Here is a 121,896-nt window from a genome sequence, read left to right as displayed (position 1 = left end):
AGGGGAAGCTCAAGGTTTCTGGGCCCTTCTTGGTCATCAGTAGCAAAGGGCTGGCAGCTCCCCAGAATGCACAGCTTCTGAAGCCGTCTGGCATTGGGAGCTGGCTTCTGTTGTGGTGCCCTGTTGGTGGGTAAGGAGGGGCAGCGGCTTTTCTCTGCCAGTGGTGGGAATTCTGGGGCCTTGCCCCCCTGGCCCGCCCCGGGCTTGGAGCAGCTCGCTGTGGGGGCCTGGCCTGCCTGTGGCCATTCCAATGCAAAGGATGGTCTGGGTCCCCTCCAGGTCCCTGCAGACTGATGCCCCACTGTGTGGTGCCGGGAAGCCTTATTGGGAATTTCTTCTGGGGGAGGGGTGACGACCACGTCCCCAAGAACCATGGAAAGAAGCACCTGCAGCACCTCACTAAAGAATATTCATTTATTTATAATTATTGCTAAGTAAACTTCTTTTTTAAACAGGAACATAAAAACACAGTAGGGCTTTGCACAAGTGGAATTTCTAAACAGTTGGTTTGTGTACATGTCAAAATAAGTTAGAATGGAATTCGTCCAGGAGTTTCCAAGTCACCCGAGAGGCCGCACGCCTCTTTTGGAAAGGTTGGGGAGGACTGAGGACAGGAGCCTTGCCAAGAGCACCCCGGCTCAAATCGTGAGTTGTGCTGTTTCCTTCTCTACGTTTTGCCCAGGTGCAAGGCACAGGGCAGGGGGGCGTTCAAGTATGGAACCTTGCAGAGGGCCACGCTGATGGCAGAGCTTGGGGGGAAGGAGAGCCCCAGCCTGGGGTTGCCAAGACCAAGGCCACTGTGCTGGCAGGGAAGAGGAGGAAGAGGAGGTACAGGGTTCTTTTTGGTACCAGGGGAGAAAGACGTTGTGGGAAGAGGTAGTTTGCAGGGGATGATGCTTCTGCTCAGCAGGAGAAAATGTCTTCTACAGTGACAGGGTCACTGCCACCTGAGGGTCATCATGGCGGGCACCTGGGAGGCCAGAGGGCCTCGGGGTCTGGAGAGCCACCCTTGGGGAGAGGCTCCTGTGACCCCCAGCCCTCTTGTTTGTTGCCTCTCATTTGCTGCTTTGCACGAGCTCTAGCAGAGAAGGAAGAGGCACCTTGTCCTCCCCTCGGACCTGATCACAGCCACCCTGAGGCCTGCTTGGTCCTTCACTAAGGATTCAGCCTTGGGGGTAGCTGCATTTCAAAGTGGTTATTCCCACCCCTGGCTGTTCCCCCCCTGCCTGGTTTCTGGGCTGAAGCTGGTGGCTTCACCTCCTTCTGTGCCTTTGGGGACGGCCCTGCCTGCCCCTCCCCTCTGAGGCCTCAGGAGGCAAGTGGGCAGGGGCTGGGTGCCCCAGCGTTCCTGAATGTGCTGTTTCACTGCCCTGGGCCTGTCTGGGGTTCCAGGGACAGGAGCTGGCATGGGGACAGAGGCAATGAGAGCAGGCAAGCGAGGGAGAGAGCTGCTGGCTGTGCAGAATGGAGCAGCCCTGGCCACTGTGGGGGTGATGCAGAGCGAGTCACCAGCCAGAGGAGCCGGGCAGGGGCTGGAGGGCCTGCCCAGCCCTGCCTCTCCTGCCTCTCACTCTGGCCTCCTGAGGCTTCCTGCCAGCAGCCGCACCTCCAGGGCCAGAGCAGCAGTCCCCTCCAGCCGAGCCCTGCCTGGCCAGGACGCTCTGGGTTGGGGAGGCACAAAGCACACACAGCACACAAGAAAACTTCTGTTGGAAAAAAAGAAAATGATCTCCATCAGAAACGATAATAGGCGAGACAAAATTGGAAAGAAGAAAAAATAAATTACGTTTGAAATACCCCATTGCTCAAAAAAATTTTTTTCTCTATGGTCTTCATTTTCCTTTTTAAATATGTTGCTCTTCCCGGGAGCCTGCTGACTCTTGGCTGTCCCATCCTCAAAATGGATACTTGTTTTAGGAAAATACTCCAGCCCCCTCCCCCCATACAGGTGGTCCTTGGCCTCCTCTGAGGACAGCCCCCCATGATCCCGTCACTGTGCCCTGCCCCTCACTCAGGGGGGCCCAGTTAGTATGTGCCTGATGCAGGGCACGTCCCAGCTTTGTTCACACTGGGGGATCCTGGTGTGGTAGCCCAGTTGAAGACAGAATGGATGACATTTGTTGAAATCCACTTTAGGGACCCCTACTTCCAAACAGGGCTGTAAGATGGGGGACTTCTGGGGGTTGGCTGGAGAGGGCATTAGCTGGGGGCTGGGCTACACCCCGCTTTCCTAAGGCCAGGACTGAGGCTGCATGCACGCCTGGCTTGAGGAGAGCACGGGAGGCACCAGGAGGTAGAAGACAGAGGGCCCTGCCTGGCTGTCCGTGACAGGGTGGGGAAAGGGGCTCTAGGGCCTGGGCTTTTCTGAGCCCAGGGGCTGGTGGGGGGTGGGGGGGGCAGTGCTGACTAGCACAGGAGCTCACACATCCCTAGAGGCAGGAGTTGGTCCAGAGGAGGAACAAGGCATGGCTCAGTGATCTCTTCCTCCAGCGTCAGGACCCTGAGGAGCCATCGGGAATGCCCTGCCCACACTAGCTGCCCCAGCTCTGCTGGGCCTGGAGAGACCTGAGAACCTGTGCCCTTGTGACTAGTCCCCAAATGGCCCCCCTCAGCTTTCTCCCACCCTCCCACAGCAGCAGGCAAAGGAGACCCAGACCCGGCCTCCTGTATTATCCTTCCTTCCCTGGAATGCTGGGGCCTGTGCCTGGTTCACAGCTGAGGCCAGTAGTACAGTCTCCATTTGGTCTAAAAGTCCCTAGTGGTGCAAACGACTCGGTGGGAGGGGAGGGTCAGGACAGTGGGGCAGTAGCTTGTTCTCAGCGGCAGGAGGTGCGCCCGCAGCCCATGGGTCTCACCCCCACACCCTAGGCCCTCCTCGCCCCTCTGGCGGCCCGGCTTGTGCTATAGCACGTTGTAGTAGGCCATCTCCTTCATGGCCTGTTCAGTGAGGACGCTGGCCTCGGCACTGCTGTCTACACCGCCGTAGGTGTAGGCATTCTCCTCGAAGTCTTCCATCTCCTGCTGGCCATCAAGTTCAGACGGGTCGGTGCCTGTCAGCTCCATCATGGGGTCTGCAAAAGAAGGGCACAGTTAGGCCTGGATGCTGCCTTGTGGGGAGAGCCAGTCACTCCCACACAGGAAGCAGATGATCCTTCTAAAGAAAAGACTTCCCAGGCATTGCTTCCAGAGAATTCTCAGCTGCCTTCTGCCTTCCTGCTCTGGGAGGTCCCAGGCTCCTGTGGCTTCTCAGATGGGTCACTAGATCTGAATCCTAAAGGTGTGTGTGTGTGCAGGGTGGGTGCAGGCCCGGCCCTGAACTCTTCTTTGGGTCAAGCCTCTATTGCCCCTCCTAAGACACTAAGTCCCACTTCTGTATTCTCTACAATGTCTCTCACGGGTCCTATGACCAGTAGGCATTTGCCATATGAAAGGCTGCTGCACTACATCCCCTCTCTGCAGCACCACTCATCCAGCACCTACTGCATGCAGGCACTTCACACCCATGGCCTCGGGAGTGTTCGCAGCAACCCCATTTAGGAGATCAAAAGGAAGTTCAGAGAGGTTAATCAGCTTGCCAAAGGGCACCAGCAAGTGCTGTTGTTTTGATCCACTGTGCCACTTTGCCTCAAATGGCTGGAGAGAGCTGGTTCTCTGACCTCCTGCCAGCGTTAGTGCTTTAAACCAGTTCTACCCAGTGGTCTCCCTGGGCCTTGCTTGTCAAGGACAAACACACACCGAGGTTAACAAAGATGCATGAGGCAAAAACTCTAAGAGGCCTCTTGTAATTTTATCAAATAGAAATCCTATTATAAAGCTCTTAGTGTTAGAACAAAAGCCAGATGCAGAACTCTACGGAGGAGGCCTGGGTCTGATCTGGGGACCCTGGGAGGCTGGCTGGCAGGGACTGTGGCTGTGCCCTCATGTGCGTTCTGCCCTGTCTACCTAGGAGATGCGATGTGTGTTGGGGAGAAACAAACTCAGCCCAGGGTGTAGCCCTGATAAGTCTAAGGCAGGGTTTTTCAGTTTGGGCACTACTAGCATTTGGGGCCATAATTCTTTGTGCTGAGGGGCACCGTAGGGATGTGCATAGTGGGAGGTTCAGCAGCACCCCTGGCCTCTACCAGCTTTAGATATCAGTAGCATCATGCCAGTTGTGACAACCGAAAATGTCTCTAGACTTGGCCAAATGTCCCCAGGAGGCAAACACATCCCCACTTGAGAACCACTGGTCTAAGGGTAACCCACTCCTTGCCATTGAATGGTTCTGGAATAGGCATGGGACCCAATTCTAGCCAATGAATCATGAAGAAAGGCCTGCTAGTGAGTTCTTGGAATGTTCTCATTGGTTTCATAGAGCAAAGGGGAATAGGCTGTTACTCTCCCACTGGATATGAACTAGGAAGCACATTGCCCTGAAGGCCACTGGCAGCCATCTTGTGACCATGAGGAAAATCATAGCTAATGCTGTGGAGAGACAGGGGAGCCTCACCCTGATGTCATTGTTAGAGAGGCTGAATCAGCTGACTCTGAAAATGGGCTGGACTTCAAGTCATTTCTTAGTCTATTTCCCTATTGTTTAAGCTAGTCTGACTGTGGTGTCTATTATGTGTGCCCAGAGCATCCGACGCACTGGGTCTTCCTCACTTTATAAAACAAGGCTAACTGTCCCAAATTTTATAGACCCTAGGCTGTTTCTTCCTCGAATCCTAGTTCCACACCCTGATATCATACAGCTGATTAGAAACAAGCTAAATAGAGCACTCTGGGAAAATTTCTACCTCTGGATCTCTGTAAACCCCCCTTTGTTTATCTTTATTAACTCTATTGGTCCTGTCCAGTTGATCCCAGGAAATAGTCTGTACCATTTTTTACAAGGACATTGATCTGGCTCCCAAATGACAATCCTGTAGTTTATTAGGTGGTTCCATCTAGAGCGTATGCTCCCTTCCTCCTGCACAAGCGTCAGGCCTGGGCTTCTCAGATCAAGGTTACACGTGAGAGGCAGGCGGACTCGGGTCTGGGCCGTTCCAGTGCTGTCACTGCTTTCCTCTCTGTCATCTGTACAGTCAGGAAGAAGCAGTCCTCTGCACCCTGCTTCCTGGCCTCAGGGAGAAAGAGCCTGCGCCTTAACCACCCCCTGGGGGCAAGGTGTGCAGGAGCAGCTATTTCCAAAAGGACACGTTCTGCTGCAGTCCCTCCGGTGGTTAGATACAGCACAGGTCCGCTAGAGCAGTGGCTCTCAAACTCCACTGCACATAGAATGACCTCGAGCGCTTAGAGAGATCCTGCTTCTAGGCCAGGTGCCAGATCAATCACATCTGAATCTCTGGGGTTGAGACTCAGGCATCAGCATTTAAAGTTCCCCAGGTGCTTCCAACGTGCCGCCAAGTTTGAGAACGAGTCCTCTAGAGTCTAGATCAAGGGTCTCAAAGTGAGGTCTCTGACCAGCAGCTTCGGTAGCATCTGGGAACGTGCTGGAAACGCAAATTCTCTGAGCCCACCCCAGACCTACAGAATCCAGCTCTGGGGGGAGGCCCAGCAATTTGTCGTCACAGGCTTCCACATGATTCCGACGCACACTGAGGTTTGCAAACCACCACTCCAGTTCCACGCTTCTCAAACTTCACTGTGCACACAAATCACCTGGGATCTTTCTGAAATGCAGACCCTGATTCGGTAGGTCTGGGACAGGGCTGTGCCTGTGGTTCTAGCAAGAGCCCAAGTAATGCCAATATTGCTGGTTCTCGTCCCGCATTTTGAGGAGGAAGGGGCTCCAGAGAGCATTTACATGCAGCCAACAGGGTTTCATCCTCAGCACGAGAACTGAAAACCAAGGACACCTGTTTCTTTCAGAAAACCCAGGTCATTACTGGTCAGCTGCTGCAAAACCAAATCAGGGTTGTTGCAGCCAGCCCCTAACATCTGATCGACGGGTAGTGAGTAATCTCATAATGGCAAGTGAACGCCTCTGGTTACTGTCGAGGCACATTCCCAGCTAGTTGGTCTTAGAAGGAGCATCAGAGAGTCAAATAGCTCCAGACTGTACAAGGAGCCTTCCTGAAGTGCCATTGGCTCCTCCCTCCTGTAGAATCTCTAAAGCGCCTCCTCCCCACAATAAGGCCAGAGAGACTAAAGTTCTTCCACTACTGATGAGTGTTGAGGGAAGACGCTGTCACTAATGCTTAGGGATATTATAACAGCCCATGAAACATCTACCAACTGTAGAGGTGAGGACCCTCTCTTGAGTACTTGGGTTACATTCTCTTTGGCAGGCACTATGAGGAGTGTGACTGACTGTGTTACACTCTTTGCCTTGGCTGCTGGGAAGCTCAGAGCTTCCCTGTGCATGTCCATTGGACCTCCCATGGTGCACCTGGAATTGTGACCTTACCTGGCTCTCCTTTATCTTTCCAGTTGCCATTTTTCCCTTTTGTTACTTTCTTTCCCATCCATTTATTTATTTATTTATTTTTGTGAGGAAGATCAGCCCTGTGCTAACATCTGCCAATCCTCCTTTTTTTTTTTGCTGAGTAAGACTGGCCCTGGGCTAACATCTGTGCCCATCTTCCTCCATTTTATATGGGACGCCGCCACATCATGGCTTGCCAAGCAGTGCGTCGGTGCACGCCCGGGATCCGAACTGGAAAACCCCATGTACTTAACCACTTGCACCACCGGGCCGGCCCCCCCATCCATTCATTTTAAATGTCATCTCATAGTAATGAGATAAAGTGTCTGTCACCTCTTGTGTGTTGTGGTCTAGCATGAGTTACCTTACTTCTCTGTCCTTCAGTTTCTGCATCTGTAGAATGGGGATAACAACAGGAACAACCTCTGTGAGGGTCCTGTGAGTTAATAAAGGCCTGGCACACAATTAGCAGTTAACTGTTTATTATTATTGTTTATGTGAGCCCACTTAAGTCCTTTGAAGAATACACGACTATCCCATCATTATCACTATGATGGTCCTCCAGGGTGCCCCCTCCCCAGACCTGGGCCCACCCCAATGAGGTGTCAGGCCTGGCCAGCCTCCCCACCCCCCTGCCTGGACAGGAGGCTCCTGCGTGTGAGATGGTGGTACCGCTCCTGCTCCGTCCACTGCGCATGGCCCACCCACCTTGGCTGTCCAGGCCGATGTCCATGACGCCGTGCTTGACCTTCATGTGCCGGCTCAGGTTGCCCTTGAGGTTAAACTTGCTGGAGCAGTAGGGGCACTTGAAGGGCTTGCTGCCCGCGTGCAGGTGCATGTGGCCCAGCAGGTTGTACATGCGGTTGAAGGACTTCCCGCACACCTGGAACACAGCATCCCAGCATCCTCAGCCCTTGGGGATCCCGGCCTCCCAACCCCCAGCCCACTCCCTCCTCCACGGCTGGGCTGGAATCCCATTTGTTATGGACAGCACTCGCTTTGTCCTTTCCTGTGTGACCCCAGAGGCCCAAGAGGCAGAACCGAGCCACTCCTCGCTGGTCACTGTTCCTACGGGTCCGCCCCACTCTCTCTGAGCTGGAGTTATCAAAACCCAGGGCTCAGATCTCCGACTGCACTGAGGCCCATGCCTGGGCTCTTTCCCCGTGGCTGCACTGTGACCTTCACCCCCCCTCCCAACTCTGAAAAAACACAACTTCAGCAGCTTGTGGGATCTGAACCCCCCCTGCCCACGCCAACCCCCAAAGCCCAGGCAGCTTCACTCAGCCAGGGTCCCTTGCCCGCACTGGCCAGGCCGGCTCTCGTTGGGTCTCAACTGCTGCGGCCATGCTGCCTCCAGGCCACCGTGGGGAAGTCCTGCCTTGGCCCGACGGCCTGGTACCTTGCATTTGAATGGCTTCACAGGCGAGTGGACAATCATGTGAGTCTTGAGGGTCTGCTTCTGCACGAAGGTCTTGAAGCAGATGTGGCACTGGTAGGGCCGGACGCTGGTGTGGATCAGCATGTGCCGCTTCATGTTGGCCTGCAGGGTAAACTCCCGGCCGCACACCTCGCACTTGAACTCCTTCACGCCCTGCGGGGGTGGGGGGGTGCTCAGGGGCACGCAACTGGCACGGCCTCTGGAAGTGTGTGTGTGTGTGTGTGTGCCACAGCGTCAGAGTGTGTGCGCAGCTTCTGGGAAATAACTTCCTGGGGGGTTCCAAACACGGACCACTTGTTTAAAACCACTGGGAGAATGTTGGGGCAGGGCCACTACTCCAGGAAGCCTTCCAGTATTAGGCAGAGATTAGCTGGGCCATACTGGTCCTACCCACACACCTGCTGTCTCCTGCTCACCTGGGCAGGTGTCCACGAAGGTCTATACCAAGGCAATTGTGTTCATTCATCCACCGGAGCCCACCCACTGACCCCCAGAGAGAGAGCTTTCCAAGCTTCCCTGGTGACAAGAATCACCTGTAGTTCTTGAACATACAGGCGCTCAGGCTGCTCCCTGGAGATTCCCATTCAGTGGGTGCAGGAGTTTTTAATCTCAGCAGGTCCCCCAGGTGATTCTTATCATCGATGAAGTTTGGGACACTCAGCCCCAAGGAGACAAGGACTCGGGGGACAGCCCTTTCGTTTGGACTGTCAGCATACTTTTCCACGGTCTGGAGGTGACCCCTAGAGCAGGATAAGGTGCTGTGTGCACAGGGGGTCCAATTTATTCTCAGCAGGGGAGAGGTAGGACACAAGTTGGGAGCTGATTCTCTTTGCTGAGTAATTCAGTAGAACCCCAGTGGTACAGACACGTCTCTGTGGTCACAGCTGCTGTCCCAACTGCTTGTTTGGTGCAAAGTCTCATGTTATAACTTAATGGTTCCCATGTCAATTTCTTTCAGCAGACAGGCCGGATCACGTGTCTTGTGTAGTCACCGGACACATGGAAGCTGTGCATGACCACCAGGGGGCGCTGCCCTGTGGGAGCTCACTCTAAGTGCCTGATGTGCACACTGTACAAATTTAGGCTAATGATAGGGATGTTTTCAATTTTATTAGCCTTTGATTTTTGCTTTCAGCTTTTTTTCACAGTTTTACTTATCTTTTAACACTTTGAGGACTTTGTGGGGATTTTTAAGGTCTCTAGTAGAGAAGAAAGATGGCACATAGATAGCACATGTTAATTATCACTTTCCACTCTCACCCCCTGCAAACATTAATAATCAATCATCTGGTTTTACAGCCAGGCCCAGATTCAGCTTCAGAATCCTTCTTAACACTGCACTCTAGGCAGCTACACCAATTGACTGGAGGAGCATCTGCAACAAAACCTACAAATCATCTTTGTTCTGGCAGAAAAGGGTCCCGGGGCTGGGGAAGGCCGGATTCCTGGCCTGGCAGACTAGTGCTCCCCACTCACTGCAGTGTCCTCTGGGAGAGGTAAGGACACACGTTTGACCTGGAGCATCTCTAAGGCTGCCATTATGGAGAGAGGAAGCTCTACGCACATTCAGCTTCAAAGCATGAAGTTGGTGGGATTTAGGGTAGAAACCATGCGCAGGCCAAGCCCCAGAGTGGCACTGTGGGACCTGAGAGTGATCAGACAGCGGTGCTCAATTTTCCATCACCACAAACCACTTTGCCTAGTTTAGCCATATTCTAGAACCAACTAGACTTTTCCATGACAAATATTTTTCCTTACATTTATGCCCTTTAAAAATGAAATATATTCAGCTTTTTCCTAAAGGGAAGTCACAGGTTTTGGATCACAAGGAGCAAAAGAAGCCCTCTGGACTTCTGACCATCTTATCCATCTCCCCGTGGCATCCTGGCCATGGTCCTCCATCTATAAAATAGGGAGGGGAGGTGACTTCAGTGATTCTCCAACTGTATTCCTTGGGTCCTGCAAGGGTTCCTTAAACATTTCATCCAAAAAAATTGTTTTAATAAGTAAGGTTTTTACTATTTAAAAAACTAACTTCAATTCTATTTTTTTCTAATACTCATAAAAATAAATATGTAACTATAGAAATAAGAAATGTGCACATGTGTACCATCTATATTACAGCCTCAGTGATCTCATCTGGGACTTCGGGAGGCACTGGATGGAGGCACGGCAGGAGCAGGCAGAGCCTGAGGTGGAACAGTCCCCACGGGCCACGCCGTGCAGGAGGGGGGCCCACGCAGGCGGCCTTACCTTGTGCGTGAGCGAGTGCTGCTTGAGGTGGTGGATCTGGCTGAACTCCATGCCGCACTCCGTGCACACGAAGGGCCGCACGTTCTGGTGCTTGAGCATGTGGTTCTGCAGCTGGCTGCGGTAGTGGAAGGACTTGTCGCACTGGAGGCACTGGTAGAGGGTGGGGCCCTGGTGGGAGGCCAGGTGGCGCTTGAGCTGGGTCAGGGTGGAGAAGTCCAGGCCACACTCGACACAGACGTGGCAGCGGCCGCTCTCGTGCTTCACTTCGTGGGCCTTGAGCTCGCTGGGGTAGGCAAAGCCACGGCCACAGAAGTGGCAGCTGTACGGCTTGACCTCCGAGTGCAGCAGCATGTGGCGCTTGAGGTGGCTGGTCTGCGTGAAGGCCTTCTGGCACACCTGGCACTTGTGGGGCCGGGTGCCCTGGTGCGTCAGCAGGTGTGTCTGCAGGTGGCTGGGCTGCTTGAAGAGCTTGCTGCAGTGCGGGCACGAGTGCGGCTTGATGCCGTTGTGGCCCAGGATGTGCGTGACCAGGTTGTACTTGGACGTGTAGGACTTCTCGCACATGCGACACTGCCAGCGCTTCTGGCGGTCGCCCGCCTCCACCAGGTAGGAGTCGTCGATCTGCACGTTGATGTCCAGCCGGTCCAGCTGGGCCTTCTTGTGGCGCTCCACTGTCGAGCCTGCCACGTCCGCCTCAAACTCGCTCGCCTCCCGCCACACGAAGCCCTGCTCCGGCTTCACGGGCTCCGGGGCCTCCAGGGTGGGGGCCTCAGGGTCACTCAGGGGGGCCAGGTGGGCCGGCTCGAAGCCGCACTCCGAGGGCAAGGACTCCGGCCCGGGCAGCGCCATGCCGGGCTCAGGGAAGCCGTTCGGGGCCGGGTCGGGGAAGCGGGGGTCGTAGGGGGCTGCGTCCAGCTCTGGCCGGGGGGCCCGGGGCAGGTGCCGCAGCGGCCGGGGCTTGCGGCTGAAGGCGCTGAGGTCGATCATCTTGACGGCGCTGCTCTGCACCAGGGCCTCACAGCCGCCACTGGCCGCTGCGGCAGGGGCCTCCGCAGGGCCCACATCCTTGTCCTCGCGAGGCACAGACACCTCGTAGACCTCCTGCTCCTCCGCCTCCTCCACCTTCTCGAACTTGACCTTAGGCACCAGGCGCACGGGTGGCCGCGTCTTCCGCCGGGTGTGCTTCTCGAAGGCCGCCTCCACCTCCAGCACCTCCTCCTCCGCCGGCTCCTCCAGGGCCCGCCCGTTGCAGGCCAGCTGGTAGACGTCGGGGCCAGGGGGCCTGGGCTCCCCTGTGGCCACCCCAGCCAGCTCGGGCCCCAGGTCTGGGTAGAAGGCTTCGGCGCTTATGGTGGCTCCAAAGAGCTCATTTTCCGAGACCAGGCCCAGCACGGCAGCCTGAGCCAAGGACAGCACCACCACGGCATCCGTCTGTGTCCCTGAGTCCATAAAGCCCTCCATCCCGCAGCGGCTGGCTAGGAGGGCATCGCTGTGGGGGGAGAAGGGAACGTCAATACTGCTGGCTCAGTGCTGCACAGACAGACAACAGACACACATTCAGCAAGGGCTCGGCTAATGCCGGGTATGTCTGTCCCTGACAGCTTTCTACTCCTGCCTTGGGAACAGGACACGCTAATTATGGGGGGCAGTGACACCCTCTGTGTATCTGACCATCTCCTCCATCTCCCTATGGGATCCTGGGTAAGCCCCGCCCCCTGGCTGGCCTCAGTCTTCCCATCTGTGAAACACGGAGGGTGGATTTCCTCAGTGGTTCTCAAACCGTGTTCCACACATCCTTCAGGAGTTCCTCAAAATTCGGATTCAAAATTGCAAAAAATAAAGATTCTTCTATTTTAAAAACCTATCCACTTAAATGTAATATAGACTGCATTCCAACACATTCAGTAGCCCCACTGGCTTTGTTGCCAAGGTAATTAATTTTGCGTAGACCTTGAGACTGTACAGTGAGGTGTTAAACAACTGTTACCATTTGTAACGGCTTGGCCATATAAATAAGGTGTTTTTGTTTTTCAAAAAAATATATATTGGGCAAAAACAAGACAACACAAAAATAAATTAGGTGGTGAGGCTGCTTTCAGACGGCAGTTCCCACCCATAAGCCCTGATGCTAAGTGTTTGTGTCTATCACAACAGGTCACTGTTCTTGATTAGCTAAATGGTATACATTTAAGTATGTAAATGTATACTGATTATAACATAGCTTTTATCTGATTTGTACACTGGAATTCCATGTACGATCTGATTTGAAAGAAGGGCTCCGTGACAGCTAACATGTTTGAGACAACCGTCTGAAATGAATGCTAAAACTGGTTCCCAGGTTCACAGTCACGCTCTCTTGATCTAACAGGTTCTTCTAAAACAGCCAATGTGCCCACCTGTCCAGGTCCAGACTGCAGGCACATTGGCTTCCTGCCTTCCTTGTGCTTACTCGTGCAGCTTAGCTTTGCACACGGGTCCCCCACCCCGAGTGCCCTTTCCCCAACCCCACTGAGCTCCTGGCTCCTCCCACCAGCCTCCCAGGCTTCCCTCAAATTCCACCTGTTCCTGGGGCTGCCCGGCCCTCCCGCTAGCCCTGGAGCCCTCTCCGGGCCTCCCCAGGACTATGGTGGCACAGAGAGCAGTGCGCCCCGGATGTGGGAGGGCCTCCTCCCTGGCCTCGGATACTCATCATGATTGTACCCCCGCCCCCGGCTCGGCGCCTGGCATATCGGAGGCTCCATAAGGAAGAGGACAGACATTACTGGGTGGCTCCTGCCTGCTTCGCCCCCTCTCCTCCCAGGAACGGGGTCAGGCGCATGGCCCGACGACGGTGGCCCTTCCTCAGGAAACCGGCGCCCGGCCTGGTGTCTCCCTTCCCCCACGGCCAGTGGAGCTTCCCCTTCCTGAAGCCGGCTAAAAATAAAATACCCCAGACAGGAATTCAGCCTCCTTGAAAAGGACACTCAAGATTAAACTATGAAGCTGAAGGGGTCAGATGGAACAAAACCTCTGACACGGGGTTCAGGGTCCATCTGGAATGGGCTAGAGGGGCTAAACCTGATTCAGAGACCATTCCCACCCCCCTGTTGGAAAGAGCACTCAACTGGGAGTCAGGCAGCTTGGCCACAAGTCTCAGCCCTGTCATTTACAAGTGACTAAGCAAAGTCACTTCCGTGCCTCAGTTTCCCCATCTAATACATGGGGATGAAAACACCTACCCTTGGAAGGGTTGTGAGAGCCCTGAGGTCATAAAGTAGGTGAAGGGGCTTACTTAATACTAAAGCCCTCACCAAATGTAGAGAAGCACTGTTATCAGTTTGCTCAGATCTCTGGAAGAGGCCTTTTCTGATGAAAGCCACAGAGCTGAGATTTCTCCATTCTAGGCCCCAAATTCAGCAAAGGTTTGCATGAATCTGCAGACATCCTCTGGGGACCAAGAACTTATTCATTCATTTATTTGTGCAACAAGTATCTGCTGACTCCCTGCTATGGGTGAGGCCCTGTGCTCGGAGAGGCAGGGCAGAGGAGGCAGGGTCCCTGCCGCCTGGAGGCCACAGAGGAGACCGCTGTGCCCCCCACAGGCACCCCGCGGGGAAGCGTTGCTGCCTCGGGTTGCAGCGGCTTGTCTGACATGGCGCCCAGCAGTACCCAGAGGCAGCCCTCGTGTCTGCTGTGCGTTTGAGCAAAGGACAAACTCGGCATTTTTTTCTAGACTTCCCCAAAGGCAGGGCCAGCAGAGGGGAGGAACTGACCCTCGACAGCGGAGCCCATGCTGGGGACTTGGCCCTGGATTCTGAGTCCAAACCCAGGCTTTGCCCTTTTCTAGCTTGGGCACATCCCGCCATGTCCTGAGCCTCAGTTTCCTCATCTCTATGAAGGGGGAAGCAAGCGGTGCCTGACTCATGTGTCGTGAAGAGATGGGGTCAGGTTGTCAGTATGGATGTCAGTTCCCTTCCTTTCCTTTCCTCCTCAGCCCCAGTACCTGGCACCACGCCTCTCCTCGTAACCTCAAGGGAACGGGAGCAAAGAAACTGTCAACACGGCTCCATCGGCAGAGGAACCAGTGAAAAGTCAGGCAGCACCTGCCAGTGGGAGCCGGCGCCCAGGTCTGGCGTGGTCCTCCACAGGGAGGATCACTGTGTAATTTACCATCCCTGTCAGGAGGGACCTGCTAAGTGTGAAAGGGGCCACTCCTAACAATCACACCAGGACCTCAGGTGCAAGCCAAGCCTTGCACCCGTCAACCACGTGAACCCTCCCCATGGGTACAGGCAGGCGGTTTCGACTTTGGGGCTGAGGATTGGAGAAGGTGTTTCAGTGTTGGGAGCCTCTGCCTGGGTATAAAAGAGGACCTGCCCAGAGTCCTTGCTCTTGAGGGATTCATGCCCAAGTTGGGGGGACACAGAGGTGCCAACAACTAACTACAAACACGGGTAGAAGGGCCAGCTTCCCAATAGTGAGTGCTCAGAAGTCCCAGGTGAGCCATTTAATCCTAACAACAACCTCACTGGGGGTGGAGGTGGTGAGCGGCCCATTTCACAGCCCAGGAAACAGGGGTCTAAGGAACATGTCGTGTGCCCTGTCAGTTAGGGGCAGAGCTGGGTCTGCACCTCCATGGGTCTGGCCCCATAGTCCAGCCTCATCTGGCCTCCACCTCTCCAGCTCTGCTCCTCTGGCTCTGCCACCTGGGAGGTCACATCATGGCTCTGAGCCCGGCCTCCTAGCTCGCAGGTGCTGCCCTGCCCACCTCAGGTTTCGAGGAGCCAGCAGGAAGGTGTGGGCAGGCCCTGGGCAAACAGTGAAGTGAAGCCTCAGGCCTGTTCCTGTCTGGCTGGTCCAGGGGCCCACCCAGACTGGGGACCTGGGACTCCCTGAGGGCAGCCAGAGGCCCCCCTTGGGTCTCCGCGCAGACAGCACTCTTCCTGGAAGTCTTCATCCACCCACCTGCCCGCCTGGACCTCCAGGCCCCTGCTTTCTTTTACGATGGATGGGCACTGAACTGGCCAGAACACAGCGCCCCGTAAGTGCACGTTTAATGGGGCTTACAGGGTGGGCTGGGCCTCCGTGTTCACGCTGGCCTGTTCACTGGGGCAGCGTGGCCAGGCAGGCCGTGTGCGTAGGAGGGGCTCTGTTTGTGGAGACAGAGGCCCAGAGAAAGAACACAGAGGGAATCTAATATACCTGCATTTCGCATGCGTGTTCCGTCTGTCTATCAAACAGAAACGAGCAGTGGGAAGCTGGAGGCTCTGCAGCCCGGGAGTCACTGTTCCTCCTCCTGGGCCATCTTTTTTGGTCCCCCGCCCCTCCTCTGGGGCTACAATCGTGCTGTGTTATGCCCTGGCACAGGGCTGCCCAGGGCAGGAGGGGAGCCCGCCAGGTGCGCACCACCTGTGTGCTAGGGTGCCCACCCCCCTCAAGGCCCCTTTTGGTCATCTGCCCTGGGCCCCCTTGAGGCACCTCCCTTCCCAGGGCAAGGCCTCTCCCCCACTACTTGTGCTGTGGGCTCAGAACAAAAGCTCTCCACAAAGTCCAAGAGAAAGGGGAGCTCAGACTGCCAGGGCTCTCCAGGCCTCCGTTCGTGAGATGAGGGGCGTCCACCAGCAGGGATGCAGCCCGGCCTCCCACCAGGCACCCGGTCCCCAGGGCGGAGAGAAAGGAAATGGCAGAGGCAGGGAAACAGAGGAGCTGCCTGATTGTAGTTAAAGACTTGTGCTGCGAGTAGGGGAAAGGGAGTAGGGGGAAGGGAGCCCACAGCAGAGAGAGAGAGAGAGAGACAGAGAGAGAGAGAGAGACAGAGAGAGACAGAGACGGAGGGCGAGGGAGAGAGAGGGAGGGAGGGAGAGGGAGAGAGAGAGGAGGAGGAAAATGAAGAGACAGGGAAGGGGGAGGCAGGAGCACAAGTGAGAGAGAGGGAGGAAGGGAGGGAGAGAGAGAGAGAGAGAAAGAGGCTGTGGAGGCCAAGAAACAAAAGCAGAGGAGGGGGAGGGGAAGGAGGAGAGTGGAGAGAGGGGAGGGACTGTGCTGTGACACCAGAAGCCCAGGGCTGCCCTATTTCCCAGGGCTCAGCATCAACCCCTCTGTGGCCTGAGGGCCAGGCCAGCCCCAGGGAGGGGCCCAAGTCTCATCCTCTGAGATCCAGCAGGAGGCCTGCCCCACCCAGGCAGGGACCCAGGCGCCCCAGAGACCTCACTGTTACTTCATCTATTGGTCGACTAGGGTTCCTCTAAACACCGACACAAGCTTGTCAAATGAATTAATGAGTGACTTGCTGCGGGCAAGTCACCTGACCCCTCAGGGTCTCGGTTTCTTCATCTGTAAAATGGGCACAAGAGGCTTCTTAGACCCTCAAGGGTGGGTTAATCCTTGGCCTACCTGCCTGTCATCCAGGGTCCCCTCTCCAAGATGTGACAGCACTTCCTCTCATCCCACACTACTCTAAAAGCCCCTTTTCTCTGACTGAGACCCCATTCACACATCTCTGCTCTGAAAGCAGGGGAGGGTCGGGGAGCACAGGGCAGCCAGTGTCCCTGGAACACAGACTGGGGCAAAGCTCTGGTGGAAGGCACTCGAGGCCTGGCCTGGCTTGGGTCTGGCGGGACAGGAGCCATTTTGAAGGGAGAACCAACAGGATTTGGTGGCCACCTGGCTATTCTCTGACTAACTGCCACCACCAGGGACATTTCAAAAGCCAACTGAAGACATAGTATGCTCTGGGCTCCTGCAGCCCAGCTGCGGGATGTCACCACGCACCCCGTGATCGGTTTGCAGTGATGACTATTTCTGAGAGCCTGCTCCCCAACATAGACTCCTCAGTGCCCCGGGCTTATGCTGGGATGAAGGTTTGCCCCTTCACACTGGCCTTGGTGGCTCAGAGGCTGTGGTCTCCAGTCTTACAACTGAATCTTTCTGCCCATCAGCCATCAGCAGCTATAGTGTGTGTGTGTGTGTGTGTGTGTGTGTGTGTGTGTGTGTGTGTGTGTGTGTGTGCCCTGTGTCCCTGGGAGCCAGGCCTCTAGGTCAGGAGATGCCGAGCCTGGAGCAGGGCGCAACAGGTAGCTGGGCCCAGGAGGGGCAAAGGAAGTCCTAAGGATATACATGGCTGTAAACCCTCATGGGACTTCAACTTGTAGCAAACCCCCTCTTTGTTTCCTCTGTGGCCCTCCTCACAGCAGCCTTAAAGGGAAATCCCCGGAAAGGAAGAGGAAGCGAAAGCAAAAGCTGGAGCCTTGTGCAAACCTCAGGGCTCCCTGCCACAGGCTTACTTCTCCCGGCCGGCCCTCCAGGCCTCACTGACTCAGCAGCGCAAGGCCCTGGGGCAGTCAGCGCTGCGGGCAGGACAGCCAAGGGGGAAGCGAGTGGGTCTCTTCCTTATAGGATTCTCTCTCTGCCTCAGCTCCCCCTTTTCTCTGTGGACAGATTCGCTGAGCCCTGCCTTCAGGAGTCAGAGTGGCTGGGCTACCGACACAAGGCCACCAACCCACAAACCACACGAGGGCCTGATGCTCACCATGCACAACCACTCTTTTTATAGATAAGGAAACTGAGGCCCAGGGAGGGGAAGGCACTGGTCCAAGGTCACACAGTGAGACGGTGGTGAAGCAAGGACTAGAGTACAGGTCTCCGGCCTAGAAGCCCACACTCAGCCCCATGGCCCATAGGGTGAAGTTCCCTTGCCTTAGCTGGCTGCCCGAGGCTGTCCCCAGCCAGGCTCCACTGGACCCTCCATCAAGCCTTCCTGCTCTCTGCACCACACACACACAGAGCTGTTTCCTACCTCTGGGCCTTTGCACAGGCTGACTCCTCTGCCAGGACTTGCCCTTCCCCTGCACTGGGTGAACATCCCTGCATCCTTTAGGATTCAGTGCAGGCATTGTCTCCTGGAAACATTCCTCAGCCTCTGGGGCAGGGCAAGGGCCTCTTCCACAGCCTGAGGACATCAGGTTAATTTTCTGTGCAGACTGAGCTAGGCTGTGGTGCCCCATTGCAGAGTCAAACCCTGATCTAGATGTTGCTGTGAGTCATCTCATAGATGGGATCAACATTTACACTCAGTTGACTCTGAGTGAAGCAGATCGCCATCCTTCATGTGGGTAGGTCTCATCCAATCAGTTGAAACCATAAGAGAAAAACTGAGGTTTCCCAGAGAAGAAAGAATTCCGCCTCGAGACCGCCTCCCAGAAATCCTGCCTAAGTCTCCAGCGTGCCAGCCTGCCCTGCAGATTTCGGACTTGCCAGTACCCACAATCGTGTGAGCCAATTCCCTAAAATAAATCGCTCCCTCTGAATATGTATCTTACTGGTTCTGTTTCTCTGAGAACCCTGAGACAATCACATTGATTCATAATTGTATCTGATTATGGGTCATCTCCCACCAGACGGTCCACTCCAGAGGACAGAGGTCAGGAACTGTAGGGGAACAGAGTGGGGTCCAGCAGGGGAGTGTCCTGAGAGAAAGACATAGGGAAAGGGGAAGAGAAGAAGCCAATGGACCCAGAATGAATGAATGAATGAGACCCAGGGGGAAAGCCTTGCCTGAGAGTTCTACAACAGTTCTACAAAAGTTTCTTTGCCCCATGGCCCGCCTCACCTCCAGGCTGCACAGAGAAGGGCTTCGCGCTGGCAGAGTCCCCAGGGGCTAGGCCTAGGAGCTCTGAGCTCTTCACATGTGACACCCTCACAGCCAAGACTGTTCTTCCCACAGACCTGTGACAGCAAGGCCTCTTCTGATGGCCCTTCTCCCACTGACCTCCCAGACCTGGGGGCACAGAGACCCATCCTGGGGGCCACACCTCTGCTTTACAAGCTGAGGGCTGAGGTGGGCTTGGCTGCCAGAGAACGGCCACTGTGTGAGGCCTCTCCCTCAGGGAGGTCACAGTGACCCCTAAACCCAAGGAGAGGAGGGACAGTGTTGCCATGGTGACAGGCACCCTCTTGGGCCCACTGTCTACATGTGACCTCTCAAATTCAAACTCTTCCAAGGGCAGAGACCCTGGCTCCACAGGGTCCAAATGGCACCGTTTGATTTGAGTACCAGTGCCCGGGCCTCCCTGGGCCACTTAAACCAGAATCTCTGGGTACAGGGACTAGATATCGTGTTCCCCAAAGCTCCCCAGTTGATTCAGATTCTCCAAACTACTTAGTAAGAGCTGATGAGCACTCGCACAGCGACCTGGCCTTGAGGGGGCACTAAGAGTGCCCCCTGAAGCTGTGACAACCCACCCCATGTGGGCTCCTTCCTCCCCCTCCCCTAAGGCAGCTGCCCGACTGCCAGCCCAGGGCCACCCAGCACAGCACCCCCCCACCACAGGCGGTTGGTACAGGAGCTGAGCCCAGACCTAAGGCCTGCTCCTCCCTACACCCCACATGGACTCAGGCCAAACAGGCTCCTCTCTTGGAAACGTGGCCAAGCATCAAGCCTCACACCCCCAACCACAGGAGCAGAGGCCCAAGGAACACACAGAGGCATGGCATGAGGCGGAGGAGGGCACAAACTCCAGGGGGCAGAGACCCTGAGGAAGCCGGGCCACCCTCTGAGGAGGATGGAGCGTGCACTCCAGAGAACCATGGCCAGAGAAGGACCGAGGCACCCTCAGGAGGCCTGGGGGGCCCTGGTCCCTGAGGCAGCCAGCCCCTGCTGCCAGCCTGGGAACTCTCGTTGACCCATCTTGTCCTGAGGGAAGTTGGGTGGGTGTCTGATCCTTGCAGAAACGAGCCTGCCTGAACTCATGGGGCGTCTGCTGCACACATTACTGGGGCAGATGCCAAGCCGCCTGCAGAGCCGAGTACAAAGCAAAGGCAGCTTCCCCCTGACGCAGGGATGGGAGCAATGCGGTGCCTCTGATCCGAAGTCACCAGGTCACCAGAAGCTGTGGGCTCTGGATTCTCCCACTGACGCCTCACACGCCCACTGAGCAGACACATCGGTTTCTTTACCACAAAGGAAGGAAGCTGGGCTCTCCTACAGCAGGACGGCGGCCTCACTGAAGGCCCCTCAACCCGGACGCTTTGGCTGTGTACCCTCAAGGCTGATCTTAGAATCTTCATCAGCAGGGCTGGAAGGAACTTTGGGGATCCTCCTGTCCAATGCCATCGCTTTAAAGACATGGTAACTGAGGCCACAAGGCTCCCACCCATGAGGGGGACTGACCTGAGAGCTCTTGATTCTCGGTGGGTTTCTGTCCATCCACATCAAACATGGTGGCCACCCCACATGCCCAGGCTGCCCCACCAGGGTGCTGGCCTGCAGCAAGTCCCGACACCTTACCAAGGGCCTATGAGAACTTGCTTGATTGGTCCCTGCTTACATGGCATCTTCACAGTATGCTACTTGTCCCCTTACTCATAACCCTTCACCCACATGGGCTTTTGTCATTTTCTTTAACAGATCTTCTTGTATGCACAGCCTTTTCACATGCTGTTCCCCATGCCTGGAATGCTCTTCCTTGTCCCTCATCCTTCAGCTTTCAACTCAGGCATCACTGCCTCTGGAAGCCTTCCTGGACTCCCTTCTCCCCAACCACGCCTGGTCCCTCAAGTTCTAAGCAGTTATAAGTTTACCACTTTTCCTTCTTGGACCTTGTCACATATTTAATGATAGATTTAATTGTATAATTACTTGCTCCATCTCTGGCATCCCAGTTAGGTCACAGACCCTACAAGGCCAGGGCAAAGAAACTGTTGGTGAGCTCGCCACTGCATTCCTAGCAGAGTGCACATGGAGAATGAATTGTCCCTTCTGAGAAGACCCGTATTTGAGTGCAAAGAAAAAAAACAGGCCCCTTGCTGAGCCCCAGGTAGAAAGCCTGGACTTCCTGTCTCCAAGCTTCAGCACCAGTGCCTGTTCCAGGGGAAGGGACGGCAGGCCTCATGTTTCTGGAAGGCTCCATGTCTTTCCTCCAATTCCAGAAGCGAAAAGCACATCTGTACCCCAAACAAGAACACTGTGCTGGACCCAAAGATCAACAGCTTAACGCAACAGAGAAATGGAGAGAACTAGGGCTCACAGGCCATGGGGCAAAGACAAGGGCCCCAAACGAAGGAACACTGGGAGTAGTACTGGGCTGGGCTTTCGCCAGGCCCCTGACGAGCACACAGGGTTTCCAGGTTTCCAGGCAGCCCTCTGGTGTAGGGAGCACCATTTCCATCTTATAGTTGTGGGAAAGTGAGGCTCACAGAGAGGCAATCCCCGGCAGGCGGGATGGAGCAGACCCCAGCCGGGTCAGCCCAGGGCCCAGGCCCAGCTCTCTCTACCCTGCCAGCTCTGGGCGGGGATGAGCTTTCTGGGTGATGTCTTCTTCCCCTGCTGACCTCAGTTTCCCCACACCGGGGCCTGACTCTGGGAGCCCCTCATGGCTTCCCTTCCTCCTCACGAGCCTTGTCTCAGGCCCCTCCCACGCTGAGCCCTCTGCTTCTCCATCCCCTCTTCCTCTCCCTCCATTCCTCCCCTCCTTCAGTTTCCGTGGCAACCCCATCCTCTGCTCAGCCACTCAGTCCTGCATTCTCATCTCTTTCTTTCCTCTTTCATCTCTCCCCTCATTGCAGTGTATAGTCCAGATCCCCCTCTGTCCTTTGCTTCTGGTCTCTCGCTCCTTTTTACTCTCCTTTTATCTCATTCAATGTTCTCTTGTCATCTAAGGGTGACATTTATTTATCTCTTGCTTAAAAAAAAACAAGAAAGAAAAGAAGGAGGGAAAAAGAAACCCCATTTCATCAGTCCCAGCCTTCTTTCTCTCGGGTCATCTCCAAGGGTCAGACTCAGACAAATCCCAGATTGGACCCCCTGCCTGCCACCACGCAGGCTCTCTATTGACCTCAGCTATGGAAGGGAGGAAGAAAACACACAGGTGGGAGGTGTCTAGGGGATGAGGGCTCACTGCGGGAAGCCACCCTCGGGGGCTCGGCCCTGCTTCCCTGAGGCTGGGCTGGGGGAGACCCCAGAGGCCCCCTGAGGATAGAGCAATGCAGGACCTAGAGGGTGGGCTAAGCCAGGCCCAGAATCCCTCCTGATGCTGCCCCAGCAGGAATTCACTGCAGCTCAGGGAAAGCCCACCCATACTGACCCGTGCTCCTCCTCCGGGTCCCACCCTGCCTTGCGTGAATGAGTGAATGAGACACAGGGCCTGGCCCCAGGCCCGGGCACACAGCAGATGCTCAATGTACCCAGTTCCACTCACTGCCAACAGGATGGTGAGATTCAGTCATTCTTGACCGTGATCCTAAATTGCCTCTGAGAAAAGGAAGCGCCTGCTTGTGGGCTCTCCTAACCACATCTGTGTCTCCACAGTTTAAGGCAGAAGTCAGGGTTGTCAGCTCCTTCCAATTTCCTTTTAGCCATCATTTACTGAGTTTATACTATGGACCAGGCACATGATCCAGGCCATCCCAGGGAGACGGGCATTTTAATTTTCATTTTACAGATGAGCAAACTGAGGCTTGGAAAAGCTGTCACCTGTAAGAGGTAAAGGTAGGATCTGAGCGGGTTATAATCATGTTTTTCCTCTTTTACTCCCTTCTTCCTGTGTTCAGGGGAGGGGAGGGTCACCAACCGCGGGCCCTGCTTCCCCAACTCCCACCTTCTACATTTCTGTGTTTACTCTGGAGTGATTGGGAACGACAGGAGAAACAAAGAGATTTACCACAGAAAATAAAGCAGAATGATTATGGCTGTGGCCCCAGCATCCCCAAGTGACAGAGACAATAGAGGGGACTGGTAGCAAGTCCTCTAGGAAACGAAAGCCACCTGCAGAAGAAAGGGGCCCTGGACCTGTGGGAGCCCCCCAGGCTGTGTGAGCATCTGCTGGAGGTGTGACGCGTTGCTGGGCCAGGAAGGAGGTATTGGTGGCCCCCATGTCCCGGGACCCAAAGGCCCCACTGGAGTAGCTCCCAGCCCCTTCGGGTGCAGCTGGCTAGGTCCGGCCCAGGATGCAGCAAGGCCCGGGTCCAGGCTGCCGAGCCCTCAGAGGTGCCAATGACGTGACAGCTCTGCTTCTCCCCTAAAAGGCTGGCTTAGCACCTCTGGAGCCCCAGGAGCAGGTCCGAGGAGGGCAGGACTGGAGCAGCAGAGAGGGAAGGGGAGGGGAAGGACAGCCCCTGGCTCCACAGAGGACAGAGGGAGAGGAAGCAGGCTCTCAGCCTGGCGGGCCTGGCCTGCACCGCCTGCTCTGCCACTGACCAGCTGTGTGGCCCTGGGCAAGTTCCTCAGTCCCAGATCCCTCTAGGCCTCGGTTTCCCTGTCTGTAAGATGGGGATAGAGCTATGAAAAGGATCCACCACGTTTCGAGCCCTTCCTTCAGGCCAGGCTTGTACCTGAGGAGATCATGTACATAAAGCAGGTAATCTTGATAACAAAACCCACTTTACAGAGGAAGACACCAAGGCACAAACGAGTCGAGTGACCCTCCCAAGGTCACCAGACACACTGGAGAATGGGTGGAGTTTGGGTTTCGTTCTTGGGTCTAACTTATTATTATTATTTTTTTTGTGAGGAAGACCAGCCCTGAGCTAACATCCACACTAATCCTCCTCTTTTTGCTGAGGAAGACCGGCCCTGAGCTAACATCTATGGCCAATCCTCCTCCTTTTTTTTCCCCCAAAGCCCCAGTAGATAGTTGTATGTCATAGTTGCACATCCTTCTAGTTGCTGTATGTGGGATGTGGTCTCAGCATGGCCGGAGAAGCGGTGCGTTGGTGCGCACTAGGGATCCGAACCCGGGCCGCCAGCAGCGGAGTGTGTGCACGTAACCGCTAAGCCACGGGGCCGGCCCTTGGGTCTAACTTAAATGCTTGCACTTTGAAGGTAGAGGAGCTAAGGGAAATGGTGCCTGGTGAGGAAGTAGTCACGGGGAGCTGCTGCTGTTATTATTATTCCTCTCATCACCCACCCCGTGGCCAGGCTGGTGCTGGCTGCTGCTGGGGCACAAAGACCCACTCAGGGACCTCACAATTCAGTTAGTGAGACAAGACCAAAAACCATGGAACAGTTGAGCAAAGTATCAGAGGAAAGAAGCACTAAATGTGCGGGGTACCACAGAAGGACAAAGGAACTTTGCTTTTTTTTTTTTTTAAACTTAAGGAGTCAGGAACGTTCTTCCATGTAAACTGGCACTTTGGGAGGCAACAGAGACTCAGAGCATGGGCTGCAGACTCGGCCCCATCCCTTACCCGTTGCTTTATGTAAGCCTCAGTCTCCTCATCTGTGACACGGGATAATGGTGCCCACTTCCCAGAGTTGTTAGAAGGGTTAACTGAGCCCATTAGCCCAGCGAGCATGATCTGTGGTATTCAGTACACAAATGTTGGGCGGAGGGGTTGGGGAGGCCTAGAGATGGGAGAACAGATGCAGTGAGAAAACAGAGCCTGCCCAGGCTGGAGGCACAGGATGGAGAAGGGAAGGTAAAGAGGACAGAAGGGCAGCAGAGCTGGGCAGAGAAGGTGCTTGCCCGAGGGAGGAGCACGGGTAAGGAGTGTGGCCTGGGCACTGAGCCCTCGCTGCCTTTGTCACAGCAGCCAGAGTGAGTCATCCCAGGGCCTCCGCCCCAGCAGAGCCCCTGGCAGCGGCTGCCTCCTGAAGCCCATGTAATCAACATTTATTTTGCAGTCACCCACACATCCAACTTCAGTACGGACTTATGCCAGGAGAGGAGTAAAGAATGCCTCTCTCATTCACGTAATGCCTCCAAGTATCTCCTGGGGGGAGGGAGAGCGGGCGAAATATTTAGGCTGAGAGTGTACACATGCAGACATCACACACAGACGGCCGACCACACAGGCCATAATCAGCGGCAAGCAGAAGCGACGTGCAAATCCATGCTTTCCTCAGTCACCTAACAGACGATGCTTTCCTACAGTGAGTTGAGGGGCAGGACCACGAAACAGGGGGAAGCCCGTGTGCATACGCACACTTGAGATCCCCGCAGTCTAGCTGGGGAGGGAAGATGCATGCAGGGAGGGAGGGAGCCCACAATGCAGTTGTGATATAAGAGGTTCAGGGGAGAGATTGGCAGAGAAGGTAGAAGGAGGAGGCTACAGCCACAGAATGGGGGCATCCTAGCCAGGCGCTGCTGGGTCTTGTGCGTTACCAGGAGCTACTGCAGAGGGGTGAAGGGAGCCTCTGGGCTGCAGGCCAGAGGAGAGGTGGGAGGAGGACTGAAGGGCAGAGACAGGAAAATCCCTGGGGAGGCCTGGCTGGAGGGCAGTGGGGCCTGGGAAGAGCAGGTCCCCAGAAGAGGGCAGGTCCACAGATGTCAGAGGAGAAAGTGCTCAAGGTGACCAGTTCAGCCCAGAGCAGGAACTGATTTCCTTTTTGATCTGGATCCTAAAGGATGACACTTAGGGGGCCAGCCTGGTGGCGCAAGTGGTTAAGTGCGCGCTCTGCTACGGTGGCCTGGGGTTCACTGGCCCGGATCCCGCGTATGCACCGATGCACCGCTTGGCAAGCCATGCTGTGGTGGCGTCCCATATAAAGTGGAGGAAGATGGGCACGGATGTTAGCCCAGGGCCAGTCTTCCTCAGCAAAAAAAGAGGAGGATTGGCAGATGTTAGCTCAGGGCCGATCTTCCTCACACACACACAAAAAAGGATGACACTTAGGAGCTTTAGAAGACCTCATCTGCAGAGTGGTGAGCTCTGGGCCACATGTCCCCAGGTGCTAAAATTCAAATGCATGTGGCGTTGTGACCCAAGGGCCAAAATGATTTCAGTGAAGGTGACTTATAAAACAAGCAAATGCCGGGCTTTCACTAGGGGTGTTTGCGGTAGAGTCGAGGGTCTCCTCACCACACGTCCTCCTGTGGGGACAGCCTGTGGGGTCTGAGGCCCTCAGGGCAGGCCACGGAGTGCAGGGTGGGGCCCCTTCGCTGAGGGCCGCAAGAGGCACAGGAGTCAGCTTGGCCACTTCCTGTACGGCCTTGGGCAAGCTGCTTCATCTCTCAGAGCCTCAGTTTCCTCAACTGTAAAATGGGATAACAGCTGCCTTTTCCACAGGATGACAGAGAAGATTAAATAAGATAATTCGAGTGACAGTGCCTGGCCTGGGGGCTGGCATTTGATAAACGGCAATTTCCTGCTTTTACCACTGCAATCTATGTACACACACAATGTGAACCACACAGGGCCCCAAGATACTTGGCATATTCTAATTATCACTAAAAACACCTGTAGTAAATCCCACGAAGGAGTGGTAAAGAGCATGACCACTTGGGAAAAGCTGCTGCTCTTTTGAGGGAGAAAAAGTAACTAAGCAGGTGCAAGGAGAGAGACGTTGGAAATGAACCCAGGCTCAAAGGAAGGTTCTAGCTCAGTTCTCGGCCCACGCAAGAGCCCTTGGGTTGCCTGGGGATGGGCGGTCTGGACCCCAGTGCCAGAGTGGACCCTGGAGAGGTGGGAGGGCCTTTTCCGGTGGCCTGTAAAAGCCCTTGTCACAGACGCCAGGCGTCATTTCTTTTCTGAAATTTCACAACTCATTTAGGCAGCTCAAAAGACCAAATTACAAAATACAAATTTCCTAAACAAATTACAAAACCCAACTATCCTCACCAGAGTGTGGAGTCTTTCTGGGACCCCTGGGTACCTTCTCACTCTTAACCCTGGGTAAACACAGCCCCAGCAGGTCACAGGGTAAAGGCGAGACTCTGAGAATGAGACTCCCCCCTCCATGCTGGCCCCGATTCCTGGAAACAAAAGTGCCCAGGAAGCTTCTTGGGTGAAAATCACGCACACTCACACGTGCATGAGCCAAGAGGCAAGGACTGGCTGGGCAGTGTCCAGGGCCAGGAGCACTCAGGGCCGAGTCCCGCCTCAGAATGCCCCCAGATCTGGGTGCCACAATGCAGGATGAAACACAAGTTCTTCTGGAACTCAGAAAGACAGCCCGGGCAGGGGAAGGAACATGCCTGCTCACCCGGGCACAGCCCTCTACAGTTTACAAAGCCCTTCCCAGGCACGATGGCATTGGATCCTCCCCGTGGGGTTCTGGACACGCATCTGTATAGGCAGCACCTGTGTGGGCAATGCTTTTATTCTCGTTCGACAGACGGCAAAATCCAGATGTTAGCAGACTGGCTGGTGGTCCTAAGAGCTACAGTGCCACCCTGTGCCAACTCTCAGTGCGTTATCTAATTTAATACTGACCATCGTCTGTGTGGTTGGTACTAGTGCCATCACCCTCGTTCTACAGATAAGGAAATCGAGGCACGGAAAGGTTAAGAATGCCTTTATTATCTATTTTTTTGGTGAGGAAGATTGGCCCTGAGCTAACATCTGTGCCCATCTTCCTCTATTTTATATGGGACGCCTGCCATAACATGGCTTGATAAGCGGTGTGCAGGTCCGAACCCGAGAACCCTGGCCTGCCGAAGCAGAGCACGTGAACTTAACAACTACGCCACCTGGCTGGCCCTAAGAACCCCTTCAGAGCAGTGCTCCTTATGACTGCTTCCATAGATGAGGGAGGGTAGCATTTAGAAACTTTCATAGCAATTTGACATTGCTATGACATCCAGGCAGAGTTGATAAGTTATCAGTCTGCGAGGATTAGAAATAATAACTAAGAAAAAAGGTTGAGAAGCACTGGTTTGGAGCCCAGACTGGAATCTGAAGGCCTGCATTCGAATCCCAGCTCTGCTACTTCCCAAGGCCGAGACTCTCCTCACTACTGCGGGGGCGGTACTGCGAGCACCTGCCTTACAGAGTTATATATGCAAAGTGCTAACAGCAGACCTGGCACTCGGCCTACTTGCTACTATTATTAGCATTTGGTGACTTGCCTGGGGCCACAAAGCGAGTCACTGGAGGAACCTTTCTTCTCGATGCCAGCTCTGGAAGGAGGGATTGACCACCAGGTCCTCTGTCAACCTGATAACTGGGGCCTAGGAAACATGTCTGCCCCCAAAGCCTGTTCCCAAATGCAGACCCCCGTCCCCTGCCAGGAGCCGAGCTGCCTTCACAGGACAGGCCCCGCTCTCATCTCCAGGCCAGAGCTGGGTACCTTAATGGGGTGTGAGGAGATGTTCTTGCCCAAACTGGAAAAACCTGATGGGCAGCCAGGTCCGCCCTGGCAGGCTCTCTGGCAGGCTCCGTGTTTGCCAGCAGGTGTCCTGAGAAGCAGGGAGGGTCAGGGAGAGCCGTGGGGGCCTTCCCCGCCCAGCTTCCAGGGTCTAGTCTCGGATCTTGGATCTCCGGGATGTCCGCCCAGGGAGACTCTGCAGGGATGGTGCCTGCTCCCCAGGTACCATATCCGTCCCTTCCCTGAACGTCCCTATAGTCCCCAGATAACCACACTCCCTGCCTTTACCCACAGTCACCTTGTCTCAGTCACCAGACCCAGAGGGAGGACACAGCTTCTTCCCAGCCCTTTGGAACCCCAGGCCCTCCTCCTCTGAAGTGGTGTCATCCAGCAAACTTGCACACAGTAGGTGCTTGACACACGTCTCCCGAATTAACCACCCTTTAGGGTAGTTCAGATCCACCTCCCTGATATTCTTCCTCTACCTGGGCCCCACCTGTCCTGCTGTCTGATTGGTTACCGCCCCTTCCTGCTTGTGCCACCCTTCTTGCTTGGAGCTGACTCATCCCTCCACCTTCCTCCACGGACCCTGCCCCAATTTCCCTTGGGGAGGATATTGCCCCCTTCCCTTGATGCCCCTCCCTGCCTTTGTACGGGCCTTTCCAATTTACACAGCACTTGGCCGTGCTGTGCTATATCCATTCCACATCTGCTAAGGACAAACTCAATTCACACTTCAACAAACATTTATGAGGTGTCTCCCATGAGTCTGCTGTGCTGGGTGCGGCAGAGGAAGGAGACACAGAGCTTGCTCTTGGAGGCCTCACAGGCCCAGACCTCCAGGCCTGGCAGCTGGTGCTGGCACACCCCAGCCTGGAGCCCTCGCTCCACCTTGCCCTGGCCACTCACACCCGAAGGCTCCTTCCCAGAGATCCCTGTGTTTCCCCAAGTGTCCTGGCCCTTCCTGGGGTCCCTGGGCAATTCTGGGCTAGACTGAGGTCCCTATAGTCATGGGGACCTAGAGCTGCAGACCTGGCCTTTTCTCCTATGCTCTGAGGAGGGGCGAAGGATCTTCCAGACTTGCAGCCTGAGGCCCTCCCTCTGCATGGAAGAAATGGGCCCCCAGATACGCCTCTCTCTCCTCTAGGCCCGCCCCCCATCCCACTTCAGATGACCCTGTTCCACTCACACCCCTTCTCTCTCAGGCCTCAGGCTTGAGGCCTTCACTATGGCCAGGCCGCAGCTCCTGGCAATGCCAATTTCTCGCCTTCTCTCCACTCCCTGGAGAGGAGGTCAAGTCCTACGTCCTCCACCGCCTCCTTGACCCCTGCTCTCTGTCCCTCCACTGAAGCTAAACTGTCCTCTCAAAGGTCACAGGTGAGCCTTTGCCAAACAGAGGCTTTGGTTCAGGCCTGCTCCTGACCTAGCAGCAGCCCTGCTGTCCCCGGTTGGCTCCTACCCCTCACGGCTGCTCTCTCTTCCCACTCCTCTGCCTCTTTCATCCCAGTGGCCCCAGGCTCAGGCCTTGGCCTCTGCTTTCTCATCCCACGGGGGCTCCCTTGGAGAAACACTCTTCCCTTCCCACGGCTTCAACTCTCACCTCCGCGCTGATGTCACCAGACCTACCCCTCTACCCCCAGGCCCCCCAACATTTCCTAGATGTCAAACCTTCCATCATTCGCCACCTGTGTAAACGCCAAGGCTTGCTTGCCTCCTTGGAACCACCCAACACTCCCAGCTTCCTCCTTCCTGCTGTTCCAGCCTCCTCCCCAGAACTCCAGGTCCAGCCAGGGTGGGCCGCACCTGCCCCTGCAGCCGGGCGCACGCCAGACAACCGCGGTGCTGCATGTGAACTTGGCCTTCTTCCTCACGCTCAGTCCCTGCGCAAGTTCCCACGGCCTCCACTGGGCGCTACCTTTCTGGCAAAGCCAGGCTCCCACAGAGGAGGGAGGTTTGGGGGATCCACCTCTGATCCTCACCGTCACATCGAAGCCCACCCTGGGGCCAGGCAGAAAGGGAGACTGCCCCTAGGGCCATGTCTGAATCCCGCAGGCTGCAGCCCCAGGCCCTTAGCCAAGGGTCCCTGGTGACCGGTTCAGGATTTCCCAGCCAGAACTGCCTGACCTGTGAGGAGCAGCTCCCTCTTGTCTGGAAGTCCCTTTCCAAACACCGTGCTTCCCAAAGCAGGAACCGGCATCCTGCACAGTGACTTTACTTTATTTTTAAACATTTAGAGCAATGGAGAAAAATGAAAATATTCACATTCTCCCTTCCTCAAATAAACCGACTTCTCTACTCATCCTGTCCCTTGAAAACAGAAGCACTATTCAAAAAGAAAAAGCGAAGAAATTAAAAAAAAAAAGAGGCAAAAAGAAAAAAAAGGAACTGAATAGAAGAAGAAAAGAGGAAAAAAGAGAGCAAGAAGAGAGCGATCCCCGAGGGAGGTGGCGAGAGCTCAGAATGAAAGGCAGAAAAATGAAGGGAAGGCAGGCAGAGATACAAAGGGGAAGGGAAAGACAGGAGCTTTGAAAGAAAGAATGTTCCAGCGTGAATACGTGCGGGGGAGAAAGGAGCGCTTGAAAAGCAGCAGCCGATGCAGTGACCCCTCATTCACAGAAGGTGCCAATCACGGCGACAATGCAGATCCTTTCTTCTTTTCTCCTTCTCTCCTTTCTGGAGAGAGAGGGAGGGAGAGGCTGAAGTTAATTCCTAAATGTACAAAAAATAAATTCAGTTCCACTGGGGAAGCATCAAAGAGCTGCTTTAAAGATTTCCCCCAAAACTCAAGACACCAACCAGAGAAGTGCTCCCCCTCTGAGAGCGGGGGCGGGGCAAGGCTGGAGGCCATCAGCTTTATTTCAGGGGTGGCTGCCCCTGCTCTGGCCCTGGCCGCCAGGCTGTGGCCTCCTCCATTGGGTCCTGGGTGAGCCAAGATGGAGCGAGGCCTGGTCTCCACTGGCAGCCTGGCCCTCTGGGTTCTCCTGCTCTGGCTGAGAGCTGAGAGCCCAGGTAGCAGGGCAGAAGAGGAGGATCTGAGCGAGGCACGGTTCTGGCGGGAGGCCGACCTGAGCTGTGTCCACTCTGTTCTCCAGCTGCACGGCACACACAGGAGGTACTCGGGACAGCTGGAATGAATGACATTCTGAATCGGCCCTGGGACGGGACGGCCTCTCCAAGGACTGCTTCAAGGAAGCCCGGCTGCCTGCTTGGGCCAGGCCCTCGGTCCAGGTGTGAAAGAGGCTCGGACAGCCCTTTTCACTGGCTGCCAGCTATCGGATGGGTGTCCTTACAAGGGAGGGCCTCTGTGGATATTGAGGCTTGTTATCACATCACAGATCAGCACTTCCTTGAGTTAGCCAAGACCCAAAGACTGCAAGACATACAGGCGCCCCAGAGAACCCCAAGGCCCTCCTTCAGAACGGGCCTGGATTTGGACTGTGTCCTTGCCTCCTCCCTGCGTCAGACGTCAGTCATGACGGGGCATCTACCGGGGCTTGGCCTGGGGCTAGGCCTGGGGCTGGGCAGTGCACAGGATGGTCCCTGCCCGCACACACCCCTCAGCCTACTGACAGCCCTCAGCCTACTGACCGAAGGTCTCCCGAAATGTCCCTCTGGGCCCCCTTCCTTTGTCTTTCTCTTGCTCCTCCTGTCTTTCAATACTCAGCGAGTCATGACAAAACCTGAAATGGGGTCACCTTTATGCAGAGGTTTCTTTTTCCTTCTGATCATCCAAATGCTGGATAATGAGAAATGTCTGGGAACAGAGGCTGAGTGGAGGAAGACTGATTGGTTTATTGATTGATTGACTGAGGGAGCCTCAACCTCACTCATCTATTGAGCAATCAGTCTGTGCCAAGCTCAGTGGCGTGGGCTGGGATTACAAAGCAAGGAGGACCGAGCCCTGAGATGTTTGAGGCCAAGCTAGCGGGGTGTGGGGGGTGGGGTGCATCACAGATCTGGGAGGGAAAAATTGCCTTTGCGAGCTTCATCTGGGAAAGGCTGAGTTGGAACAAGCCACAAAGGGTCTCCAAACCCAACAGGAGAGAAGGGGCACGTGAAAATGCCAGGGAGCACAGGGTCGGCAATGCCTACTCCCAGTAGCATATGACCACTCTTGCATTTCAATCCAACAAGCATTTATTGAGCACCTATTGTGTGCCAGCCAGCTCCTGTGTATTCCTGGGGAGACAGTGGTGAATAAGACCCAGGCTCGCCTTCAAGAATTCATAGTGTAGGGGGAGCGGCAGGCAAGAAAACAGGCAATTACAATTCAGGGCGCTGCAGGGTGTGTGAGGACAAGAACAGGGGGCTTGGGGGCCCAGAGGAGGGCAGCCTTGGGGAGGTGGAGGATCAGGGAAGCTTTCTCAGAAGAGGCACCATGGAGTTATTTTAATAAATTAAAACAAACTAAATTTTCATTTGTTTTGAAAAAGCTTTAAAGAATTTCATTGGCAAGATACCCCAGTGTCTAGGGGAAAAAAATGGAATCCATCAATGAACTAATAGATAAAACATCTGATACATGTTTCCCTTTTTCTTTTCTTTTCTTTTTTTTTTTTGGTGAGGAAGATTGGCCCTGAGCTAACATCCGTTGCCAATCTTCCTCTTTTTGCTGAGGAAGATTAGCCCTGAGCTAACATCTGTGCCCATCCTCCTCTGTTTTGTATATGGGACACCACCACAGCATGGCTTGATGAGCGGTGCGTAAGTCTGTGCCCGGGATCCAAACCTGCAAATCCCGGGCCGCCAAAGTGGAGCACGTGAACTTAACCACTATGCCACCGGGCTGGCCCCTGATAGATGTTTTCTTGATCCTTGGTGTATTGGGAAGAATCAGAGATAGACATAGAAAACTAAGCTGGTGGGAACAATAATTAACTCTTTTTAAAGAAGTAATAGCTCAGCGCTAGGCTCAGTGGGGAACATATTTATATTGTGGATTTAACCCCAAATCGTGATAGAACGATACTAGCAGGAAAGGCAAGAACAGGGCCGGCCCTGTGGCTTGGTGGTTAAGTGCGCGCGCTGCGATGCTGGCGGCCCGGGTTCGGATCCCGGGTGCGCATCGAGGCACCACTTCTCCGTTCATCCCGAGGCCGAGTCCCACATACAGCAACTAGAAGGATGTGCAGCTGCGACACACAGCTATCCACTGGGGCTTTGGGGGGAAAAATAAAATAAATAAAATCTTTAAAAAAAAAAAAAAAAAAAAAAGGAAAGGCAAGAACATAGAGGCAACAGATAACATCTAAAATTGGTAAATTGAGAAGTAGTAGGATAAACATATTCGTTCAAAATGTGGAGGTGAATAACAGAAAGGAGGAACTAAAAGAATTGAAAAGGGTTAACCGGTCGGGAGAGCTGGAGTGGGGGAGTGAGGTGGGCGCGGGGCCTGCTGCTTCATCCTTATAAGCCCTTCAGTATTGTTTGACACAAAAAAAGATGCAGATGGATTACTTTGATAAAAAACAAAATTAAGAGCAAGCAAACAAGCAAAAGAGGCTTGGTAAAGGGGTCACTGTTAAGTCAAGTTGGGATCACTCTGAACTCGTCGGAGTACTCAGCCAAGAAACAGAAAGGGCACCCTGCTTATATGTTTATGAGAATAGAAATTTCTTCAAGAAAGAACAGGATCCAGTGGGCTCCTGCACAAGGGAACACAGTTAGGGGAACAGAATGGAGAGAAAGTACCTTGGGGAAAACCTGCAGAATATTGGCAGGTGGCTTTAACAAGATCCCAAGCACTGGGGCCCTTCCCTGGGATACCAGGAGATCCAGAGACCAGGTGTGCTGCTGCCCAGTGCTCTCAAGCAGGGGTCCAGACCCGCAGGAATACAGGAGACGTGTTAATGCAGCCAACTTGGGCGAAGGCAGCAGGATCGACGTGCAGGGAGGGTGGTGGTTGGAGCCCACCGGCCTGAGCCCTGCGACCACTCACATGCCCCAGTCGGAGCTTGCACGGCCACCCAGCATCGTGGTCACTGCGTCCACGGTGCCCTCGTGCTCTGGCACTCACACACACTTGCCCATTGTGCCCACCAGCCACTTCTGCTGTATGTGATGATTTTCTCTAGGCCTTTTAAACTTGAAACATATCACAGCAATGCCCTTCTTGTCCAGAGGTCTCTTCTCTGGGAACCTCCAATTCCCCCAAGAATAGAGAACGTGGAGTATCCCAGAAAGTTCAGAAAGCTCAGAAGTAAATCTGATGTGGGTGCCTCCAAGACGGGCCTTTGGTGTCACAGTCACTCTTTCCTCCACAGGACAGAGCCCCTCACTTGCAGCCTTTGGACTCAGTTCTAACAAGCTTGTTTATCTGGTGTCCCAGACTGCAGCAGATGCAAGGTGCACATCAGGAGGAGGAGCAGGCAGATGGAGGGGATGCTGCCGCTGGGGGCTGTGACAGCCGACAGCAATGGCACAGGATGAAAAATTATCAAACGGCAGCCTGGGCCCATTCAGAGTGGGGCGAACAATTCCAACACCTCAGTACACAGTTCAGTAACTAAACTCGTAACCATGACTCGGGGTCATCAAGACAGGTTAGACCATACTTGAGTATATTCAATAATCTCAGTCTAGCATGCAGAGACGCAAGTGTTGGGTACAGGGCTGAGGTTTGGTGACACCACTTTATAACTTACCCAGTCCTGGGGCAAGCACATCAACTCTGTGCACCTCCCAGATACCACACAGTATGGTGGGTCAGAAGGGCTGGCCTCTGGTCTGCCTAATGCTGTGGATCTGGGCGCAGCCTCAGCCTCTCAGAATCCCATCCACTAAATAAAGAGAATGCCTGCCCAACCGGGCCAGGCTTGCTGTGGATCAGGTGGAATAATCTCTATAGTCAGCTGACACATTTTGTAAATATAATGTAATGTTATTAAAGCCACCTCTTTGTCTGGGTGGTTGGACAGGATATTCCATAACTCACACAGGGGTAGGGGACAACTGTACCCTCTGCCTTAGGACTTTTTTAGACACAATGAGCAATTATCAGGCGAGTTTCAAAACTATGCAAACTTAACTCGAGCACACTCAATCAGACAAAGCCAGAATCCATTCTACAAGACAGCTGGCCTGCCTGGACTCTGCGAAGCCAATGTCACACACACACAAAGCAGGGGGACTGTTCTAGATTAAAAGAACATAAGATTAAAGAAACATAACAACCAAATGCAATGCATGAGTCTTTTTGGAGCAGCAAAAGAGCCTAAAATACACTTTTGGAGGACAAGTGGGGAAATTTAAATAGGACTGCACAGTCATATGTCGCTTAATGACGAGGATATGTTCTGAGAAATGCATGGTTAGGCACTTTCGTTGTTGTATGAACATCATGGAGTGTATTTACATAAACCTAGGTGGTATAGCCTACTACCAGCTAGGCTCTATGGTACTAATCTTATGGGACCACTGTTGCATATGGGGTCTGTCGTTGACTGAAACTTTGTTGATATTACAGATCTTCCTTGACTTACGATGGGGATACATCCTGATAAACCCATTGTAAGTTGAAAATATTGTTAAGTTGAAAACGCGTTTAATACAGCTAACCCACCAAACATCCTAGCTTAGCCTAACCTACCTTAAACATGCTCAGAACACTTACATTAGCCTACAGGTGGGCAAAATCATCTAACACAAAGCCTATTTTATAATAAAGTGTTGACTATCTCATGTAATTCATTGAATACTGTACTGAAAGTGTAAAACAGAATGGCTGTCTGGGTACAGAGTGGTTGTAAGTGTATCGGTTGTTCACCCTTGTGATCACATGGCTGACTGGGATCTGCGGCTCTCGGCCTCGGCCCAGCATCACAAGAGAGGATCGTACCGCTCATCGCTAGCCAAGGAAAGATCAAAATTCAAATTCACAGTAAGGTTTCTACTGAATGCGTATTGCTTTTGCACCATCATAAAGTCAAAAAATCCTCAACTGAACCATCGTAAGTTGGAGACTGTCTGTATTGAAGAACGATAATTTTTTAGGTGTGATGATGGTATCATAGTTACGCAGGGGAAAGTCCACGCTCCTAAAAGACACCTGCTGAAGTACTTAGCAGTGAAGTGGCGTGCTGTCTGTAACTCACTTTCAAATGAGTCAGCAAAACCATTTGAAAGAGAGCAAGACAAAAACAAATATGGCAAAATTGTAACAACTGGCAAATCTAGATGAAGGCTCTTAGCTCTTTTGTTAGGCTTGACATTTTCAAAATAAAAAGTTATGAGGAAACCAACCATGCAGGGGAGTTGCGACTTGTTCTTTGCATTGGTGGGGCCAATCTTTGGTTTGTTACCCAACCTGCCCAATGCAGAAAGTAGTGTGCTTGTGATGAAGAGATGGGCCATCACAGTGCTTCCCAGACTGCACGGCACACACAGAAAATATATCTGGACCATCCACTGGGGTGCGCAGGCAAGGCTGTCGGGCACCAGCTGCCCAGCCCCGCCCCCTGAGGGGAATCAACACCTGGGCACGGTTAGTGGCTCCAGCACGTAGTTTAGCATGTTGGCAAGAAAGCCAGGCCTGTGGGGTTAAGGGGGTAGACCCTACACCCTCAGACCCTCACATGCTTCTTTGCTTCCTCAGCAAGTCTTCCCCTGGAGGAACACGTCTCTTCTCCCTCAAGCCTGTCTCTTACAGGTCTGGAAACACAGTGTCCAGATTTTTAATATTTTTGCCTGGGCCCATCACCACCTCAGATCTCGAGTTCTTTGAGGGCAGCCCTGCCTCCCTCATCTTTGAGCACAAATCCTGGTGCCCCACATTTGAAGGTCAGAGAAAAGGATCCATATTGTGGGGTTTATGAGTGCTGAAGATGCTCTAACAGTCAGAACAGATGCACCTGTTGGAGATCATTTTGACTGGAACGTTCTAGCTAGGCCTCACCTAGCCAGGTGGTGGCGAAGGCTGGAAACCCCAGGCTCTGCTACGCGGTCGTGGTACTCACTAGCGATTAGGCCTCAGTTTCCCCTTCTCAACAATGTCCCTTCCAGCTGACTCTCTACGGGCCCCATCTCTCCTTAGTGCTCCCTTAGTTCATTCGGGTCAGGGGCTCGGAGCTGACTGAGCAAGGTGGCCTTCCCATCAACAGAGAAAAGTCCCAGTGCATTCCTGCCGTGGGCAAGACTTGCAGCTGAGTCCTGCCACCTTCCTCAAGTGCTCACAGGGGATGCCCAGACTTGCGGTGCTGGGGGAGCAGACACAAACACCCAGGCTGCGCCGACTCCCGGAGAGTTTGGTAATTTTTAAAAGCCCCTCCGATGATTCAAATGTGCACCAGGGTTGAGGACCGTCTCCCAGAGACCAGATCCTCAAAGCCGAGCCAGACTTTTGCCCCGGTCGCACTGTCCCTTCTCCCCAGCCATTCCCGACTTCTACCTTCTACCTGTCCTCTGAGCCATCCCTTCCTTGTAATGTTCCTTCTCCACCTTCCCAAACCTCTTGCATTCTTTCAGGTGTGGCTTAAATGTCTCTTCAGCAATCCCGGGCTGCCTGCCTCTCTTGGAAGGCAAGGCCTTGAAGGCCACACACAGGGTCTGGCTGCCATTCTCAGTCATCGGGAAACTGGAAGAGGGTTTTAGGCAAGGAAGTGTCATGATCCAATGGCTGTTTTGAAAATCCTTCTGTTCACTGTGTGGAGAGGGTGAGGGAAGGCTGGGACAGTGTCCCACTGGGCTTATCTATTTAACCCCTTCACACACTCCGCCCCCCAGCTCTAGGCCTGTGTGGGAGCTGTGGAAGCTGCTGTCTTCGGGAACTGTGGCCAGGTCTGTCACCAGGGCTCATGAGGTGTCACAAGGAAGAATGGAGCAGGCTTTCCTTCCACTGTGGCCCGTAGGGCTGACAGCTGAACGTGGGGAGGAGGTGGTGAGTGACGAATGCTAACAGTGAGAATTCATTCCAGGCTCCCAATGGGCAGAGACCATCTGGACAGAGCCAGAGGCCACTGCAGGGACGTCCCTCTGTAGGGGAAGGTGCTTGCTTGATCCACTTCAGAGAGAGGCTTCAGAAGCCCAAGGAGCACTCTCGCTCGTGTCATTCAAAGGGACACTAAAATCAAACGGCACCAAATGAATGGATGGGAAATGTGATAGAGCAAACACGGGAAGGGATTTCCCTAGATAGAAGTGAGGGAGAGAAGCGGGGAGGGCAGTGAGGATGGAGGGGAAGAAGGAAAGGAGGAGGAGGAGGGGGAGGGAGGGAGGAAGGATCTTGAAGATTTCTGAGTTTACAAAGAAGGGGGGGAAATGGGGTAGAGAAGAACAGAAAGGAGAAGTGGAAGTGGAAGTCACTCCAGCCCTTGACAAAAGCTGTGGTGGGACAGGTGGGGAGAGCATGTTTGGTACTCACAGCTGGTTTGGATGTCAAGTCCCTCTGCCATCAAAGAGAAGCCCAATTTTGCCATGCTCAGAAGCATCAGAACTTCACCAGGCAGGACCTGCTGACCTCAGGGTACAGTCTCACGGGCCCCAGGCCGAGGAGGGGCCGAGCTTGGCTTCATCATGCTCCGCTGTTCCTGTCTTGAAATTCTTACTAATTTTCAAACAAAGGGCCCTCATTTTCATTTTGCACCAGGCCCCGCAAATTATGTAGCTGGTCCTGGCTGACCTTTGCAGAGGACATTTTGCTAGAAAGGCGGGAGCAGGAAGGCAGTGGGCCGGCTCCGCTGCTGGTCCCTGTTTGCTAACCAAATACGCGTCCCGGTGTTGTTGACTCAGCCCCAGGTATTAGCAAGTACAGGGCTTCCCACCCCAGCTGCAGAGCCGGGCCTGACTCAGATGAAACGTGTGAGGAGCCGTGTGTGTGCTGTGAAGTGTAATCGTTCAAGAAGCTGTGAGGGTCTACCATACACTAGGCACAAGATGGTCCTGACCCCATCCCCACGTGCAAGAAGCAAGGGTTGTGCTGAGGCCCGAAAGCCAGCCTGCTAACATCTGCCCGATCCTGGGGGCCGGCCTTCCAGAGGTGGCTGGCGGCTGAGGGAGGCATCAGAATGGCAGCTGGGCTCCTCTGTGCAGGGAGGAGATTCCACTGCTGTGGGAGCCAAGGGGGCTGAGGAGGAAGCCTCAGCTCATCACTGGCACCCTGTAGTCAGAGAGCTGAGGTGTTTAGGACGAAGACCATGGCCTCACGTTGCGCACCCACCCCCCACCCCGCACCATTCATGGGACCACCGTGTGGTCGCCAAGTCTCCAAGTGATGTGGAGAGGGAGATCCAGCCCAACACCATGACAGTGGGCTGCACCAAGCCCAGCCCCTCCCCCAACAGTGCTCCTCTTCTCTGTCCGTCCTTTATACAAGGGCCAAGATGCAGGCCAGGGACGCCCAAATCCCAACACTACACCAGCCTCTCCCTTCTGAAGACCAAAGGCAGAGGCCCTCTAGACTCTCCTTCCATCAGGGAAATCTTGGGGTCTGCTGCTCTAGCCGGGGCTCCTTCCTGGGGCCCCTGCCATCAGGCCTCCTTCTCTGATAGGCGCAGAGGATCCCAACACCACCATTTCCAAGGGCTTGCAGTTCAGATGATCAAAACCTCTTAGGCCCAACCTGGGGGGTGACTTGGAAGAGGCCTAAGTCCCCACAGGTGCCAGGTGTGCAAAGGAAACACACCTGCAGGCAAAACCCAAGGCAGCTGGAACCGGACCAGAACAAAGCCAGGTTCAGCAGGCCCGTGAGGGTGTCCTGGGCCCCAGGGTAGCAGGAGGGCACGGGGACCTCTTAGAAGGGGCCAGGAGAGCAAGCCTGTGAGGCAGGAGGCCAGGCTTCCCTTGCCTGCAAGGGAGGGCCCTCCAGGAACTGAGTTAATCAGCAGGAAACGGATGGCTGTTTCCTGACAACTCCACCATCACCACCACCAAGGGCACAGAACACACACAAGCACATGCACACACACAGAGGAATTCGGAAACAGGGAGGGCAGCTGGCAACTTCCTGGAGACCCACAATGCAATCCACTCTTTCAAATAATGTAGACAAAACAGCACAAAGAACCCTCCTTTTCCCAAGCAGGTGGCGTGTGGCATTCCCTTGCACGTTATCTAATTTCTATGTCATACGAGAACCCTTCCAGGAGGGACTCTCATTCCCCCCCTTTCTAAACTCTGAGTTATGGAGGAGGAGAGTTAATGGACTAAGGCCACAACTGGTGGTGCCCAAGTTTTCAAAGACCCCGAAGTCCATCTCTCTTTTTTTTTTCTTTGAGGAAGAAAAAAAAGGAAGCTTGAGGAAGATTAGCCTTGAGCTAACATTCATGCCAATCTTCCTCTACTTTGTACGTGGGATGCCTCCACAGCATGGTTGACGAGTGGAGCAGGTCCGTGCCCAGGATCCGAACCCGCAAACCCAGGCTGGCGAAGAGGAGCGCGTGGAAATTTTAACCACTTGGCCACTGGGCTGGCCTCCGAAAGCCATCTCTTAAACCACCTTGCTCCACTCTGGACCAGCAAATCTCTCCCACAGGCTCCATGACCAGGGTTCAAATGGATCCTATGGGACAAGTGGAAGGGCTCAAAATAAAGCGGCCAGCTGGTGTGGCAGCTGACTCCCTTCTGCATGAGCTGCTTGTTGGGATGTAGAGGATGGGAGGCAGAATTCTTCATGTTTCCCCAACTCGTCTCCTACTTTCTACTTCTTCAGCTTATGAGCACACCTCCTATTGCAAACTCGCACCATCTTTAACACACCCAGTGCTTCTGGGGCCAGCCCCGTGGCGTAGCAGTTAAACGCGTGTGCTCCTCCGCTGGCGGCCGGGTTTGGATCCTGGGCGTGCACTGACGCACTGCTTGTCAGGCCATGCTGTGGCGGCGTCCCACATAAAGTGGAGGAAGATGGGCATGGATGTTAGCTCAGGGCCAGTCTTCCTCAGCAAAAAGAGGAGGACCGGCATGGATGTTAGCTCAGGGCTGATCTTCCTCTCACACACACACACACAAAAACAAAACAAAACACAACATACCCAGTGCTTCAAACCCTCCGCAGTGGAGGATCAGTTTTATTTGAATCCCTTGAAGAACTAACACTAACACCAGGGCAGGCAGCTCCTGGTCCCATGAACATGCCCACACTGGTCCACATCCTGTCATCATGGCGACCTCAAACTGTAAAAGTTTCTAAACCTCATTCTCAACTTCTCTTGGCTCGGTAACACTGTGCAGAACAGCACTGGTCCATGGCCCGTCCTTCTGTGTGGCACTGGCCTAAGAACATGTGATAGTGTTTCTAAATTTAAGAATTTTAAATGCAGATGTATATCTTTCCTCTCAGATGAAAAGTCTCCTCATAAGTAAGAGAGCCTCAAATTTGCCCTTTCTTAATATTTCAAACATGTGTTCTTAATTGTCACTTTTTGGGACTGTTTAATTTTCCACGGTCATCTTGCCTGCCTCTCCTCTCTCTTAAAAACAGAAAATAATACATTTCAGTTTCTTAAGTGTTCTTGGAATTTACATTCAACAACACGTGGCCTGCTGAGCTCCATTGAGCTAAGGTTCAAAGAGAATGTTCTATCAATGAGAAATTCACAAGTGCTCAGTACATGTAGAGTACAAAATTTGCCATCCTTAAACATGTTCCTAACTCCACTGGGTTCCTCTAGATGAAAATGGGCTTTGGTTGATAACAGGCCAAGCATTTGCAGGTTTATCTCAGAGGAAAAAGGCCACTGTAACACTTCAAGAGTGGCCCAAGTTGGCCATAACAAGTCTGGCAGCTTGGAACCACCTGACGGTATTTCAAGATCAGACTCCCGGGTCCTGCCAGATCCAGCAAATTTGGGGCTGGACAAAGGGAACTGCATTTTAACAGACTCCCCAGCAGAGAATAACAAATGGTGTGGCCACTGAAGATGCCCCTGTTGCACAGGAACCAGGAGTGATGGGGTGTGATCAGTGGCTCAAAAGATTTGGTCTTAGGAAAGTAAAACAAGCCCAAACAAACAAAACCAATCGGGTTTATCCCACTGGGACAAGTGCTGTGTGAAGCCCTGACCCAGAGAGACCAGTGGAGTTAGTCCAGCTTGTTTGTTTGTTGAAGGTGGCCTCACGTTCTCTGCTCTGCTGGGCCTGGCACACAGTAGACACTCAATTAATGTTAGCTGCTGTTGTTCATAGACAAGGAAATTACAGCCAGGAAGGCTTGTGATTTGCTGAAAGTCAGGTTCTTCACAAAACTAAGACTTACCCTGGAACCCTCTATGCCTCAGTTTCCTCATTTATAAAATGGAGATAATAGTTGCAAATTCTTATGGTTGTTGTGACAATTAAATGAGGGAATGGTTTTGTAAATGCATCTAGCCTGGCCTCTAGTAAGCACTCAATAAATAATAGCTGTTCATACAATCATTATCATCAATTTTGAAAGTTTGAGAATGACATAAAATCTGTTTCCATATGAGCTGGAGTTTGTTTATGCCACACGGTTCTTATTAGCACTAACTGTACCGGTGATGCTGAATGACCAGAACGGCCCCTACACCTTGGTGGGACCTTTCTGGTTGGACCAGGAGAACTTCCCACCCTGCAAATACCCCACCCCACGACACACACCTGGCCTGTACTTGCTCTTGGGAGACCAGCTGGTGGAAGCTCTCTGCAAACACGTTCCTGGGCCAAAGCCCTCTGAGAGGTTTCCCAGAGGGCACTCGTCCAGCATATTTATTAAGTTCATAATATGTCAGGCCTGGGGCTCGGCATTGGAAAATGAAAGAACAGCAATAAACAGCAGAGCCCTTCCTCACCATGAGCTTACACACTGTAAAGTGGGTATAAATTGCTTTTTTTGATTAAAAATTTCTATTATAAAATTAATAAACCCCCCTTTGCAAAGAGTTTGAAAAAGATGAAAGAGAAAAATAATACTCCTCATCCTAACCCCACTACTTCTTGTGCATTTGTTCTTGGTCCTCTTCAAGCATGTGGTTTTCACATGGTTTTGATCACAGCGTGTACAATCTGGTACCCTGCTTATTTTCTCTTACCTGGACAACACAAGCAATTTTCCATGCTGCATGTTCATGATCAATAATCCACAGAATATTCATAAACACAGAACATTCACACGAGTGCACAGATCACCATTTGCCTGCCCATTCTCGCACTGAAGGACAGTCAGATTGCTTCCAATTTGTCCACACTGCCCACGAAATGCCTTCATGCACTCATGCAGAGAGAAGATAAAGGGAAGAGGCAAATGTTGTATAATTCAATGGTGTCAGATGGGCCTGGGTTGAATAATGCCACTGTGTGAACTTGGGCAAGTTACTTAACCTCTTTGAACTTCAATTTCCTGAAAAATGGGCATAACGCCTTCTTCACACAGTTATGGAGAGGATTAAACAGGAGACCATCAGTAAAACACCCAGCACAGGGCCTGATACTCAATAAATGTGTGCTTTCTTTTCTCTTACGTATCAGAAGGTCGTGCCTGTGACCCCTGAATGCCTTCTCAAGGACTAGGGCGACGTGCAGACACCCTTGGAGCACAGTGCAGCAGCTTCCTCAAACCCCCCCCAGAGACTGCTCAATTCTGGGAGATTTGGGACTCGCAAGCTGAAGGATTCAGGGGAAAAGTGATATGTGTTCTGCCACTTACTTAAAAATGGCTCAGGAAAAAAATATATACATGTACAGATGAAGCAAATATGGTCAATGTTAGCATTTGTTATATCCAGTCATGGGTGTATGAGTGTTTACTGGACTATTCTTTCAACTTTTCTATCTATTTGAAAATTTTCACCATAAAACCCTGAAAAAAAACTCTTGCTAATTTAAAAGGTAAAAAACGGTATCATACTCTAAAACTTGCACTGTACTCATTTATTTGTTTGACAAATATTAATTCAATACAGTCTCCATCATGCAGTGAATCAACCTGGGCCCTGACCTCGTGGAGCTCATCACCTGGCATTTCTCTGGGTTGGGTATTTATTTGCTAATTATACAGTGTTCACTTTGTCTTCAAGTTTAAATCTTGATTTTTAAAACTCATATGTATAGGATCTTGGTAGAATTAAAATGTTAACCCTTTAAGTGTCTTCTGATAAGATCTTTTCTGTTCTCCCAGGCTCTCAATTGTTTTGTGGACTTTACATAGCAGTTACAATTTTTAAAATGTAGTCAAATCTGTTGAATTTTTTGATGACTTTTTTTATTTCTAAACTTTGGCAATCAACCTCTAGCCCAAGATTTGGTATAAATTGTGTATACTGTTATGTTTACTCCTTCTTTATAACATATTTCTGTTTCCGTATTATCATGTCGAATAGAGGTTTAAAGGCAACGTTAAATAGTGATGATGACGGGATGTGATTTTGTTACTGGTTTCAACAAGAATGCCTCTGGTGTTTCACAGTTAACTATAACGTTGGCTATTGGTTTGAAATAGATATTCTTAATCATGCTAAGAATGCACCCTTCTATTCCTTTTTTGGTGTATTGATTAGGTAGAAATGGTTATTCACTTTTAGTCAATTTTCCTCCTGCATATATTGGAATCAATCCAGTTTTCCTTCTTTAACCCATTAACATGACGTAGTTACTACATTAAGCTTTCCTGATACTGACAATTCTCCTCTCCCTGCCTCACTGGGTTACGGTGGATGACTTGTTTAATATATTATTGAATTCTATTTCTGACATAGCATTTTCATTCTTTAATATGGTCTCTTTGCCATATTTAATATCAGGCTTATTTTGTTTTGTAGAATGGAGAGCTCTCCATCTTTTGCTAAACCATGGAACAGCTTAATGTTATCAGTATTATCAAATTTGAAATAATTACCTAGCAAAAACACTTGGGACCAGTGTCTTCTTTGGGTAGAGGGGGCAGTGCTTTGATAATGATCACAAGTTTTTTCTCAATTGGCAACACAGACATTTTCAGAAAAGAATTCATTTGAGATTTTCAAATTTGAGCCTATCGCGCATACATTTTTATTTTTAAAAATCTATCTATTGCAATGTTCCCTTTTCTCATTCCTATTTTTTTTTTCTTTTCTTTCTTTTATTTCTCAATAGATTTGCCAGAGGTTAGTCTACTTTATTGTTTGTTTAAAAACAGGAATCAGCTCTTGGATATATTTGCTAATTTCACTGTGTTTCTGTTTTCTAATTCATTTATTTCTGCTTTTATCTTTACTATTTTTTTCTTCCTGTTTTCCTCAGGGGCTGTTTTTTATTCTTCTTTTTTCTAAGATCTCAGGCTGAATGCTTGGTTTATTCTCTTTTTTTCTCTCTCTTTTTAATAATAAAAGCATTTAGGGCTATGAGAATAGCACCAGCTGTCTCCCACAGGTTTGGTTATGTAGCATTCTGGTTTTCAATGCTTTCTAAATATTTGTCACTATATTCTTTATTTCTTCCTTGACCCAAAAGCAATTTAGGAGAGTGTTTTAAATTTTTTCAAGTGGTTGGGTTTTAGTTTTAGTCTGTTTAAATTTACAATATTTTGGCTGGGTTTACTGCACGGTGATCAAAGGACTCCCCAACGGCACAGTTTCTATCTGGGTAGAATGTGAGTTCTTACAAGCTGGGTACTGGCGGCTACAGAAATGTTTGCAAAGCATATGCTCACTCACAAAGCTCAAGTGTTTTCAAAAAATTTTTGCTTGCCATAATTTTTGTGGTGTCAAATGAAAAAGAAAAAGGATATAAAGTTCAATGTGCTTGTAACCATGTTTAAAATACAGTATATTTACATATATGCATTGAAAAGGACAGTAAGGAAATATATAAAGGTACTAGATAGTGTTGGGAATTTCTAATTGGTGAGATTATGGGCAATTTTTACTTTCTTTACACTTTGCTGTATTTTCAAACTTTCTATGTAAGATTTACTACTTTAATAATAATATTTCTTTAAATGTTTATTTGCCTAAGGTTTGGTAATAGGAATGAGCTGCTCTGAGCTTTGTCTTTGCAAAGCTCTCCCTGGCCAGAGAGTTAAGAAATCACCAGGAAGAACTTGAGAAATAACAAGATTTGGACCCAAAACAATGTTGACCCCTGAAGATGGTGGCTCTGTGAGGCACCCAGTCACTCTGGCTCTGGAGGAAAAGGAAATTCATTGCCAGGGGGGTACCCAGGAGAACCACCATTGTCCCTCCATGCTCCTCACTCTCAAATAAGCATCACCCCAAAACTGCGATGGCAGTTTTCCCTCAAAGGGAAAAAACAGTGAGATCCAACTACTACAATTGACCGTGAGAGCTTTTATTTTTCTTTCTTCCTCAACATGATTTCTGAGGCCCACTCAAAAACCTGCATTTTCAACCCAAAGTAAACTGCCAGAGCCCACCTGAATTCAGAGGAACTCTGGCCCTTTGAAATGGAAAGGTGGCTCATGTTCACCTCGGATGCTCACCAGCTCCTGCTGCTCACCCCAGTACCAGCAGCTCTGGAGAGAGGGCGGCCATATTTCCACAAAGCTGCCTGGTCAGTGCGTGTGACCGAAACTCCAGAGAGATTTAGCAGCTTGCTCCATGTTTGCTCACCCTGAGAAGAAAGCAGGGATGGAAGCTAAGGGAGAGGCAGCAGGAATGAGAAAGGATGAGAGAGAGAGAGAAGAGGTGTGTGTGACAGGAAGTGTTAAGGGTAGGGGAGAGGTGGGTCCTGGGAGACCTCTGTAACCTTCTGCATTAGAAGACAGTGGCAGAGAGGAGGGAAAGAAATGTGCCCAGGAGGAAGGGGCATAGGTGGGCCTTCAGATGTCTCAGCTGGCTTCCAATGAGCCCTGCCCAGCTTGGTGGAGAGTCTGGGGCCACCTGAGTCAGAGGGGGGAAGAACACTCTCAGAAAGTCAGGGAAGAGAATATGGACTGAGGTGCACTTTCCCACAGGGAATGAATTACAATGGCCATGCAAAGATGGCAAGGGCCAAAGGGAAGTGCAGTGATGAGCAAAGAGATGCTAGCGTGTGCCCAGCTCCCCAGTGGAGCGTCTGGTCTCTTGGGAATGCTCACTGCCTGGGTCTAGCTTAGGTAAGCGGTGTGGAAGACAGTGTCATGATGCCACCAGGGAAAACAGCCACAGACATCTTTTCTCTATAAACCTTGTCCCTTCCCCCTCTACCCCCCTTGCCTGTGGCTTCCTATGTCCAGGCAGAGCTCTGCCCACCACCCTGGGTGTTTTCTCAGCAGTGACCTTCAAGTATGCCTATGTTTAAACCTGATGCCACTTACAGGCACCTACTTCCTGCCCGACGCTCCACGCAGCATCTACACAGTGGGTTGAACCACCCAAATCAGAACACAGCCAAGGGTTTGCAGCCACTACCTTTGGAAGAATGCTCCCTAGGGAAGGGGTGCTTCCAGTGTGTCAGCCAGCAGAAGAAATTCCTGAGGGAGAATAGGAGTGGGCAAGCATTTTAGCTTTAACTTTTATCAAGAAGTCAACAGGCTCTCCTGTGGCCCATCTGACCCACCTCTGCATCTCCTGTTTTACTTTTCTGATGTGTCCCAGGAGTTGGGTGGCAGAGTGGTTCAACAGATGGAGTGTGAACTACGGACTCAGGCACACCTGGGTTCAAATCCCACTACCATCCCTTGTAGGTGCAAGGCCTTAGGAAAGTGGCCAACTTCATGAACCTCAGTTTCCCTGACTCTAAAATGGGTCAGGAATGTGGTTTCTTCCAGAGTCACTGAATTAAAAGTGCCTAGCCCGGAGTAGGCACTCAGCAAACGTTGGTTCTCCTTCTCCTTCCCTGGCTGGGACTGGGGGGAACCCAGCCTGAAGATGTCATGCACTTGTGCAACATTTCAGCAGACCTTCCTACATTCTCAAATCAATTCAGTGACTATAAATATGTATTAAGAACAAACCCTGGTGGAAAATTTTGACTCGGGGTTATTTCTTGGTGAGTTTTAAGAAACACAATCAAGCACAGAAAACATGTTTTTGTAAATTATCTGTAAACAGCTGGTGCAAAGCGGAAATTTTAGGTGAAATGAGAAGGAATACAAGCAAAAGTACTATACTTATTCCTCCAAGAGGTTTCTCAACTCTCAGATCAACATTTCCAAGGGGATTTCCCCACATGGATTTAACAACACCACAAGCCCCAAGTCCCCTGGTTTATGCCAGATTCATCTTTGCCCAAAACCAACTGGTGGCTCTCCCAGGCCTCTGGATGAAGTCCAAGCCTTTGAACACATTTTCAGATCGGCCCCTACCTAAACCTCCAGCTCCATCTTCTACCATCCCACCCACATACCCTCCCTCCCATCCACACCAAACCACCACTGACTCTTCAAATGCGCCTGTTCTTTCTGCCCTTGCACGTCCTGGTCCCTGACGGAATGTCCCTGCTCCCCCGTCTGAGACTCAGGTAAACACCACCTCCACCAGGAGGTCTCCCCTACACACCTCCCTACCCTCATATGTTCCCAGAGCTAACTTCCTGTGCTCTTGTTGACAGATCTGATATCCCTTCTAGCTGAGGGCTCGCTGGGGACAGAGACCATGCTGTTCTCCTTTATGTTACAGAGTTTAGCACATGGTAGGTGCTTGGTAAAATGTTTGCTGATTGAATGAAGGAATAAAGAGATGACCAAGAGAAATTTGTAAGAGAAAAGAGGCTTCAGGACAGCGCAGGGCTCTCCCCTGACTTCACAGCCCTACAGTCCACAGGCAATAACGATAACCATGTATTACACAGCACAGAGCACAGCTATGAAGGGCAGGCTCATGAACCCATTTCACAGCCACGAAACCAAGGCTGTGGATCACTGGGGCCAGGAGATGGCAAGCCAAGCTGAAAAGCCACGGCTCCTCTGATCCTGAGGCTTGGAGTAAGGTCCTCCCCTTGCCTCTGAGCCCACTTCAGTGGGGAGCGATCTTTTAGATCCACTCCTGCCTATGGGGAAAAGAGCAGCTCTGTGTTTCTGTGTCTGATGCCCTTTCCCTCCTACAGAGCTCCCCAAGGCCCAGAAGGTGCCAGGTCAGAAGCCGGAACACACACAAGAGCAAACATTCAACTGTGTCTCAGGCCACCCAGAGCCAAGACCCTCACCCTTGGACCCAACAGTGCCCACACTGCTAAGGGCGGGATGCCACACCTTCTCTCACAGGACACTAAGTTGCCCACTCCTTGTGCCTTTGGTGGGTCCAACACCATTAAAAGTGGACTCCCGTTTTCCCCAAATCTTAATTGGCTAAGAAGCAAAGTGACAAGTTTCACTGGAATCTAAGGTCGCAGAATGGGATCTGAACATTGTGTCACAAATGGGGGTGTGTGTAGAGAGTGTGGGATGGGGATGGGCCGCTCAGGGAAGAGAGGCAGGACTGGGCAGATAAGAGATCTCATTCACCAGACAGATAACGGGCTAAAATGACAAAGGAGCTAGAAGCCGTGGCTGGCGCATTGAGAGAAAGGAAGAACATATTAAATTTTAAACAAAGCCCACCCCAGGGGAAACCTCCAGCCTCCCTCTCCCAACCCGCGCCTGTCGTCTCAGCACATGAGTTGTCAGGTTCATAGAAACGGAATCGTCCTTCATCTCAAGGGGCTGTGGTTTGTGTTTTTGTTTTCTGTAACCCAAGGGGCAGCAGCTGGCATGCTGTGTTCCTCTTGGGGGGAAGCAGCTCGGGCCTCCCTGAGCCTCTGTGGCCTTCCCACCACGCCTGAGAAAGCAGGGCAGGCTGGCACTGGGCCTCAGCTAGGAGAGCACCGCCTGGACAGGAGGGTGACGAAGGGCTGGGCTCCAGAGCAGAGTGGGTGCAGGGAAAGCACGGTGATGTGCTCGGACGTGCCAGGTCCAGAAGGTGGGCACCAGCCCAGGTGTCACCAGGAGCAAAGAGGCAAGAAAGAAGCTAAGAAGCAGGAAAGGTCCTCAGAGTCCTCAGCAATTACCACAGAGAATGCACTGGTATGGTAGAGGAAGAGAGCAGAAAAGGAGGAAGAGCGAGCGAGCAGCTGTAACAGGAAGACCCAGTGTAGCCTAAGCAAATGTCACTTCCTCAGTAATTCCATCAAACCTGCCTCCTGCCCCTCAAGGGGATGACTGAGGAGTCGGGCTGCCAGGGCTGCAGGTCTGCGCAGAGGCCCTCCCCTGGGCAGGACCCGTGGGGCAGGGTCTGAGGCCTGCACAGGAAATCCTCCATCTCCCCCACCCCTACAAACACCACCCCAGCTGGTCCAAGGAGGACCAGCCCTGGTGTGCAGAGTTGGGGCAGGATGTTTGCTTTTTGAGCATCCTCTTGGAAGAAAGACCTAAGTTCCCTGAGACACTCTGGAATCCTCAAAGCCAGCTCTGGCCCAGGCACCCTAAGGATGGGCACCTCACGGTCTCCCTGGGGAGCCATAGGCCTGCCCAACTTCCTGGTCAGAGACAAGAAAGGCCTCTGGCCTCAGCCCTCATGTCCCACTGCAAACAAAGGGGCAAGAATGAGAGGTTCTCTTTCACAGGTCAGCTGTACCCTGGGTATCTCAGGCCTTTCCCAGGCCAGTCACTCTTAAGAACCAACATGTGTGACACAGTTGGAAAGTGGTGTCTTAAAAACACACAACCAGGTTTTAAAAGAATAAGACTTAGAAAATAACAAACGGAGAGGTTGTGGAGAAAACGGAACCCTCATACACTACTGGTGGGAAGGCAAACTGGTGAAGCCTCTATGGAAAACAGTATTCTTCAAAAAATTAAAAATAGAAATACCATATCACCCAGCTATCCCACTACTGGGTATTTACCTAAAGAACTTGAAATCAACAATCCAAAGAGGCTTATGCACCCCTATGTTCATTGCAGCATTATTCACTATAGCCAAGAAGTGGAAGCAACCCAAGTGTCCATCGACTGATGACTGGATAAAGAAGATGTTGTATAGCTATATCTACAACAGAATACTACCCAGCCATACAAAAAGAAAAAATCGGCCCATTCGCAACAACATGAATGGACCTTGAGGGCATTAAGTCAAGCGAAATCAGCCAGACAGAGAAAGACAAACACTGTATGATTTCACTCATATGTGGAAGATAAACTAACACATGGGCAGAGAGAACAGTTTGGTGGTTACCAGGGGGAAGGGCTTGCGGGCTGAGCACAAGAGGTGAAGGGACGCATTTATTTGGTGACTGACAAATAATAATGTACAACTGAAATTTCACAATGTTATAAACTATTATGACCTCAATAAAAAAAAAAGTTCAAGGGCACTTTTAGAGCATGAAACTACCCTGTACAATACTATAGTCATAGACACATGTCATTATACGTTTGTCCAAACCCACAGAACGTACAACACCAAGAGTGAACCTGAATGTAAACTATGGACATCAGGTGATAATGATGTATCAATACAGATTCATCAGTTGTAACAAATGTACCACTCTAGCGGGAGATATTGACAGCAGAGGAGACTATACACGTGTAGAAGCAGGGGGTACGTGGGAAATCTGGGTACCTCCCCCTCAGTTTTGCTGTGAACCTAAAACTGCTCTAAAAAATAAAGTCTTTTTTTTTAAAAAAAAGAACAAGACTTAGTATTCACCTAAAGGAATCAAAAGTACTGTACAATGTTTCTGGAGCTCAATTTGAGCATCTAAATCCAGAGTCTTTAAAATGTGCCCTTGGCCCAGTGATTCCCTTCTAGAAATGTATCCAAAGAAAAGAATCAAGGCTGTGGGCAAAAATACCCAATGATATTCACCACAGCATTCTTTGTAAGAGAGAAAAAGAGGCAACAACCTCAACGTAGGAGACTGCTTAAATATATCATGGTCCACCTGTTCAAAAGAATACTATGCAACCCTTTAAAGAAATTGGAGGAGAATGTTTAACACAATGGAAATTTTAATAACACATTGTTAAGTAAAAGCAAAAAAAAGAGAAAAAACTAACATGATGGTACATACAGTATGATCTCATTGTTTTTTTGTGTGTGTGTGAGGAGATCAGCCCTGTGCTAACATCTGCCAATCCTCCTCTTTTTGCTGAGGAAGGCTGGCCCTGAGCTAACATCCGTGCCCATCTTCCTCCACTTTATATGGGAGGCTGCCACAGCATGGCTTGCCAAGCGGTGCGTCGGTGCACACCTGGGATCCAAACCGGCGAACCCCAGGTGGCCACAGCCGAGCGCGCGCACTTAACTGCTTGCGCCACGGGCTGGCCCCTCATTTCTCTTTTTTTTTTGTGAGGAAGATCAGCCCTGAGCTAACATCCATGCCAATCCTCCTCTTTTTGCTGAGTAAGACCGGCTCTGAGCTAACATCTATTGCCAATCCTCCTCCTTTTTCTCCCCCCAAAGCCCCAGTAGGTAGTTGTATGTCATAGTTGCACATCCTTCTAGTTGCTGTATGTGGGACGCGGCCTCAGCATGGCCTGAGAACTGGTATGTCGGTGCGCGCCCGGGATCCGAACCCGGGCCGCCAGTAGTGGAGTGCGTGCACTTAACCGCTGAGCCACGGGGCCGGTCCTGGCCCCTCATTTTTTTAAATTAAAAAATATATGCTGGAAGGGTATATAATATACTCAAATATTAATAATTATAGGTGGTTTTTATTTTCTTCTTTTTGCTTGTTTATATTTCCTAAATTTTCTATGATAATCATAAATCTCTTTGTAACAAGAAAAAAAATCAATAAAAGCTATTTTCTGAAAAACAAAAGGAAGATATCCAAGAGACTGTTCATTCTTTGGACATTCAAATCTGAACTGATCTGAAATAAAACAAAACTAGACAAAGACATCTTAAAACCACCTAAGGATATTTTCAAGGACTAAGAGGTGGTTTCCAGTGAAGAGGAATTAAAATCCTCCGGAAGGCCCGAGTGAGTGCAGGAGGGTGAGAGCCACGGAGCCCGATCCCCCAGGACACCCCGGACCCAACTCGTCAGTCCAGGCCCTAGTCTAGGCCCTTTGAGGAACTGCCGCCTGGGGGGGGGGATGAGAGCAAGCAGAGGGGCAAAGGCGCGAAAGGCAAAACAAATGTTCCTTTTCCCCTCGATCAAGGAAACAACAACAGGGGCCGGCCTGGTGGCGCAAGTGGTTAAGTGTGCGTGTTCTGCTGCGGTAGCCCGAGGTTCGCCAGTTCGGATCCCAAGCGCACACCGACGCACGGCTTGGCAAGCCATGCTGTGGCGGCCTCCCATATAAAGTGGAGGAAGATGGACACAGATGTTAGCCCAGGGCCAGTCTTCCTCAGCAGAAAAAGAGGAGGATTGGCAGATGTTAGCACAGGGCTGATCTCACAAAAAAAAAAAAAAAAGGAAACGACAACGCCATCTCTTTAGACAGTGAATTCACAGGGGAAAAATAAAAGGCCAGCTCCTGAGCTGAGATTTGTTAATCTACCCAGCGACAGGGAATGAATTTTTACAACCAAGTTATAAAAGCTCCCAAACAGGGGTCTGGAAGAGAAATTCTGACACGCTCTGTAACCGAAGCAAGAGAACTTAGCTGATGTTACACAGAAGTTTTCCCAGATAATGAGCAAGAACACAAGAAGATAATGGAGTGGAAGGCTCCGGAGGACGTTAAGAGTACTTAGAGTGCACCACTTACGGAAGTTGGCCTCTGCGTGAGAGAGATGACCAAGAGCCCAGGGAGGAAAAATTCCACAGGGCATGGACTCAATTATTCAAGCGTCAGGAAAACCTGAAGAGCAATGGGAGATGTCTACATTTCTCCAGTCCTCTTTACAATCAAAGGCTTTAAAGTCTATCTCAAATATCAAAATGCATCCCTTGGGAAAGGTTTATTGGGTGCCTCCTACCCATTCGTGCATTCAGCAAATAGCTGAGTGCAAACTTGATATGGGCACAGCTCTGTGATGTTCAAGGCACTTCCACTTCCGCTGGCCAAACAAACAAAAATGGACAGGGTGGGTCATTAGGATGCATCCTTCATAAAGATGTTAACTAGCACAGTGACAGGGTGTTGGACACGCCAGCTCAGGTCCACGCATCCTGAAGACTTCCTACCCCCATGAGCATTCCTCAGCCCCAAAGGACCCTGCCTCTTTCTTAAGAAATGACTCCAACTTAGAAAATAAATATGACACTGCACACGAGGACAGGTGGTGCTGGATGATTTTGTATCTCTTAAAGACATCAAATTCTCTCCCTGGGTGAAGCTGTATCCTACAAATTACAGCCTCATATTATATATGGCCAACACCTTTAGCTTTGTGCTCCATACAGCATTGCTCTTCAGCAAAGACGAAGCAGACAATACCGTGCTTTGAAAACAGCACAAGTGTTTCTGTGAGACAAAAAACTACTCTCCTTCCCTTTAATTAAAGAGATGCCATCCAATTGCACCTCTCAATAGAAAGATAGAAACAAAAAGCTATTCTTCCAGATTCTTCCAAGTACCAAGTGCCTTTAGCCCTGAAAACTTCCCTGCCATTAAACAAAGTGAAGGCCCCAGAAAGAGCTCCCTTGGCACCTGGCAGTGGCTGGTATCTACCTGAGGCCAGCTCACAGACAGTAATAAAAGCTCCCTTGAAATAATGTTAAGGTTCAGACAATCTGATAAAAGCTGTGAATTTCAAAGGGGGGACTGCAAAGCGCATCCCTAATCCTCCTCACTGTGTCTGATGTGGCTGGCTGGGTTCTGGGCTGGCTCCGACACCTACTGCCTGAGTTTTGCCCCGTGGGCACTTGTGAGCCAGCAAGACAGCTGGAGGAGGCAGGATGGAACCTTACACTCACCCCCCCGGGAGGGGTGAGCCTAGGCCATGGTGTACAGCCATTGGTCCCTGACCAACGAGATGTCAGTTAAAACTAAAGGAAGGATGGGGCTGGCCCAGTGGCACAGCAGTTAAGTTCACACATTCTGCTTCAGTGGCCCGGGGTTCGCCGGTTCAGATCCTGGGCGTGGACTTATTCGCTGCTCATCGAGCTACTCTGAGGTGGCAACCCACATAGAAGAACTAGAAGGACCTACAACTAGGATATACAATGATGTACTGGGGCTTTGGGGAAAAAAAAGAAAAAGAGGAAGATTGGCAACAGATGTTAGCTCATGGACAATCTTCCTCAAAAAATAAATAAATAAAACAAAGGAAGGAAACGGGCTGGCCCAATGGCGTAGCAGTTAAGTTCAGGTGCTTGGCTTCGGCGGCCCAGGGTTGACAGTTTGGATCCCGGGCGTGGACCTTTGGGATCCCAGGCGTGGACCTATGGACCGCTCATCAAGCAATGCTGTGGTGGCGTCCCATATACAAAATAGGGGAGGATGGGGACAGATGTCAGCTCAGGGCTAATCCTCCTCAGCAAAAAGAGGAATATTGGCAACAGGTGTTGGCTCAGGGGCCACTCTTCCTCATACACACAGAAAATAAATAAATAAATAAAGGAATGAAACAAGAAAATACAAACCTACAGAAATGAGCCCAACGGTTCTGGAGCGAGAACTGGATTCAACACCAGCTTCCAAGGCTCTCTCCATGAACTTGGGGCAAGTCATTTCAGACTTCCAAGCTTCAGTTTCTTGGTCTATAAAAATGGTACCCTCGCTTGGGTTGCTGAGGAGAGTAACTAAAATAGCCCATGTGAAAACGCACAGCAGAGGTGAGAGCTTTCTTCCTTTCTTCCCTCCCTCCCTTCCACCCTAACCTCCTTCTTTAAAAATACTTTTTTAAATTAGGTAGTACATGCACAAGTATATACAAAATTCAAAATGTAGAAAAAGGTACACAATGAAAAGTGAGCCCTTGCTGTAGTAAACCCTAGGTATCCTTGCAGAACTACTGCATAGCGAGGCATGCTGTTCCTTACCTTGTCATTTAAGAAAATATCTCGGCAACCACATCCATACATAGGGAGCTTTCACATTCTCTTCTACAGCTTCACAGAATTGCACTGTGTGGTTGTAGGGTAATTTATTTACCACTTCTCTACTGATGGACATTAAAGTTGTTTCCTTTTTTTTTTTTTTTTTGCTTTTACGAGCAATGATGTGATGAACTATCTTGAAAAATGCATCATTTCACATGTATGCTCATATCTGTGAGAGGAATTCCCAGAAGTGGAGTGACTTGTGCACTTTTAATTTTAATAAGTACCATCAAAATCCTCTCTATATAGGTTGTATCGGTTTATACTTTATCAACAATTACGAGAGTATCTGTTCCCACTGTCACTTCTCCATAGTAGAGCTGACTTGCATTTCTCTTATTACTAGGGGGCTGACCATGTTCTTATGTGGTTAAGAACCAGTTATATTTCCTTTTCTGTGAACCATCCACATTCTTAGCCCATTTTAAAAATTGGGTCGATGGTCTTTTTCTTATTGATTTGTAGGGGCTTTTTAGATATTAAGAAAATAAGCTCTACCTCTGATATATGTTGCAAAAATGTTTTCCCAGTTTTGATAAGTAAGACACTTGTTTGACTTTGTTTTACGTTGATTTTGCCACAGAGAAATTTTCTACTTGTGTAGGGTCAAATATATTAATCTTTTCTTCTATGGCTTCTGAGTTTTAAGTAAATTTTAGGAAGTATTTTTCCTGAGTTCACTTTTTCTATTTACCATCTTTAACCCATCTGAAATTTATTTTGTTATAATGTGTTTATTTTTTAGACAGCCATCAAGTTGTCTCAAGTCACAAATTTTAAAATGCCATCTTTATTTCATATTAATTTACCTTTGAGTCCTGTCTTTCTTTTCTTCCAGCTCATGCCGTTACCTCAGAATCATGCTCTTTCCATGGCCCTCCTGTCCCTTCATTCTATTTGTGAGACAAGAGTTGATCCACATTATCCTGACTGACAGTTACGTTGAATCTCAGTATCTTAGGGAAAGTAGAGATCTCAGAAGCATCCCTTCATTTTACAACCAAGGACACCGAGATCCAAAGAGGTGAACTAGACTTGTCCAAGATGATGCGCCAGGTTAGGGCTTGTGATTTTTTTTTTATTACTATTCAAGAAGAGAAGTACTGATTTTGTCATAAATTCTGTCCAATCAATAGTATCTATTAAGCAACTACTCTGCCCAACAGTGAGCCAGGCACTGGGGCTCCAGAAATAAATGACACAGCTCTGAGCTTTCAAGAAGCTCAGAGTCCAGTGTGGGGTCTGAACACACACATTGTCAGACTAAGAGGTTAGGTGAGAGTGGCCAATGAATGTGGAAGAATCCATTAATTCTGCAAGGGATGGTATGGGGAAGGGTCAGAAGATGCATAGTTTTTAATTGGACCTGATATGGAATGGACTTTGTCCAAATATGGAGAGAAAGCATTTGGCAATAAGAGAACAATGGGACAAAGTGTGGTGTCTAGTGGTATAGAGTCAGGAAGGAAGTAATATGGCTTAGTGTTAGCTGTGGGCGGAGTTTTAAAAAAACAGCTCCTCTGAGAATCTGTGGTCATTGGCCCTCATGGGTTTGGGCTCTGGTCCTCAAAACTGCAAGCTAAGAATTATAAATAAATGGACCCATCTGTAGGGCCTTAAAGTGTCTGGCAGAAGGCAACACATATCCTCTCTGGAAGAATATACTCTCATCCCATACCTCAAAGAATTCTCACAGATAGAATTCTAATGAAAATAAGCTCACAATCAAAAATCATGAAACACATAAAGAAATAAGCCCTCATGAGTGGAAGTCAGCAGAAGCATTAAATAACAGAACTACACCTGCAAATACTTCAGATACTGGAATTACTGGATACAAAATACAAAATAAGTATGTTTAATATGATTAAGAAAATAAAATGGGGATTTAAAAACACAAGTAAGGAGTAAGAGATTATTAAAAGATAAGATCATGCATATCTGAAAAAGGATAAAATAGAAACACAGGAATAAAAAATATAATAATCCAGATTAAAAACTTAAAAGACAAGAACCAAAGAGAATAACTGCAATGGATTAAAACACATCAAATATACTAAAATCTGTGAGTTAATATTGATATTAAAAATACCTCAGTGGAAGGGCTAAATAGAAAACTAGAAATAAACGAAGAGAAAATTAATGAGCTGGAAGACAAATAAGAAATTACCCAGAAAATGCTACAAAAAACCCAAAAGATTGAAAAGATTGAAAATAAAAAAGAAGTTAAGAGATGTAAAGGATAGAATAAGAGCTAACATACATCTAATTGGAGTTCCCAAGGAAAGTCTAGAAAAAGATAATGATAGAGAGACAATATTCAAAAAGATAAAGGCTGAAGATTTTCTAGAACTGATAAAAGTCACCAATCTTTGGTTTCAGTAAGCCCAATGAATCCTTAGCCAAATAAAATAAAATCCACTCCTAAATATATTATGGTGAACTGCAAAACACACACACACACACACACACACACACACTATAGTGAACTGCAAAACACACACACACACGTGCGTGCACATACCACCACCACCGCCACCATCACCACTGACAACAAAACAAAAACCAGAGAGAAGAAATTACCCAAAAAGAACAATAATTGGCTACCAACTTCTCAACATCAACAACGAAAGCCAGAAGACAGTGGAATACCACCTTTAAATACTAAGAAAAAATAACTATCAAACTAATGTTTTATACCCAGCAAAACAATCTTTTAACAATAAGGATGAAATAAAATTTCAGCCAAACAGGAACTGAAAGTTTCTGATTAAAAGACCTTCACCATATGATGTTCTGATCCCGGAAAGAAGGCCTGAGATTCAAGGAGAAATATGAGTCAACAAAATGGTAAATAGGTGGAAAATCAAAGCAAAGGTTAACGAAGCATATAGAACATTAAAAATAATGCTCAATTTGTGGTATTAAAGAGTGAAACAAGATGGAGCTAACCCACTGTATGACAACTGAATGTGAGCAGGGACAACAGTGACTTTACCTAAAGCATCTCAAGGTCCTTGCATTGTTTGGAAAAAGATATAGACATCAACTAACTTTAAATCTTATGCAGTCTGCATGTGTTAAAAAAATAGAAATAGACTGTATAAGTTCCAAAGCAGTAAAGAGAAAAAGCAAAGGAAAGGAAAGGAAAATAAAAAAACCTTTCAATTAATTTAAAAGAGAGAATGAACAGAGAAGAATCAGAAAAAGAAACAGAAAGCCCAAAATAAGATGGTAGAAAGAAATCCATATATATCCCAAACCATAACTCATGTACCCCCACTCTAGGCTGTTTACAGAAGACAGGAGGACAGGGACATAGCCAAGAGTCCTCGCCATGCCTAGACACGGAAGGGAAGCAAGCAGCAGAGAACCGTGGCTGAGGGACCGAAGCATACCAGAAAATGGGGAGTGGCAGAAAAAGCAGGATCAGAGAGGGAGGAGGGAGACCCAGAACCCACTGGGGGCAAGACTCTCCATGACAGTACCTGCTACGGAGAAGGCAGGTAAATAGAGGTGCCACAAAACATGCCACCAGGTGTGATTAGGAGGTGGCCAGGGACTTCTGGGAGGGCAGGTTGGAGTAGGTGGTGAAATACTCTGCTGTTTTGGAGCTGGAGAGGAGCGGGGAGAGAGGAAGTAGGGACAGAGAAGGTGGACTCTTCTTTGTGGACTCTTCACCCTAGGGTGAAGAGAGGTACTGCAGGATGGGGGTTGGGGAGAGGTGGGGCCCAAGGAGAGGGTGACAGGTGTGTCTGGAGCTGCAGTAGGGAACTGGGGCAGAGGAGGAGGCCCAGTCCACAGTCCTAGGGAGGCAGCCAGGGCAGGGCACGGGAACGAGGGGAGGGGCTGAAGGTGGGCACGTGGCCTAGGTGGGTAGGCATAGGGCAGGGGTGGGCAGGGCTACTTCAAGGAGGGCTGTGCAGTGGGGGGACAGGAAGAGCTCAGAATTTCAGAGGTGTTCTGGTTCCGGGTAATGGCAAGTCCACAGGGGTCTGTAGCTAGTGGATGGATGGGAGGTGAGGCTGTGGGCCTGAGGGGCCCAGGATTGGACATCATGGGGTGGGGCTAACCAACCAGCTCCGCCAGCCTCCAAAGGGTACCTGATGCTTACTGAGAGCCCAGCTTGGACGTGGTCCTTACGAGGACATTCTGATGTGGTGCATAAACAACTACTCATGTTTGGCTATTGTTTTTTACCAACCACATGCAGGACAGCCTTGCCCGTCTGGAAGCCCATTCCACCGCTGCCCCACTGGGAATGGGATGGGGTCAGGGATGGCATTCAGGCACCACTCAGAAGACAAACCATACATAACCAAGAGTCATCACAGAAGTTATAGTTTCCCATGGAAATGTGGAGGGTGGACATTCCTGCATTCCCTATAGTGACCGTTCTTACCTGATTTTGATTCCCTGTTTATTACACACCGGGGGAAGGGAAAGAAGAAAGGGAAGCCAGTTGGGCCACAATGTGATCCCTTATTCTCAGCTTCTGGCTGCACTGAAAATCCTCCTGTTTCCAACAGTTCTCTCAGTATGCCCGAAATATGCACACAATAGAGCATATTTACTTAATATCAGAAACTCCTTTATGATGATGGTTGTAGAAGAGAGAATCAAAACTCTCCTACAGGTCAACTCACTTCTAATAGTCTTTTTACTCCATTTATAAATACATAGATTATAAAGATAATACATACTGATAAAAATTCAAATAGCACAGAAATGAATAAAAGAGAAGACAAAAGGCCTCTGTACTTGGGGTGAGGCACTAGGGTTGGGGGAAGGGTCAGGTCTGCGAGCTACACACATTAATTAGTAGGTAATAAAAACCAGTCATTTTACCTTTTGAAGCTGCTGACTCCACATACATTTGGCCCTGCGCTGGCCTCTAACATCCCTTAATCCCTCCTTTCAGAATCTACCCCAATTTCCTGCTACCACCTCACCCCCCTTATTTGACAGTGCAATTCTTCAAGCACCTTCTATCTGATTCTAGAATTTTTAATTTAGCTTGCAGTACTGCAGTGGGCTTATTTTGTAATTCTTTTCTCTGCAAACAAGCATGAGTTGGGCCCAATAGTGATACAGGCTCTCATGGGCTAGCCGGGCAACCTGATGCTATTCGTAACATGTTTCCTTGGGAAAAATCCTTTCTGTTTTCTGCCTGAACAATTGGGAGATGCTCACTTGTAAAGTGGGGGCGTTGGTAATCTCAGTTTCTGTTCTACCAAAAAAAGCCCCCCACAGTTCCATCTGCCCTGTTACTAGGGTAGGCTTTGTGAGCAGGGACTCTGGGGCCTGACTGCCTGGGTGCCAATCCTGGTTCTGAAACTTACTAGGTGTGTGACTTCTGAAAAGTTATTCAACCTAAACAAGCTAATAAATGGAAAGTGCTGAGAATAGTGCCTGGCGCAGAGTAAGTGCTATATAATAAAAGAGCTGGGTGAGACTAGTCAAGAAAGGCATTTGCGAGCTAGCCCTGATGGCCTAGTGGTTAAAGTTCGCCATGCTCCCCTTTGGCGGCCCAGGTTTGGTTCCCGGGCATGGAACCACACCACTCGTCTGTCAGTAGCCATGCTGTGGCAGCAGCTCACATAGAAGAACCAGAAGAATTCACAACTATACACAACTATGTACTGGGGCTTTGGCGGGGGTGGGGGGGGAGAAAAAAGGAGGAAGACTAGCAACAGATGTTAGCTTACGGCAAATCTTCCCCGGCAAAAAAAAAAAAAGAAAGGCATTTGCCCCTAGTTCTGGGAGGACGCAGACCCTGGTGAGGCTGGTGAAAGCTATGGGTCCTCTCCCCAGAAAAGTGCACAGACACGTAACCCTCTACACAGGTGCAGGTGCAACTGCAGCCCACCCACAGACTGCAGGGGTCAGGGACCCCTGGTTTCAGCCCTATGGTCCTCCCTACAGCGATGTGAGGATCTGGGGGATGAAATGCTGCGGCAGTTCTTCAAGTATTATGTTCACATGCACAGAACTGTCGCTCAGGTTCCTCCTTTCCTCGTTCTAGGTTCCGCTTTTTGGCAGAAATGTTACACCTTTCTTCCTGAAAGCCCTTTTGATTCCTGCCAGTTTTTCTCACACTTCACATCAAATCTTGTGCAACAAAACTCCACATGCTTTTTTTGAACTATTCTGATCCCTCCCCAAAGCTCTGGCGGTCTGGCCCCTCTTCGCCGTTTACTGAAGTCAGACCAGAGCATGGACTAGTGTCTGCTGGCCCCACCAAAGACATCGCAGAGGACAATGCTGTGTCCTCACCCTTGATACGCTTGAAGACAGCACAAACCAACAGAAGCCGAAGCTCAGAGAAGCCAGAGGAACTTGTGAGACGATCTAATGCCCTCGTTACCCAGAGAGGTGACTTGCCCGAGTCACCCAACACACTCACAGCAAAGCCAAGAAACTCCCAGTTCAGCACTTGGATTCCATCAGCATTTCTCAGACCTTACCCTGCATGGGAATCTTGTTAAAATGCAGATTCAGCAGGTCTGGGATGGACCCGAGTTTCTGCATTTCTGACTAGCTCCCAGGTGATGCTGCTGCTCGTGCACAAACCACATACAGAGTAGCAGGGGTTGACATCAAGGTGAATGGACTGTCCCACCCTGGCTAAAGCTTCTTCACCCACCCTTCACATGGCTGTTTAAATGCCCTTTCTTCAGGAAAGCCTCCCTTCCCCTGTCCTCTCTGATTATCAGCTCCCATGGCCTCTGTACTTCTTCCTTTGAAGCATTCATAACAACTGTAATTAAAGAGTATTTGTGTAATTATTAATTTAATGTCTGTCTCCCAGGGAGACTGGATGCTCCACCAGGATGGGACCAGCGCACTGTCAATAAAAGGGTAGTTGTTGTGGTCTGGAATAGCCTGGACCAGCATCCTGGAGTAGGAAGGTGAGGTTTACATTTGTGGAAAACAGCTTCTGGAGGCCTCCAAGGCCAACAGTGACATTTCTGGCTTTAAAATTCCTACCAGTTTCAAATACGTGCCAACTAAAACTTAAGTTGAAAAGCAATCTCAAAAAAAAAATCTCCTAAATCTTTATCAAGTGCAGAATAATCCTGATCTGGTACTAGCCACTCTGCTTGGGGAATAGTTAGGTCCCCCAAATCAGCATTCCCTTACAGTCTTCAGGCACTGTGAGGCCCTGGCAAAGGAAGCAGAGGGCACGCTCCCTGACCCGCCTCACTCTGCTGCAGACCAACAATTTCTTCTCCAGGTTTTCTGCTGCCATCCTTTTGAGGAACTCCAAAGCTCTGAATGCGCAGCTCCTTGGTGTGGGCAGAGACGTCTGACCTCATCGTCATTCTAGGGAGGCAAAGTTTGAAGTCAGTTTGCCTGGGTTCAGATACCAGCTCTGTGCCCTTGGATGAGTTCCTCAACTCCTCCGTGCTCCAGTTTCCCAATCTGCCACATGGGAATAAGTGCAGTAGCTAGCACCTGCGAGGACGAAGGGAGATGATAGACACAAAGCACTTACCCTAGCCTGGCCCAAGATATAGGATTATTATTCTTCTCCCCATATCCAGTCCAATTCAAGACCTCTCTATTGTTTTGCACACAAGTCTCCACCCAGAGCTCCACCCCATTCGGATTTTCTCTTCTCAGCCCCTCCTGCCTTACCTGTCTGGCACTTGTCTGAAGCAATGACTCACTGCAAAACTCTGCAGCTCCCATCAATCACCTCCCTGTCCTGCCTCTGTGTATCACTCATGGGTTCCTTCTAGGAGGAAAATCTTTTTCCTAACGTCCAGTACATTTTTTCAACAAGTCTTTATTCAGGGCCCACTATGTGCCAGGCCCTGTTCTAGGCCCAGAGGCTTAGCAATGAACCAAGAAGGACATCCACCCTCAGGACCTAACGTTCTAGTGGGAGATCTGATCTACAAAGAGAGATCAGTTCAGGTCTCCGGCCCTTCCTTACATCCCCACCCCCCTCCCTGGACCAATCCTAAATAAATCACAAACAAGTACAAAGCATGAAGAAAGTATTCCAGATCAAAAAGTGCTGTGTGACTCGGGAACATCCTGATCACTAAATGGCTGCCCTGCTGAACTGGTGGACTATGAAGAAGTACGTGTTAAAGCAGCCAGAAGCACCTGGTTCCCCCAGGAGTCATGCCGGCCCACCAAGTCCTCCAGAACAGTATGTGTAACACACCTGGAAAACAAGGCACTCAATTTACCTGTCTCATGCAAGTAGCATAAGCCCATGGTTTCATGTTCTCATAGCCATGTTCTCTGGATGGAGCCTGATTCGGATTCCCCAGCAGGAAGGGAGGAAGCAGTGGCCTTGTTAAGAGCACTGAGAATGGACTCTGAAAGCTCACATTGGAGTGCTGGCTCTGCTACTTGCCGTGGGATCTCAGGCATGGAGCTTCTCTCATGCCTCAGTTTCTTTTAGATAACCTCTAAGGTCCTCTTCCAGCTTTGAAGTCTGAGGACTGGGATCAACCACCATTAACATGAGACTCAGCTGATTCACAGATTCCTTAACTCAACAACATGAACCCCTGCCCTGGGATATGAGGGTGAGCAAGCCAGATGAGGAGCATCCTCTGAGATGCACCCAACTCCTCCTTTATATATTTACTACCTTCTAACTTCACATTTGAGCTTTCCAAGCACAACTCTGATAGAAATATCTCTGGGCCACAAGGCAAACCTAAAATAGAAGGCATGCAAAATCTCTGGTGGTCCCATTAGCCTCCCTTCCTCCAACTTGAAAACCATTCCAGACCTTGTCTGTCTTCTCGTCTCCAGCCAGCGAGCCTAAAATAAGTCCCCCCCTGTAGAAATGCCTGTTTGGAATGGAAGTGACCCAAGTACAGAACAAATGGTCTGCTGGCCACACACCACAGGACAGGAACTCACCCAGGAATCTGCTCTGAGAAGAGGGAGCCTCTGCCCCCACTTCAACTCACTACATCTCCCTCCATGGGCACGCAGGCAACCAGGGAAGCCTGGAGGAAAGAAAATGTGACCCAAATGTCCAATTCCCCCTACCCAAGAGAAAGCAGCTCTCCCCACACTGCCCTCATGCAGGAAAGCCGAGTCCTGCAGGTTATTGGAGCACTAATGCCGTTGGAACTATAGGTGATCAATCAGAGGTCCTGTTCCAAGACCCGCAGGTGCTGGGCAAAGGGTGACACGTGGCCCAAAGGCCAGCTGACAAAACCACCAGCAAAGCTCTAGAAAATAACATTTGCTTTAAAACAAACAAGAAAGGGACAGCCATACTAAGTCTCAAAAATGAAAACCAGACAGACCCATGGCTTTGATCACAAACACTAAAGAACACATTTTCTAATGTCTAATGACAATTAGGGGTGGCTTTCTTCCTCTCCTCCACCCTGCTCAGCAGGTCCTTTGAAAGCCCATAGTGAAGGCGCCACAGGGATGCAGGCCCCGGGCCCTCTCCTTGGCAGAAATGAACTTTGTTTTTACTTACATGTGTACAAAGGCAGGACTGAAAGAGCAGCTTCAAAGTTGGCTGGGTGACCCCCAAGGGTGCAAAGTCCCTCTCCACACACCTGTGGGGGAATTTTGTGAATTTCCCAGGCGCCCACGGGAACTGGTTATGTCCCCTCTAGGTCTACGCCGCCTGGGAGTTTCCATTTTGCACAGAAATAAAGGCGCTCCGGGGCCCTTAGCAGTTCGGGCAGCTCACGGGTGGGCCACAAGGACGGGCCCTCACTGGACCGCTCAGACCGAGAAGGATGAGCACCTCGCAGTGCCCCTGTGAAAATGCGCCCAGGCTACGGTTGTGCCTGGTTCGAACCATCGCAGAGCTTAGAAATACATTAATGACCGTTTCAGGTTAGTTAAAACCCACGCAAGCACCTCCCTGGCCTCTTAAATCTTTCCAAACTACAGCTCAGACTGGAAGGAAGCAGCAGTTGCAGCGACCATAAAAGTCATCTTAAAAGGCAAGTTGGAAAAAAAGCCGATACGCACTAGTTGGCAAGTCCGCGGTTAGGGGGGCGGTGGCACAAGGGCCGGATCTGTGGGATCTGCGCGCCCGCAGGGGCTGCCCCGTCGGTCCCCGGGTTCCCGCGCCCACCTGGCAGCCTCAGGGCCCCTAATCTGCCGCCGACGATCACACCCCACAGCTCTGTCCAATTAGGAAAATGATCGCGAGGAGATGGAGAGAGTGGGCGACAAGGAAGGGGAACTGAGACCAGGGAGGCTAAAGACAGGCCGTGGGGACCCCGCCAGGCGGCGAGCGCCTTCAACAGGTCCCTGGCCCGTGGCGCCCCGACGCCAGGCAGGCGGGGGCCTCGCGACGCCCTGCGCGTGGCAGCCGGCTGCCCTCGAGGGCGTCCCGACAGCCCTCCGGCCGGCGGGGACGCGCCGCAGCCCCACCCGCCCGGAGAATAAAGTTTGTGGGCAGCGGCAGGGGCGGGGCGGCGCGGCGCGGGGGTGAAACTTTGAGTCCCGGGCCGGCGCGGGGGGAGCGCGCCGGGCGCCGGGACACCCACGTGCGGGCCCGCGAGACGCCGCCGCCTCCCGGGCCTCCGCTCCGCCGCCGCCGCGCTTTCCTTTCATTTTTGCTTCTCTCCCTGTCTCTCTCCCTCTCTTCCTCCCTCTCTCCCTCTCCCTCTCATTCGCGCGCTCTCCTCGCTCTCGCCCTCTTTCGCTCGCTCCCTCCCTCCCTCCCCTCCCCCCCTCTTCCTCCCCTTCCCCGACCCCCCCCCAGACGCCATCTCTCCCTCTTTCCCCGGCTTTCCCTCTCTCCCTCCAGCTCTCCGGCATGAGGGAATGTGGAAGTGAAAGGGAAAGACGACATGTTTGCAGCGCGGCGCGGGCCTGCGTGCCGCCGTCCCCAGGGAGAGGCGGGGGCGGGTCGGCCGCCGCCGCAGCGACCCACCCCCGCGCCCCCGCGCCCCCGCCGGCGCGCCGCCCGGGGCTGCGGGGCCGGGGGCCGCGGGCCGGCGGGACACTCACCCTGCGTCCGGGCGCGGCTCCTGCGCTGGGGCCCTCGGCGGGGCCGGGCCGGGGGCTCCTGGCTGCCCACCGCCCGGGCTGCTGCTGCGCGCCTGCCGCCCGCCCGCCCGCCTCCACGCGCGCCCGCCGCCTGCTCCTGCCGCCCTCCCTCCGGCTCCTCTCTTTCTCTCTCTCTCTCTTCCCCTCTCTCTCCCTCCCTCTCTCTCTCTCTCTTGCTCGCTCGCTCGCTCGCTCTCTCTCCCTCCCTGGAAGAAGGGAATGAGGCAGGGCTGACGTGAAGGGATGCAAAACAGCTCCTCCTAACCCAGCTCGCAGAGGAAGAGAGAGACAGAAAAGCAGCCCTTTTATCTCTCTTTTGTTTTCTCACTTCCTTCCACCCCCCCAACACCCCCTCCTGTCAGCCCAAGTTTTCTTTTCTCTTTCTACCGCAGAGAGGATTTTTCTTCCTTTCTTTCTCTTTCTTTCGGTTCAACTCTCCCACTCAAATTGAAAGCCTGCAGGGTTTTCTCTCTCCTTTTTTTCCCTTCCTCCTTCCTCCTTTTTTATTTTTCTAAAAGGGTTTTGTTTGCTGTGGGAGTTTCGTTTGAAAATCAAGTCACGCCTTTTTTCCTCCTTTTCTTTCTTTCTCTTTTTTTTTTTCTCCTCTCAGCAGAAAAGGGGAACAAAGATTAACTGAAGCGGGGGGAAGGGGGAGCGTCAGAAGCTCGCATGGAAATGGGGGGCCCGGCACAAAGGGGACCCGGGAACTTGGCCCCCCCCCGTGGGAAGCCTGGGGCGTCCTCCCGAAAGGAGTGTCAGCGAGGTGGGGGCCGCGGCTGGGTGCGGGTTCCTTCCGAAGTGCGGGTGGGGGCCGCGGCGGGCGCCCCTCCCCAGCCAGAGGTGGAGGCTGGGTGTGTTCCTCACTTGTGTATTTTTCAAGTAGGCAGATGGGCTTGGAGCAAACATCCCCGCAGAGCACTGAACTGTAAAAGAGCCTTTAACCAGCTGTTTGCAGAGCCCTGGACGGCAGACTCGAGGGAGCGGCGCGGGCTCTGAGCGCCAGGGCCCGGCTGGGGAAGGGGCTCGGCGGAGCCTTTGGGATCGGGCCTCGGGGGCGCTCCAGTCCCGGGGCCTGGGCCTCGGCCCCGGCCCCAGGCTCACTGCTGGGGGGCGCCGAGGCGTGGCCGCTCTCCGCGTGGGGGTCAGGCCCCTGGCGCCTCCCTGCAGGGTCGCGGGGCTGGGCACAGCCTTGCCTCCCTCCAGCTCCCGGGCAGGTGGGACCCTTGGCCTCCATCCTCCAGAACGCCCGCCACTCCGAGCCGCTTCTCGACTCCGACGCTGGGCCGGTCCGGAGTCCTCGGACAGAACCGGGCAGAGCCGCCACGAAGGGTCAATTATTCATGTGGCGCCCGGGCGTGCTCCCAAGACCTGCTCTGCCCTTAGCTTCTCCGCAGAAGTGGGGAGAAGACAGGGGAAAAGTTCCCAGAGCAAAGTTGGCCCCATTTCTCTTTTTCTCAAGTGAGTATTGAGCACCTGCTGGATGCCTGGCCCTTGGGCTGTGGCTGCTGCCAGGGGGTGGGGAGAAACGTGGGGCCTTTGTGGGCCCCGAGAGTTTCCGCAGGAAACAATGCCAGAGGAGGCTACAGCTCAGGACCAGGTCATCGAGAGGAAGGAAGGCCTGGAGCCTCTCCCCTCCCTCCTCTCTTCCTTCCCCTTCTCTTCCTTCCTCCCGGCTGCATCTCCTTGGCTCCACCCCTTCTCATCAATTCCTCCCACACTTCCCTGCTCTCCCCGGCTTTTCACTGGAGGGTCCCTTCTCCCAGCGAGGAGCAGATGCTGCGCCCCATTGTCTCTTCCCCTGTGACTGCAGCCTCCCGGGGACAGGACCTGCCACTCTTCACCCCTCCCCCCAGCCCGGCGGCCTGGGCCTTTGGAGACTGGAGCCCCAAGGCCACTGCCCCTCACCCCCCCCAAACCAGCTCCTAGTGCTGTGAGCAATGACTCCAGTCACTCAGAACATGATTTGTTTCTGACTGGGAGTGAGAAAACCGTAGCCTGGGACTTTGCTTTAGCAAGGAAGACACCATGGTTTTAGCATCCGCGCACTGAGCCCCAGATGACCTGCCCGCTGCCTCCTCTTAAGGATATACAGGAAGCCACATTTCTGTCATTTTATATCCTCCCACTTAGTGCACCTAAGCTGTATCCTCCAAACAAAGAAAAACAAGGCTCTGATAGTCAAGCATTCACTTAACAAATGCTTACTGAGTACCTGCTCTGTGCCAGCTACCGTGCTGAGGGCTAAGGATGCAACCATCAGCATACATGGTCCTCGCTGAGGCTTTGCAGACTGGCAGACAGGCAGCCACGATGCCATGTGATACATGCAAGGATGAACCAAGGAAGCACCTAAGAGGGTACCTGGATTAGGGTAGTCAGGGATGGCTTCCTGGAGAAGGTTACATCTAGATGAGTAGGTCCATGCCAGGCAAATGCCTGGGAAGGTACAGCCTGTCCAAAGGCCCCAGGGCAAGAGAGCACATTCTTACAGATTCTTGGAACTACCACAAGTATTTGCTGTAGTGTGGAGTACAAGTAGGGGAGTGGGGAGTGAGGACAGTCTCAGGGCACAAGTGGGGGAGGGGAGGGTGGGGAGTAGGTCAGGGCATGAGTCGGGGAGGGGGTGGGTATCAGGGAGATGTTCAAATGGTAGCCTCTCCTGCTTGCAAACCCCATGAACTTGAGTGAATGAGACCCTCAGTGACTAACTTAGACTCAGTTTCCTCACTTATAAACGGAGTGAGAAGACCTGTGGACTGCAGAGACAGGGCCCAGTCTTTCTTGCTGCATATCCTTGGGCAAGTTGACCTAGATTTTCTCATCTGTAACGTGGCGATGAAAACACCAGAGTCACAGGGTTGTTGAGGCTTAAGCGAGACCATGCCCAGCACAGTGTCTGGTGCATAAGTGCCAATACATAGTAGCTTTGCTTTGTTATTATTATAAATCAGAGAGTAACGGGGAGGTGCCCTTACTCCCTGGAAATAAGATTATGTTCTGGGTTGAAACCAGAATGACTCACCATGCCAGAAACGCAACGAGCTGGCCGTGGAAGAAGCGTTCTGTCTAAGATGCCCTGTGTCCCAACCGGTGGCTGGGCTTGGGGTTCACCTACGCCTGATCAAGATGGCCAGGGTGTCTCAGGAGCGTGACTGGAATATGAAGACTGTGGTTACGAAGGCCTGGCCTGATCAGCAGAGTTGTAGTCTGCCTGAAGAACAAATAGGAATCAGAAGAGAGTGGGCCTCATACAATCCAGGAGGGCCCCTAGGAAGAAGCACCTGGCTATGTTGCTTGGTGGAGAGAAGTAGACAGAAGTTCACACTGTGGAGGAGAGAGAGGGAGAAAGGTATTAACTGACTCCTCCAGAGCCAGAATTAAATCTTTCAAAACCTCTTAGTCCTTTGCTTGGGTTCCTCATTCTCTAAGCAACCTGCAGATGAACTTGGCACCAGTAAAAAAAGCCCCCTGGATCCAGGCAGACACCAGCGTTCCAGTTCGTGCATTGTAAACATTTCGCATTTCTATTATTTCTTTATGACACAAGTTCATTGTGGAAGAATTTGAAAATGAGCTAAGGAAAACTGAAAAAGAACCCCCCGTGGAGACATTATATTTTGGTGTATATCCTTGGACATTTTATAGCTACATATCTACATGTAAATGCACATAATAATAAAACTATATAAATACTGTTAAACAAATGAATGACTTTACATGTAAATATGTTATTTTGACAAAGTTAACAAAATGGCATAACACTATACTTACTGAATTGCAACCACTTTTGCCCATAATATGTCACAAATATCTTTCCCTGTCTATAAACATTCACATTATCATTCTTAACAAATGATATTATTCCATGGTATGTGTGTATCTTAATTTGTTTAAACAAATTGTTGACCCTGGGGGATGTTTCCAGTTTTTCACTTTTATGGACCTGCTGTGATAAGCATACTTGTTCAGTTACCTTAGTGCCAGGTAGATGTCATATTCTGACCATTTTACATATGAGGAGACTGAGTCACAGAAAAGTTTAAAAACTTCCCAAGGTCACAGCTATGGAGTGACTGAGCCAGAATTTGCAGCTCATGTTTCCAGGTGGGAGTTCCTTTCAGCATCTCTGTTTTCTTCTTTTCTTTAGAGCGACTGTCCCCTGCACCCACCTCTCCGTTATCTTTTTCTCTAACAGATTGCCTCCTTGTGAGAGCCTGTCGGGGCAGGTGACCCACTTGCTTCTCTGACACCATTTTACCTTCGGTAATGTCCACCTCCTGGGGTTGTTGGAAGGAATGAAAGCAGGTAATATATGGCATGTAATGCATGATACTGTATGTCATAAATTGCGAAGCCTGTGTGAATGTTAGGAGGTACCAGCAAGGGCCTAAACTCATGGTCAGACACCACTGTTTAGCCTGACCTGCCCAAACCCAGGGAGGAAAAAAGTTTCTAGATTCACTAGAGAGAAAGAAACCAGTTGTTCTGATGCAGAAGCAGGAGATGGAGGTCTCCTCTGGGCATTTTGGAAGCCCTGCTGTTTTCTCCTAGAGCTGAAATGGGAAGGGAGGTCTGTTATTATAAGGTTTATTAATCCTCATGATTTCCCTAAAGGAGGATGCATTCATGCCACAGACCTTCCAGAATGTTCATTTCCATTTCTGGAAATCTTGTAAACTCAGAAAAGGGATGAAACACAGCTCTTCAGTGTTTCAGTTGACATATTCATCAGAGTAACTGGAAATTAGCAGGTGATTATTAAAATCTTTTTCTTTCATTGGCAGAACCAAACAAACATTTTGAAAAATATCAGTGGCTTGGCAATATCGAATATTCAATTTGTAGTATTAAACCTCCCACCTGGAATCCAGCCAGTGGAAGGTGTAGGACCTCAGGGTTGAACTAAAAGGGGCTGCAGAAAGCAGAGGTGGACCTAGAGCTCCTGAAAGGATGGGCTCGGAGATGGCAGGGGGACCCAGAACTGGCAGAGAGTCGCTGAGAACTAAGTTAATGAGTCTCACAGAAGATGTGTTGGGTAGCAACTCAAAATTTTTAGAAGTATGGTAACAATTTAGGAATACTCAGAGTTTGTGGGGAAAACCGAAAGAAAGCAAAATCTGCACGGATCCATGGGGTGAACATCTGACATTTGCGAATTATTTTTCCAGGAGTAATGAATGACAGGGTGCATCAAATAACCCACCTCCTCTGACCCGCCTTGTGACCAAGGGTGCATATTTACATGGCTTTATTCCCATCACGGCTTGGACCAATAAGTTAACTGGCCTTATTTGCATAAATATAAGAATAAACCAAAAGAAAAATGAGCCATCAACCATAATCAGGAGACTGCCAGCTTCACCAAACAGTTACAAACAAATAAATGCATAAAAGCCACAATGATGACACATATTGCTATGAGACTGCTAATTGATACTAAACCTGGAAGGTAATTTGACGTTTGTCAAGAGAAGTTTAAAGGTTTATACCCTTCGATTCAGTAACTTTAGTTCTAGAAATCTGAGAGAGAATCAGCGGTGTGGACAAAGATATGTGTTAAGGATGTTTATCAAAGTATCATTTATGTTGGCAAAAATTACAAACAAAAAAAAGGGGGCGGAAGGAAGGAAGGAAATAACCCAAGTATTCAACAATGAGGAAATGTTTAAAGAAGTTACGGCATGCACGTTTGATGTAATACTATATGACTATTAAAAACCACATTTTTGAAGAATATTTAATGACCTGGAAATTGTTTGTAATATACTGAGATACAAAACTGCATATGCATCAGAAATATATTTTTGTATAATTTTGTACACACGTATATATTTATCCCAAAAATACGTATAAAATACTTGGAAAGAAATACAAACAAGTTAAAGAGTTATTGCTGTTTGTTGGAATTACAGGTGATTTTTATTTTTTTCTGTGTCTCTTAGTATATTCACCAAATTTCTGTAATGATTATATTATTTTTAGACAATAACATATATTTAGAGATCAAGACCTAGGCTTCTCATTCACTCCACAGTCAGTGGTGCAAAGACCCAGGCCAGGCCTTCAAGGAGCTCCCAGTCCAGGACTAACAGCCAGGCAAACAGGAAGTTAAGCTCCAGAGTGCGGTTATTTCTCCTCCCCTGGAAGTGTTCAGAGACCTAGAAGGAAAGAGGAACCTAGCATTTGGTTGCTGATGGTTTGGGCTCTGGGCTGAATAGACTATCTGTTGTGAAAGTGTATTGTGCAAAAAAGAGAATGGGGCTTTTTGTGAAGGGAGATAAGGAGGGTGTGGGGTGGGAACCAGGAGGATGGGGGAGGAGGAGGCCGGCCTGGAAGCGGTGGGTGGACTGCGGGCAGGACTGCTCTGAAGGTCCCTCCACCTTGTCCTCCCCTGGGTCACAGTGTCCAGGGCCAGCCAGTACCTGGTGCTGCATTTGTAACGGGGGCTCGATAAACGTCTGTTGTCCATAAGCATAGATGAATGAATGAGTGTGTAACATCAGGGATCACTCTCATGAATTTCCTTTAAGGCATTAATTATACATGTCTGAAAAAGAAAGACTCCATTGAGAAGCCATGATGATGAGCAAGACAGGAGGGGAATTTATAGTCCTCTCCACCAAGGCAGCAAGGTGTGTGTGTGTCTGTCTGCTTTAGTGTCAGGAAGGACCTGGGGTTGAGTTTGAATGTGGTACTAACTGGAGTCTGAGGAACTCTTGGCTCTGGCGACTTGCCAGCTGCTTGACCTTGGCCAGACTCAGTCTCTGAATGCTATGCTGCCCAGAGAATGGGCTTAGGGCCACCTGTGTTTGCCAAGGAGATCAAATGAGATAATGCATGTAGGATAATGTGTAGATAGGAAAGCACTCTGCACATGGAACAAGCTATCGATATTAGTATTATTACTTGTAAACTCCCAGGCCTCACCTGCTGGGCAGGGGCAGGGACAGGGTGCCAGAGGGTGAGGACTTTGCTGTGTTGAATCTTCAGACGAGAATTCTTGTTTTGATCCCCCTCTTTGCCTTTATTCTTCACTTCATCAACAAACATTTATTGAGAACCCACAATGTGCCGGCCACCCTCAAGGGTCTCCCAGGCAACCAAGGGTGACAGATGTCAGACCAGCAATGACTTATACAGGAACAGAAGAGGGGTACCCAGGTCTTCCCTTTGGGAAGCTTTCTTAGAAAAGCGGATGTTTAAACTGAGTCTTGAAAGAAAAGTGGGAACGTGCTCAGCAGAGCAAGGGGAACAGAGCGCTGAGCAGGGGAACAGACTGGAGGAAGTTACTTAAGCTTTCTGAGCCTCAGCCTCCTGCGCTGGAGACTCCTGCGTCACCGCTGAGTGAGACAGTGCACACAAAGTGCCTGCCACAGTGCCTGGCCCTCAGCTGGTGCTGAAAAAAGCCAGTTCTTTGTCCCCTCTGTATCAAAATCACTTCCTCTTTAAAGCCTACTTCCCATTCGCATTTTGCTCTTTTCTCCAGTTCCTGGAGACACGTTAACTGTTGGCTTGGGCCGTGAGTTACTCAGCCTATTTTCCAGGATCTGCAAAATAATTTTAAAAATGGATCATATTTTCCGCCATAAAGAAAATCCCAATAAATTAGAAATACAGATATCATATGGACCACATTCTTTGTTCACAATAAGCTGAAACTAGAAATTAATGTTAGAAATCGACTATTTAAAATTCTCCAAAATATCTTTTGGAGGATAAAGGAGGAAACCAAGAATAAAGTGTTAATTTAGAAAATAACACAGAGAAGAACTGCGCCTATGAAAACCAACAGCAAACATGCAAACCTTTACTCAAAAATTTATTTAGCTTTTAAAATGATTTTAGGGCCGGCCCCGTGGCTTAGAGGTTAAGTGCGCGCAATCCGATGCTGGCGGCCCGGGGTTCGGATCCCTGGCGCGCACCGACGCACCGTTTCTCCGGCCATGCTGAGGCCACGTCCCACGTACAGCAACTAGAAGGATGTGCAGCTATGACATACAACTATCTACTGGGGCTTTGGGGGAAAAAATAAATAAATAAATAAAATTATAAAATGATTTTATTATTAAACCCAGAAAAACTTAAACAAAATATTCATTAAATAATTTAGAAATATTAAAAAAAAACAAAACCCTAATAAAGATGAGGAAGGAAGGAATCAAGAAAAAAGTAGAGAAGAATAAATTAGAAAATAGAAGAACAGTCGAATTAATACATGTGTCCTTGAGCTGGTTCTTTTTGTAAAAACAAAGTCTAAATAATACAACAGACAAACGTAATGAAGGGGAAAAAACCCCAGAAACAAACACAACCTAAGATGAAATGGTGGAAATGACAAGAGAAATAGACTTTAAAAATATAAAAGGATATTACGTGCAATTCAAAAACTTCAATGAAATAGATAATTTCCTGGAAAAAAAAAATAGAGAAGTTTCTCTGTTAGAATCAGAAGTAGAAAATCTAAACTACCTCCTTCAGTTTCTGCTCGGACACACTGTGGACAGAGCCTGCCCTGCCCAGCTCTCCGCAGTGCTCTTTGACCCCACTCTCTTTCTTTCTCTGCAACAGCATACAGTACCATCTGATGCGACATATGCCTCATTGCTTACTTGTTTCTCTTCTTCTCTCCCCACTAGAGCATGACTTTCCTCAGAAGAGACAACTTTGTTTTATTTTTTAATTAAACTTTTTATTTTGAGATAATTTTTTTTTTTAATTAAACGTTTTGAGATAATTGTCAGAAAACTGTTTTGCTCTCTGCTGTATCCCTGCTGCACAGAACTGGGCCTGGCGCATAGCAGGCACTTGAAATAAATACGCGTTTACTGAAGAAATGAGTTGAAGAAGAATTTAAGAAAGATATCAAGCATACCGTCCTCAAACGTTCCAAGTCCAGATGGTTTTACTGGGGAGGAGGCGGGTGTCTTCTAAAGTTTTGAGGCATGGGTAACCCCATGTTATATAAATTAATCCAGAATATAGCCTTTTCTGTACTGAAGAAAACTACAATTATTTTCCTAAGGCATATAAAAGAAGACTTGACTACGGAGAGACATACCCTATGCCTGATGCAAAGGCTGAATGATGTGAAGATGGAAAAGTCAAAGTAATTTACAGGCTTGATGCAAATCCACATGTGATTTTTTTTCAAACTTTTACAAAAAATTATAAAATTCAGTTAGCAGAATAAACAGAATTTCAAAGAAACTTTTGTAAAAGAAGACTAAGGATGGAGGGAATAGACCTTCTGGACATAAAGCACATTGGAAAATTATAATATTTAAAATTGTGAGGTAAATGTACAGTTGTTTTAATAGATTAAAATAGGTAGCTCAAAATGAGACAATGAGACACATACTAATTTAACATATAATAAAGTACCATTATTGGTAAATGAAAATTAATTTAAAAATTATTTTGGGCTAACTGGCTGGCAATTTAGGAAAAAAAATTTGTACCCTCACCTCACATATTACAACAAATAAATTCTATCTGGACTAAATAATAATAATAAAAAAGATCAACCCACAGAAAAGTTGTTAGGAAAAGAAAATAGACACTTTCAAACACCTGGAGAAGAAATGGCTTTCTAAGCTTAGATCCAGTGGAAGAAATCAAGGGAAGAGAATATTTTTGGTTATGTAAATAAGTCAAACTTTATTATGGTAAGAAAACAAAAATTATCTCCAAGATATATGGTTAACTGAAGGAAGGAAGTTGCAGTTAATATAATGTTCACATAAAGAAGAAAAATGTACACAAAACAAAACTGGATTTTTTGTGTGAATATATTTATATGTAAATGCCTAGAAAGTGGTCAGGAGGGATATATACAAACTGATAGCATTTGGAGTGGGCAAAGGGGACATTTGCTTTATTTGAAGTGCATGAATTTTAATTTCTTACAACAAAAATATACTCATGTAATACTTGTGTAATTTTAAAAGAAAAAGTGACGACAAAAACAAAAACACTGTGTTAAATGTTTTCAAAGCCATTTTTAAAAATTATATAAAGAGCTCGCATAAATGATTTTTTAAACTGTAAAATCCTAATAGATAAATGGTCAAAAGATATCACGTGTCAGGTCACTGGAGAGAAAATACCAAAAAATGAAACTACAAGAAAATGTCCACACTCATGGTCATTTAAATAAATCCACAGTGAAAGCTGCACAGAGGATTAGCATTCTGCCTTCCCCTCTGGGCTTCCGGACCAGCTCAAGCTTGGGAAATTGGCAACTTGGGGGAACCCACAGCAGAGGGGAGGAAAGTGGGATGGTGGCAGAAGCGGGCCCCTGCCCGAATCCTCCTAAATGGAGATTTTGTAGGCGTCGGCTGCCCATCCCGTCCTGTGGGGGCTGTGGTCCTGTCCTGCCCCTATGTTGTCTCCCTGCCCTTTCTGCAACAGGGCGCAGGGTGGGGAGAAAGAGTTTGCAGAGAGCTGGTGGGATGTCCTCTCCTGCAGACAAAATGGCAGGTGTTTTGTCTAGTGCCCCACACAGATGTCCTTTTCTGGGGACTGAGCATCAGAGCCCGGGAAAAGTTGGCTTTAGGGCTTCCTTGAGGTGGACAGGGCTGATGAGGACAAGGGGATTTGGAGTAAGGTGGAAGCCCTTGGGGATAGGGACCTTCTCTTTTGCTGCCTGGAGCCCCAGTGTTTGTTCACACCTGAGCCCACATGGGTTTACACGGTGGGGGCCCGCACAGCGGAGCAGCCTTGTGACTGCAGAGGGCTCTGCTTTCTTTTTCTGCATCTGGACAGCCTGGGTTGAAAGCCCAGCTCCACCCACTACCTGCTGGACACTGGGAAAGTAGTGGAACCTCTCTGAACTCAGTTTTCACTTTTCTAAATTGAGGACCAGAACAGAACTCCCCTCCAAGGGCTGTGGGGAGGGTCCAGTGAGAGAGTTAAGCCCTCGGCATGGGGTCAGGCTTGCAAGCAAGTGGTAGCTGGTGTATCATTCTCCAAAAGCCCGACCTTTCACCAGCGGGAACTGGTTCATGGACTTGAACTTGTGCGTCTTGCGGCTGCTGGCCATCTCCACTGGCATGTTCTCCTTACTTGTCACTTGTCCAAAACAGAGCTCCTCATCCCCTTCCGGTCTCCATGCCAAGCCTGTCCCCGCCCTGGGCTCCTGTCAGTGGCATCACTGTCCATCCAGGGCCGACCAGAAACCTGGCCCTCCCTCTCTCTCTCCCGACGCCCGTTCCTGCCCGAGGCTCCTTGGTTCCAAAAGGACAGACCTCTCGGGTCCTCATCACTCTCTCCGCTCCCGCAAGCCTGGTCCAGCTGCCAAGATCTCCCTCCCTGTAACAGCCTTTTAACTACTCTCTGCATCCACTCTGGACCCCTCAGACCCGTTCTTTTAAAAATATCCTCTTAATAGCTTAAAACCTTTTCGTGGCTTCCCATTGCCCTCAGCATAAATCAAAATAAAGAGCGAGAGTTGCTGAGCCCCGCCTGGGTGCCTCGTGCCGAGTCAAGGCGTCACATGCTTTATTTCCTTCAACTCACACAGCCCTAGTAATGCCGTCATTTCCAGCCGGCTGCGTCACCTTCAGCAAGGTCATTTAGTGACTCAGTTTCATCACCTGCTAAGTGGGAGAATACCCTATCTCAGGGTTATTGTGGGAATTAAATTAGTTATGTCATGTAAAGTGCTCAGAAAAATGCCTGGCATGTAGGCAGTGCTTATTAAATTTGGCTATGCTTTGAAGAAGACGCCCCATTTTGCAGATAGGAAAATGAAAACGTTGAGGTTGAGAAACCAGCCCGAGGCCCAGAAGCAGGTAACTGGCCCAGTCAGGATTCACACTCAAGCCTGTTGACTTGGCACTGAGCTGAGTCTTCAAGGAGACCCCTGGGGCCCCGCTCGTTACTCACCAGCTGCTTCCAAAGCCTCCTTGCCTGTGGCACTGGCTGCAGCCCCTGAATGCACCTCAGTCCTCCCCGCTCTGCCCTTCACAAGGCTGTCCCATCGTCTCCTGTGGGGCTTTGTCTCCTCCAGGAAGCCCTCCCTGGACCCCCAGACCAACTAAGTCCCTGGTAAGTCTCTCCCACAGGCCCCTCTCCCTCACTTCTCGGCAGTTTTGTGCATTAGCAATTACTGAGTTGTTCCTAACACTGTGTTTCCTGCCTGCCTTCCCCGGCCTGTGGCTCCATGAGGATGGGGACCACATCTACCTTAAAACCTGTGAGTCTCGGTGCTCAACCGATATTTATAGAATGAACCGATGAATCAACCTGGGGGTTTCAACTGTTCTTGTCAACTAGATGCTGCAAAGTTCTTTTCCAAGGGGGAGGGAGGTGGTGAGGGGGAATTTGTTTGGAGACCCGAGCCAGGGAGAGGAGGTCTAGGATAAGCATGAGGGGAGAGGGGGCTCACTGGGAGAGGGGCTGTGGGGGCCAGGTGGGAGGGGCATCAAAGTGTAGAAGGCGATGGATTCATTGTAGGCATCTTGCTCAAGCTCCTGGGCTTGGGGGCCCCAGTGGAGAAAGCTGAATGGGGAGGGCTGGCACATAGGAAGGGCTCAATAAATGTTGGTCATTCGTATTAATAAAATAATAATCTGAATGGAGCTCCTGGGAAAGGCTATTTTACTTGGAAAAAGGAAAAGGGAAGGAAGGAGGAATAATAGGAAGAAAAATACAGAGATGTAAAAGTGCAAAGCGTTTGTTTGTGGTCAGTACTGTGGGACCAGGGTGCATCTGTGGAAGAATTTTAGGGAGTGAGACTGGAAAGGGGGGGATTTGGCCAGAATGGAAGGTCTTGGATGCCGTGTTAAGGTATCTGGGCTTTATCTTGTAGGCCAGTGATTCCCAAAGTGTGCTTGTTAAATGACAATGCATAAGAAGGGTTTCCATGTCAAATAAAGTTAAGAATTAATGAAGTAAAAAACTGAAACAGGTCCTTTACTGAAAGACTGCTTCAAGCCCTGAATTTGTCATTTTGTGTTGGGATTCTCTAAGAATGGGTATGCTATAGAGGATTTATGGCCTCTCATTTTTTTTGTTGTTGTTGAGGAAGATTGTCCCTGAGTTAATATCTGTGCCAATCTTCCTCTATTTTGTATTAGGGACACTGCCACAGCATGGCTTAATGAGCAGTGTGTCGGTCTGCGCCCAGGATCTGAACCTGCGAACTTTGGACCACCGAAGCGGAGCATGTGAACTTATATGCCACTTATATGCCAGAGGATTTCTTAAACTTTTTTGACCAAAGAATAAGGGTTCTAAGGAATATACTTGGAGAAATGCTGCTGTCAGCACTGGGCAACCCTGACAGGTTTTGAGGGGGTGCAAAGTGATAGAGTCAGATTTGTGTTTTAGGCAAAGGAGAGGGAGGCATGTCTGCAGTTGGCTTGCTTCAGGGAAACAGAAGCAGCACGTGTGCATGTCAGAGAATCGCCTTTACGAGCCAACAGTGGGTAGAGGGGTAGTTGGCCTAGGCTTAGCTTGGTTGCTGTCTGCATACTTCTGGGTGGTCTGAGAAGGGAAAGGCTGAGTGCTGGAGAAACATGGATTTGGATGCATCTCATGGCTGTAATAAATGAGGGGAGCCTTGCAGCTCTCTCACCTGCTCCCTCCAGCAGGTAATTCCTCTGCGGGTCAGGCCTCCCACGTACGCTTCACGCAGGTTTTCTCCATGCCAGCGCCTTTCCTGCCCCTCCCCTTGCCACCTCTTGCCCAGGTGCTGTGGGACCTTCTGCCCTCCTCTCCATCCCTTGGATTCCATTTGTGGGCCCAAAATGACCTGAAACCTGGTGGAGTTGCAGAGACTCACGTCCTCCTTGTACACCTGTAAAAAGAGGTTGTAAGAGGAGTGTTCTCCTTGATACACCTACAGCAAGAAAAAGGAAAATCATAACATGTGAAGGGAAATTCAGCACAGTAGAGAGCCCTGCCGTCAACCTACTGAGCCCTTCGAAATGCTCAGAAGCCCCCCTCAGATCTCCACTGGAGTCTCCATCTGTTAGCTCCTTCTCATTAATTAAACTTGCTTTTTCTCAAGCATCAGCACTCATAACAAATACAGACAAGGTTTCAGATCCAAAATCTTTTTTATTTATCATCCATGATTGTAAGTTTTGCTTTCTATTTTTCATTGCAAATATCCATGCATTTCCACTATATTATAGATTAAATAAAATTTTTTTAGGCTAGCTTGGGAACTTTACAATGAAAAATTCTTCCTCCTCTCTCCCTACATGGGTAAAAATTCGAATTCGAAACTGATTTACAAATGAATGTTTGGAGCGTAACCTGTCTGGAAGCTATTGGGCATTTATATAACCACAAAATTGTGTATCTGTTTGTGAATTTGTTCACCCCGAATGGACTTTTGCCTTCCCTCCCTCCCTCCCTCGCCCCCTCCCTCCTTCCCTCCCTCCCTTCCTTCCTTCCTTCCTCTCTCTCTGTGTCTCTCTTTTGTCTGTATTTATTATGAGTCTCTCTTTCTTCCTCTCTGTCTCTTTCTTCTGACATCCAACGCCCACTGATCCTGCTTCTTACAATGCATCCTAATATTGCTTTGAGAGCACTACCCCTCTGTCACTCTAAGTTCATGCAGTTGGGTGGACGTTGACCCCACTCCCAATGGTGGCATGTGCCCAGGCCCAGCCAATCATCACATCACATTTCCCTGTGTCAGTGTTGAGCCACATCAGGCCAGCTAGAGGCAGTGAAACTCAATTAGTTAACTTACTGGATTACCTTTTTCCTTTTCCTGAGAGGGTGTAAGGTTTAGAGCTATGGCCGCTGTCTTGAGATGACAGGAAAGTGAAGCCAACTTGGAGGATAGCAGAGCTGAGAAGTTTTAGCTCTATGAGTCAATAAATCCACTTTGCATAAACCAGTTTGGATTGGGTTTTCTGTCACTTGGTAAAACCAAGAGCACTCACTGGTTCCCTCTTTCTCTCTAACATCCATCTATTTCTGCATTAGTGAGCCCCCGGCAGACTCACAGATCCCCTACCATTGATCTAAATACTCTGCTCTTTTCCCTCCCTTTGGAAGATGAGCACTGCACACACGTCTTGCTGAAGGAAAAGGAACTGTTTCTAAACAGTCTGAGCTTCAGTCTCCTCTGTAGCCCCAAATAGGCAAGTCACATATGTTCCCAGGGCGCCAGCAGACACTCGAGCTGTCATCTGGCATCCGTCTTGAAACCCAGAGCAGTTCTCCTGCAGGGAGAGGCAGCCAGCCTCAGGCAGAACCAAGGGGACAGGGAACTCAGGGTGTTCTGAGTCTTCTGATGGCCAAACTAACCAGATTTGCCTCTCCTGGCCCATCTCTGGCAGCAGAGAGAACTCGTGCCATGTTTGGAAGAACAGTAAACCTGGCAGTAAGGTGGGGAGAAAGGTGGTTGAAGGCAAGGGCTCAGGCATCAGCCAGATCTGGGTCCAATTCTCATCTCACTACTCACAAGCTTTGGCCCCCTGAGGCTCAGTTATCTCATCTGTAAGATGGGGATGGCAGTACCCACCTCACAAAGCCTTTGTGGGGACTGAAGTAAGTACCCAATTTATGGGGGAGAAATAGTAATTCTTATCATTAGATGTCTCCAAGCCTGGCCTAACCTATAAGCATGCTAACGCATCTTGTTAACTGGAAGGGTTCTAAAGATGGAGAAAACAAAAGCTGGCTATGGTTTGGCTGCTCCTCAATAGGAACCACGGGGTGAAGAACGTGGACTTCAGCTTCAGGTAGACTTAGGTTCAAGTCTGGCTCTGTCACTTATGAGTTGGGTGACCTTGAAAAATCACAAGTGACCTCTCTGAGCCTCCATTGCCCCATCTGTAAAATGGGCAAATGGAAACCTATCTCAGTGACTCGTGGTGAGGAGGCAATGAGCTAATGCATACACCTGCTTGGTGCATTGTTCAAAGCTTAATATGGGGTGGGTGCACCTTGGGTGTGCCCGTGGGCTGGCTATGCAAGTGATGGTCCGTAATTATGTGTGCACAGGAATGAGGCTGCTACTATCGTTATTTATGCAGAATTAATTATTCCTTAGACAAGGGATGTAATTTATGGTGAGAGAAGAGGAAGAGAAGAAAAAAGAGGAAGAATAATGAGAAAACAGCATGTGCTACGGAGGAAGAGCTGTGTGGAGTGACGCTGTCTGGAGATCTTTATGCAGGCTGCTGCTCTCTGTGAGCCGATGGCAGGGGCACTGGCCTAGGTGTCAGAAGAGCTGGGATCTAGCCAGCGCCTCTTCATCCGGAAACTCATGTCCCTTTAGTTCTGGCTGAGATGCTTTCCCTAACTGTATGACCTTGGATGGGTCACAGCTTCTCTGAGCCTCGTGTTGTGTCTGAAAAATGGGGCTATTAAGACTTGTCTCTTTCACAGGATGGATGTGGGGATTAAATGAAATGTGGAATGTGGAAGCACTTAAAACTCTCTAGAATCCTCTTTGGCCCCAGATGGCCTAAATTTTCAATGGTATGGGTCCTGCCATTTTCCAATGCACATTAAATATTTTTAACACACTTTTTCTATGTTTGTTCATAACATGGAGGTTGAATGTGGGGTACAGGATGGGGAGGGCAGCAACAGAGAATTCGGCCGGGGGTGGGCTGCCTGATGGAGGAGGTGGTTGGCGTGGGGCTGTTAGATGGGGCAGGGGGTGAGGTGGTGGAAAGGAAGCAGACTAGCCAACCTAGGTGTCAGACAGACCTGAACCTGAACCCTGGCCTCCAGCTGGGAGACTTTGGGCTGATCACTTATGAACTTTCCACTCTCCCTTTATTCATGGGGGTGGGAGTATTATTGTAAGGATTAAAAGAGAGACATGTTTAAAGTGCTTAGCATGGTCCCTGGCACGTTTTCAGTCTCCATCAGTTTTATTTTATTACCAAAAGAGGAGAAACAAATCAGAAACTCAGGACCTCCTGAGTCTAGCCTGAGTTAATTCAGAAATGAACATTTGACCCTCCAAGGGTGAGTCTGTTCTTCAAATGTACTTGTCTTCCTTCATTTAATACTATTTGATTGCCTTAGAATGGCAGAGTGTGGACTCTTACAGTTTGAAGGGACATTAGCCAGGGCCAGTAGCTGTAGCCCAGGAATCCTGGGCTCTGCAGAGCTGTGTCAGTGTCAGGAAGGCCCGGTAGGCAGGGTTCCAGGGGTTTGCTGCTTAAAGAAGTTTGAGAACCCCACAGCTCAATACATGAATCCATTAGGTGTTCCTGGTGTGAGGCTGAGGCCCTTCTTGAAAGAATCTGGAACATGGGGCCGGCCCCGTGGCTTAGCAGTTAAGTGCGCGTGCTCCGCTGCTGGTGGCCCGGGTTCGGATCCCGGGCACGCACTGACACACCACTTCTCCGGCCATGCTGAGGCCGCGTCCCACATACAGCAACTAGAAGAATGTGCAACTGCGACATACAACTATCTACTTGGGTTTTGGGGGGAAAAAATAAATAAAATCTTTAAAAAAAAAAAGAATCTGGAATAGTAGACGTCACTATCTTTCTTTATTCGAGTAGGAATCTGCTGTCTCATCATGGTCATCTGTGTCCAGCTTTTAGATCAGATTCCTGGAATTCTCCATTATTAAGAGCAGCTTCCAGCATAACCCACTAGGAGTTCCAGGGTTCTGCCTGATTGGCCCTCCTGAGAATGGGTTTGGGGGCTGAAGTCTCATTCTGAGCAGCAGAACAGGGAGGGAGTCCAGAATCCTTGAGAAGTCAATCATTTTGGGGGGTTTCTGGGAGCCAGAGGCCTCTGGGACAGAGATCTCTGTCCTCTTTGAAACTTCAGATTGTTATACAGCAGGCTGTAATTAATATCACCCAGGCGCGGAAAGACATCCCATCATTCTCACAAAAAATGAAAGCTAACCAGGCCCAGCGCCCAGAGCCTGCAGACACTTGCCATGCCAGGAGCTTCCAGCAGAGGGCGTTCACAGGGACCCGAGGTGCCTCCATACCAACCAATGCGCACAGTGCCAGGCACCAAACTGCAGGAGAAGGCAGCCCTGCCCCATCTGGCTCTGTTCAGCCAGAGCAAGGCAGATACCAAGAGATCTGCTGCCCCAGAGGACATGAGTCATTCAGAGGAGAAGCCTGGGAGTGTTGGGGGCAGGGGGAGATGGGGAACGAGCACGTGCTTCGAGGGTTGGTTTTCTTTGATCTCCTACTTGCACATCTATTTGTCACCCATTTTGCACTGATTCAGCTTCCACTCTGGTGCAGAGCACAGAGGCTCAGCCAGGACTTTCCCGCACGCTGCTTCCAGATTCACCTGCTGAAAACACCACTGGAATCCTACCATGCATCTGCTCAAGAACCTGTAATGACTCCCCATTGCATGGCATCATGTGGATGTCTCTACCTGTCGTCAAGGCCTTTGACTATCTGCCTCCTCCCTCCCCATCTGCATCATCTCTACATGCACTGTTTGCCGCAGGCAGGCTGGTCACCTCACTGGCTCCCCCAAACTGCCATCCACTTTCTCTTCTATAAAATGGCACTAGTATGCCTACCTCATAGAGTAGCTGTTGTGAGGATTAAATGAGAGAACACACATGAACCACACACGCCTGGCACATGATAGGAACTTATAATAAGTGTTGGCGATGCTGCTGCTTCTGCTGAACTAATTCCTTTCTTTGTGACTTCTCCTTCTCTTCACCCATGCAAAACGTTTCTGCCCTTCACAGCCCACCTCAAAGCTACTCTTCCTCCCAGAAGCCATCCAGGATCACTTTGGGCCAATGGTTTACGTTTCAGAATCATCTGAGAAGATTTTTGGTTTCTCTCCTTTTTTTCCCATTTTTTTTGCATGGTTCAAAAATTTCTTTTTGGTGGTAAAAAACACATAACATAACATTTACTATCTTAACCATTTTTAAGCGTACAGTAGTGTACGCTTAACACTACGCTCAGTAGTGTTAAGTATATTCGCATTGATGTGGAACAGATCTCCAGAACCTTTTCATCTTGCAAAACTGAAACTGTACACGTTAAACAAAAACTCCCATTCCCCTCTTGCCTCGGCCCCTGGGAACCACCATTCTACTTTCTGTCTCTATGAATTTCACTACTTCAGCTACTTCATATAAGTGGAATCATACATTATTTGTCTTTTTGTGACTGGCTTATTTCCCTTAGCATAATGTCCTCAAGGTTCATCCATGTTGTAGCATGTGACAGGATTTCCTTCGTTTTTAAGGCTGAATAATATTCCATTGTATGTATACACCACATTTTGCTTATCCATTCATCCATTGATGGACATTTGGGTTGCTTCCATCTCTTGGCTATTGGGAATAATGCTGCTATAAACATGAGTGTGCAAATATCTGTTCAAGTCCTTGCTTTCAATTCTTTTGAGTATTTACCCAGAAGAGGGATTGCTGGATCATACGATATTTTTATGTAAATTTTTGAGGAACTGCCATAATGTTTTCCATAGTAGTTTCACCATTTTACAATCCCACCAGCAGTGCACAAGGGATCTAATTTTCCCCCATCCTTCTCAATACTTGTTATTTTCTGTTTTTTTGATTCTCTATTTTTAATGGGTGATTTTCTGTTTTTCAATGAGTGTGAGGTGATATCTCATTTGTCTGTTTTTGCTTTTGCTACCTGTGCTTTTGGTGTCATATCCAAGAAATCATTGCAAAATCCAATGTCATAAAGCTTTTCCCTTATGTTTTCTTTAAGGAGTTTTATAGTTTTGGGTCTTATGTTTAGGTTTTAATCCATTTGGAATTAATTTTTGTATATGATGTAAAGTAAGGGTCCAATTTTATTCTTTTGCATGTGGATATCTAGTTTTCCCAGCACCATTTGTTGAAGAGATTGTCCTTTCTCCATTGAGTGATCTTGGCTCCCTTGTTGAAAATCACTTGATCATGTACGTGTGGGTTTATTTCTGGGCTCTCTATTCTGTTCCATTGGTCTATGTCTATAGTACCACACTATTTTGATTATGGTATCTTTATAATGTATTTTGAAATCAGGAAGTGTGAGTTTTCCAAATTTGTTCTTTTTCAAGATTGTTTTGGCTATTTGGGGTCCTTTGAGAATCCATGTGAATTTTAGGATGGACTTTTTTTTTTATTTATGTAAAAAAAGTCATTGAGATTTTGATGGGGATTGTTGAATTCGTAGGTCACTTTGGGTAGTAATGACATTTTTACAATATTAAGTCTTCCAATCTGCGAACATGGGATGTCTTTCCATTTATTTGTGTCTTCTTTAATTTCTTTCTGCAGTGTTTTATACTTTTCGTTGTATGAGTTTTTCATCTCCTTGGTTAGGTTTATTCCTAAGTATTTTTATTGTTTTTGATGCTATTGTAAATGGAATCATTTTCTTAATTTCCTTTTTGGATTGTTCTTTGTTAGTGTATAGAAATACAACTGATTTTCATGTGTTGATTTGTGTCCTGCAATTTTGCTGAATTTGTTTATTCTAACACTTTTTAGGGTTTTCTACATAAGAGAAATCATGTCATCTGTGAACAGAGATAATTTTACTTCTTTCTTTCCAATTTGGATGCATTTTTTTTTCTTACCTAATTGCTCTGGCGAGAACTTCCAGTACTATGTTGAATAGAAGTGGTGAGAATGGGCATCCTTGTCTTTTTCCTGATCTTAGAGGAAAAGTTTTCAGTTTTTCACCATTGAGTATGATGTTAGCTGTGGGCTTGTCATATATGGCCTTTATTATGTTGAGGTAGTTTCCTTCTATTCCCAGTTTGTTGAGTGTTTTTGTCATAAAAGTGTGTCAAATTTTGTCTAAAGCTTATTCTGCATCAATTGATATGGTCATGTGGTTTTCGTCCTTCATTCTGTAAACATGGTGTATTACATTGATTGATTTTTGTATGTTGGATCATCCTTGTATTCCAGAATAAGTCCCACTTGGTCATTGTGTATAATCCCTTTAATATGTTGTTGAATTCAGTCTACTAGTATTTTGTCAAGGATATTTGCATCATTATTCATAAGGGATAGCAATCCATAGTTTTCGTGTAGTGTCTTTGTTTGGCTTTAGTATGAGGGTAATCCTGGCCTCATAGAATGAATTTTGGAGTGTTCCCTCCTCTACAACTTTCTTTCTTTCTTTCCCTCCTCTACAACTAACTTTCTTTCCTCCTTCCTTCCTTCCTTCCTTGCTTCCTTCCTTCCTTCCTTTCTCTCTCTCTCCCTCCCTCCCTCCCTCCCTCTCTCTCTCTCTTTCTTTCTTTTTTTGTGAGGAAGATCAGCCCTGAGCTAACATCCATGCCAATCTTCCTCTTTTTGCTGAGGAAGACCAGCCCTGAGCTAACATCTATTGCCAATGCTCCTCCCCTCCTTTTTCTCCCCAAAGCCCCAGTAGATATTTGTACATCATAGTTGCACATCCCTCTAGTTGCTGTATGTGGGATGCCACCTCAGCACGGCAGGACAAGCAGTGTGTCGGTGCACGCCCGGGATCTGAACCTGGGCTGCCAGTAGCGGAGCGCAAGCACTTAACCGCTAAGCCAGGGCGCCAGCCCCTCTACAACTTTCTGGAAGGATTTGAGGAGGATTGGTGTTAATTCTTCTTTAAATATTTGGTAGAATTCTCCAATGAAGCCATCCAGTCTTGGGCTTTTCTTTGTTGGGAGGTTTTGGATTACTAAATCAATCTTCTTACTAGTTATAGGTTTGTTCAGATTTTCTATTTCTTCATGATCCAGTCTTGGTAGGTGTGTATTTCTAGGACTTTATCCATTTCCCCTAGGTTATCCAATTTGTTGGTGTACAATTGGTGTACAATTGTTGGTGTTCATAATATTCTCTTATAATCCATTTTATTTCTGTAAAATCAGTTGTAATATCTCCTCTTTCATTTCTGATTTTAGTTATTTGAGTCTTCTTTCTTTTTTTTCTTAGTTAATCTGGTTAAGAGTTTGTCAGTTTTGTTGATCTTTTAAAAAACCAGCTCCTAATTTTGTTGATTTTTTTCTACTGTTTTTCTATTCTTATTTCATTTATCTCTGCTCTAATCTTTATTGTTTCCTTCCTCTGCCAGCTTGGGTTGAGTTTGTTCTTCTTTTTCTAGTTCCTTGAAGTCTAAAGTTAGGTTGTTAATTTGAGATTTTTTTTCTTTTTTAACGTAAGCGTTTATAGCTATAAATTTCTGCCTTAGCACTGCTTTCACTGCATCTCATAAGGTTTGGTATGTTGTGTTTTCATTTTCCTTTGTCTCAAGGTATTTTCTAATTTCCCTTGTGATTCATTCTTTGATCTGTTGGTTGTTTAAAAGTGTGTTGTTTAATTTTCATGAATTTGTGGATTTTCTATTTTTCCTTCTGCTATTGATTTCTAGTTTCATTCCATTGTTATTGGAAAAGATACTTTCTAGGACTTCAATCTTTTAAAATTCGTCAAGACCTGATTTGTGGCCTGACATGTGGTCTAGCCTGGGGAATGTTCCATGTGCACTTGAGAAGAATGTACATTCTCCTGTTGTTGGGTGGAGTGTTCTGTATATGTCTGTGAGGTTCTGTTGGTCTATATTGTCATTCGAGTTCCATATTTACTTATTGATCTTCTGTCTGGTTATTCTATTTCTTTCCTTTTTAAAAAAATTATACTGGGCCGGCCCCGTGGCTTAGCGGTTAAGTGCGTGCGCTCCACTGCTGGCGGCCTGGGTTTGGATCCCGGGCGCGTACCGACGCACCACTTCTCCGGCCATGCTGAGGCCGCGCCCCACATACAGCAACTAGAAGGATGTGCAGCTATGACATACAACTATCTACTGGGGCTTTGGGGGAAAAATAAATAAATAAATAAAAATTTAAAAATTATACTATATATTAAAAGGTAACACAGTCACATGGTTCAGAATTTTTAAAGTACAAAAGGTCCTTCTGCTTCTGTCTCCCAACCTCCAGTTCTCCTCCACAGAGGTACCCAGTGTTACCAGTTTCTTGGGTCTTTTGGGGGAGCTTTAAACAAAATACATATTTCTGGGGCCTGTCCCAGAGTTTTTGATATAGTAAGTCTGGGTTGGGTTCCAGAAAATTGTATTTTTAATAAGTTTCCTCTCCAGGAGATTCTGATGTTCCAGATTTGAGAATCACTGCTCTAATCATCTCTCAAGTAAATGAACACATAGCTGAAGTATTTTATAGAAAAGGGCTAAGGCATTGATAGGATGGGGTACTCAGGGTAGATAACTGAGTGACAAAAATTTTCAAAGAATGACAGGCCACCCAGAAGAGCACTCTGTGGTTGGAAGGCAGTGTGGAGTGATGAAGAAAAGTCCAGCCTGGAATTAGGAGGCCTGGGTTCTCATCCCAAATCTGGCACCAGTTGCTGTGGGATGTTGGAGGCCAATCAGTGCCCTTCTCCATCCTAGGCTTCCTGCTCATGAAGTGGAGAGATCGGACCAGATAATCCCAAAGAGCCCCCGTCCTCTCTGCTCTCACATTAGGGATTCTAAGCCTCTGTTTTCCCATAGCCCATCCAAGTGCTCGTCAATTGTGTTTTGGGATGTTTGCATCCATAGTCATCGTTCCCTCGCTCACTCCTCAGACATGTACTGAGTTTGAAGAGAAGGTTGTGTTTTTTTAGGTAGAGCATCCGGGAAGGGGATCCTAGGCAGAGGGATTAGTGTGTGTGTGAGAACATACTTCCAAGAAATAGCATAGCTCCTCCTTTTTTGGGGAGGGGGGAGGGACTGCAGTAGGTTCAGTGTCAGCGGGAGGAGGGACCTGGGGAGGGAGCCCTGGGAACCTGCTGGAGAGGTAGGAGGGTCCAGGCCTCAAGGGCCTTGTGGGCCAGGCTAACGAGTTAGGCACTGTTCTGGAGGCAGTGGGAGCCATTGAGGATTTTATGTGGGACAGAGATTCCCTCAAATTTAATTAAATTAATTAATTAATTAATTTTGTGAGGAAGATCAGCCCTGAGCTAACATCCATGCCAATCCTCCTCATTTTGCTGAGGAAGACCGGCCCTGAGCTAACATCTATTGCCAATCCTCCTCCTTTTTTTTTTGCCCTTTTTCTCCCCAAAGCCCCAGTAGATAGTTGTATGTCATAGTTGCACATCCTTCTTAGTTGCCGTATGTGGGACGCCACCTCAGCATCGCTGGACAAGCCCTGCGTCAGTGTGCGCCCGGGATCCGAACCCGGGCCGCCGGTAGCAGAGTGCGTGCACTTAACCACTAAGCCATGGGGCCGGGCCTCCCTCAAATTTAATTTTAGAAAGAATTTTCTAGCAGAAATATGTAAGATAAATTGGAGGAAGGCAGTACAAGCCTAAGGGAGACTAGGCAGGAGGCTATGGCCGAAATCTGGGCAAGAAATCCTGACAGCATGAATTTAAACAGTAAATATGAAAAGAGTAGATGAATTCAAGAAATGCTAAAAAGAAAGGGCTGATGGGACTTGGTAACCCATTAGATGAGAAGGTGAAAGAGGGGCGTCTTAGTGATGTTCACCCTCTCTGAGCCTGTATACTAGTGAAATAATCCTAACTATGAAAAAGGCTTTATGCAAAAAAAGATATTGATCCCACTGTTATTTTTGACAGAAAGAAATTGGCAGCATTCTGAGCTGTTTTTGAGGTGTGTTCTCTTCTGCATCCAACCTGCAGGCCTGTAGGCCTGGCTTAACTTAGAGGAGCAATGACTGGGGGAGGCCAACCGCTGACTTCTGACAGGGAAAGAGAGTCTGAGGAAGACTAGACCGGCCAGCTAAGATCTCTGAGGGCTAGAGACACTCTTACTTTGGGAGGCCCCACCCCAGGTCACATGAAGCATATTAAAATGCACCTGTATCCACAATTAAATTCAATTTATATCTAACTATGTAGAAGTTACATTGCAGCTGCCTGTTTGACAAATATTACATTTTGCAGACAAACATTTATTAACTGTGATTGTGCCGTTTTCAGTTTTTGGAGTCAATCTTCTTTGTTTGCTTTTTGTTCATTTTTTCGGTTGCAAACGTTTTGCTCGGCCTCGGCACTGTGCCAAGGTGCCTGGTGGGTGAGGCGGTATGCGGCATGCCAAGGCCAGTGGGTGGCAGTTTCAGGGATCCTGCGCTGGCTCAACAGAAGGAGCTTTCTACCTCCGCCAGAAGAGCTTCCTGTTCCTGGAAATAATTTTATTTCAGGCCAGCTAACATCTCTTTAGCACCCAGTCCTTGCCAGGTGCTCTCCTGCCATCAGAAATGCTGCAGGAAGCATTTCTGGCCTTAACGGGAGGCAGGCATACGCGGTCTCCGGAGCCCCTTCCCAGTGCAGGGATTTCACGGGCGTGAAGGCACTGTCTAGCAGCCTGCCACTCAAAGTGGATCCTGGACGAGCAGCACCAGCGGGAGCTTGTTGGAAATGCGAATCTCAGGCCCCGCCCCAGACCCACTGGATCAGAATTTGCGTTTTCACAAGATGCCGGGTGATTTGTGTACACGTTAACAGTTTTGGGAAGCACCGCCCTTGTCCTCTGACAGCCTCCACTGGTCTCAGCAGCAGCGGCCGGTCGCAGGCTGACCACAGCTCTAGGTTTAAGGACATATTTGTGATTTAGGGAGGAGTGCCATCCTAAAATTAACTGATAACCACAAATACATCCCAAGCCAGCGGCTCAGAGCCCCCAGCGGAGGATGGCTGCTCAGGCTGAAGGGCCGCCGTGTGGGTCTGGGGGGGAGGGGCCTGCGGCAGACTCACTTCTCAGGGCGCCCTTCTGTGCCCGCAGAGCCCCATTTTCTCTGCACAGTGTCTCCTTGGCTGGCCTGGGGTTAGCATGGGGCAACTTGGGGCTTTCTGCGATGTGCAGGCCAAGGGCGCGGGGGCCATCAGGGGTCTTCGTGAGAGGGCGGAGCAGCGCCTACACGGAGCCCGGCCGCCAGGAATTCTGACTTTCTGCGCTACGACCTGGGGGAGGGGATGCCCCTCAGTCACTTATTCCCTGAGCATTTGCTGACCGCCTACTGTGTGTCAGGCCCTGCGCAAAGGTCGTGTGGTGACTGTGCCACAATACCTCCATAAAGTGGGCTGGGAGCGGGGCTCAGACTGGGGAGGGGACTTGCCCAGGCTGCACGGTGGGCTGCCCTGTAGGCCTGACCGGAGAAGACCGAGGCGCGGAGCCTGGAAGACCTCAGCGTCACCCAGAGCAAGCGACAGGGAAGTTACGGATCTAGCAGGGACGGAAGTCTGTGGCAGGCAGCACTGGCCCTCGAGGAGTTTGCAGGCCTGGGAGTGTTAGACAGATGCTCACACGACTCTGAGATCAGGTGGAGGAGCCCGGAAGGTGGGGCCCTGGCTGCTGGGTGGTCACAAAGGTGCCAAAGGGCCTGTCCTCTCCTTCTCAGGGAGCCCGGGAGGAGCCCCGCTCTCATCGGGATGCTCTCGAACTCAGCCGGGGTCTCCAGCCTGTAAAGCCTGCATAAGGACTCACCGCAGCTCTGCTTTCCAGTGGTTTCAACCTTCTGGCTATTGATTTTCAATAATTTTTAATATTGATTTTTAGTATCTTAGCTTGTTCTTTGCCTGAGTTTAGTGTATATATTTTATCATCCTGATTTATATTGTTCTCCATTATTTTTCCTTTTTAAATGGTCTCATTTTACCTTCTATCCTTTCAAACATTTTAAGCTTTCTCGTTTCCTTTTGTATCTTCTCTTTAATCATCTGTTTTTATTGTTATATTTCCCTTCAATTTAAAAATCATATTTATCTGACTCAAAAAGTGTAATGCATTTTCATTGCTAAATGTTTGGAAAATATAGGACAGGGTATAAAGAAGAAAATTAAAATATCCCGTTAAGCTCTCCTCTAGGGATAACCACTGCTGTTGTATTCTATTCTCTTCAACTACTTTTTCTATCCATAAACACTCAGAGATACTGCATTAACCCTTTGCCATATGTGTTGTAAATATTTTCCCGTGCTCTGATGTTTGCTGAAAAAAAATCTTTATTTTTTAATAGCAAAAATTTCTATGCTTGCTGTGAAAACGTCAAGCAATACGAATGAGTCTACAGCAGACAGGGCAAGGGGCCCTCCTCCACACCCTCACCCCGTCCATGGGAAAACGGAGCCGAGATAACCACCCTGCACTGTTTGGCATACATCCTTCTAGACTTTGAAAATGCATTTTCGTATATGTTTTAAGCGATATTTGTATTAGACACACTGTTCTGACTTTTGCTTTTTCACTCAGCAACACATGATGGGAGTCTTTTGACGTCAGCCCTGAGCGGTGGAGGTGGGTGGGGTTTTGAAGGGACCACAGCCAGAGTGGGGCTGCCAGGAAACCTGGAAGGCTGCACTTACCCCATCACCAAGAAGGTTCCCAAAGGAGCTCACCTATGTGGATCAGCAGCCAAATGAGGATCAAAGCACGTTCATTTCATTATTAGCTGAGCAAACGCCTGATACCAGAGAGGCCTGGGTTGAGAACCAGCACAGAACGTGTGCGCCGAGGCTTCCCTCATACAGCAGTTCCATGTTACTGCAGTTAGCCCGCAGGGGTGCGTTTCAGCCCGCATTGCTAGGCGATAGCAGTTTAGGAGTGTTAGAAGGTGAGTTCTGCAGTTTCCTGGTTCCCTCTCAGGAGAGGTGCTGGGACAGCCAGCTGCAGAGGGTAGAGCTCTGCCTGAGCAGGGGTGTTCTGAGTCTCTTGGATTCCACTGTGATGAGGATAACAACTAACACCATTTTAAGCATGCTTTATATATACTAACTTGTTTAATCCTCATAAGAGCCCTGAAAGGTAGATACAATTATAATATTTTTACGATAATATTTTATAGAAGAAAAAACTGATGCACAGAGTGGTTAAGTAACTGGTCAGAGGTCACACAGCTAGCTAGATGCAGAACTTGGATTTGAAACCAGGCAGTCTAAAATCTGAGTTCTTTTTTTTTTTTTTTATAATTAATTTTATGTTCCAAATTTGTGGAATACCTTTTTTTATTTTATTTTTTCCCCCCAAAGCCCCAGTGGATAGTTGTATGTCGTAGCTGCACATCCTTCTAGTTGCTGTATGCGGGACTCGGCCTCAGGATGAACGGAGAAGTGGTGCCTCGATGCGCACCCGGGATCCGAACCCGGGCCACCAGCATCGCAGTGCGCGCACTTAACCACCAAGCCACAGGGCCGGCCCTAAAATCTGAGTTCTTAACCAATATGCTATTCTACCTCCCTAGATACTTTATAATGGCTTTTGGTTGTTTACCATTCAGATCTAGAATCTGGGACAATTTCTTCCTACAGCACCATGCCACATTGCTGTAGTGTCATCTGGTTGTCAAGTGATGACTAGACATTGCCTGTTGGCAGTCACACTGCAACCACGTGAGCATACATCCTCGTTTGTCTTCTGGGTGAGGAGGCCCAGGATGGTATGAACTAGCAGGCCTGGCCGTGATTGCCACAGCTTCTCCCAGGACTCAGGGGTGGAAGCAGCTTGCAGCCTGGGCCGAGTCTGGGAATCTGGCCAGCTCCAAGGGAAGGGGATTTCAAGCAGGTCAGCAGATCCCAGGGTGAGGGCAGAAGGGGAGGCATGGCCACGTCAGCTCCAAGTCAACCTGGGAGCTGTGAGGCCACCAGGGCATGCACGGAGGGGCAATGTAGGGAGGACCAAGCATGGGCATGTCCATTTAACACAGTGACCTCACCCCTGCTAAACGAGGCCCAGTCAGAGCCCGGCAACTGCCCCTCCTCCAGACTTGGGGTGTGTGTGAGGAAGCGGCAAAGAAACCTTCCATGTACACGCAAGTGCGCGCAGAGCTGCCGCATTCTGGTACCACCACACTTCCCTCAGTCAGAAGGATTAATCTATTCATGAACATTAAGGTTCTCTCTCTCTCTTTTTCAATCTGACCAAAGCTGTAGTGCATAAATTCCACTCCCTCTACCAAGCTCTCCATTTTTCTAGTTCTTCTTTTATGTCTTCCAGTAAAGTTATATGTTTTTGTCATATAGGCATTCCACATTTCCTGTTCAATTTATTCCTCAGTATTTTTTATAATTTTATTTATTTATTTATTTTTTCCCCCAAAGCCCCAGTAGATAGTTATATGTCATAACTGCACATCTTTCTAGTTGCTGTATGTGGGACGCGGCCTCAGCATGGCCAGAGAAGCGGTGTGTCGGTGCGCGCCCGGGATCCGAACCCGGGTTGCCAGCAGCGGAGTGCGAGCACCTAACCGCTAAGCCACGGGGCCGGCCCCTCCTCAGTATTTTTTATAGCTGTTATAATTGTGAACCTATGGTGTTTTTCAAAATATATTTCTCATAGTTTTATAGTTTTATATTGTCAAATCTGTCAGCCTTTTCCATTGTGCTTGCCAACTTTGATACTAGGCTTAGAAAGTCCGTCTCCACTCCAAGATTATGGAACTATTTGTTTATATTTTCTTCTAAAACTTCTATGTTTTTACTTAGTATGGTAAAAAGGCTTTTGTTTGTATTTAAATAACATAGGGGTTTGTTTAGCATCTGGTATGAGGTAGAGCTCAGCTTTATCTTCCAGACTGTTAGCCAGTAGAACCAATGAAATGTATCAACCACCTGTCTTTTCTCCACTGATTCGAAATCCCACCTGTATCACACATCAAATTCTCATATTCATTGAATCTCTTTTTCAGTTTTCTACTCTGTTCTATCGATCTGTTAGTTTAGTCCCAGGCCAATACTACAAAATGACTTTATTTCTTATTAGAAAAGCAATAAAGGCTTATTACAGAAAGACCAGAAAATACGTAGACACAGACAAGCAAACAAAAACACTTGTGATTGCATCTGAGCATAACTACCATTTTACCTTGGTGTGTATGACTCCAGATCATTTAGTTTATTTAAAAATGTGTGAATATACATTCATAAAGTAAACTTAAGACCCTGCAGTATAAATAGTTCTGTAAATTTTTTCACTTTGTGATACTTCAGAGATATGTGTCCTTGCTAGTAAATACTCTTCTTTTTTCAACCTTTTTATTATAAAATATAACATGTATACAGAAAAGTACACAAAACAAACATGTTTAGCTCAATGATTGATCACAAAGTGAACACCGGTGTAACCACTACTCAAGTCAAGAAATACATGTCAGCACCCTAGAAGCCCATCTTGTGTGCTCTCTTAATCACTGCTTCCTCCTCGACAAAAACTTTCTTGGTTTTCTTTTTAGAATTTTGCCACCTGAGCTTTTATCCCCAAAGAATATAGTTTAGTCTTGCCTAATTTTTAAACTCTGTAGAAATGGAATTGCACAATCTATGAATTTTTTTGTGACTGGCTCTTTCACTCAATGTTCTATTTATAACAACCCTGCATGTTGTTGTGGCAGTAGTTATTCATTTTTACGCTGGATAGTGTTCCACTGTAGGACTATAATTTATTCATAAATTCTACTGTCTATACACATTTGGATTGTTTCTAGTTTTGAACTATTATGAATTGAGCTACTATAAATTTTCTTGTATATATCTTTTGGTGTATATATGCACATATTTCTATTGGTTGTGTACCTAGGAGTGGAATACCTGGGCCACAGGATTTGCATATATTCAGCTTTCATAGACACTGAAACAGTTTTTCAAAAGGATTGTACCCTCCACCAGCTGCGTATGGGAATTTTAGTTGCTTAACAACCTTGTTAATTCATTTTTTTTAGTTTTAAAATTTTTTTCAGCTTTAATGAGGTATAATTAACAAATAAAAAATGCAAAAAAATGAAAGTAGACCCTTACCTTACACCATACACAAAAATTAACTCCAAATGGATTAAAGACTTGAATGTAAGACCTGAAACTGTGAAACTTCTAGAAGAAAACATAGGCAGTACGCTCTTTGACATCAGTCTTAGCAACATCTTTTCAAACACCACATCTGACCGGGCAAGAGAAACAATAGAAAAAATAAACAAATGGGACTACATCAAACTAAAAAGCTTCTGCACAGCAAAGGAAACCATCAACAAAACGAAAAGACAACCTAACAATTGGGAGAAGATATTTGCAAACCATACATCTGATAAGGGTTTAATCTCCAAAATATATAAAGAACTCATGCATCTCAACAACAAAAAAACTACCAACCCTATTAAAAAATGGGCAAAAGACCTGAACAGACATTTCTCCAAAGAAGATATACAGATGGCCAACAGACACATGAAAAGATGTTCAAAATCACTAACTATCAGGGAAATGCAAATCAAAACTACAATGAGATATCACCTCACGCCCGTCAGAATGGCTATAATTAACAAGACAGGAAACAACATGTGTTGGAGAGGTTGTGGAGAGAAGGGAACTCTCATACACTGCTGGTGGGAGTGCAAACTGGTGCAGCCACTATGGAAAACAGTATGGAGATTCCTCAAAAATCAACGATAGAACTACCATATGATCCAGCTATTCCACTGTTGGGTATTTATCCAAAGAACTTGAAAACACCAATTTGCAAAGGTACATGCACCCCTGTGTTCATTGCAGCCTTATTCACGATAGCCAAGACTTGGAAGCAACCTAAGTGCCCATCAAGGGACGAATGGATAAAAAAGCTGTGGTATATATACACAATGGAATACTACTCAGCCATAAGAAACGATGAAATCCAGCCATTTGTGACAACATGGATGGACATTCAGGGCATGATGCAAAGTGAAATAAGTCAGAGGGAGAAGGTCAAATACCGTATGATTTCCTTCATTAAGTAGTAGATAATAACAACAATAAACAAACACATAGGGACAGACATTGGATTGATGGTTACCAGAGGGGAAGGGGGGCGGGAGGAGGGTGAAAGGGATAATTGGGTACATGTGTGTGGTGGTGGGTTGTAATTAGTATTTTGGTGGTGAACATGATGTAATCTATGCAGAAATAGAAGTACAATGATGTACACCTGAAATTTTTACAATGTTATAAACCAATGTTACTGCAATAAACAAAAAATTTATAAAGTGAAAAAAAAAAAAAAAAAAACAAATAAAAAATGCATATATTTAAGGTATACAATTTGAAGTTTATATATATATGTATACACATTGTGAAGTGATCATCACAATCAAGCTGATTTACATATCTATCACCTCACATAGTTACCTTTTTTGTGTGTGTGGTGAGAACACTTAAGATCTACCTTATCAGCAGATTTCAAGTATACAATACAGTATTGTTAACCAAAGTCGCCATGCTATACAGTAGATCTCTGGAACTTATTTATCTTGCATAACTGAAACTTTGTACCCTTTAGCCAATATACACCCATTTCCCCCACTCCCCAACCCCTGGCAACCATCATTCTATGCTCTGCTTCTATGAATTTGACTATTTTAGATTCCACATATAAGTGAGATCATGCCATATTTCTCATTCTGCATCTGGCTTATTTCACTTAGCATAATGTACTCCGGGTTCATCCACGTTGTTGCAAATGGCAGGATTTCTTTCTTTTTTTAAGATTGAATAATATTCATATATATATGTATTTATGCCACATTTTCTTCATCCATTCATTTGTCAACAGACATTTAGGTTGTTTCCATCTCTTGGCCATTGTGAATAATGCTGCAATGAACATGGGAGTGCAGATATCTCTTTGACACACTGATTTCATTTCCTTTTCATATACATCCAGAAGTGGGATTGCTGGGTCATATGGTAGTTCTATTTTTAATTTTTTGAAGAACCTCTGTACTGATTTCCATAATGGCTGTACCAATTTACATTCCCACCAACAGTTTATAAGAGTTCCCTTTTCCCCACATCCTCCCCAGCACATCTGTTGTCTTTTTAATAATAGCCATTCTAAAAGATGTGAGGTGATATCTCATTGTGGTTTTGAGTTGCATTTCCCTGGTGATTTGTGATGTTGAGCAGCTTTGCATATACCTTTTGGCCTTTTGCATGTCTTCTTTTGAGAAGTATCTATTCAGATCCTTTGCCTATTTTTAAATCAGGTTACTTGGTTTTTTTGCTATTGAGTTGTTTGAGTTCCTTGTTTATTTGGTGCTTCATGAATCAAGATGTCCATTTCTCTCCCCAGGTTTGGGAAATTCTCAGCCATTATTTCTTTAAATAGGATTTCTGCCCCTTTCTGTCTCTCTTCTCCTCTGGGACTCACATAATACGTATATTATTTCACTTACTAGTATCTGATAGGTCCCAAATGCTTTCTTCACTCTTTTTTTCTTTTTGTTCCTCTGGCTGGATAATTTCAAATAACCTGTCTTTGAGTTCACTAATTCTTTCTTCTGCATGAACAAGTTTGTTGTTGAAGCTGTCTATTGAACTTTTCAGTTCACTCACTGTACTCTTCAACTCCAGGATTCTGTTTGGTTCTTCCTTATGGTTTCTACTTCTTTATTAAATTTCTCATTTTGTTCGTGTATTATTTTCCTGATTTCATTTAGTTTTCTATCTGTATTCTCTTGTAGCCCATTGGCCCATTGAGTTTCTTTAAAACAATTATTTTGAATTCATTGTCAAGTAGTTTATGGATCTCCATTTCTTTAGGGTCAGTTACTAGACCTTTATTAGTTTCCTTTGGTTTTGTCATGATTGCCTGATTCTTCATGCTCTGAAGCCTTGCATTTGTGTCTGTGCATTTGAAGGAGAAGACACCTCTTCCAGTCTTTACAGAGTTGTTTTGGCAGGTAAAAACCTTCTTCCAGGTCCCCAGACTGATGGGATTGCCTCTGGGGCTGCAGTCACGTGGGACTGAAGCCAGGTCATGAGGCTGCTGCTGAGTCTACAGTTGGCTCTGCAAATAGTGGGCCTGTTGCGAGAAGCATGGATGGGTATGGATTCTGCTGGGTCCCTGGGAAGGCAGAACTGCCTCTGGGATCATGGTAGAGTGGGGCTGGAGCTGGGTCACAGGGCTGCTTCAGGGTCTGCAGTCAGGTCTGAGGTCAGCGGGCCTGTTACCAGGGGTACCAATGGGCATAGCTCCTTCTAGGTCCTTTGGTGGATCGATTTGGTGACATGTGAGGCTGGAGCTGAGTCTACAGGGGGAAAGGGCTGCTTCTGAGTTTGCAGTCAGGAAACTCAAACGGTTGGCAGGCCTGCCACCAGAGTGTGGGTCTGCCTTTTCAAAGCAGCCCTCCTTGGTCTTAGGCTCCACTGGGGTTTTGCAAACTGCAACTTTGATTCCAAAGCTCCCACAAAGGCACTTTTTGTCTGTAGATGGCTGTCAGATCATTTCTTTGGGGGGGGGGAATGAGGACTGGGGACCACCTATTCCACTATCTTGCTGATGTCACTCCCTTGTTAATTCTTGATATTATCAATAATTTTAAATTTTACCTGTTCTGATGTATAATTAGTGGCATCTCATTATGGTTTTAATACACATCTCCATCATGATTATTGATGTTGAACACTTCATGTATGTTTGTTGACCATTTAGATATTCTCTCTTGTGAAATACTTATTCATGTTTTTTGCTCTTTTTTCTATTGTGTTGTCTTTATTTTTTTCTTATTGACTTTTGAAGTTCTTCATATTTTCTGGATATGAGTTCTATTTCAATTATAGGTATTGTGAATATCTTCTCTTACTCTGTGATTTGCCATCATACTCTTTTTTTTTTTAAACAGCTTTGTTATATAATTCACATGCTATACAACTTAGAGTGTACAATTCAACGGCTTTTAGGATATTTACAGAGTTGTGCGACCATCACCACAATAAATTTTAGAATATTTTCCATAACCCCATAAAGAAACCCCACATCCCTTAGCTGTCATCTCCCAATCTGCCCCTTACCTTAGTCCTAAGCAACCACTGATCTACTTTATGTCTCTATGGCTTTGCCTATTCCAGACATTTCACACAAATGGAATCACGCAACATGTCATCCTTTGTGATTGGCTTCTTTCTCTTAGCATAATGTTTTCAGTGTTCATGTGTCTTGTAACACTTGTCAGTATTTCATTTGTTTTTATTGCCAAATGATATTCAATTGTATGGATATACTACATTTTATTTATCCACTCATTCGTTGATGGACGTTTGGGTTATTCTACTTTTTTATTACTATGAATAATGCTGTTATAAACATTTGTTTATACATTTTTGTGTGTACATATATTTTCATTTCTCATATATACATAAATTTTTGTGTGGACGTATATTTTCATTTCATATATATATATGTATTTAGGAGTGGAATTGCTGGGTCATATAGTAACTCTGTGTTTAGCCTTTTGAGGAACTGCCAGACTGTGGCAAGGTGACTATACCATTTTGCTTTCCTACCAGCAGTGTATGAGGGTTCCAATTTCTCCAGATTCTCACTGACATTTTTTACTATCTGTTTTTTTGATTTTAGGTATCCTACTGGGTGTGAAGTGGTATCTCACTGTGGTTTTGATTTGCATTTCCCTTATGGCTAATGATATTGAGCATCTTTTCGTGTGATTATTGGTCACTTGTATATCTTCTTTAAACAAATGCTTATTCAGATTCTTTGCCCATTTTTATATTGGATTATTTGTTTTTATTATTAAGTTGTAAGAGTTCTTTATGTATTCTGGATACTAGTCCATTCTCAGGTATATGATTTGCAAAAATTTTCTCCCATTCTGTGGGTTATCTTTTTACTTTCTTGATGGCATCCTTAAAAGCACAAATGTTTTTCATTTTGATGCTTCTCATTCTCTTAATGTCATTTTTGGTGAACAGAAGTTATTCATATTCATGACGTCCAATTTATTAATCTTTTCCTTTATAATTAGTGCTTTTTGTGTCCTTTTAAAGAAATCTTTGCTATCCTAAGGTTATAAATTTTTCCTATGCCACTTATAGTGCATAGCTGCTAGAAATATAACATGAACCACAAATGCAAGTCATGTATGTAGTTTTAAGTTTTCTAGAGTTCTCATTTGAAAATGTAAAAAAAAGCAGGTGAAATTAATTTGAATAACATATATTATTTAACCCAGTATATGAAAGTATTATTTCAACGTGTAATCAATATAAAAATTTTAGTGAGATATTTAAATTCTTTTTTGGTACTGTCTTTGAAATATAGTGTGTATTTCACACATAGGGCACAGTCAAATTAGACTCGCCACATTTCTAGTGCTTGTTAGCTACATGTAACTATTGGCTAAAAGCTTTTTTGTCTTGCCTTCCACATTTAGATCTATTATCCACTTGAAATAGATTTTTGTATATTGTATGAGATAGGAAGTGAGTTTCCTTTCATTTTCCAGATATGTATCCAGTTGACCCCACATCATTTATCAAGAAGACCTTCTTTCCCCTGTTGTTCTGGAGTATCATCTTCATCATAAATCAAGTGATCACACATCTGTTTATGTGTTTCTGGGTTCTTTATTCTGTTCCATCAGTCTGTTTTTTCTTGTGCCAATACCACCTGTCTTATTACTATAGCTTCATAATAAGTCTTGACACTTGGTATTATCAGTGCTCCAACTTTGTTTTTCTTCATGGTTGCCTTGGCTATTCTTTACACTTTGCTGCTTTCTCTGTAAAATTTAGAATCCACTTGTCACATGTCATTAAAAAAAATCCTGTTAAGAGTTTGATTGACATTACATTGGATCTGTAGATCAATTTGGGGAGAATTGACATTTTGTAATTCTTTGCTTACAGTACATAAAGAATAATTGATTTTGCATATTCACCTTATATCCAGCAACCTTGCTAAATTTACTTATTTCTAATAATTTATCTGTACATTTTTATGGATTTTCTACATATGCAATCATATTTTCTGTGAATAATGACAATTTTATTTTTTCTTTCCAAACCTTATAACTTTCATTTCTTTTTCTTTCTTTATTTCACTTTGGACCTCTAGTACAAGCTGAATAGGAGTGGTAATCATAGGTGATTTTTCCTTGTCCCAAGAAGAGAGCTTTCAATATATTACTATTAAAAAGTTGCTGGAGTTTTATCCAATTAAAGAAATTACCTTCTATTCCTAGTTTGCTAAATTTTAAATCATGAATTTGTCATGATTTTATCAAATTCATCTGTTGAGATGATCATATGATTCTCTCCTTTTTTCTGTTAATGTGAATTACGCTGATTTTCAAATGTTAAACCAACTTGGCATTCCTGAAATTGATTGTGATATATTTTCCTTTTTGCATATTGCTGATTAGATTTGCTAATATTTTATTTTATATTTTATTTAGAATTTTGCATCTATGATCATTTGAGAGATTTATCTGTAATTTTCCTTTCTGGTAATGTCCTTTTGGTATCAAGGTTATGTAGACCTTATAAAATGAATTATAAAAGTATTCTTTCTTTTCCTATTCTTTGAAAGAGTTTGTGTAAGATTAGAATTAGTTCTTTCATAAATATTTGGAAGCATTTAACATAAGATTCAATTCCTAGCTAGTTATAAGACTATTCAGATTTTCTGTTTCTTCTTACATCGATTTTTGGTAAATTATTTTTTTCTAGGAATTAGTCCATTTTCAAATTTATCGGCATAGTTTTTCATAGTTTCCTCTCATTATCTTCTTAGAGTCTGTAGATTTTATAATGATATTGTCTTTCCAATTCCTGATACTGATAATTGGTGTCCTCATTCTCTCTCTCTCTCTGGAACAAAGCTTACAAATTTTATTAGTTTTAGGGGCCGGCCCCGTGGCTTAGTGGTTGGGCATGCGCGCTCTGCTACTGGTGGCCCGGGTTTGGATCCCGGGTGCGCACTGACGCACTGCTTGTCTGGCCATGCTGAGGTGGCATCCCACAAACAGCAACTAGAAGGATGTGCAACTATGACATACAACTATCTACTGGGGCTTTGGGGAGAAGAGTGGAAAAAAAAAAGGAGGAGGATTGGCAATAGATGTTAGCTCAGGGCTGATCTTCCTCAAAAAAAATTTTTTTATTAGTGTTTTTCAAAGAAAACAAAGTTTGTTTTCTGTTTTATTAATTTCTGCTCTTTATCCTTGTTTCTTCTTTCTTTGGGTTTTATTGTTCTTTTCTAGCTTTTTAAGGATAGACACTTACATAATTGATTTTCTTCTTTTCTAACATATGCATTTAAAGCTATAAATTGCACTCTAATCACAGTTTTTGCTGCATCTCACAATTTTGATATGTCATATTTTTATTATCCTTCATCTCAAAATATTTTTTTTTTCTTTGTGATTTCTCCTTTGACTCTTGGGTTACTTAGAAGTATATTGCTTAATTTCCAAACATTTGTGGATTTTCTAGCTACCTTTTGTAATTGATTTATAGCTTAATTCCACTGCAGTAAGAGAATATATTATATGATTTTAATACCTTGAAATATATTGAGACCTGCTTTATGGCCCAGGATATCATCAATTGTAGTAAACATTCCATTTGAACTTGAAAAGAATTTGGATTCTGTGGTTGTTGGAGACAGTGTCCTATGTACGTCAATTAAGTCAAGTTTGCTAATAATGTCCCAATCTTCTGAATTCTTATGGATTTTTAATATCTTTCAGTTACAAATGAAGGGTAGCAGAGTATTCCAACCCAAAATATGCCACTCTGGCATAAGGATTATTTTGAGCTAAAGGCAATTGAAAAGAAACAAACAGAAGAAAAACTCTCTGCTATCCCCACCTGCCCACACCAGGAAGGACAGGATGATTCTTTTTTTTTTTTTTTATTGATGTTTTAATGGTTTCTAACATTGTGAAATTTTGGGTTGTACATTTTTGTTTGTCCATCACCACATATATGACTCCCTTCACCCCTTGTGCCCACCCCCCACCCCCACTGCCCTGGTAACCACAGTCCAGTTTTCTCTGTCCATGTGTTGGTTTATATTCCACATATGAGTGAGATCATACAGTGTTTGTCTTTCTCTTTCTGGCTTATTTCACTTAACATAATACGCTCCAGGCCCATCCATGTTGTTGCAAATGGGACGATTTTGTCTTTTTTTATGGCTGAGTAGTATTCCATTGTATATATATATATATACCACATTTTCTTAATCCAATCGTCAGTCGAGGGACACTTAGGTTGCTTCCACTTCTTGGCTATGGTGAATAATGCTGCAATGAACATAGGGGTGCATAAGCCTCTTTGGATTGTTGATTTCAGGTGCGTTGGATAGATTCCCAGTAGTGGGATGGCTGGATCATAGGGCATCTCTATTTTTAATTCTTTGAGGAATCTCCATACCACTTTCCATAGAGGCTGCACCAATTTGCATTCCCACCAGCTGTGTATGAGGGTTCCTGTTTCTCCACATCCTCTCCAACATTTGTTGTTTTTTTTCTTGGTGATTATAGCCATTCTAACAGGCGTGAGGTGGTATCTTAGTGTTGTTTTGATTTGCATTTCCCTGATGATTAGTGATGTTGAGCATCTTTTCATGTGCCTATTGGCCATCTGTATATCTTCCTTGAGGAAGTGTCTGTTCATTTCCTCTGCCCATTTTTTGATCGGGTTGTTTGTTTTTTTTGTTGTTCAATTGTGTGAGTTCTTTATATATTATGGAGATCAACCCCTTGTCAGATGTATGTTTTGCAAATATTCTCTCCCAGCTGGTTGGTTGTTTGTTCATCTTGATTCTGGTTTCATTTGTCTTATAAAAGCTCTTTAATCTGATAAAGTCCCACTTGTTTATTTTTTCTTTAGTTTCCCTAGTCTGGGTAGGCATGTCGTCTGAAAAGATTCCTTTATGACCAATGTCAAATAGTGTGTTGCCTATATTTTCTTCTATGAGTTTTATAGTTTCAGGTCTCACCTTCAGGTCTTTGATCCATTTTGAGTTAATTTTTGTGAATGGCGATAGCACATGGTCCACTTTCATTCTTTTGCATGTGGCTGTCCAGTTTTCCCAACACCATTTATTGAAGAGACTTTCCTTTCTCCATTGCATGTTCTTAGCACCTTTGTCGAAAATTAGCTGTCCGTATATGTGTGGTTTTATTTCTGGGCTTTCAATTCTGTTCCATTGATCTGTATGTCTGTTTTTGTACCAGTACCATGCTGTTTTGATTACTATTGCTTTGTAGTATGTTTTGAAGTCAGGGATTGTGATGCCTCCTGCTTTGTTCTTTTTCTTTAGGATTTCTTTAGCTATTCGGGGTCTTTTGTTGCCCCATATAAATTTTAGTATTCTTTTTTCTATTTCTGTGAAGAATGTCCTTGGGATTCTGATTGGGATTGCATTGAATCTGTAGATTGCTTTAGGTAATATAGACATTTTAACTATGTTTATTCTTCCAATCCACGTGCATGGGATATCTTTCCATTTCTTTATGTCATCATGGATTTCCCTCAATAATGTCTTGTAGTTCTCATTGTATAGGTCCTTCACCTCCTTGGTAAGATTTATTCCTAGGTATTTTATTCTTTTTGATGCAATTGTAAATGGTATTATCTTTTTGAGCTCTCTTTCTGTTAGTTCATTATTAGCATATAGAAATGCAACTGATTTTTGTAGATTGATTTTGTACCCTGTGACTTTGCTGTAGTTGTTGATTGTTTCTAACAGTTTTCCAACAGATTCTTTAGGGTTTTCTATATATACAATCATGTCATCTGCAAATAGTGAGAGTTTCACTTCTTCGTTACCTATTTGGATTCCTTTTATTCCTTTTTCTTGCCTAATTGCTCTGGCCAAAACCTCCAGTACTATGTTGAACAGGAGTGGTGAGAGTGGGCAGCCCTGCCTCATTCCTGTTCTCAGAGGAATGGCTTTCAGTCTTTCCCCGTTGAGTATGTTGTTGGCTGTGGGTTTGTCATATATGGCCTTTATTATGTTGAGGTACTTTCCTTCTATTCCCATTTTATTGAGAGTTTTTATCATAAATGGATGTTGTATCTTGTCAAATGCCTTCTCTGCGTCTATTGAGATGATCATGTGGTTTTTATTCTTTGTTTTGTTGATGTGATGTATCACGTTGATTGATTTGCGGATGTTGAACCATCCCTGTGTCCCTGGTATAAATCCCACTTGATCATGGTGTATGATCTTTCTAATGTATTGTTGTATTCAGTTTGCCAATATTTTGTTGAGGATTTTTGCATCAATGTTCATCAGCGATATTGGCCTGTAATTTTCTTTCTTTGTATTGTCTTTGTCTGGTTTTGGTATCAGGGTGATGTTGGCCTCATAGAATGACTTAGGAAGTGTTCCATCTTCCTCTATTTTTTGGAATAGTTTGAGGAGGATGGGTATTAAATCTTCTTTGAATGTTTGGTAAAATTCACTGGAGAAGCCATCTGGTCCTGGACTTTTATTTTTTGGGAGGTTTTTGATTACTATTTCAATCTCTTTACTTGTTATTGGTCTATTCAGATTCTCCATTTCTTCTTGGTTCAATTTTGGGAGGTTGTATAAGTCTAAGAATTTATCCATTTCTTCTAGATTGCCCAATTTGTTGGCATATAATTTCTCATAGTATTCTCTTATAATCCTCTGTATTTCCATGGTATCCGTTGTAATTTCTCCTCTTTCATTTCTAATTTTATTTACTTGAGCCTTTTCTCTTTTTTTCTTAGTAAGCCTGGCTAAGGGTTTGTCTATTTTGTTTATCTTCTTGAAGAACCAACTCTTTGTTCATTAATCCTTTCTACTGTTTTTTGGTCTCAATATCATTTATTTCTGCTCTGATTTTTATTATTTCTCTCCTTCTGCTGGCTTTGGGCTTTGTTTGTTCTTCTTTTTCTAGTTCTGTTAGGTGTAATTTAAGGTTGCCTATTAGGGCTTTTTCTTGTTTGTTAAGGTGGGCTTGTATCGCTATGAGTTTCCCTCTCAGGACCGCTTTTGCTGCATCCCATATGGTTTGATATGGCATGTTATCATTTTCGTTTGTTTCCAGATAGTTTTTGATTTCTCCTTTAATTTCATCAATGATCCAGTGGTTGTTCAGTAGCATGTTGTTTAATCTCCACATTTTTGTCACTTTCCCAGTTTTTTTTTCATGGTTCATTTCCAGTTTCATAGCCTTATGGTGTGAAAAGATGCTTGTTATGATTTCAATCTTCTTAAATTTATTGAGGCTTGCTTTGTTTCCCAACATATGGTCTATCCTAGAGAATGTTCCATGCGCACTTGAGAAGAATGTGTAGTCAGCTGTTTTTGGGTGGAGTGCTCTGTATATGTCTACTAGGTCCATCTCGTCCAGTTTTTCATTTAAGTCTAATATTTCTTTATTAACTTTTTGTCTGGATGATCTATCCATTGCTGTAAGTGGGGTGTTAAGATCCCCTACTATTATTGCGTTGTTGTTGATTTCTCCTTTTAGGTTTGTTAATAGTTGCTTTATGTACATTGGTGCTCCTATGTTGGGTGCATATATATTTATAAGTGATATGTCTTCTTGATGTAGTGTCCCTTTTATCATTATATATTTCCCTTCTTTGTCTTTCTTAACCTGTTTTATCTTGAAGTCTACTTTGTCTGATATGAGTATGGCAACACCTGCTTTCTTTTGTTTGCCATTAGCTTGGAGTATTGTCTTCCAGACAGGATGATTCTTAATCAACAGAGACAACTCTAGACCATTTTCAGTCTGGAGACGGTGCCAGAGGAGGTACATAACAAATCTTTCTCCTCCATGTATCTACCATCCCACAATTTATCACTCATAGAAGCTCAAAGTCCCTTTCCTTTGTCTTGTCACTTCTCTATAATTTTTTATTCTTTCATTAAGATGCTATATAAGTCCAAATTCTAACTACCCCTTTGATTTACTCATCATTGAGTGCTCCCGTGTATGTGCATTATGCACAATGCTAGTAAACTTCTGTTTGTTTTTCTTTTGTTAATTTGTCTTTTGTCAGTCTAATTTGCAGGACCCCAGCCAATTAACCTAAGATGGTTCATTATTCATTTCATGAAAATGTTTTTTCCTCCCCTACGACTTTGGTGACCATAAAGGAACAGTAAATGGCTGGGATGCCCTACTCGCTCTGAAACCTACAGATGAGATCCTGGGATGACAGATAAAAGCTGTCAAAAGGTGAGAATTCTTACCATGTCAGCCTTCTGGATGACTGTCTGGTTGAGAGAGGAAGGTAAGAACTTCTCTTTGTCCCCTTTTCCCCCAAATTTAGATTAACAGGAGAACATTTGTGTAAACTAGTGCTTTGGGTTTGTGAAGCTTTGGCTATTTGTTGTTGATCCAATTCTCTCCTAAGGCCAGACATGATTTTTCTTTGTCTTTTGTCATAATGGGGAGAATCATGAGATAAAACACAGGCACAGGTCCTATAAGCCTGTTGTTTGAGCTGGCCTCGAAGACTGATGGGTTTAATTCTCACCAGACTGTCATCTATTTGGAAACCTTTGTTGTGGGTCACCAATAAAACAAAACCGGATAAAATTCTCCTTTTGTCTCATTTTGTGTCTTGGGATTTTGGCTTGGATCCAGTGAGAATGCACTCTCCCTGGTTTTTCTGCCTACTGGGGAGTGTAGGTTGCTGAGGCCTGCATCTGTGGGTGGTGAGCCATCAGGCTGGGGACTGGAGATACTTCCTCACCAGCTGTGCCATTGTCCCTGGACCAAAGTGAGTCCTCTCCCTGTTAAAGTGAGTTAATCAAATTATACCAGAAGTAGTTGTCACACAAAGCAGAAATTTGATTTACAGCATGCAGCAAAGAAAATGGAGACCATAGGGAAGAATTCCACAAAGCTATGGCTCCCTGAGCATGTGGAGCAGATGCCTTTTATTTGGGGTAGGAGATAAATATACAAGAAGGAAATTTTGTCATTCCATGTAGAGGTGGGCATAGGCTGGCACATATGCAGTTCAGATACATGCCTCCACAGACATCATGTTATGTTAATAAGACTTTAGCTCCTCCCAGGGTGGTGTTTTTCATATTATAACGAGGTAAAGGTTACTTTTGTACACTTTTCCATTCTTCTGTGCAGGCGTCATTACTACAGTGTGGTTTGGACTGGTCTGATCCGGTTCAAGCGGTGGGTAGCTATTCATTCTCCTTAAAAACAATTTTGAGGAATTGTTGAATGCTGATGGTACTTGTTAAACAGTTTTTTAAGCTACCAAGCAACAAGCAACTCTTAAAGCGTCAGTAACTCTTTAAGCAACTTGGGTCAAGGTAGCTGGTGACACCATCTCTCAGGGGAATTTGTCTGGATAAGGGGTCACCACCCATATGAAGACTTTGTCATCTATTACCTTCACTTATTTGTCAGTGCTGAGAAAATTCTATCCTAGTGTTACCTACCTGGTATCATAGATTAGTGGGTTTGTGATTAAAGACATCTCACTTTTGTGGCACACTGGAGTTTCCTTATTGCATGTGACACAAAGGTCTTTGCTTTCTTTCACTATCCTTGGGAGTGACCTTTTTGGATATGGGGTATACATCATCTGCACCAGCTCCAGGGACACCTCTTGCCTCTATGGTAAAAATTTACTCTAAGCCTGGGAAGTTGCCTCCTGGTCTTTCCATAAAAAGGCTCTCTGCTTTGTGCTGCATTTGGAATGGGTATCCTTGGGAGATCCTATTTATTAATGGCCAGATGATAGATCTTTTGGTTTGAAAACATTTTATATCTAAATGGATTTTTAGAGAGCTGTCATCCCCAACAAATGTCATATTGGTACCTATGGGAAAATCAAATTAAAAGAAGGACACCAAAAAAGAGGGATTACAATTAGCCTGAGGGACTGCCTTAAATTAAAAAGAAAAAATTAGACTTCTAACAAAAGTTAAGAATTACAAAAGGCACTTAGGCAGGTGTAAGACATATGTAAATACTGATAGCTAGGAAAGCAAGAAAAAGGAGGAATTAAAATCAACAGTCTTTGTCTTGCAAATTGAGTCTTTACAAAAATGACTCTAAAAAATGACTCAAGGTTTCCAGTTTCTAGGCTGGCATGTAAGAAGCTTGAAAGTCACTACTCCGTCCTAACAAGTAAAAAGCTGAACAAACTGAAAAAATCAACAACTCTTCTTAGATCCGTAAGACAAGTGAGGTAAGACAAACATCTGCCCCTAAAGTTGGAGAGACGGACAGGCAAATAAAGAGAATCACAATTTACCAGAGCTACAACATGGGGTCGGGGGTGCGGGGCAGGCGGGGGACCAGTGCCAGGGTAGGGAAACCTGAATTCTAATTGACAAATTGCTGGAGGCTCAGTTTGGACGACTCTGCGAGTTTAAAACTCCAGGAGGATCTTGTCATTGGGAGCCCGCCACTCTTTTGTGGGTTTTACCTCCTGGATACCTATGAGGTTCTCACAGTGAATATCAGAGAAAAATTCCCTTGCTTATAGCAAGGGGAGGGAAAAGGAATCATTTTGAAATAGAGCATTCTGTTCCTAATAAGATCTGCCTTCAGGAGAAACTAATTAACCAGAGCCTAACCTGCTGGGGTTTTATCAGAGCCTAATTGACCTGGGGGAAGGAGAATATCTAACTTTAGTAGGCTCTGGCTTTCCACCTGGAGGAAGGGAAAAACCCAACTGCAGCCCACTCTAGCCATTCTGTCTCACTTAAGGCTGAAGGGAGACTAAGAAGCATGTATGACGTTCACAGTTCAGAGGCACAGGCTCACTAAAAGACTGAGACATAATCATCAGACTGCAGAATGCTCCTCCTTCCCCCATACCTTACACCTGTGGGAGATCAAGATTTGGCCACCCTGAAATATATCTCTTTACCTTGATTGTTTTCTCTGATGGACATTTGACCTCCCCCACTAACTGCCTAAAGAATTTGACATAGTAACTGCTTCCTGGAACAGATCTTCTATCTGATGGCTGTAATATAATGTAAAATAGATGTTACAATAGGAAAGGCACCAACAAGCCCATCTTATCGGAAGTTCTGTCTCTCTGGCCACATTCTCTGGATGGCCCTGCAAGGAGTTGCCAGACAAACATTTACATTTATAAGGGAAATCTGCATTTGTAAAGGTATCTCCCTCTCTGTATTGGGAAGAGGGGGGACGACTTCATTTCTAGAAACTTATCAGTGTGGAAGATGAGGCCTTAAATCTGCATAATAACCTTACTCTTGTTTACTGTGCTTTAGTGGTAATCTCCTGTAACTGACTCCCCCCACCCCCAACATCCTCCTTTGTCTTTAGCTGAACATGGTATTTAAGCCGAGAATTTTTGCTATTGTGTTGAGAAACAAAGTGTCCCTGGTTTCTCCCATGTATACATGTTATTAAACTTGGTATTATTTTCTCCTGCTAACCTGTCTTGTTAGTTATTTGGCCAGCCATAAGAACCTTAAGGGAAAGGGCAGAGGGGGATTCTCCCTCTTCCCCCACAGTTTTGGCGTAGTCGCCAGGATCCCCACTGGCTGACAAGTTGCTTTCTCTGGCCGGAAGAACTGCCTTCTCCTTGGGGTACTGCAGATGATGAGATACGGAACGCCTGACGAAAGCCGGCAAAAGGTAAGATTTCTTACCACGTCAGGCTCCCGGAATCTCTATCTGTGGGGTCCGGTGGAAACAAGTGGTGAGAATTTTTTCTCTTTCTAAATTTAGATTGGCAGGAGAAAATATTTGGGAAACTAGTTTCTTGTGCTTTTAGTGACTCTGGTAAATTTGGTAGAGTACTCTTGGTTTTGATCTTGATCCCTTTTCCTCCCAGAGTCATCTCTGTTTTGTTCTGTGTCCTGAGAACTTGGCTTTGTGACCAGTGAGAATATTCTCCTTGGTCTCCACCATACGGAAGGTGCATTTACCGGGGTGCACCTTGGTGGCCAGTCGAGTAGACTGGGGTTCCCAACTGTCTTTGTCTGGCTGTGCCAAGCTCTCAGGGGAGTTTGTCATAAAGGGCCCAGTCCATAAGAGCTTTTGTCATCTTAACCTTCGTTGCTTGTTAGTGCTGGAAAAATCCCATTCCAGTATCGCCTGCCCGGTGTCACAGATTAACAGGTCTGTGACTGGAGGCGTCCCACACTATTGTGGGAAACTGGAGACACCGTTTTCACTACACCATCCTTACCACCTGTGCAACAAAGGTCTTTACTTTCTCTGAATATCTTTGGGAGTGAATTCTGTGGATCATGGGGGCTACATCATCTGCGCCCTCACCAGGGATGCCTCTTGCATCCATGGTAAAGATTTATTCTAAGCGTGGAAAGTTACCTCCAGGTCTTTCCTTAAAAAGGCTTATTGGATCGAGTCAATATTGGAATAAATATACAAATAAAGATCCTACCCGTCAATGGCCAGACGACGGATCCTTTGAATTGGGAAAACTTCTAAATTGGGGGAAAAAAAATGTTTTGAGAGCTCTCACATAATTATTTAATTGGTACCTAAGAAAATGCCAGAAAAAGGAAGGGAAAAATTTGACTAGCCTTAAGACCTTGATTCAGGTTACAATTGAATTGAGAACATGTAAAAGTATAAGTGTTGATAAGATTATAAATGTTGGAATGTTTGAGCTAATTTTCTTTAAAGAGGTTACATCAACTTTGCCTGAGTATGTTTTAAAATGTCTGACTGGGAGAGGAGTCAAGATGGCGGCGTAAGCAGACTCGGAACTCACCTCCTCCCGTGGACACAGCCAATTTACAACTACTCGTGGAAAAATTACCCCTGAGACAGAACTGAAAACTGGATGAGAGGAACTCCTGCAACAACGAACAATCCTAACTGAGGTGGAAGAGGCAGAGACTCCCTTCTGGAGAGGAAAAACGCCGCCTTCACAAGCCGCCAGCTTCACGGCCGCCGGGAGCAGCTCACAGGTACGCAGCCTCCCTGGAGGCGCGGGGCCCTGAGCCGGGGAGCGCCCCCGCTGTGGGCATATTGTGGACCCAGCACAATCGACACCAGTGGCATAATATGTGACTGTGCCTGCTACTAAAACACTGGGGAGCACCCCCAGAAAACCCGGTTCACAAAGAAACTAAAACTGGCTCTTAAAGGGCCCGTGCGCAAACTCACCCGTTTCAGGAAGCACCCTAAAATCACCAGAAAGAAAGGTGTACAGTGCTTTGGTGACAAGAGACTCACCTAATAGGCCCTGAGTGCATCTTGGTGAGGGGTGAGACCTCTCCAGGGACTGGGACATTGGCGGCGGCCATTGTTGTGGCCTGGTGTGGGCGTGCTGACACGGACACCATTGGAGTTCTCCCTGAGGCCTGCTAGCCCAGGGTCTGCCCCACCCGCTAGAGCCCTGATTTAATCCAGCTCAGCCAGGGCAGGCAGCCCACCCTAGAGACTGGCCCCACCCAACAACAAGCCCTCAGGCAACTTGTGGGCCTGCATAGATTGGTGACTGGATTCTCTGCAGCCTGGCAACTGAGCCGACTTGAGCAGGGCAGGGTGGGCACAAGGAGCGGGTGGAGAGTGTGGGGTGGTGGCAGAGTGTGTGGGGCTCCCGCCGTGGAGAGACTGGGTCCACTTGGGGAGGTCGGGGCACTCACACGGGGCAGGACTGTGTTGACTGTGTGTGTGGACCTGTGGGCGGCAGGGCTTCTCAGCCGCAGAAGACTTGTACTTCTCAAAGACCCACATAGGAGGTTTGCTCCAACTTCCAAAACATGAAACAATTGGGTGCTCCTGTGCCTGAGGCCAGCCCCACCCAGCTGCAATCCTCAGAGAGCTGACAAGAGACCTAATAGGCTAGAGGCTTACAGCAATTGTAAGGCCCTGAGCCTAACAACCTGCCACAGTGGGGTCCTACTCACTTAAAAGAAATACTGCAACACAAATGTGGTATTAGAACTTGCAGCCAACTGTGCTGGGGCTCCCCACACCTGATAAAGAGACTGAAGGGCCCACAACAACTACAAGCAGCTGAGCATTACAACAGCTGGCCAGGAGCATAACTCAGCCTCCCTGGGCACCTACAGGGAGAGCAAACAGGCCGCAACAGAAGGATACACATAGCCCACATAGGGGTCACCCCTGGAACTTTGAGAACTGAGGGAAGCACACTGGAAGCCTCCTAAGCCATCAGTTACATAAAGTCACCTATCCAAGAGCAGGAGACGTAGCTGACCTACCCAATACGTAGACACAAGCACAGGGAAAGAGGCAAAATGAAGAGGCAAAAGAATACATCCCAAGTAAGGGAACAGGACAAAACCCCAGAAAAGGAACTAAGTGAAACAGAAATGAGCAACCTACCCGACAGAGAGTTCAAACTAAGAGTGTTAAGGATGCTCACTGATCTGGGGAGAAGAATAGATGAACTCAGTGAGAATGTCAACAAAGAAATGGAAGACATAAAAAAGAACCAATCAGAAATGAAGAATACAATACTGGAAATGAAAAATTCATTAGAGGGACTCAAAAGCAGAGTAGAGGATACAGAAGAACGGATATGTGAGCTGGACGAAAGACTAGAAGAAATTACCCAAGATGAACAGGTAAAAGAGAAAAGAATTAAAAAGACTGAGGACAGTCTAAGGGACCTCTGGGACAACATCAAGCGCACTAACATCCGTGTTATAGGTGTCCCGGAAGGAGAAGAGCGAGACAAGGGGTCAGAGAATCTATTTCAAGAAATAATAGATGAAAACTTCCCTAACCTAAGGAAGGAAACAGACATCCAGGTACAGGAAGCACAGAGAGCCCCAAACAAGATAAACCCAAAGAGGCCCACACCAAGACACATCATAATCAAAATGTCCAGAATTAAAGATAAAGAGAGAATCCTAAAAGCCGCAAGAGAATGTCAAGTTACTTACAAAGGAAACCCCATAAGGCTATCAGCTGACTTCTCTGCAGAAACTTTACAGGCTAGAAGAGAATGGCACGATATATTTAAAGTGCTAAAAGGAAAAAACTTACAGCCAAGAATACTCTACCCAGCAAGGTTATCATTCAAAATGGAAGGAGAGATCAAAATTTTCCCAGATAAGCAAAAATTAAAGGAGTTTGTCACCAAGAAACCAGTGCTACAAGAAATGTTAAAGGGACTGATTTAAGGGGAAAAGAAAAGACCACAAATAGGAAAAATTATCTATTTCCATGATAAGAACGTAATGGATACAAATGCACAACAAAGAGGTTAGATATGATATCAAAAACATGAGGGAGGAGGGGAGTTAAAGAGTACAGCTTTGAGACAGAGGTCAAACTAAAGTGACCATCAATTCTGTATAGAAGAAGAAAGGAACAGAGAAGGACTACTAAAACACTGAGAAAAAAAAGTTAAAAAATGGCAGTAAGTACATACTTATCAATAGCTACTTTAAACGTCAATGGACTAAATGCTCCAATTAAAAGGCATAGGGTGGCTGACTGGATAAAAAACAAGACCCATATATATGCTGCATACAAGAGACACACTTCAGACCTAAAGACACTCACAAACTGAAGGTGAAGGGATGGAAAAAGATACTCCACGCAAATGGCAATGAAAAGAAAGCTGGGGTAGCAGTACTCATATCAGACAAAATAGACTTTAAAACAAAAACTGTAAAAAGAGACAAAGAAGGGCATTACATAATGATCAAGGGAACAATCCAACAAGAGGATATAACACTTGTTATATATATATATATATACATATATATATATATATATATATATAATAATATATATATATATAATATAATATATATATATAATATAATATATATAATATATAATATATATAATATATATTATATATATTATATATTAGGTGCATATATATATGCACCTAAATATATAAAGCAATTATTAACAGACATAAAAACAGAAATAGACAGTAACACAATAATAGTAGGGGACTTGAACACTCCACTTACACCAACGGATAGATCATCCAAACAGAAGATCAATAAGGAAACATTGGCCTTAAACGACACACTACAACAGATGGACCTAGTAGATATATACAGAGCATTCCATCCAAAAACCGAAGAATACACGTTCTTTTCAAAGGCACATGGAACATTCTCCAGGATTGATCACATATTAGGCCACAAAACAAGTCTCCATAAATTTAAGAAGATTGAAATAATACCAAGCATCTTTTCTGACCACAACGGTATAAAACTAGAAATCAACTATAGGAAGAAAATCAGAAAAGCCACAAATATGTGGAGATTAAACAAAATGTTACTGAACAACGACTGGGTTAACGAAGAAATCAAAGAAGAAATAAAAAAATACCTGGAGACAAATGAAAATGAAAATACGACATGCCAGAATTTATGGGATACAGCAAAAGCGGTTCTAAGAGGGAAGTTTATAGCGATACAGGCCTATCTCAACAAACAAGAAAAATCTCAAATAAACAATCTAACAATGCACCTGAAGGAACTGGAAAAAGAAGAACAAACAAAGCCCAAAATCAGTAGAAGAAGGGAAATCATAAAAATCAGAGCAGAAATAAATGAAATAGAGACCAAAAAGCAACAGAAAAAATTAATAAAACCAAGAGCTGGTTCTTTGAAAAGATCAACAAAATAGACAAACCTTTAGCTAGACTCACCAAGAAAAAAAGAGAGAAGGCACAAATAAGTAAAATCAGAAATGAAAGAGGAGAGGTTACAACAGACACCTCAGAAATACAAAAGATTATAAGAGAATACTATGAAAAGCTATATGCCAACCAATTCGACAATCTGGAAGAAATGGATAAATTCTTAGAATCATACAACCTTCCAAAACTGGATCAAGAAGAAGTAGAGAATTTGAATAGACCAATCACCAGTAAGGAGATCGAAACAGTAATCACAAACCTCCCCAAAAATAAAAGTCCAGGACCAGACGGCTTCCCTGGTGAATTCTACCAAACATTCAAAGAAGACTTAATACCTATCCTTCTCAAACTCTTCCAAAAATTGAGGAGGGGGGGAAGCTCCCTAACTCATTCTACGAAGCTGACATTACCCTGATACCAAAACCAGACAAGGACAACACAAAAAAAGAAAATTACAGGCCAATATCACTGATGAACATTGATGCAAAAATCCTCAATAAAATACTAGCAAATCGCATACAACAATACGTTAAAAAGATTATACACCATGATCAAGTGGGATTTATTCCAGGGATGCAGGGATGGTTTAACATTTGCAAATCAATCAACGTAATACACCACATTAATAAAATGAAGAATAAAAATCAGATGATCATCTCAATAGATGCAGAGAAAGCATTTGACAAGATGCAGCATCCATTTATGATAAAAACTCTGCATAAAATGGGTATAGAAGGAAAGTACCTCAACATAATAAAGACAATATATGAGAAACCCACAGCTAATATCATCCTCAATGGTGAAAAACTGAAAGCCATCCCTCTAAGAACAGGAACCAGACAACGATGCCCACTGTCACCACTCCTATTTAACATAGTACTGGAAGTCCTAGCCAGAGCAATCAGGCAAGAGAAAGAAATAAAAGGGATCCAAATTGGAAAGGAAGAAGTGAAACTGTCACTATTTGCAGATGACATGATTTTATATATAGAAAACCCCAAAGAATCCACCAGAAAACTTTTAGAAGTAATAAACGAGTATGGTAAAGTTGCAGGATACAAAATCAACATACAAAAATCAGTTGCATTTCTGTACACTAACAATGAAGTAGCAGAAAGAGAAATTAAGAATACCATCCCATTTACAATTGCAACAAAAAGAATAAAATACCTAGGAATAAACTTAACCAAAGAGGTGAAAGATCTGTACACCGAAAACTATAAAACATTTCTGAAAGAAATTGAAGAAGACACAAAGAAATGGAAAGATATTCCGTGCACTTGGATTGGAAGAATTAACATAGTTAAGATGTCCATACTTCCTAAAGCCATCTATAGATTCAATGCAATCCCTATCAAAGTTCCAACAACATTTTTCACAGAAATAGAACAAAGGATCCTAAAATTTATATGGAACAACAAAAGACCTCGAATAGCTAAAGGAATCCTAAGAAAAAAGAACAAAGCTGGAGGTATCACACTCCCTGATTTCAAAATATACTACAAAGCTGTAGTAACCAAAACAGCATGGTACTGGCACAAAAACAGACACACAGATCAATGGAATAGAATCGAAAGCCCAGAAATAAACCCACACATCTATGGACAGCTAATCTTTGACAAAGGAGCCAAGCACATACAATGGGGAAAAGAAAGTCTCTTCAACAAATGGTGTTGGGAAAACTGGATAGCCATATGCAAAAAAATGAAAGTAGACCCTTACCTTACACCATACACAAAAATTAACTCCAAATGGATTAAAGACTTGAATGTAAGACCTGAAACTGTGAAAGTTCTAGAAGAAAACATAGGCAGTACGCTCTTCGACATCAGTCTTAGCAACATCTTCTCAAACACCACGTCTGACCGGGCAAGAGAAACAATAGAAAAAATAAACAAATGGGACTACATCAAACTAAAAAGCTTCTGCACAGCAAAGGAAACCATCAACAAAACGAAAGGACAACCTAACAATTGGGAGAAGATATTTGCAAACCATACTTCTGATAAGGGCTTAATCTCCAAAATATATAAAGAACTCATACATCTTACCAACAAAAAAACTACCAACCCAATTAAAAAATGGGCAAAGGACCTGAACAGACATTTCTCCAAAGAAGATATACAGATGGCCAACAGACTCATGAAAAGATGTTCAAAATCATTAACTATCAGGGAAATGCAAATCAAAACTACAATGAGATATCACCTGACGCCCGTCAGAATGGCTATAATTAACAAGACAGGAAACAACATGTGTTGGAGAGGATGTGGAGAGAAGGGAACTCTCATACACTGCTGGTGGGAGTGCAAACTGGTGCAGCCACTATGGAAAACAGTATGGAGATTCCTCAAAAAATCAAGGATAGAACTACCATATGATCCAGCCATCCCACTGCTGGGTATTTACCCAAAGAACTTGAAAACACCAATTTGTAAAGGTACATGCCCCCATGTTTTCATTGCAGCATTATTCACAATAGCCAAGACTTGGAAGCAACCTAAGTGCCCATCGAGGGATGAATGGATAAAGAAGCTGTGGTATATGTACACAATGGAATACTACTCAGCCATAAGAAACGATGAAATCCAGCCATTTGTGACATCATGGATGGACATTGAGGGTATAATGCAAAGTGAAATAAGTCAGAGGGAGAAGGTCAAATACCATATGATTTCCTTCATTAAGTAGTAGATAATAACAACAATAAACAAACACATAGGGACAGAGATTGGATTGGTGGTTACCAGAGGGGAAGGGAGGGGGGAGGAGGGTGAAAGGGATAATTTGGTACATGTGTGTGGTGATGGGTTGTAATTAGTATTTTGGTGGTGAACATGATGTAATCTATGCAGAAATAGAAGTACAATGATGTACACCTGAAATTTTTACAATGTTATAAACCAATGTTACTGCAATAAACAAAAAATTAAAAAAAAAAAAATGTCTGACTGGGAATGCTTTCCTTGTCCAAAATTATAAGACCAAGACCTATTGGTAAAAGTCTTAATGAAAACTATGTTTAGAGGTATAAGAGGTGATGAAATTTACATGAAATTTTGTAGAAAAACTGATGTTATTTCTATTACAGAACTGGTTAACAAAAATAACTTAAATGATCGCTAATTTTATCTAATGTCTTATGAAGTCTTGTAGGCAATCTTAATAATTATTGGGAACAAGTAACTAAATAGATGTGAAAAAAACGAATGTTGGGTGAACTTTAAACAATAATTATGTGTTATGGTGGTTACAGCTTCCAAACTCTTTTTGGTGACTTAAAACTTTAGAGTTTTGCTAAATTTTATGATAAAAGTTCATTGAGTGTCTAGATCATTTCCAAATAAGATAAGATATTAGACATTGATTGCTAAATGTACGTTTGTCTACTTTTGGTTTTTCATTACAGGAAAACTCAAAGATGTTTTGGGTCTATTAGTAAACATGTCTCATGTTCTATTAAGAGATTGTACTATAGGGGGCTGGCCCCGTGGCTTAGCGGTTAAGTGCACGTGCTCCGCTGCTGGTGGCCCGGGTTCGGATCCTGGGTGCGCACCGACTCACTGCTTGTCCAGCCATGCTGAGGCGGCGTCCCACATACAGCAACTAGAGGGATGTGCAACTGTGACATACAACTATCTACTGGGGCTTGGGGAAAGAAAAAAAAAAGAAAATTAAAAAAAAAAGATTGTAGTATAAAGTAACATGTTTCAGAAATTATGAAG

At 47.1% G+C, this 121,896-nt stretch overlaps 1 protein-coding gene and 1 long non-coding RNA gene across 8 annotated transcripts; one reads left to right on the top strand and one right to left on the bottom strand.

Annotated features, from left to right (window-relative positions):
- Positions 1-396: 396 nt before the first annotated feature.
- ZNF710 (zinc finger protein 710) lies at positions 397-66,955 on the bottom strand. 7 transcript variants are annotated; one of them, XM_087428945.1, is made up of 7 exons: positions 65,351-66,107; positions 64,774-64,862; positions 63,025-63,207; positions 10,101-11,589; positions 7,809-8,000; positions 7,118-7,292; positions 397-3,071 (listed from the first exon to the last, which is right to left on the bottom strand). In XM_087428945.1, exons 4-7 carry the CDS (start codon positions 11,559-11,561, stop codon positions 2,902-2,904), a joined length of 1,998 nt encoding a protein of 665 aa, XP_087285071.1. In that variant the 5' UTR covers positions 11,562-11,589; positions 63,025-63,207; positions 64,774-64,862; positions 65,351-66,107; the 3' UTR covers positions 397-2,901. The 7 variants fall into 7 exon arrangements, with proteins under 7 accessions (XP_087285071.1, XP_087285074.1, XP_087285072.1 ...); XM_087428948.1 differs by lacking the exons at positions 63,025-63,207; positions 64,774-64,862 and adding an exon at positions 66,847-66,941 and having other exon boundaries at positions 65,351-65,432; XM_087428946.1 differs by lacking the exon at positions 63,025-63,207.
- Positions 66,956-67,568: 613 nt separating this feature from the next.
- LOC147917688 (uncharacterized) lies at positions 67,569-72,673 on the top strand. The gene is made up of 4 exons (XR_015551633.1): positions 67,569-67,648; positions 67,769-68,343; positions 69,898-71,190; positions 72,054-72,673. It is a non-coding gene; the product is annotated as an uncharacterized LOC147917688 (long non-coding RNA).
- The last annotated feature ends 49,223 nt before the right edge of the window (positions 72,674-121,896 follow it).

Source organism: Ceratotherium simum, chromosome 3 (assembly GCF_057802395.1).
Source record: "Ceratotherium simum simum isolate JZ-2026a chromosome 3, ASM5780239v1, whole genome shotgun sequence".
NCBI classification, from domain to species: Eukaryota; Metazoa; Chordata; class Mammalia; order Perissodactyla; family Rhinocerotidae; genus Ceratotherium; species Ceratotherium simum.
This window is presented reverse-complemented; position numbering and strand designations above follow the sequence as displayed.

Bases quoted from the DNA above. Each gene is read 5' to 3' on its own strand.
- ZNF710 (XM_087428944.1), bottom strand. From the start codon at position 11,561: ATGGAGGGCTTTATGGACTCAGGGACACAGACGGATGCCGTGGTGGTG. The intron at 8,001-10,100 runs GTAAGGCCGCCT...CCACCCCCGCAG, and splicing joins AGCACTCGCTCACGCACAAG to GGCGTGAAGGAGTTCAAGTG. The intron at 3,072-7,117 runs GTGGGTGGGCCA...CTTCTTTTGCAG, and splicing joins CATCGGCCTGGACAGCCAAG to ACCCCATGATGGAGCTGACA.